The sequence below is a fragment of the Lepisma saccharinum genome, chromosome 30 (assembly GCF_977018435.1).
Source record: "Lepisma saccharinum chromosome 30, izLepSacc3.1, whole genome shotgun sequence".
Classification (NCBI taxonomy): domain Eukaryota; kingdom Metazoa; phylum Arthropoda; class Insecta; order Zygentoma; family Lepismatidae; genus Lepisma; species Lepisma saccharinum.
In genome coordinates this window covers 6,404,498-6,514,102 of record NC_139258.1, presented here as the reverse complement: position 1 = coordinate 6,514,102, position 109,605 = coordinate 6,404,498, and the positions used below count along the sequence as shown (strand labels likewise).

Below are 109,605 nucleotides of genomic sequence, written 5' to 3'. Positions count from 1 at the left end.
ACGCAATGTAGGAAAGCTTATGGAACACTTAGGAATCTGAATCGTTTCCGTGACTTCCTCCCTGCGGAATGCAAGCTAAGACTCATCCAAGCATTAATCTACCCATTGTTCGACTATTGTGATAATGTTTACGGCCCTCAACTCTCGCAAAAGCTCAGTAAAAAAAATACAAATGTTGCAAAATGCCTGCTTCCGATACATTTTTCAAGCAAAAAGATCCGATCATATTCTTCCATTCTTAAATAATAATCAGGTTCTTACCATGGCAAACAGAAGGAAGTTGCACTATCTCTGTTTTATACGCCGCATACTAACAGAAGGTAAACCGCAGTACCTGTTTGAGAAGATGCATTCCCGTAGGGAAATCCATCAGTATGTTACACGTAAGCGGAACAACTTCGATTTACCCCATCACTCTACCACGGCCTACAAATCCTCTTTCTCCTTTTCGGCTCCCAAAGCATGGAATGCATTGCCTGCAAATATCGCTAGTGTAAAAAACCCATTATATTTTAAAGGTAAAATAAAAGATCTGCTGTTAATGGAACAATGGCAGAGTCGGGGCACATACTGAAGGTATCAAGTCACTCACTATAAGGAATTGTATTATTATTACTATTGTCTTTTTTTATTTCTAGTTAAACTTTTTTTTTGCAACTAATTCCTATGTATTTTTTTCTTTCTTCATTTATTATTATTTTACGTTTAGCTTACTGCTCCATAAGTTTATAATCATCTCATATGTATTCTCATATTGACAAGGGTTAGGTGGCAGAGCAGCCCTTGGCTGAACCTCGCCCGCTGAATAAAGAAAATTTATTATTATTATTATTATTATTATAGCTCCAGTGGCATGGCGTGACTTTTTCAAAAGTGTTACCGGCTATCAGTACGACAATTATGCCTGCTAGACGTTATCACCCCCCCCCCTCCCTATAAAGAAAACATGTCTTTGAGCTAGATATTTGTTCATTTCGTTCTTGTTTTTCAATCAGCACAGTGATTTAGCCACAAACACTCCTAGAAAGAACTACCACTCACGAGACAGTTACCACGAAAATCCAATGAATAGTGGTAGACCCTTGTCAATTCTTCATCTGTCTCTGTTTCTCTGCAATGAGATGCGAAGGGGAAGAAGAACAATCACACTTTTCTGGGGTCAGTTTGACGTTTGTGTGGTGAGCACTGAGCAGACGACAGAACTCCGCTCCTTTGCGGAAGGGAAGCACCCAGCTGTACGTACTACTGTTGTCAACTTAGTATTTTGGAGCAAAGTTTGTCCAAATCACGAATCACACCAAGGAACTATATTTTCGTCTATTACCTAACTGGTCTCAGTTGTAGTTCAATCCAGCCTTAGCTCTGCAGTCTACCTCTTGTTGCTTCACAGAAATGGTATTCCTATTTTAGGCGGGATTTAGCTTTTCTGCCAACACTGGCTGCTCCGGTAGGTCTGAACGGTGACAGGGCCCGTTAACAGGCATATGAATAACCCCATAGCACACTATGCCCCAAAGTCCTTCCCCGCTCTTTCCTTGCATTGGCGCCTCTTCTCCCTTGTTGCGGAACAGCCTCCATCTTCACTTCTGTCGGCTGCAGAAAAAATGTCCTAGGCAATATCTACTCGACGGCAATGGTGTTCTTTAACGTATTTAACAATGTTGTCATTTTATTGAAATTATTGTTATTGAAACAACTTTTTAATTCTTTACATTTTGCTGTTACCTGCGGTAACACCGGCTACATGCATGCCACGCCTCTGATAGCTCCCCAATTTCCTCATGATGGTGGGTGGCCACTGGTACCATTCACTGGCCGAGATTTCAGAGAAATGTTATGTTTCGCCGAGGAGACTCAACCTGCACACGTCCTGTAGCCAGAGCCCTTAGCATGATTCTTTAGACCGCACGGCCACAGTGCGGAGGACCCCCCGCAATACTTGGTTGATTATTTCTGGGATACATTACGGACTTTACACCTTCATTTTTATAATCAATTTAATGAATGGCAGAGCTATTACAAGTGGAACCCCTGGGACCAAACATCTTACATCCCCACCTGAGAATAATTTACACTTTTGTGGGGACAATATGCAAACCCTAGTCTGCAGCATTTTCAAATTCCTTACTCGTCAAACTGTCCAGTGAGGAACTAGGCATATCCAGTTGGATATGAGATAATTTTTGTGTGGATATTTATCCCAGTGTATGCAGGATTTATTTGAGAGGAGCCGTAATTGTAATGGCCAATATTTATCCTGGATTCTAGGAGAGGCGACAGGATACACCATAATATATTTTGTGACCATTCTTGACCTTTGATTTAAACTGGGGGGGGGGTCGACCAATCTGCAGTGGAACCATGATTTTACATATTCAATCTTCATGATCCTGCAGACCTCTAGATACAGGCTGGAAATGATGCCCTTTTGCAGACCTCTAGATACAGACTGGAAATGATGCCCTTTTGCAGACCTCTAGATACAGGCTGGAAATGATGCCCTTTTGCAGACCTCTAGATACAGACTGGAAATGATGCCCTTTTGCAGACCTCTAGATACAGACTGGAAATGATGCCCTTTTGCAGACCTCTAGATACAGGCTGGAAATGATGCCCTTTTGCAGACCTCTAGATACAGACTGGAAATGATGCCCTTTTGCAGACCTCTAGATACAGGCTGGAAATGATGCCCTTTTGCAGACCTCTAGATTCAGACTGGAAATGATGCCCTTTTGCAGACCTCTAGATACAGACTGGAAATGATGCCCTTTTGCAGACCTCTAGATACAGGCTGGAAATGATGCCCTTTTGCAGACCTCTAGATACAGACTGGAAATGATGCCCTTTTGCAGACCTCTAGATACAGGCTGGAAATGATGCCCTTTTGCAGATCTCTAGATTCAGACTGGAAATGATGCCCTTCTGGAGACCTCTAGATACAGACTGAAAATGATGCCCTTTTGCAGACATCGAGATACAGACTGGAAATGATGCCCTTTTGCAGACCTCTAGATACAGACTGGAAATGATGCCCTTTTACAGACCTCTAGATAAAGACTGGAAATGATGCCCTTTTGGAGACCTCTAGATACAGACTGGAGGAAATGATAACCTTTTACAGACCTCTAGATTCAGACTGGAAATGATGCCCTTCTGGAGACCTCTAGATACAGACTGAAAATGATGCCCTTTTCCAGACATCGAGATACAGACTGGAAATGATGCCCTTTTGCAGACCACTAGAGAGACTGGAAATGATGCCCTTTTGCAGACCTCTAGATACAGACTGGAAATGATGCCCTTTTGGAGACCTCTAGATACAGACTGAAAATGATGCCCTTTTGCAGACCTCTAGATACAGACTGGAAATGATGCCCTTTTACAGACCTCTAGATAAAGACTGGAAATGATGCCCTTTTTGCAGCCCTCTAGATACAGACTGGAGGAAATGATGTCCTTTTGCACACCACTAGAGAGACTGGAAATGATGCCCTTTTGCAGACCTCTAGATACAGACTGGAAATGATGCCCTTTTGGAGACCTCTAGATACAGACTGGAAATGATGCCCTTTTGCAGACCTCTAGATACAGACTGGAAATGATGCCCTTTTGGAGACCTCTAGATACAGGCTGGAAATGATGCCCTTTTGCAGATCTCTAGATTCAGACTGGAAATGATGCCCTTCTGGAGACCTCTAGATACAGACTGAAAATGATGCCCTTTTGCAGACATCGAGATACAGACTGGAAATGATGCCCTTTTGCAGACCTCTAGATACAGACTGGAAATGATGCCCTTTTACAGACCTCTAGATAAAGACTGGAAATGATGCCCTTTTGGAGACCTCTAGATACAGACTGGAGGAAATGATGTCCTTTTACAGACCTCTAGATTCAGACTGGAAATGATGCCCTTCTGGAGACCTCTAGATACAGACTGAAAATGATGCCCTTTTGCAGACATCGAGATACAGACTGGAAATGATGCCCTTTTGCAGACCTCTAGATACAGACTGGAAATGATGCCCTTTTACAGACCTCTAGATAAAGACTGGAAATGATGCCCTTTTGGAGACCTCTAGATACAGACTGGAGGAAATGATGTCCTTTTACAGACCTCTAGATTCAGACTGGAAATGATGCCCTTCTGGAGACCTCTAGATACAGACTGAAAATGATGATCTTTTGCAGACATCGAGATACAGACTGGAAATGATGCCCTTTTGCAGACCTCTAGATACAGACTGGAAATGATGCCCTTTTACAGACCTCTAGATAAAGACTGGAAATGATGCCCTTTTGGAGACCTCTAGATACAGACTGGAGGAAATGATGTCCTTTTACAGACCTCTAGATTCAGACTGGAAATGATGCCCTTCTGGAGACCTCTAGATACAGACTGAAAATGATGCCCTTTTCCAGACATCGAGATACAGACTGGAAATGATGCCCTTTTGCAGACCACTAGAGAGACTGGAAATGATGCCCTTTTGCAGACCTCTAGATACAGACTGGAAATGATGCCCTTTTGGAGACCTCTAGATACAGACTGAAAATGATGCCCTTTTGCAGACCTCTAGATACAGACTGGAAATGATGCCCTTTTACAGACCTCTAGATAAAGACTGGAAATGATGCCCTTTTTGCAGCCCTCTAGATACAGACTGGAGGAAATGATGTCCTTTTGCAGACCACTAGAGAGACTGGAAATGATGTCCTTTTGCAGACCTCTAGATACAGACTGGAAATGATGCCCTTTTGGAGACCTCTAGATACAGACTGAAAATGATGCCCTTTTGCAGACCTCTAGATACAGACTGGAAATGATGCCCTTTTACAGACCTCTAGATAAAGACTGGAAATGATGCCCTTTTTGCAGCCCTCTAGATACAGACTGGAGGAAATGATGTCCTTTTACAGACCTCTAGATTCAGACTGGAAATGATGCCCTTCTGGAGACCTCTAGATACAGACTGAAAATGATGATCTTTTGCAGACATCGAGATACAGACTGGAAATGATGCCCTTTTGCAGACCTCTAGATACAGACTGGAAATGATGCCCTTTTACAGACCTCTAGATAAAGACTGGAAATGATGCCCTTTTGGAGACCTCTAGATACAGACTGGAGGAAATGATGTCCTTTTACAGACCTCTAGATTCAGACTGGAAATGATGCCCTTCTGGAGACCTCTAGATACAGACTGAAAATGATGATCTTTTGCAGACATCGAGATACAGACTGGAAATGATGCCCTTTTGCAGACCTCTAGATTCAGACTGGAGGAAATGATGTCCTTTTACAGACCTCTAGATTCAGACTGGAAATGATGCCCTTCTGGAGACCTCTAGATACAGACTGAAAATGATGCCCTTTTGCAGACATCGAGATACAGACTGGAAATGATGCCCTTTTGCAGACCACTAGAGAGACTGGAAATGATGCCCTTTTGCAGACCTCTAGATAGACTGGAAATGATGCCCTTTTGCAGACCTCTAGATACAGACTGGAAATGATGCCCTTTTACAGACCTCTAGATAAAGACTGGAAATGATGCCCTTCTGGAGACCTCTAGATACAGACTGGAGGAAATGATGTCCTTTTACAGACCTCTAGATTCAGACTGGAAATGATGCCCTTCTGGAGACCTCTAGATACAGACTGAAAATGATGCCCTTTTGCAGACATCGAGATACAGACTGGAAATGATGCCCTTTTGCAGACCACTAGAGAGACTGGAAATGATGCCCTTTTGCAGACCTCTAGATAGACTGGAAATGATGCCCTTTTGCAGACCTCTAGATACAGACTGGAAATGATGCCCTTTTGGAGACCTCTAGATACAGACTGAAAATGATGCCCTTTTGCAGACCTCTAGATACAGACTGGAAATGATGCCCTTTTACAGACCTCTAGATAGATGGAAATGATGCCCTTTTGGAGACCTCTAGATAGACTGAAAATGATGCCCTTTTGGAGACCTCTAGATACAGACTGGAAATGATGCCCTTTTGCAGACCTCTAGATACAGACTGGAAATGATGCCCTTTTGGAGACCTCTAGATAAAGACTGGAAATGATGCCCTTTTGGAGACCTCTAGATTCAGACTGGAAATGATGCCCTTTTGCAGACCTCTAGATACAGACTGGAAATGATGCCCTTTTGGAGACCTCTAGATACAGACTGAAAATGATGCCCTTTTGCAGACCTCTAGATACAGACTGGAAATGATGCCCTTTTGGAGACCTCTAGATACAGACTGGAAATGATGCCCTTTTGGAGACCTCTAGATACAGACTGGAAATGATGCCCTTTTGGAGACCTCTAGATACAGACTGGAAATGATGCCCTTTTGCAGACCTCTAGATACAGACTGGAAATGATGCCCTTTTGCAGACCTCTAGATACAGACTGGAAATGATGCCCTTTTGGAGACCTCTAGATACAGACTGGAAATGATGCCCTTTTGGAGACCTCTAGATACAGACTGGAAATGATGCCCTTTTGGAGACCTCTAGATACAGACTGGAAATGATGCCCTTTTGCAGACCTCTAGATAGACTGGAAATGATGCCCTTTTGCAGACCTCTAGATACAGACTGGAAATGATGCCCTTTTGGAGACCTCTAGATACAGACTGAAAATGATGCCCTTTTGCAGACCTCTAGATTCAGACTGGAAATGATGCCCTTTTGGAGACCTCTAGATTCAGACTGGAAATGATGCCCTTTTGGAGACCTCTAGATAGACTGGAAATGATGCCCTTTTGCAGACCTCTAGATACAGACTGGAAATGATGCCCTTTTGGAGACCTCTAGATACAGACTGAAAATGATGCCCTTTTGCAGACCTCTAGATACAGACTGGAAATGATGCCCTTTTACAGACCTCTAGATAGATGGAAATGATGCCCTTTTGGAGACCTCTAGATAGACTGGAAATGATGCCCTTTTGGAGACCTCTAGATACAGACTGGAAATGATGCCCTTTTGCAGACCTCTAGATACAGACTGGAAATGATGCCCTTTTGGAGACCTCTAGATAGACTGAAAATGATGCCCTTTTGCAGACCTCTAGATACATACTGGAAATGATGCCCTTTTGCAGACCTCTAGATAGATGGAAATGATGCTCTTTTGCAGACCTCTATATACACTGGAAATGATGCCCTTTTACAGACCTCTAGATTCAGACTGGAAATGATGCCCTTTTACAGACCTCTAGATTCAGACTGGAAATGATGCCCTTTTGTTTGAAGCCACACATAGCCATGGAGGTAGAAATATGGCAGAGATGCACATTAGAGCTTACTAAGTTTTTATTTTTATGAAGAAATTATTTGTACTCACTTGTGGAGTGTAACATGTGGTGTTATTTCCTTCTTTGTAAACTTACAAAAGCAGTCTTGTGTGCTGCAATGACATATAGAGCGACCACAAACAATAGAACCTTCCACTGTAACGTCAGCGGGGGTCTTGGCGTTACGGGAAGGTGTCTTTCAGATAATACACATGTTTAATCAAAGCTTTACCCTTTATTACATAGCTCAGAGGTATAATGGTAGAGCCTATTATACAAGTTATGTTCTTACATACTAGGTTGAATATGATTCATAGTGGGAGGACGATATATGTCTAAGTCCTCCTTTCTTATTTTAGAGAATAATCTAAGTCCCAAAGACTGTAGTTGGAGTTCCTAAGGCGCCATTCTAAGTATTAATCAAAGATTGTTTACCTTACTGATTGACAGAAGATACGTTGACAGCCTCCGGCAGCAACTCTGGTGGACTGACTCCCTTTCCTTATTTGGGGGGGTCTTTTATACCCTGGTGGGTGCGGTGTCCGATACTTGCCCTAACCTTCAAGTAACCTTTGAGAGTTCCAGTAGCCTAAATCACATAAGTCCACAACCTCTAGAGGACAGAGCCTTAGCTCATCCATCCGGTCGTGTGTCCTCTATCAAAGCCACGCATGTCAGCAGTGACCTCAGCTCCTTGGTTTTTCCAAATAGGGCACACACACAATGTTCTATTTCTGTTTGGCTACTTCCTGTGAAAGAACTTGGAGTCTCCTTGACGAAGACAGAGAAGACCCTATGTTTCTATCTCTCTCTTAGGAAGAGGAAGCATCGGACACTTTCCCATGTGGGCCTTTGAATAAAAACCTATTGAAAGATTGATATCTACGAAAAACCAACTGTATCTTCTGGCAAATGATAAATGATAAAAAATCCTCTTCCATTTTATTACATGTTACACCACGCACCTCCCCCTTCTTCCTTTCAACTCGGACCATAAGGAAGCATGCTCCCTCTGTCCCTCCCCTCCATGCGAGAGTACGGTGCACAGGAGTTGAGGGTCTGCACAGGGTTTTTTGCTTGTGGTTGCACTATAGTTCTTTACAAGTAAACATATGAAGGCATGTATGTTCAGTGCAACAGTTTCTGGTTTCTAAATTTTTGGCTTCAAGCTGATCCATGTTAAAAGGCTCACGTTTCCAGTCTGTAACCTCAATGTAGCAAAATATAATATTTTCCTGCATTTTAAGTTTATTCAATCCTGAAAAATGTAAAATCCAGGATCCACTGTATTTGGTTTACCTTTGCTTTCAGTTGTAAATTTAGATTTTCTCAAAATTTCAGGATTGGCATTTGTGGCCCCATTAGTTCTTCCGTGGCGTGTCCCAGATAGTTTTACAGAAGGCATATAGGGGGTGTGGAGTTAGGGCCACACACTTTCTTGATCACGGCTAAAGGTGGGGGTGATCACCATGCCCCTGGCTGCTTTTACCTCCCAGAGTTTCCTCCAGGTACAAACTTTATACGATGCTGGGTGGGTGCCGGAGCCACTTGAACAGGTGTAGTCAGACACCTTAACAACTAAGCTACCGTGGCTCATTTACACATTCTCCACATGTCCTTACTCCATGATACCTATTTCTTCAACATGGACACTGTAAATCAATTATCTGGACTGTTGGTTTATTGTTTTAAGTCTCTGCATAGGTTTTATCCTTAATGTCCATATTTGTTGTACTAATTGGGCTCCCCTCCCCTATAAGGTTACCAGATGTCCGGATTTTCCCGGACATGTCCTACATTTTAGCCTCATCTCCGGCGTCAGGGAGGAATTTGAAAAATATCATAAATGTCCTACATTTTGAGCGTCACATAATAATATTAGGAAAATACGTAACAGAAAAAAATCATGCAAGTTACAAGTCTATGGACTGCGCTTCCAAACTCAAGTGAAATTTATTTTGATTCAGTCATTGAACAAAAGAATAAAGTTTGTCCTGCTATTAAACAAACGGGAAAACGGAAGCAATTAACGAACAAAGTCTTGGGACCACTTTCTGATGACTTCACTGTTCAATGCCTGAGCAGAATTTCTTGCCTTAGGGTTTATACTGATGGAACAAGGTGTTGACCATTCTTATTCAATATAATTTGATTGTAAAGCAGGAGTATAGAGAACAAAGTTATTCAGGGTGTCTGCCAGTCAAGAAAGTCATGGAAGTCAAGAAAAAGTAAAGAAATCAACAAGTAGGTCAAGAAGTCAATAAAAAGGCAACTAATTATTCTTGTGGTCAAGAATTTTTGCTATTGATTGGTTGATTTAGTTTATTTTACTTCACTTTTTTCTGTTCCATTGGCTAGTCGCGAAGATGAAGATGAATGATGGTAAGATAAGATGGATAAATGGATAGTCATAAACATATAGGGACAACCGACACAAACCCCACATAAGATTATACTGGCTGTGAGTCCAGACACCAAAGCCTCGCTTGTCTGCCAAACACAGTTCAGGATGCATTAATATGAAATAGCAGATGTAATTCTCTTCTTAAATTCAGCTTCAGTTTTCATCTTAACTGGCTCTTTGGAAGGGATTTTCATTAAATAAATATTTATTTTCTTAATTACTAATTTCCAACTTTACCTAAGTAGGATCTAGAAAAGTCCAGAAAAAGTCAAGATTTCTGAATGTATTATTTTGGTAGACACCCTGTTATTGAACTAAAAACTACCCAAGATGAAACCATTTTAAATTACAGTAATAGCTGAATATTTGTTTGCCATTACAGGTCATAATTCAAATGTTGAGTGTGTAATTTCATTACCATCAGCACAACAGACTCACGAGAGAATTATTTTTTCATAAAGTCTGTAAAATGTTTGGTATTGGTCCATATAATTTCAACGAGTTTGACTGTCCACTCTAACATCAATATATAGTTTGACTAAACCTGAAATTTTGATAAAAATTGCCTCCTCTGAGAAGTACCACTTAAATCAAGTAGTAAGAGGTGCATTGATTAGTATGATTGCAAGTTTTGAAATTTTGCATTTAAACATTCGTTGGGAAATAATTTTTTAAAAACTGAAAAGTGTCATTTTTCAACTACTTCCTAACGTGTTCTGTAGAAATATGTATTATTTATTGAGAATGTGTTGCGTCCTACATTTTGACTTAATGTCCTATATTTTGGGACAGCATGTCCTACATTTCCCTTACAGCGATCTGGTAATCCTCTACTCCCCCATCATAATGGATGTAAATGGTTTGATGTTTTTTTTGAGAATCTGTACGACTGGCAGAAACTACAGACATCAATAATCGAGAAACTAAATAATGGGTAGTTTGGATGACAAATTTGTTCGATTACACTGTGCGACAATGAAAATTGCCTCAGAACAAAAACATGTGATTCCTATGGAGTTCAGTGCCCTGATGACGATAGTGAAAACAGTTTTTCGCTATCACCTAAACTTTTCTCTGGAAACGCAATTTTATCAGCGCACGACTGCATGTTATTGTTGTCGCGGCACTTATCAGCACAGCTTGTTACTAGGGCTCCACAGTGCATAAGAAGGGAGGGGGGGGGGTGGAGAGAGAAGGGATAGATAACTACTTGGTTGAGGTATAGTAAGGTATAATGGAGTTGCAGTTATTTGCATCAGTCAGTTGCTAGTGGGATCACGCAGTGTCTGTTCCTGCAGTGTGTGTCATGCAAAACTCCTAACGTGAAGAATACTGTTTATGTGTGTTCGCGTGTTTCTTGCGTTCAGCGATGTCTAGGAAGTGTGTTAATTTACCAAACCTTTTCTGTTATGGGTGTGGTGAGTTTACGACGAGGTCGCAAAGACATCCCATTTCCCCGCTTGTCAAAAAGGCGTACGAGTTGTATTTTGAATCAAAGGTAGATGAGGGTAAGTGTTGGGCACCACAGGACTGTTGCTCACGTTACTCTTCCTATTTAAGAGGTTGGTTGCATGGAACCCACCCATCTATGCCATTTACCGTACCACAGTTGTGGAGGGAACCTGGAGACCACATAACAGATTGCTACTTTTGTTTAATGAAACTAACTGGAATCTCAAGTAAATCAAAACACACAGTTTCATATCCAAATTTGGAATCTGCAGCACACCCGGTTCTGCATTCTGATTCTCTCCCAGTTCCAAAACCACCAATGGAATGGAGACTGGAAGATGAAACAGACGATGGTAGTGACCAACCAATAGATCACGAAGATCTTGATTACACGCCATCTACATCACAGCCCCAACCAGAGCCATTGTCACAGGCAGAATTGGCATGAACCCGTTGTTGACAAAGACAGTGTGCGGTTACCACCGCTCCATCTGAAATTGGGCTTCATGAAGAATTTTGTGAAAGCAATGGACAAAGATGGCAGGGTTTTAAATTTTTACTGCCCAAATTTCCTGCGATTAGTACTGCAAAAATTAAAGAAGGTATTTTCATTGGTCCTCAGATTCGTGACTTGATAAATGACATAACATTTGAAGAGTTGCTGACAGATACTGAGAAGGCAGCTTGGCTTGCCTTCAAAGATGTATGCAACAATTTCTTGTGTAACGTCAGGTCTGACAATTACAGGGAACTGACGGAACACATGCTGGACTGTTACAAGGCTATGGGGTGCAACATGTCTTTCAAAATACATTTCCTGCATTCTCATTTGGATTTTTTCCCGCCTAATCTCGGAGATGTGAGCGATTTCACCAAGATATCGCTGCCATGGAAAGACGATATAAGGGAAGATGGTCACCAAACCTTTTGGCAGATTACTGCTGGACACTCCTACAAGAAGCTTCACCATCCACCCATAAACGGAAAGTTTCCAGTAAAACCTCGTTAATCTCTGGACCCCTATAAGCTGAAAAACAAGCAGAATGCAAGGTTTTAAATGTGGCAAGAAGTCAACAAGAGAACTTTCCAAAGAAAAGACAGTCAACCACTGATGAAATTCTGTTTCCCGCAGACTTTGTACTCTACTGTATAGTGTATTTAGGCCTATGCCCTTTAAATACACCATAATAAACATGTTTTGTTGCTACAAACAGAGTTTTAATGCACTTTCTACTGTTCTTTTAGGTTATATCAGTTAATCCGGACTTTTGTTAAACTTATCCCCCCATTAGTCTGGATTAATGAGGTTTTACTGTAATTTGCAATCCCGATATGTCACCCAGATTTGTAGCACAACTAATGACCCACAGACTGCAACATGGAGAGGTGGCATGTTGACACACTAACTGCTTGGGTGGTTTCACCAATCCCTTCCTCCTGCGCCAAAGTGGTTATTGGACTTTATTTTGCAAATTCTGATTTTTTTTCTCCTGTAAAAAGTAGAGCAGGAACACTTTTATATTCACTTGACTCCCCATGCCTTATGAATATCAGGAAAAGTAGAGTAAGGTATATGGTTTTTATACCATACATTTTTTGAATACATCATTTGTCATTTGTTTTACACCCAAATGTTCCTTTTTTTTTTCTGGATGGTCCTTGTACTTACTGGAGAAATTATGATTTCAAAATTAGCTTACAGAAGTCGCTCCCATGCAGTGAGCAGCCATCTCTTACATAGAGTTTTGTCAGATTTTCATTTGAGGCTTGAAGGAGATTTTGTGCTTGGGACCAGATGTTATATGATCAGGTGTTGGAAGCATGTCGGGATGCTATTCTAATGCTAAGAACTGTAACTTGACCCACCTAACCTATCAAAGAAAGGGCTCATGGATGTTTTATTAACACGTTGACTGCCATGAGACCGAAAAGTGGGTCTCAAGTATCGCCATTTGTGAAACGTGATACCCATTTTTGTCTCTCACCTCAGCAATTGCTTCAGGCCACGATACCCCTATATGTGTTTCACTTGTCATTTGCTAACATGATCAAATATATTGTTTTGGCTCCAGAATGTTACACTATACTCGTAGCCTGGCCCTAGATAGCAACCGACGATTACAACAATGGCGTACAAATGGCCGTAACATTGTAGTAATAAACCTAGTGTTCTGTGATTATTTATGATGACTTGATTTTCTTGATTTTCAATACAACAATCGATACATTTGTTAATGCATCCTTGTATTTCAGGCAAGAATTAAACAAAGAAGGAGATAAATAAAGGAAGAAGAAATTAAGACTATATTCTGTGTGATTGAACGTGCAGATTGCATTTCGTGCAATATTTTATGGAGGATGCACTTCTGTTGTGCGTTTTCTTGTTCTGTTGACGATGTATGAACAAGAAGCAGAAAATGTGTGTGCAATACTGTACGACCTTGATAGTCCAAGTGACGAAGTTCGTTATTTGAAGAAACAGAAATTATACTTTTTAATAAAAATGTGAGAGACAGTAATGGGTCTCATGGCCCTCTGATCAAAATTCTCTTCTCCAGGCCACGATACCCAAAACTGCGTCTAATTTAAATTGAATTTTCAACGGTTTTTTGGCTTGTTTTGAAATTTCTTGTGCATCACAGATCTAATGGCACCAACTTCATCCATTTTCACAAATTGTTTTTATTTGGCCCCACGATGTCATTCATACAATCTGGCCTTGGCAGTCAACATGTTAATCATATGAGCCCTAAACCTTGCTCACCTAGTGTAACACTAAAGCATTTATAAAAAAGGAAAGTTAAAAATTGTACTTACGTATGTGAGTATACTTCACCGATTACACTGATCGGCATGAAAATCCTCCCACGAGGATGAAAGGGTGTACCCTATAGATTTCGAGTCGCTGATTACGAATATCGCATTGAAAAAGTTCCAGCACGTAAGGTTTTTTTTAGGGGGCATTTTCCATAAAAATTTACCGAAATATTGTATTTTTTTTAATGAAATTGTATTTTTTATGCTTGGAATGCATCATTGTGTATTTTTACCTTAATCCAAGAATTGTTACTATATCCTAGGGACATTCTTTCCCCTGCCCCCACAACCCCCCACCCCGAAATAGAAAAAATTCCAAATACACCCCACCCACTCCAAAAAAACAGTGAATTCTGCCACAACACACATTTTTTTGAGAATTCCAGATAAATGTCAAAACAAAAATGTGAATAATATTGCATTTTAACATTACTGCTGGAAGAAATATTTTCACGATGTCCCATGAGCCATAAGTGACTGGCTCTAAAATGGATGATATCTTACAGTTTTTAACTATGTGTGACAGGCTTATTTGTGTACATTGGAGTTCAACGTTTTATTTTCGTTACACTCTTCCTACACTGTCACCTCGGCTTCCTTCAAGGTAAAAGGATTCGTAATCACTTGTGGTCATTCGTTGGCACCCCCTTGTCTAGACGACAAATAGGATGTAGCTGGAAAAAGGTGCCAAGACATCCACCTCGTTGTCCCATGAAGCAGATATTTTACTTCCGAGGTGATCGTGGTGTAAGAGAGTCGCGTTACTCTGTGTCTGTTTATATCGTTAAGGAAAAATATTTCTGCGTGAAATATTGACATTTGTGTTAAACCAACATGCCACGAACTTGCAAAACACGGTAGATTCATTCTGCTACATATGTGGGGAAGTGGTCTTCAAGGGGCAAAGTAGGGCATTGTCACCGTTCCTAAAGACAGCGTACCACCTGTACTTTGGGTGTAAAGTCGGCGACCAGGATCGCGATTGGGCTCCCAAACAAAGTTGTAACTCGTGTGCGCGTACTCTACAAGGATGGTTAAAAGGTACACATAAATCGATACCATTCGCCGTACCTATGGTTTGGCGCGAGCCCCGGGATCATGTTGCAGACTGTTACTTCTGCCTGACCAATTTTACAGGTTTCTCAAAAGGCACGAAGCATAAAATACAGTATCCTGACTTGGATTCCGCGAGGAGACCTGTCCCACATGATGTTGTTCTGCCTGTAACCTTACCACCAGACTCATACACACTGAGCAGTGTTTCATCCGACGAAGAACCTGCGACTTGTCAGGATGTTGCACAATCTTCGAGTACGCATTCAGATCCCAATTACGCCCCAGTGTCTGACACTAAGGAACACATGTGATAAGTCAGGAAGAACTGAATAACCTGATCAGAGACTTAAACCTTCCGAAGACCAAGGCCCTGTTGCTTGCATCACGACTTCAACAATGGAATCTACTTGACCGAGATGTGAATATATCGATGTACAGAAAAAGAGAGGTGAGCCTAGTTCATAATTTTACAAAGGATGGTGATTTGGTGTATTGCAGTGACATTCCGTCGCTTATGGAACAACTGAAATTTGACTACATCACTGAAGAATATAGACTGTTCGTAGATTCGTCGCGGACTAGCCTGAAGGCAGTGTTACTACACAATGGCAATCAATATCCTGCCACCCCTGTTGCTCATGCTGTGCATATGAAAGAAACATACGAGAACATGCGGAACCTACTACAGAAATTAAATTACGAACAGTTTAAGTGGTGCGTATGTGCTGACCTTAAGGTTATTGCCATCCTCACCGGTTTACAAGGAGGTTACACCAAACACTGCTGTTTCTTGTGTCATTGGGACAGTCGAGCCAAAGAGCAGTATACCATCACAAAATGGCCACCAAGGAACCAACTGGTCCCAGGAGAGATGAACGTGGCTAATGAACCTCTTGTGGATCCGGAGAAAGTATTCTTACCACCTCTCCATATAAAATTAGGTCTAATGAAGGTATTTGTCAAGGCCCTGAAACGGGATGGTGAAGCATTTACTCATATCAGAAAACTGTTCCCAAGACTGAGCGAGGCCAAGGTGAAAGAAGGTGTTTATACAGGGTCTCAAATCAGAGACGTTTTGAAGGATCCTACATTTCCTTTTAAGCTGAGTGATGCGGAACGTGTGCAGTAATTTTCTCAGGAATCATTAGTCACCTAATTACAAAGACATTGTGGGCAGGTTAATTATTTCATTTCGTACCATGAGGTGTAATATGTCCCTCAAGTTACATTTCCTGCATTGTCACTTGGACTTCTTCCCTCAACAGTACAGCTTGGGGGAGGTCTCCGATGAACACGGTGAAAGATTTCATCAACAAATAGCTACCATGGAGAGGCGCTACAGTAGGAAATGGAGTGTGAATATGTTGGCCGACTTCTGTTGGAATGCGACACGCGAGACACCCTGTACAAATTACAAGAGGAGCAGGAACACCAATTCACATGCAAATGTTGAACTTTTACTCTTTATGTAGTTGTATCTGCTTGTTTTATATTGAAATTCTGATGATAGCATGCAATTCTATATGGGGGGAGAATAGCACCTTTGCGTGGTAATTGAAACCCGCCCCCACCCCCTCCCTCAAAACTGGTACGTATTGGAGAAAAACGGGTTGCGGATTCAAACTCAGGAGCTCGAAATCTATAAGAATCACCTAATTTGGTTCATGGGAGCGACAAAAAGTTTAATTTTGCCGAACAGTGTTATAAGAAAGGAAAGACAACTAGGGAAATACCGGAAAAACAGAAGGGGGTTTATCGAATAGAATGCCAATGCGGGAAGGAGTACATAGGACAGACGGGCCGAAATATGGGTAAAAGATGGAGCGTGCATGAAAAGGACATAAGGGAAAAAGTTCCCAAAATGGGTCTCGCAGAACCCATTTTGGAAAGTGGGCATAGAATCGCAAAAAAAGAGATAATCAGAAAAGAGGGGAGGAAATTAGGAAGAAACGTGTATGAAACAGCAAATATTTGTAGGGGAGGAAGAATAATCTTAATAGGGACGAAGGAAATTTGGAAGAAGGGTGGATCAATTTCCTCAAAAAATGGGACAAAGCCTGGAAGATTGAACCCAATATTGGTTTCCACGTCACTCCGGAAGTTATGCAAGCTGCAAGAGAGGAACGTGAATTTACGTTGGATTTGTGACGTAATAAGGGGAAACGAGAAAATTAAGGGGAGAGGAAACATTCGTGGAGAATTGGCCTTCATGTGGATTGAGAAGCACAGTTGGGTAGGAATGGCCAAACCTGCAGGTTGCATTGTGATTCATGCAGCTTTTTTAGATTTTTAACTTTTTTACCTGTGAATAGGTCTACTGTACAAGTTTTTTTTTAGGGAACGACTTGGTGTTTACGTACTTTTAATAGCAAAAACTTAATATTTTAAATGTATCCTAACCAACCCTTAACCACAATCCTCATATTACATTTTTGACGCAGTACTATGCCAAGTACTTAGTTTTTTTATACGAACCTGAGGAAAGAGATAGTCAATCTCTGAAACGTCGTTCTACAATAAGAGCACTATAATCACATACGTAAGTACAATTTTTAACTTTCCTTTTTTATATTCTGGATTTGTGAGTAACACGCGACTAACCTACAAAATGCTAAAGCATTTAGCAACATAATAACTCTTTGCATGCCACACCCATAGATGGCAACAGTCCATATCAAAGACAACCGTAATGTATGGCTGATTACGAAGTATCATGTAGGAGTGTATGGAATAGAAAAAATTTGTTCTCCAGACAACATGCAGTAAGTAATCACCAAGACTCTGAAGTACGTGTTGACAAACATAAACAGAAATCGAACATTGAATGTTCAAAGATTTTGTTCAATACATGCTTTCGTTAGGCAGGTTAGGAGGGTCAAGTTTAGTTCCCTTAGAATTTTAATAATAACTCTAAATGCCTTCATGGTTAGGTTACGCAGGGGCTAGACTCTACTTTACGTCCTTATTGCCTTTTGGTGATAACCGATGGGAGTTAACAACACTGCAGGCTCGTCTTTGTGTCCGCGTTGTGAATGCGTATGCTTTGCTCGTTTGCGTTCTGCGTGGTGATTGCTTCTTTGCGTTCTCGGTGCGTGTGTATGGTGAATTAAAAAGACAAAAACTTGTAGATAGTGTAAAATACGTTTATCCCCAGTAATAATTTAGTGCATCGTTCAAAACCGTGCTTGCAGACAGCGGGCATCACTTCGGGTAAGTACCTTTTTCTTTTTACACTTTCTGTTCACGATAGCCCCAAAAAACCATTCACGTTAGCTCCAAAAACCATGCACGGGTAGCCCTACAAACCAGTCACGGGGATGAGGTATGCCTACGAGGTTAGGTTCCATTAGCACTCATTTTACCCCTAGATATGCGCTTCATCGAAAAATTTCCTTAGCACGTTCAATTACGCATATCCGTACAACATCGGTTTTTATCGATTTCCTCTTCCAGGTAATTTTTCCTCGCTTTGGGATTTATGTTGTTGAATTCTTTATACAATAAGCTTTCCAACGATATCTGACACATATTCCTTAGGAAAAGGACGTAAAGTAGAGTCTTACCTACGCAGGTCAGGTTTACCTCTCTTAGCATTAACATACTATCCCTAAATACATTCGTAGTTAGGTTAGGTGGTAGTCTGTGTAAAGCGTGAAGCATGTGAAATAGGGAGTTTGCCAATGTACCTTTAAGATGTTATTTTACCGATAAATTTGACATTCTTTTAAAAAATGAAAGGTTCCAAATTACTTCCTATTCTAACATACTTGCTGTCGCTTCTATCAACAATGTCTTGTTAATGTGGATCGCGCATGCTTGTGTAAGAATTTTTAAGTTGTTTTTTTCCAATACAAATACCTTTTTTTCAAAATCCAAGCAGTGCTCATTACTTTAAGGAAGCTTCAAATTCTGTGTGACAATGATTGCCTAGTATTTATTATAGGAGAATTTGAAAACGATCATAAAACAATCTGAAACATTACCAAATATTAACTGGATTTGCACTATTTTCAGGAATAACAATAAATCCAACATGATAAAAAATACAATTTAATTCAATATTTATTGCAGTTAATTTAACATTTCCACCACATTCCCTGTAAAAAAAAAATATCTTCAATAATTGAGAATTAATCAACTTTAGTCCAGGAATGTAATTATAACTACAATACAATACTACTATAATACAAAGATGGTAACATAATTACATAAAGTCAGAAGTGAGAATTTTTTTAAAAAAAAATTTAATGTAAAATGTTAGCAACTGAAATCCCGTACACTATATACATACATATTAGTACACCACTCATTTCTGCTGCTATTTGATGTCTGATATTAATCAGACGCACGCAGGGAAGGGAACCAAGATTCTCACCCTCTACATACATCTTTACCTCAAGTTTGATTACTTAACAAACCAGAGTTGTGATGAGTTATCTTTTTCTTGCATGGGTAGGGTGACCAGATATTTGTTGACCAAAAAGAGTATAGTCTATAGGTTGAAGGTGTGCATGCATTTTGCTCTTTCACGGGGTCCGCAAAAATCCCTCGCGACTTCTTGACAGTCTAATTATCCTGGAAATTATGCAAAATTAAAACTTCCTTTTTATTTTACACTAATTTTGCACAAAAAACTATATTTTGTGACTCCATAATATATATTTTAATATTCTGATGCAATTCTTGAATATTCTCAAGCAAATTTCTTGGTATGTTGATACATATAATTGGAGGAGAATATTTACACACCAATATTGATCAATATTTTGAACAAATTTTAATTATTGCAATTTTCAAGTATCTGTATCGGTGGGAATCGGTAAGAGTATCGGTATCGGTTCAAAGTGGTATCGGCTCAGCCCTGCTACGCCCCTGGGGGTACGTACTTAAATGTTATTTACCACGGCTACAGATATCTTAATCTCAGGGGGATAGGTTCTTTATTCAAGAATTCCAAATAAAAAAGCGTTTTATAGCCAAGAGGATATAGTAAAATGCGGATCTATATTCTGATAATCAATACAAAATACAGAGAAAAAATATAGCGAAGCTTGTATATACATATATATGTATAATCGAAAGGAAATCTTCTTCTTCTTTTCTTCTCACAATTTTGGGGGAAAAGACTTCTTCTATTAATAATAATAATAATAATAAAATCGCCTTTATTGGAGCGGGCGTGTTTCGGCCTCTAGGGCCGTTCTTACAACAGACCCTTGTCTGGAAGATTAGTACAATGGAATAAAGAGTACATTGAGAGAAAAAAAATACATTCAGAAAAAAAAACATGAAAAGGATTACATATCAATACAAATAAGAATAATTAAATATATAGGTATATACGCTTAGGATATATGTATAGATAATGAAAAAGAAAAACAGATTTACCTATAAATTGTTGAACATAGGTATCTTTTTTTTTTTTTGCTTTTGTTTTAGTACACATTCATATATATTCAGTAATCTGGAAAAATAGAAAATATAATAGTAATAATGAAGTGAAATTAAATTATAAGATTTATGTGCACACGGTTGCCAAATGTTACAATGCGTATCTTTATGAATGAATGAAAAGTTGCTCGTGATTAGGTATTTCGCTGCCTTGCCAGTAGATACTGTTTGAGATTCTTTTTAAATAGCATATGGCTGTTGATGGATGTTAGGGAGGTTGGGAGGGAATTCCATTCTTTAGTGGCAGTTACGGTAAATGATTTTCCATAGGTGGTCGTATTATGTACTGGGACTGACAATAATTTCTTTCGTCGTGTTACATGTTCATGTCTGCTCGAATTTGTCTTCAGTTTTTCAAAGAGATATGCAGGCTGTTTGTTGCCTAGTACTTTATGTGTTAAAGTTAATAATTGGTATTTCGCGAGATTCTTGGTGTTAAGCCAATTCAAATTGAATAAGTATTTTGAAATGTGGTCCCTTTTTTTCAGCTTGTAAATGAATCTTATGCATGCATTTTGTAGCTTTTGTAGCTTATTAGTTATGGAGCTGCTTGCATTGTAAGCAACCGTGGCTCCGTAGATTAATCATGATAAAACTAGACTCTCGCACAATTTTTTTTTAACCTCAATGCCTACAATATTTTTCAAGTGATGTAATGCTCGAAGAGATTTGTTGGCTTTTTTCATCTGCTCTGAAATATGACCTGACCATTCTATGTGGGAATCCATGACAACGCCAAGGTTATTTACAGTATTTTCTAAGTTTAACTGATGGCTATTCAATTTGGGGAGAATCATGTTACCTGTGTTTTGGCTAAGCTTTTTTACCAGAAATTTCGTTCCCATTATGACAAATTTTGACTTGGTTGGGTTTAATTTTAGGAAGTTAGTTTGTGCCCATTCACTTATGGCGTTCAGGTCTTTCTGCAGTTGTGATGCTGCATTTGAGAACTCTTCTATCCTTGTATGTATATATATCTGAGTATCATCAGCATATTGGTGATACTGCGCATGCGAGAGGTTCTTATGTAAATCCATTACATAAATGGAGAAAAGGAGAGGTCCAAGAATGCTTCCTTGGGGAACTCCATTTCGAATGTTTAACCACCCAGAGGAACAGTTATTTTTGCCTCTGATTTCGCTGCTTCCTGCCAGAAAGGTACGATGCAAACCAATCATGGCTTATGCCGTTAACCCCAATGCTGTGTAATTTAGCGAGTAGAACTTCGTGGTTTACGCAATCGAATGCTTTCGAGAAATCAAGGCATACAAGTAAGGTGATTTTGCTTTCATCGATAGCTTTTTGTACATCATCAGCAACTTTCAGAATGGCTGTTGTGGTGCTGTGATTTGGCCGAAAACCAGATTGATGCTTTGGAAAACTAGATGTAGCTGTTACGTGTGTGAATAGCTGCTCGTGTACAATACGCTCTAAAATTTTCGACATTATGGGCAGTATACTTATTGGGCGCAAGTCATTCACATTTTTAACAGGCTTGCATTTTGCGAGCGGTAAAACGATTGCCTTTTTCCACGCTTCTGGGAAGATACCCTGTGCTAGGGAGTTATTTATTATGACGGTTATAGTATTTACGCAAAATGGAAGTAATAATTTTAAAATGGTTAAGTTTATGCCATCGTCTCCACATGCTTTACTACGTATCCTGCTGAATGCCTTCCGTATGTCTTGTGATGTCACTCTAGTAAAGGTAAATGAATTTAGGGGTTTGAGGGTCAAAAATGTTTTGCAAATTTTTTCCAGGCCATTCTGGTTCGCTTCACTTTGCGAAGCTTGTATAAAATAGTCATTAATGCTATTTGGATCTAGTATTTTTTCGGGAATATCTTGACTGACATATTTGCTACCTATTAGGCCATGTTTACGCAGGTTCGCCCACATTTCTTTCGCATTATTTATGTTCTTATCGATTGCAGATTTATAATAGTGAAACTTGCTATTTCGCACTATCTTTTTAGCTCTGTTTTTAAAGTATTTGTAGCTGAGAAGGCTATCGTTATCGCCGGTGTTTACGTATTTCAAATGATAGTAGTCCCTAAGCTTCCAAAATTCACGAACGGTATTGTTTATCCATGGCGCGGGAGGCTTTGTCACTCTGCGCGTTTTAACAGGGATGTGTTTGTTCGCCAGCAATAGTATTTCATCATTTATCATTTCGACCTGGCTGTTTACGTCCTCACATCCCTCTATATCCTCCCAGGCTGAATTTTTTGCATCCTCATTGAATTTGCTGATATCTAGTTGTTTGAAGTCACGGTAACGGACAAATTTCGTTTTCGATTTTTTTACACTATTATAAACTTCAAATACTGCATACACTATATCATGATCAGATATACCTGGCAATGACTGTTGATTTACGTATAAAACCTTTGTCTTTTTAGAACAGATTATAACGTCTATTAGGGACTCCGACGTGGCAGTTTTCCGCGTTGGCTTTTTTACAATTTGAATGCCATTTAGTTCTTTAATTATACCCGACAGTAATTTTGTATCCGGTTCTTTAGGTTTTAAAAAATCTGCGTTTACATCGCCGATACAAATATAATGGTCGTAGTTTACGAATGTAAATTGTAATACATCGTGCAAATTATTAAATGTGGTATAAGATATGTTTGGCGGCCTGTACACCAACACAACAGCTACTTTCTCTTTATTGCAACAAATTTCGACTACTAATATTTCGATTTGTTCGTCTAGTTTAAAAAAATTGTCAATTTCTATTATTTTCCATCGAATATTTTCTTTGATATAAAAGCAAATTCCTCCCCTGTTGCATCGAGTTCGATCTTTCCTTACTATTTCGTAACCATGAAGTTCCACAACGTTATTACTTATCCCGGGCTTTAGCCACGATTCGGTGATACCTATTACATCGAAATTAGCAGGTGACATGATATGCTTAAATTCATCGAACGAGTTCAGTAACCCTTGAGTATTGAGGTGACATATTTGTAAACCTCTGCTGAAGGCGTGAATGTCGTCTGCGAAGCCATCTGTGCTGGCTGTAGAGGGGGCCAATTCTTGGAATGCGGCCTCAACTCTCCCACCCTCCTCCAGGTCACTCCTTTCCGCGTAACGGTAAGCCATTGTCATCGGGGGGGAGGGGGAGGAGTCTTCTAGCATCGGCCAGCGGACAGCGGACCATCACGAGCAATGGTTGGGAGAAAGTGAACATTTTTAGAACGTGAGATATAGCAACTGGTTTAAGTACTTTGGAGACTGAAGCTACGTAAATTAGGTTTTTAAGAAGATAAAAAGAAAAGGAAAAAAATATAATAATATTGTGGCAAATAAGAGCTACTTTATAAGAAAAGTGAACTTGCAGGTGGCTTAATATATCTAATAGTGTAATAATAATAATAATAATAATAATAATAATAATGATTATAATATAATAATTAGGAAATAGTAATAAGAAATAATGAATGGGATATGTTTTTCACTACTCGCTCTGGAACACACACTTGGGATACACATAACTTATCACACACACTTGCAGCAACACTCGTTAGAGTTCTTCGAGCCTTGTTATGTATTTCCTTTCCGTCTCTGTTTTGATGACGATCTTCCCGTCCTCAGTCCAAACATTTCGATTCCCGTACTTGTCCTTAGCTTTCCGTAACAGTTCGAGTCGTTCCTTGCAGAGGTCCTCAGCAATGGCAATGGGCGTTCCTGCTAGCTTCCTTCGGTTTTTCAGTACCAGTGTTTTCGATCTGTAACTCACGAACTTTACTATGATGGGCCTTGGATTCTTGGATGGTCGTCCTACCCTGTGGGACCTGCAAATATGCTCCTCTGTGATGTTCAATTTTAAAGTTTCTTTGAAGAGATTAACCGCGATTGAGTCGGTATTCTCCCCTTCTTTTTCCTTGATGCCAAAGATTCTGAGAGATTGTCTTCTCTGATATTGTTCCAGCTCAGTTGTCTTCAGCGTCAGGTTGTTGGCAAGGTTTTGAAACTTTTTCTCATAATTTGATAATTTACTTTCCATGTCTTTTATTACCTTGGCGTGTTCATTGTTTATTTCCTGACAGTTCTTTTCAAGGGCGTTGAATTCCTTTTGTAGGTCATGGACAGCTTCAGAATTTGGGAAAAGGCTTCTTCTTCTTTTTTTCCTTCTATTTTTGGTAAAAGGCTTCTTCTTCTTTTAAAAGGCTCCTCTATGGTAATAGGAAGGCTTCTTCTTCTTTCATCAATTTCCTCTATGATAAAATATGGAAAGCCTCGTTCTTCTTTCATCAATTTCTTCTATAGGAAATAAAGGCTTCTTCTTCTTTCGTCAATTTCTTCTATGACAAAATATATGAATGGCTTCTTCTTTCTTCAATTTCCACTTATTTTCTTTGGTAAAAGGATAATCTTCTTCTACTTTCTTCTACCTTTTATGACAATCTCTTTCTTCTATTTATAAAAGATAGTCATCCCCTTTTTATTCATCGTTGTTTCTTATTGCCTCTATTCATATCAATTCTTATTTCTTCTTTCAGCAGAAATTCTTATTATCTTCTATATTCCGATGAGATATTCTTATATTCTCGATAAATTCTTCTATTTGTATCTTTCCACAGCAAATGCTTATTTCTTCTATTCTTCTTTGCCACTGGAAAAAGTCTTATTTCTCTCATTAATTGCAAATATTTCTCTTTATCATATCTCTTCTCAATAATATAGACAAATCATTATGCTGCATTCCTTGTAGAGAATTGAACCAAAGCTATAGAGGATTTTTAGGGGCGTCTAATCTGACAATAGCGCCTCCTCCTAAAACAACAACCAAGGGAAATAACCAGGATCGTCAATGGCCCAGTGCGACTAATAAAGAGCGCAACCGTAAAGTGCTTCGGGGCGTCTAATTTGACAACAGCGCCACCGGGGACAAGCAACCAAAACATGGTGACGTTCTCCTTGCCAGAGAATCAAAAAGAGATACATTTCTGAATTCATTTGCTCACTTAATAACTTTCCTAAGTGTTTCATATATGAGCATGTTCTTAATTATCTTAATTTGCTATATACAACTTTTTTATTCACTACTTCTATAATTTTTATACTCTTCCTTTATATATATTTTTCATTTACTATAATATATATAATCGCTCTTCTCCGCTCCTAGTTTGTACAATGAGCTCTGCTCTTCTTTATATGGCGTGCTGACATCTATCGTCACTTTCGGGAACATTTCTTCCTTGTGATTTTCATTGTGTCGTCGGAAGTGGCACGTGACAGCCCTATTCATTATCATTAAATTCCAATTAATTTGAAATATGTTTTGCTTGTTGATGGAATATGAAAATGACACTTGAAATTGCTCATAGGAAATTCTTGAGTCAAGGAGTAAATACTTCAGATGTTGACATCTTGACGTCTTCCGTTCTGTGGATTTTAATGCAATTTTACGAGTAAAATAATGAATGAAATTAAATAGCAAGGAAAAGAGTATATTTGGGGATTTTTGCAAATTGAAAAGAGTATAGAGTATATGAACCTCTAAAAGAGTATAATACTCTTAAAAAGAGTATGTCTGGTCACCCTATGCATGGGGGAAACATAACTAAGAAAACCCCCTAAATTTGATATAACCCGGTTAGGTCATCAGGGGCTAGAAGTTTAAAAGAAAATTCAAACATTCTGCCCCTGGTCGTGCAATCAGCGTTGCCAGGTCAGATTTTTAAAAATCGGGAGATCGTGCCCTGAAAAATCAGGAGATCTGATCCGCTAATAAAGCGGATTATCAACGTTCTGGGGGTAGAGTGGGAAAAGCTTTCCACTATCATTATTGACCATTATTAATTTTAGATGTCCAAAGATATATTTATTACTGTTATGTTATTACAAATTTTATTATGAATTCGCACTTCAAGGGGCACGATAACCCCACCCTCTTAATTCACATAAGGTAAAGGTACAGTTTCCCCCAATCAGTGGCGACGTTCGGGGGTGCAAAACTGAGGGGGAGCAAGGATTGCCCCCCAATTGCCGGCACTGCCCCTACACATTGCAAAAAGCAGTGACATTACTGGAAAAAATACGACCTCGATTTTCTGTTCATATCTCAGAAATATTCTAAAATAAATGCTTGTGACTGTGCGTGGATTTATGTACTTGGCGTTTAAAAGTTTATGGAAACATTTTGTGATTTTTGTGTTAACTAAGACTAGAGCTTCAGCCACTACGCAATCGAGGATATATTTTTTAAATGCTCTACCTGATAACACCTTAAATTGTTTTTATTTAAAACTAGCCAAAGTTACAGGATATAAGAAAGCCCACACCTTTTTTTAACAACACGTTGAAAGCATACTCGCATTAATGGTAATGGAGAAGGGCTGTCATGCCTAAACCCCCGATATATTCTTCAATTAAAATTTTTCTTGCATTCACGGAAGGTAACCAAACAGTATTAGACAGATTGATTGATTGATTTGGTTTATTTTACTTCGCATCTGCCATATTTCTCTAATCATAAAGATGTGGAATTGATGATGATGCTCACAAAGAGCACCCATGCCCAGTCCGGGATTCGAACCCGGGACCCAGTATAGGACAAGTCGCAGGTTTTATCTTCAACTATTTTCACTGTCACTTCAGACATGTAAATGTTAATTAAATCAGCTTTTTGCATTCGAGGATTACCTGGTATAAAAGCGGGAAAGAGAATTTCTACCGCCACAGTATTGATTGAGTAGAAAGGGACATAACACCAATTGTAGTAGTAGTTACGGTCAGAAATAGCTTAAAAAACAATGCTATAAAAACATGAACTATTATTTCTAAGTTAAGAGATGATTAAGAAAAATAAAACTGCGACGTATAACTTTAGTATAAATCTGCAACAGTAGTTTACTAAGCCGACCTCCGTGGCTCAGTGGTTGGCACAGCGCTATGACATCAGGGACCCCCTCTCGGGATCGAATCTCGGCCTGGGCATGGTTATCCCTTCATCAATTTCATCATATCATCACTCATCTTCGTCTTCGCGATTATCCAAAAGTGGCAGAAATGCGAAGTAAAATAAACCAAATCAATCAATCGACAGTTTGCTAAGAGCTTTTGTAACCATAACCTTTGGCTGCATTCGTTATGTGGACTCCCTTTTTTATCAGAGTTAAAAACCTGAACCTGTATCTAACATTTGCAATAAACATTACCATAAAACTGAATACTTGTTCGTATGTGTGGGTGGCAACATTGGTATAACCAGTTTCCAGTTGCTTCCCCTTTGACCAGTGACGTGCTGTGACATCGACACTTGGGGTATGACAACGGGTCATAATCCCCCCCCCCCCTTTTAGGGCCCGGTATTCCTAAAAGAAGAACGCCAAATACAGGAAAAATTGCAAAGTTAGGAATGAGTACAAAAAAATTGTACACATAACTTCCACCCACTTTCGAAAATCAAAAACGATTTCATTTGACTACTGAGCCAGAGATGCCGGATTTGAATCTCGGCTTGGCAATGGGTGATCTTTGTGTGTCCCTTCATCAATTCTATCGTATCGTCTTCGCGATTAGCCAAAAATGGAGGAAAGCGAAGTAAAATAAACCAAATCAAACAATCAATCAATGAATGATTTGATTTGATTTGCTTTTTTGACACATTTGGTTAATCGCGAAGATGATACGACAAAATTAATGAAGGGACAAACACAAAGAACACCCATGTCCAGGTAGGGTTTCGAACCCGGAACTCCTGGTGTTGTAGCGCGTTGTGGTAACCACTCCCCCCCCCGGTTGGTTGATTTGATGGTTGATTTGACGTTTTAAGTCCATTTTATACACAGAAAGGCTAATCGGGACTAGACCTATAGTTTAATGTGGGATCCGAACCACTATATACCTCCATCGGGTACAGATCCGGGACCACTTGCACTCCTCCACAGAGGTCGGCCGACAACAAACATGTGAGGAAAGCGCTAACCATTCGGATACGTGGGTATCGGTAAAGCAAACTGCATTTTTTCTGAGTAGTAATTTTCAATTGAATTTTTGAAATACCATCTTTATATATGATTAACGTTTTTTTTTTAAAAAAAATGCATTGCTTGATTTCCCTAATTTCCCCATCTCACGATCTCGTTACTAAAGGATCCGGGCTCAAGCCGTGGCCTTTGCATGAGTGTTTCTTTGCAACCAATCTTCACCAGTTTAATTTAATCAACGTTCATCGTCATGGCAGAAATTAGGTAAAGCGATGGATGAGAGAAGAAAATACAAATAATTTCTTCTCAGTGAATCTGCAGGGCACTGTGAAATCAGGAGCCTAGAATTCTCTGTTCATGATTGTCCATTACGACTTTCCAAGCTCTTCGCTACTTATACAGCTAGAAAAAGCGATGGGTAACAAAACACACCTTTAAACAAACCTTTTTTCTACTTTCTTCAATGATATTCATTTGGCTTTTTGAGTTCTGGGATACATTTTTCATTTCTAATTTTTTCATTATTCACTGCAGGCAGAGTACAACACACAAGAACAAGAATGCACGCTCGTCACGAATTCCGGCCTGAATTGTTCTTTGTGAGGTCCGTTCATCACTTTCATCATATCATCACTCATCCTCATTTTCGCGATAACCAAATGTGGCAGAAAAGCGAAGTAAAATAAACGAAACCAACAACAAGAATTAGAACGCGCGTTCACTTGCCCAAATAAGTACATCCGTATTTATGATTGTTTAGCTTAACCATTTTTTTATTGGAGGCCAAGAGATTAGTATATTTAAATAAAACACTACTAAAACGAGAACAAGAGAGAGCGTGAGCAAATATTTGTTAATAAATCATTATATATTCCATATTTTTTAAAAAAGCATAGCCTAACATTTTTGTCTACACATAAGACGTTCCAATTGAATAAATAATAAAAGTACATCCCATATTGTACAACGTGTAAAAAGTAGTGTAAATACAGAGAACAGAAATACTGCAGAAAAATTTCCCCTTAGTTCTTTAGAGGATTTACAAAGGAAGCGAAGGGAATCCAATCCCCTATCTGTCCTACAGGACATAGACTGGAGGACCTGAAAGCACGGGCTTCCAACCATGGGAGCGGGGGCGAGGGGGCAAGGGAGGTAGAGGCAGAAATCTTCCCTTTCCCTTCGAAAACCCGTTTCTACCTGGAACTGTGAGGCGGAGAAAGAGCGAGCTAGGCCACTGAACGCACCGAGGGACGAGAAGCGCGTGAAAAAAAAGTGTTGCATATGAACTGTGGCTTCAACAAAACAATAAATATTGTGATTTGAAAATAATTAGAGATTTGAGATTGATTAATCTATCTGCTAGACTAGCTACTCCTCAGTGCACGTCACTGCGCTTTGACAAAAACCTCATCCAGATGGAAAAAGTTAGGACACCCGCCTTGGAGTTCCCAATGTACAATGAGCTCAAGAAGCCGCGCGTCTTTCCCAGTGTCATCAAGCCTGGTATGACCCTGCTCCTCCCCCCCCCCCGTCTCTCTCTCTCTCTCTCTCTCTCTCTCTCTCTCTGCGGAATATTCATGGGTCTTTGCATTCCATCAGCTGAATATGTAAATTTTAAATCATTTTTTTAAAAATAATTGTTCATTATAAATATTTTAGGAAGCAAAAAATCAGGAGATTTCCACATTTTCCTGAAACTTGTCAGGAGATCAGTAGATCGTGCTGAAAATCAGGAAATCTCCTGCGAAATCAGTAGACCGGGCAACACTGCGTGCAATATTAATAATGAAAAACAAAAATGTGGCGGGCGGGGGTGCAGTGCACAGACTATAGAAGGACGTAATGATTGTTTTTTAAACAGTGTGAAGCACAAAGTAGGTACCCAGTGTTTCCCAATAGGGGTGTGCGGGACAGGATTTTTTTTGGGTAGTGTCTTTCTCAAAAGAGACATGCGCGTGGCAGCAGACCCGTCGGTCTTTGTTGTATCATGTAATAGTGAACATCCCAACCCGTAATGGCTTTATCATGGGAAGCTAGTAGGCACAGGCTATTAGGGGTGTGCGGGATCCCGTAAGTCTGGACCGGAATCGGGGAAAATATTTCCCGCCAACTTCGGGAAATGACTTCCCTACTTTTTGGGATCCAGAGGAGTGGAAGAAATACCGATTGGTCATTTTAAAAAGTCGTTAATTCTCGACATTTTCTGCATTGTAAGTAAGAAATGCAAGAACAATCACTTAAAGTGAAAACGACGTGTAGAATTCAACATTTCCAGAGCTTCGGGAACTTTCGAACATTTCCCGTCCCAAAATTTTCTCCCGTCCCGAATGTCGGGATTTAAAAAATTTCCCGTCCCGACCCAAAAGATTCATCGATTGAGAATGAATCTCGAAGTCGAATCAAGGAGATTTTTAGGTCGAATGATAAACGAGATCGAGAAACGATGGAGTTTTAAAATAGGTAGGGCCAGGTGTGTACTGTTCCAACCAGAAGAAATAATTTTAATAGCGACAAACTGATAACGTACTCTTGTAAGTTACAATATCTTGTAATTGATGTTCTTGTTTAATCGACAGGTTTCAATGTATGTTTTTTTTTAAAGTAATGTAAATGTCGTTCCAGCGTTAGGAAAGCACAAATAATGGAGATATTTGATGCCAAAGAATGGCCCACGTAAGTTAAAACCTGCAATTTCTGAGTACTTTCGTTGCTTTTTGTTAGTAACAACTGTTTGTATGTACACTAAAATAGCGAAAGGATACGCCGAAAATAACTATCAATACCAAACCTAACAATCCCAACCTGGTACTAGTTTACTATCCTTCGGACAGATTTCTTCATTTCTACGGAAGAAACCACTGCGGTAATTATGCGATATCGCCCGAACACCTCTCGCTCGTTTATTTCCTTAATTTTACCTATTCTGCATTGCGGAAGATTCTTTAAGGTGAAGTTATGCCTTTATCCATAAAATAGTGTCAACTTTTCATATTACGAGTCATTATTTGTCTTCCTTGTTCCGCTTGGGTAACAGACAATATGGCGTGCACTGGTCATGGATCATCGCGCGTCGTGTTTGTGTTTTGTCGATTTGGAGTGGGTATGCAGTGTTTCAACCTTCTTAACCGAAAAATATCTACTTTCGTGTTCATTGTCATCACAAACCATTGACGGATAGCCCCAAAAAACAATTCACGATAGCCCCACAAACCATTGACTGATAGTCCCAAAAATTATTCACGATAGTCCCACGAACCATTTCTGGCAAGGTTAGCTTAGGTTGGGTCAGGTTAGGTAAGCATAGTTAAAAAAAAGAAAACAAAATCATAGGAAAAAGGCACGTTTGGAAACAATGGCAAGACCGCCTGACTTTCGACGCTCGCGCCATCGGCAGGTACATAATGGAAACAACGGCATAATGTTGTCGCTTTACAGAAAATGCAAGTTCCTTACATAACAAGTGATTATTTCTTGTTCTGCAGCATTCTATGGTGAAGTTTTCAGTTTCCACGAAAGAAAATACCTTGAAGAACTTCGACAATGCTACAGAAACTGATTTCAGTAAGTAGTTTCTCCTGTAAATTTGAAGAAATCCGTTCGGGTGATATCGCATATTTACCGAAACTACTTACCGTAATAAGTTCCTGTAGTATTGTCTAACATCGGGAAGGTGTTTAGTAGTATCTACAGATGCAATTTTAATGCTAATAGCCTTAAACCTAACCTGTCTAACCTAACAACGAAAGCATTTAGGAATGTAATAGCCCTTCATGCTTATGTAATGTCACATACTAGCAACACTAGTCCATATCAGAACACTTTGCGGTATTTTTCCAACTCCATGGTGTGCAGAAAAAAAGTACTTGTCTCCTGCACAATTAAGTGCACACTAATGTAAGCTTGTCGAATCGACCCTTCTTGATAGAAATATGTTTGATACACCGTTGGAAAGGGTATGAATGTAGGTGAGGAAGCAATACAATACAATATATTTATTCATCGTTAGACATTGTACAATGCAATAGATGTTGTCAGTTATTGGTTACATATTTGTTATTGTATATATGTAAATATATAATATATATATAGAGAGGGATTACATGGAACTACAATATGTTATAGATACTAATATGAGAGTATATGCATATATAAAGTAAGAGTACATAGACATAAGACAATTATAATATTAGTGACGATGAAAAAATATAATTATGGCAGTGGCAATATCCATAACAATAATTCATAAAACAGGAAATAAACAATACAATACATTCTAGAATATTAAATCATTTTTGGGATGGATTTCGAATTCTTCTAGATTGTAGAAGACCTTTTCTTTTAACCAGGGTTGAAGCACACTTTTAAATTTTTTAATAGAGAGACTGTGAGCAGCTTCTGGTATAACTTAATTCCTAAATACTTATAACTATTATGTGTTTTACTTAATCTGATCATGGCCGTATTTAGAGGGGGGTTTCTAGGGTTCAACCCCCCCCCCCCCGAAACTTCTGACATGTTGGATTAATGGGTGTTCAGAAACCAAAATCTGTAACAAATTTTCATTTATTTTTTTTCGAAACATCACAAAAATACGAGGAGAGAGTGTTGAAACGATCGATCTAGAATTTTCATACATTTGGAATTCTGAAAGTTGAGTGAAACAGGATTTATTCTCAGAATCGTAGCCTAACTACGACCCCTCCATTATCACTTTTGCTGTCATCTTTCCAGTGTTGTTCCTGCGTCACAAGGAATATAGACTGAAGCTTCCCTTATGATTGTCCCAAAATTCTTTTTCCAGCTATTAAATTCCCCGTCCGATAAAGTTGAAAATAAATTCCCCTTGACAGGAGTTCAAACCTAGGATCTCCAGTTTCGTAGCGCATTACGTTCACGATTGAGGTTACAATCCATGCACCAGGCTAAGTTTTTAAAAATAATAACTGGTTCCACACTTTTCAAAATTCCAAAAATGTAATTTTAAAGTTAAACAACAAAAACTTTATGACTAAAATTTCCATCTAACTTTTAAAGCTTTTTCTTGAAGGTATCTAAAGTTTAATGACGAAGTATAATAATTGTGCATTTCAGTATGATAACCGTCGCTGCGCTTAAACTTGCAGAACGATTATCAATGCAAATAAAATTGCGTAATTAACGATAACCGTTATATTTAATATAAATACAATACAGGCGCAGAAAATCTCACAACTTCCATCACCATTTTTAGTACTTATTATTTCTCGTTGCTATGGTTACATCAATTTCATTTCTTGTATTTTATACAGCGTGATAAGATGATTATAACAATATATATAAAATAAACATGCATAAGTTAAAAACAACATCAATAACATAAATAATATTAAATTTGAACATGACAGTTTGAGAATAGGACAGTCTCAATCTCTCCCCTTCTCCTGGAAAAAAAAAATGAACATAACATTTTTTTTTATATAATATATAAGATTTGAGTCCTGCTTTTAATATACACTCGTCAGGATAATGAAAGAGTTCACTTGACATAATGAACCAATTCACAAATTTACAATACTCTTTTTACTAAAGTTCTGAAAATGTCATCTTAGTGTTCAAATTTACAGCTACTTATGCATCACTTCATGACAATTACATTAGTTTAAGCAATTCTTCTTTTTTCTCATCAGAACAATTAAATTTCTTGATATTTGACAAGTTCTGCCTTGTTGTTATCTTCTTTCCGTCCATAGACATCAAAATTGTATAATTGTTTTTCACAGCATCAACTATATAGGGTCCAAGCCATAATTCCATAAACTTATGAATTTTCTTGTTAATTGCACTACTATGTTCATGATTTTTCACTAAAACAATATCACCTGGGACTATCTTCAATTTATTAGCATCACACTCAATAGTTTTGGGCTTATATCTTTCCTTAATACGTGCTTTGGCGATAAAATACTTATGTTTCCAGGGCACAAACTTTAAATCATCTGGCCAGTTAATTTGACTGATAATTGAATCCTTTAATTCGTGATGAAGAAAAAGTTCACTAGGTGTGAAACTTGTTATTTCCGAAACGGAATTATTAAGAAGTCCTGTTACATGATTCAAATATTTTACCCAGTCCTGATGATTTTGCGAAGTATATAATCGTAACAATCGTATTAACTCTTTGTTGTACCTTTCCACAGGATTTGCGAAAGGCGAATAAACTGACGTGGTGATATGTTTTATCTTACAGTCATTCATATATAACTTCCACTCTTGTGATTTAAATTGGGAACCGTTATCTGATAATATTACCTTACATGGTGGATAGTGGTAAAAATACTGGAGCTTGAATTTGTTAATTATTTCACGTGACGTTGCCTTCCTTAACGGATAAGCCATTAAAAATTTGGACATAGTGTCAACTATTGTTAATATGTAACTATATCCTTGTGATTTGGGTAACGGTCCAACAAGATCTATTGATAACATATCATGTGGAGTAGTAGAATATACATGCAATTCATCCTTACTAATTTTTGTGTGAGCTTGTTTAGTTTTTGCGCATGTTAGACAGTCGTTCAAATACTGCTTGATACTAACTTTCATTTTAGGCCAATAATATAAACTTCTGCACTTATTAAATAGTTTATAGTATCCAAAATGACCTTGTAAGTCATGTAATTTATGAAGAATTTTGGGTACAACAATAATAGGTACTACAAGTTTCCACTTGTCTTCTTTCAAATGTTTCAGGAATAATATATTATCTTGAATCGAATATTGCCTTTTTATATTCTTCGACAAATTCCCATTTTGTAACTTTTGTACAATGGCACTGCAATAAGAATCCAAATTTTGACTTTCTTGCCAAAATGTTACACTATCTTCGTCAAGAAAATCAAGACTTATGTTATTTACATATAGTTCCGATAGAGTTGGAAAACCTGTACTTAAATCAGGATATCTGCTTAAAGCATCTGCAGCTTCATTAGATTTTCCCGGCACGTGATATACATTATAATCAAACATTTGTAATTTCAAACTCCAACGATTTAATCGTGGATTCAAAGTTTTAGTAGATTCTAGCCAAGATAAAGATTGGTGATCGGTAAACAATTTCACCTTAGTTCCAGCTATGTAAATGTAGAATTTTTCGAAAGCAAATAATATCGCTAAGCATTCAATCTCGTGAGTATTGTATGATAACTCATTGCCTTTAAGAGATCTGCTAACGTATTGAATTATACGTGGTCCTTCTTCAGAATTTTCAGTTGAGTCTTGCCATAGAACAGCTCCTATTCCTTTCTTCGAACCGTCTGTGTTGACATTGAAAGGCTTCGTGAAATCTGGTTGATACAAAGCCTTTGGAGATATCAGTGACTTGCGGAGGTTTTCAAAAACTGAAGCATGAACATCATTCCATTGCCATTTTGATTCCTTTTTCAACAGATCATACAAAGGCTGTGCCATTTCAGCAAATCCTTCAATAAACTTTCGCCTCCAATTAGCTAATCCTAAGAACCTTCTCAAGGAGTGTTTGTTTGTTGGAATTGGAAAATTAATAATTGCTGAATTCTTTGCAGGATCAACCATAATTTTATCACCGGACACTATGTGTCCAAGGAAGCAGATTTCTTTGTAAGCAAACTTACATTTGGAAAATTTAATAGACATATTGACACCCTTTATCTTTTGTAAAACTAGTTCTAAATGTTGCATATGTTGAGACCAATCTTTGTTGAAAATTAGAATATCATCCAAATAACAAACAACAAAATTTCTGCAATCGGTGGAGAATATTTTATTCATCCTGTCCTGGAACACTGAGACTGCTGAACGAATCCCAAACGGAAGATAGCGGAAAAGATATTGTCTGCCTCTATAAGAAAAAGCTGTGTAAGGATATGAATCTTCAGTCAACGGTATTTGAAAATAACCACATGATAAATCAATTGAAGAAAAATAAACACATCCTAGGAACCTCTGTAACAGTTCGTTGATTGCTTCTACTCTCACTTGTGGAGAGATAACATGTTGATTAAGTTTCCTAAAATCGATCACAGGTCTCCAAAGACCTCCTTGCTTTGACACTATATGTAGAGGGTTAAGATATGGTGAAGAATCTTGGTAAATAATTCCCCATTTCTCCCACTTGGAAAGCTCTTCTTCTAAAGGTAGTCTCCTTGATATTGGTATGGGATAAGGTGTGCTTGTAATAGGTGTTACAGTATCTAATTGAATCTTGTAAGGTTCAACAATTGCTTTTCTAGGTTTATCTGAAAATTGTACGTGATAATACGACAGAAGTTTGAATAAATCAGCTTTCTGCAAATTGTCTAAATTATCATTTCTAAAAACAGACTCATAAATGGACTTCTTAGCTGGCATATATTCTACATCATCATTCAAAATTGACGCATCACGTAACAATCTACATGAATAACTTTCATTATCATTTAATGTATCTTCTGAACAAAAGTTAGACTTTGTACAATACTTCAAATCTTCTGTAGAAGAACATTGCCGAGTTAAAACAGAGGAAATTTCCTTTCCTTTATCATTTAGCAAACTTACATTCCCTTCTTTAAAATCAATTACAGCTTTATATTTCCTCAAAAATGGAACTCCTAAAATGACATCGGCATTCAACTCTTTAAGAACAAAAAATTCCATAGAAAAGTATTCGTTCTTTATCTGCAGATTAATAATTTTACTGCCAACAACTTTACACTTCTTGGATCCAGCGAAACCGGTGAGTTTTACATCTTCCACGTTATCCAGTTTAATGTTGCCAATCAAAGACGATAGTTTACACCAAACGTCAAAATTTAGAACATTTGCCTGACTTCCAGAATCTATAATACAAACTTCAGGTATTTGACAAATAATTCCATGAATAACTGGAACTTCAGTTAATGGAACCGGAATATCATAATCACTAACAGTCCATTCAGGTTCTTCTTCAAACCATTCCAATAAAAAATTCACTTGTAGTGGTTCCGATATTAAGTCTTTATCATCACGTACATTCATCATTTCCTGTGTTTGAAATGAATTTCGTTTGTTCAAATTTGGCCTCTCTGAAAGAAAGCAGAGTGAACGAGGCACTTCCATCCGCTCCTTTAATTTAAATTTGTTGTTGATTGGTAAGATGTTCCAATACCAGATTGTCTTGTAAAGGTCCTTGATACATTTCCAGAAGGAGAATTTGATATTCCAGAAGTTGTAGATGCATCTTGTGGTTGTAATGAAGTCACATTAACAGGTTGACTGTAAGTAGGAGCGAGAGCAGGCTCACTTGTATACTGCGCTTGCCTATTGTAGAAAATCCTTCCATTCTGACTACTGTTAGGTAACTGAGAAGTTATAGCATCCTGATTATAATTCCTATTTGTAATGTCACCGGGAATACCAGAGTTTGCATTATTTCTTTGGAATCTGAAATTATTTCTGTTATTATATGTAAATCCTGAATAGCCACGATTATTTCTACGTCCTCTAAAACTACCATTGCTACCTCTAAACTGTCCATATCTTGAATTAGTATTGCCAAATTCATTAGTAAAAGGTACTTGAGCATCGATCGACGAAGTCTGAGTAGAAGATGAGCAAGTGTTTTTGGTGTGTTTAACATTAATTTGCTTGACACTAAATTTTGATTTCATACTGTCAGGATTCTTGTTGGGTTTAACCTTACTACTATTATCGGTTTCTTCCGGTAGGAAAATAAGTCCTCTTCTACTAGTTCGGACAACATCTAATTTCCTTAACATAGTTGTTAACTGGTCCATAGAACGTATCTCATGACAAGTTATGTTATTAGCTATATTATTTGGTAACTGGCTAATAACTAATTGAATAACATCCAATTCGTTTGGATTCTCAACTAAATTGCAATAATTTGAATATGTTTTCAACGCAAAGCTTTCTAAATCACCATGTACTGTAGGATCATACTTTCTGTTCCTTAATACTGATAACTGAGACTGTAGTATTTCCGGACTTGCAAATTGTTTCATGAATTCCCTTTGAAAATGATCATATGAAGAAAACATACGTTTGTGAGTTCTATACCAGTACGCAGCTCTGTTGGTGAAACACTGCTGAATACTCTGTAGCCTTTTGTTAATTGGAATGCCCATAAGATCAAGCATGGAATTAAGATGTTCTAGATATTCTCGAGCCGATTGGTCTTCTATTTTTCCAGAAAATTTGGGTAAATGAGACAGTTCATTTATCTTTACATATCTGTTTCCTCTATCCCCAACAGTAATTACAGGTAAAGACGTTGGAGAAATACAACGATCAAACTGACTTTGTGGATTATCACAGTAATTGTTATTTGTATTTGACTCATTAACACCAATTTCAGCATTTGGACAACTTGTGCCAGTCATTAAATTTGCATTACGCCTTTCACCTTGAAACCATGGTCTGCAAGCTTCATTCTGCAAGGAAGAAATATGACGAAACCCACACGTTTCACCAGGGACATTACTATGATGAACGGCAGGGAGGTTAGGTTCTTGCGAGTATGTAAACATTTGATTTATGTAACTATTTTCACCATCAGCAGAACAACATTGTTGAACATTGGAACGTTTATCAATATTTGTAACGGTAGAATTCAATCTAGAAGTTGTCTGCATATTGTTAATCGCATATTTACTTGTATCCTTAAACTGTACACTATTAGGTGACATATTATTTCGATAATGTTCCTCATTGCAGGTTGGAATAAATCTTTTGTTTCGCTTCCAGCGAACACGATTTCGAACATGCGGTTCATCGAACGTTGTTTTCACATGGGTTGTTAAAGATTCATCAGATGAATAAGTAGATGAATTAGTCACCCCCGAGTCAACTGCATTTCTAGCCCTTTCACGTGATGTCTTAGTTTGAGAACTATTTTGTGCAAGGGGAGGTTTCAAATTTCCCTTTGTGTTGCGTTGAAAATTTGCATAATTAGTTTGCAAAACATCAATACGAGATTCTATATGTTGAAACCTGTTATTACAATCAATAAGATACGTTCCAAAATGTTCATTTTCCTTACCAGCAACTTCCAACGATGATAATCTATTATTAATATCAGTTATTTTGGATGAACATACTGTAATAGATTTATCGTATTCACTAATCAAATCTTTATTTATTAAAATTTGTTGTCCTTGAACGTCTTGTTCTGTTCGGATTTGAGAAATATTGCTATTTAAAATACTTCCCAAATGTTCATTTTTCTTGACACATTCAGAAGCTATTGAATCAAGTTGTGTTTTAACATCGGAAGTCAAGTTGTCTAATCTTTGATTAACAGTATTAATTTCTTGATGAACCGATTCAAATTTTGAAGTTAGGTTACTATAAATATCCAATTCCAATTGTTCAAACTGAGACTTAATATTCTCATTAAACTCTGCAAATTCTTGATTACATTGCTGTAACTGTAATTTCATATCTTGGTTAGCAAGATCCATTCGGGTTTTTAGTTCTTCATTAGACTGTTCTAACTGCAATTTCATTTCAGCATTAGACTGTTCTAACTGTGATTTCATAGAATTTTCTAACTGAGATTTCATTTCAGCATTAGACTGTTCTAACTGCGATTTCATTTCAGCATTAGACTGTTCTAACTGCGATTTCATAGACTGTTCTAGTTTCGTCTTGAGGTCTTCGTTAGAAGCGACCATAAGCAATTGAATACTTTTAACAGTACTTAACAAATCACCAAAATTCGGGTTAAGAGTTTCTAGATAAGCTGGCAAACTAAAAGGATCATAATCTGGTTTGCAATCTTTACAATAATAATTTTCTAGTGTAGTCGAATAAATTGTCCAGTGAGTGACTGTAAGTTTGAGACAAGATATATGATGCCATGAGGAGCACTGTGTACACTGAACATACCTCAAATCATTGTCAGGATCATTACAACAAGATAATTTATCAGGTTTTGTAGAACAAACATCATGTTCTGTAGTATTCGCATTACTGGAAGCGACTACGGGATTACAAGCATCAAAGTAAGTAGTCATTGTATTAGCCTGAATGTTTGTTTCTTTACGCGACGATTTAGATTTACTTTGTTTTAACTTATCAGCCATTGTGATCTTCACACATATGACGATTCACTTAAGAAGTTACGTTATACTCACTGAAGATTGTGACGTAAGTCTTAATTCAGCATATGACAAAAATTCTGTTCCATTACAACAGACATTCTTACCACTTTCAGAAGATTGCACACTATTTGAACAATCCTGGCTTCTGGGTCGCCACTCTTGATAACCGTCGCTGCGCTTAAACTTGCAGAACGATTATCAATGCAAATAAAATTGCGTAATTAACGATAACCGTTATATTTAAAATAAATACAATACAGGCGCAGAAAATCTCACAACTTCCATCACCATTTTTAGTACTTATTATTTCTCGTTGCTATGGTTACATCAATTTCATTTCTTGTATTTTATACAGCGTGATAAGATGATTATAACAATATATATAAAATAAACATGCATAAGTTAAAAACAACATCAATAACATAAATAATATTAAATTTGAACATGACAGTTTGAGAATAGGACAGTCTCAAGTACACACTGTATGAAACGTAAAAGAACAAAAAGAAACTTGTGCTGGATATTCACTCATCTGCTGGATTGAGTAAGCCCCCTCAAGGATATAACAATAATATAATAATAATTATTATTAGTATTATTATGGAATCAAATTGTTTTATTATTATGAAATTTTCATTATTATTGTACAATTATTGTTATTATTTCTATTATTCAAATTTCTGGCGACGCCCATGGGAACAATTATGAATGAACCCCTCCCGAAAATTTTTCCTGCCTACGGCCGTGAATCTGATTGATGGTGTGTCGAGCTTGTAACAGAATCTTGTATTGTGTCTGTGCACAGTGTGTCTTGCGTGCGTTATAATTATGTACATTTTCTTTTGTATACACTAGACAGGTAAATATATATGAGCTTGGCACAGTCATTATTTTTAGTTCTTTAAAGAGATTTTTACAGGAAACAGACTGATCAAAGACTCCTGCCATGCTTCGTAAAGCTTTTTTCTGCCAGATAAATACATCCCCAGCACCAGATGAGTTTCCCCACAAGAGAATTCCATAAGTCAGAAGGCTATGAAAATATGCATAATAAGTTTGCAGCAACAAATCCTTACTAATGCATGTTCTAAGCTTTTTAAGTAGAAATACCACCCTGGCAAGTTTGGAACATAGGTGATTTGTTTGCGACTCCCAAGATAATTTGGAGTCTAAGTGGAAAAAGTGGAAAAAAAGTAGTATTAATTGTCTCCCGATTCCAGGCTCCGCCCCTGCGGTAATTGACCTAGCGCTACCGCAGCTTCACCTCCGCTCCGCTACGCTCCGACTACCCGCATTTTTCTATAGAGTCCCTTTCAATAAAAACATGAAAAAAAAATACGAATGAAAATATGATTTTAAAAAAGTTGAATTCTAGTGGAAATTCGCATATATATTCCCGTTGAAAACCAAAGTTCGGCTTGGCAATACTGTATGTTTACAACATGGATTAGGTTCAAGGAAACCAGCTATGGCAAGTAAAGTAGTATTTTTTTTATTATTATTTTATAGAAATGTAACTTCAAATTGAGAAATGCACAGAGGTAATTCAAAGTGTTGAATACGTACTATTAGCGCACAATATTTTTTTAACTTTCAAACGGTAAAACACAAGGGTTGATTGTGCAGTCTAGTCGTAAGCGGTACTTGTCTGATAAGGCCCGAACACCTCTAGCTCGTTTATTTCCTTAATTTTAGAATTGATACTTACATATTCTGCATTGCGGAAGATTCTTTAAGGTGAAGTTATGCCTTTTCCCATAAAATAGTGTCAACTTTTCATATTACAAGTCATTATTTGTCTTCCTTGTTATGCTTGGGTAACAGACAATATGTTGTGCTTGTGTTTTGTCGGTTTGGAGTGGGTATGCAGTGTTTCAATGTTCTTAACCGAAAAATACCTACTTTCGTGTTTATTATGTCATCATAAACCATTGACGGATAGCCCAAAAACCATTCACGATAGCCCCACGGACCATTTCCGGCAAGGTTACGTTAGCATAGTTAAAAAAAGAAGGCACGTTTGGAAGGCTGAAACCGCGTGACTTTCGAAGCTTGTGCCATTTGCACGTACTTAATGGAAACAAGGGCCTAATGTTACAGAAGATGCAAGTTCCTTACGTAACAACTGATTATTTATTGTTCTGCAGCATTCTATGGTGAAGTTTTCAGTTTCAGCGAAAGAAAATACCTCGATGAACCTCGACAATGATACAGAAAGTGATTTCAGTAAGTAGTTTCTCCTGTAAATTTGAAGAAATTCGTTCGGGCGATATCAGACAGTTACCGTCGTAAGCTTCATACACATCAACAACTAAAGAATACTCACATCCGTGTAACAGGCTAGGCCAGGTTGTAGATCATGCACATGCAGTTTAATATCTGGTGAATATAGATCAAAAGCTAGCTTCACCTGTTGGAAAAAAGTCATTCTGTACATTTTTACAGGTTCAATACCTATTTTTGTCTGTTAACACAAATTTCAGAAGCTTAGTGATCATTTGGTGCATGTTTCCTGGAGAATGATTTTTTTCCTACTCTATACTCTCTATGTGCATATTAGTTTGACTGTCGTCTTGGATTCGTACTGTGTCATGTGATGTGAATTGTGAAGGGGTATCATGCCCCTAAATGCTTTCGTTGGTAGGTTAGTTGTGTCAGGTTTTGGGTACATGGTTCAATTTCTATTTATGTCTCCTTCCCCATATTTCAGAGTTGTAGGGATTACTTACTGCATGTTGTCTGAAGAACAATTTTTCCCTTCTTATGTACTCAAATATGGACTATTCCATGTCAAGTCAACCCATAGTCTGAACCTTGACATCTCAGAAATTGATAATTTTTTACATAAAGTAAAGTAGAAAAAATCTAAAATTTTAGCTCTTTGAGCTATTTACTTTCAAATGTTGAAAAATTGACAAAAAATTGATAACATTTTGAAATCTTTCAACAGCTGTAAATCAAAAGCTACTTTACCTAGGAACTCAAATTGAGGTCTTCTGTATGTAAGGAGCTTTAATTTGAAATGCAACATGGCTCTGCTATTTGAGTTTGTAAATTACTAGCTTGATCTAGTCAAAACACTTATAACTAATTTATTTCGTCCTTTTTAACATTGCTATTTACTTATTGTGCATTGCGGAACATTCTACTGTTTGGCTGCCTTAGCCGAGACCATGGACGGAAGTGCGCATGCGCCAAAAGGATGCGTTCAGTGGCTAAATAGGGGTGACGGAGCTTTGGACAGGAAGCGGGTTCCTTGAAAATCGTCTGCTGTAGAAACAGCAATGAAGTTTCAATGTAGTAATATCGCCACCAAAATACATACAGAGATGTTTACGAATTATGTACGGGTAAGGTAAGCCAGTCATATACTATATCAGCAAACCGAACATATCAGGAAAGTATTCATATCGTCACATTAGTAGATAAACTTGTTTGTAAAGCAGTAGCTTTATTTTAGGTCATTCAATTAAATTGATCTTCTTAGTTGTAACGTTTTCGAATACTTTACAATCGTAAACCTTCCATAAAAGAAAATTGAATGATAATAATGCTCAAGGGTTCAATTTTCGGCCATCAGATGGCGTCGCCCCTGATAGCTCCCCATGTGCTGCCTCTAGCGGCAGATTCTAAACTAGCCGGCTTGCTGTAAATCTCGGCACACAGTCCGACTCTCTCGATCGCCAGGAACGAAACGGCACACAACCAGTTTTTGCTGTCTCTACATCTCTTTCCTCGTCAGCGAGAGACGTGCCTAGCCATGCTGCGTGTCGAATAGAAGCCAGCCATTTGTGCCACTTGTGCGATGGGACACTGCAAAAGAGGATAAGGACTACAAATGGAGCACGGTGTCATAGGGCTTTTGGGCTGAACATTTTGTTAGGTATGTAAACTCAACAACGCTGTGCACTAGGAATGCAAAATATTATAATTAGCACAAATGTACACAACATTAATCAGATAGTATTTAATATTGTTGTACATAGTATTATGAGTATAAATGTAGTAACTGAATGGCTTGTGACATTTTCTAGCAAAACGAGGGTGTTTTGTAGAATGTGCAACATGGGCCAAAACGTCCCAATTTTCCTCATTCCACTTCGAAATTGTTTGTTGCCAATTGTAAGAGCCATCACAAACACAACACAGAAAGTTTTAATAAACACAACAAGCAAACCCACACAAGCAAAATACCACAGGTTAGTTCGGCGAGTGCTTCTCCCTGCTTCCCCTCTTGCGTTTGGAATTGTCCTTTGCAGGTAGTTTCGTCCTCCTTGGCCGGACTGTATAAGGTGTAATTACGAATTTCTGATGAAGATAACTTCAATTTTTCATGTTACGAGTAATTATTGTTCTTCCTTTTTTCGCTTGCGTGACACACAATATGGGGCGAGCGTTCTGGATCATCGCACGTTGTGCTTGTGTTTTGTCGATTTCGAGTGGGTATGCAGTGTTTCGAACCTTGTAAACAAAAAAAATACCTACTTCCGTATTAATTTTCTATTTTTTCCCGGGTTTTAAATTATGCTAATACGTAGAACCTAGCACGGGTAGATCCGCAAACCATTCACGGTTAGGTTAGGCAAGAGTAGATAAAATTTGTGGTCACGTAATCTTTTTGGAAAAAGACGGGATGGTTGGAAACAGTGACAGGGGGTTACGTTATCAAACGCACGGAACATCCGGTTGAGGTAGAGAAAGTACATGGAAGCAACGATATTTTATACATAAAAACATGATTTATGGCTGATAAAGATAAAACGATGACAGAAAATACATTCAGACACTTCAACAATGCTACTGAAAGTGATTCGCTTAAGTAGTTTCTTCTGTAAAAATGAAGAAATCCGTTGAAACTGTTACAGTTTGTAGTTTTTCAACAACTCATTACTAATTATCATAAATGTTCTTCTTCTTCAAAGTAATGTGCACTGTTTGGATTTCAAAAAAAAATATTTATGTTGAAAAAACAACTTAAAAATTACCTTTCGCAAGCATGCATGCTTCCCGTGGACAATGTATTTTCCATTGACGAGTGACAGCTAATATCATAGACTAGTGGGGATGAATGTAGAAGTAAATCGGAACCTTAGTAGAAGACATTTAGGAACTTTATTTTAATGCTAAGAGAACCAAACCTGGCCTGCTGAACCTAACTCTGAAAGCATATATTGAACAAAATCTTAAGTAATCGCTAAAACTGCAAAGTATGTGTTAAGAAAAATAAATTGCATTCGTAGCATGTTGAAATTGCAATAAAACAATTGGACCATATATTTTATAATTTTTGGACTAATTATTTTGGGAACAGAAGACAAGATAACTTACTTTCTCTAGTGATCCTGAAGTATGCAAGCAGGAGTGAGTGAGTGCGGACTGATATACATAACATGTCAGGCTGACTAAAAACTAAAGAGCATTCCCTGACATTTGCTATGAGACACTGCGGCCAGCAGCCTGACTTCAGCGCTTGTCTTTCCCGGTGAACGGGGTCCGCGACAGTCACCAGAGTCGGCTATTAAAATTATAGTTTTCATATTGTGTACTAACCTTGACTACAGAAGGTGTTGAAAATGATGTCCCTCTGCTGCAACACATTCCTGGCATCTTGCAAGTTCGTCTACTGTAATTCTCCCGATTTCTCATAGAGTACTCTCTTTTAACTCACGGATGGTGTACGGATTGTCCTTGTATACTTTATTTCCCCATTTTTCTTTCCACTTTTATTCAGAACTGACCCTGTTACTCTTAAACTTTTTTTACGAGGTTTAATATAGTGGTTCTATGTGGAATGGGAACACCAGGAAATTCATTGCACGCACTTCTCCACAATTCCTCTTTCCGAAGTAACACTCGACAAGATAAATCCTTTGTTGTAATGTAAACTTTTGTGGTGCCATATTAAGCCACAATCTTCAGCACACGGACACGACGCAACTCAACTTCCGAGGGAGGATTATACTGGCGTCAGTCTGCAACGTCAACAGAAAGGGAAAGAGAGCGAAAATAACAGACTGTAGCGTGCAACTGTCACGAACCCTGTTCACCAGGAAAGACAAGCGCTGACGCCGGGCCGCTTGCTGCGGAGTCTCGTATCAAATGTCAGGGAATGCTCTGTAGTTATGGCATTGCTGGATATGATACCATAATTACAGTGTTCTTTCTTTCCAGGAGAAAGAAATTGGATTTTAAATGTTCATCTGCCATTGACTTCGACTAGGAGATAGGAATATTATAGATAGACATCAAAATGTGGACATTACGCCAAAGCAGGTGAATACATTATCCTTCCTTTAATGTTATTATTTTTACAGTAGATAGTCTCTTTCATTTAATGTTGGAGTGGTGGACTAGACAATCAATTTGTGCACACTGCCTGAATATCACAGGATAATTCTTGTGATATTTCATGCTTTGTGGAACTAAATAAGTGTACGTTCATATTTACTATGTGCGAAACACAACTGAAAACACTTTTTCGAGAGAGGAAAAAAGTCTAAACAGACCAAAGCAGATCTCTCACTCAAGTAAGGGGAACCTGGCACATAGGTTAGATTCAAGTTGCAACCCACACAAACAAATGAGTTATGGCCCACTTGAACTGATAAGACGTCAATGACTCAAGCAAGGCATGTCATATTTCTATCTTGAAGCCCCATATTTTGTCACGTGTTGGAAAGCCTTTCAAAGGTTAATATGGTGTCTATGAATTTATGTGTACTTTGGAAACTGAAAGTATTAATGTCGACAGTAATGTAAACAAAAACAACGTGTATTTGCGACAGCACTAATTTTGCTCACAACAGCAGCATTGGAAATAATTGTCAATTATTAAATTTAAGTAATATTATAACAAACTGCATGAAGTTAATATTTTTACTGACTGGAAATAAAATAACAACTCGAAAAGTTAGTGGTGATTAGCCGGAATGCTGCAGTGAGTCAGCTCAAGATGGCCAGACAACGTCTCCTTACTTCGCACGCAGTTCGGGTTAAAAAGAAACTCCAAATGCATGGAAGTAATATTTCTGGGAACCTTTGAGTGGTTATAAAAAATAATTTCATTATTTTCTCCACAACGTTGTCGCTGGAAGTTTTTACTTGGAATTACAGAATAAAAAATGGCCAGTGACGACATTTTCTACTGCACGAATATAAAAAATCTCCACATACTTTATTTGAATATTTTTTAATGCGAATATGCTTTAAAGTATTGATAAATTCTGAGCACCACCATCATCTATGACAATTAAAAAACAGTGTCAAAGCATCCCCTTGGTATCTGACACACAAAAAATTTAATTAGCTACACAAAAAACTCTGGGTTTTACAGACAAATTCACCTTACTTTGTGATACAACCTTGTACAGGGTCCGGCAGAGGAGTTAGACGGTTTTGAAATGTGAATAACACACCTAATTTTGAAAGGTACAGAAATGTATTACTACAGAAATACAGGTTATTGTATGCCATTTTAAGTTATTGTATGCCAATTGCCATGGCAATTCTTTATGACTTAAAAATTATGTCCTTCAAGTGACTTCCATTTATGTGCACACATTCGAAGCCTCTCCCAGAAGTTGCGGACGGCACATTGCAATATTTCACCATCAATGTTTGCAATTTCATCTCTAATTGCAAGCTTCAGCTCGTCTAATGTGCAAGGTTTATTCACATACACTTTGGATTTGAGGAATCCCCACAGAAAAAAATCACAGATTGTAAGGTCTGGTGACCGAGGAGGCCAGGGTATGTCACCAAACCGGGAAATGACATGTCCTGGAAAAAGTTGACGAACAACAGCTATAGAGGATCTAGATGTGTGAACCGTTGCTCCATCTTGTTGGAACCATATGTCTTGCTGATTTATCCTACGCCGAAGCCGACGAAGTTCTGGTAAAACAAAAGTATTGTTGGCCCCCACAATGTACTTGGATCCAACATGGCGGCCAAGACATTGTTCTTTATATTTGCCAAGTAGGTGTTGGCAACACTTGTCTTCGAGTGCGCAGCAAGTATGGCTGCAGGACGTCGTTTCGTGTCTACAGTTTTATCTCTTGTCATCTGTGTGACAGGGAATGTGTAATGTATGTAAACTTATGTGTCTGTCATTAAACATGTAGTTTACATAAGGTGAGTGTCCTTTGAAATTCACCTACCCAACCACCGAAAGTTTTGGATACAAATCGGAACGGGGCTCGCTCCCTGACAAGTATTCATCATTGCAATATAGCGTTCGGAGTTCACCGTCACACAATCCCCATCTTCATCTTCGAAGAAATACGGGCCGATAACACCAAATGCAGCTACACCACACCATACCGTCACTTGTGAACTGTGAAGCGGCCGTTCATGAAGCTCCTGCGGGTTTTCGTTTGACCAATATCTAAAGTTTTGCTTGTTTACAGATCCATTTAAATGGAAATGTGCCTTGTCACTCATAAGAATAATTGTTTCCTCGGACATTTGGAGCATCCGTTCAGCAAATCTTTTACGATTGACAAAGTCATCATCATGCAGCCCCTGCACAAGCATAATCTTGTAAGGGTGAAATTTTAGATCCAGATGTAACATTCGTCGTACAGAGCGATCTGAAATCCCCAACGCTACAGCTTGCTGGCTGGCAGACCTTCTTGGGCTCCTAAGGATAGCTTCCCTTACTCGTCTTATGTTTTCTGGTGTCCTTACCAGTTCGAACACGGCCAGGTAGTGACCTATTCATAGCTGATGCTGTCAATCTGAAATTCTGTACCCACCTGAGGATAGTGTTGTGGCTTGGTACACGCCCATGGCGTGCCACATGAAAATGACGTCGAAAAAGACGCTGCGTTTTCAATACAGATTCTCCAGTCTTGAAGAATCCCTCCACAACAAACGCTCGATGTTGCACATTCCAGGGCTCCATGCTTACTTGGCTGACAAACAGTTAAGCAGGCCACCAACTTCTCACCGGATCGCCGATTGTTGATTTGAATTTATTTCAATTGTTCAAACGGACAAAGCGCTGACTCAAGATCTTACCTAGGTCATTTAAAAGAAAAGGAAAAAGGCCTTCGAAATGTGTATAGAAGTAAATTGAAGGCATCATTTTTTTTTTTTACACGAACTCTCGTGGTAAATAAAAATGGCATACAATAACCTGTATTTCTGTAGTAATATATTTCTGTAATTTTTAATAAATTAAGTGTGTTATTCACATTTCAAAACCGTCTTAACTCCTCTGCCGGACCCTGTACATCCAATAACAATAACAGATGTCCAACAATTTCTATATATGTGTAAAAAGTTCATTTAACAGTGGTAAACCAGTAACATGGGAGAATACACCACTGTTAAATTCGTAAAGTTTGTGGTATAATCAAGCATTCAATTTTTTTCTTACAGGCCGATGACACCATTATCAAGCACTCCTGTTGTCAACAAAACAGTGCAAATGAAATATGAAATCCAGAAGGCAAATAAAAGCTTATTTTGGGGAGCAGTAAATGCAGTAATTTTTTCTATAGTTTTTTATGACATGTAAGTAAAAGAATACTTTAAGGTTTTACTTTTTTTTGTAGTTGAAATAAGTTCCCAAGTATTCATTTTGCGTTGGAACATCTAACTTGTTGCGTCAACAAAACTTTGAGTTTATGAATGGCATAGAATTAACTGGTTTGTCGGTATTACGAGGCATGTTAGTTTCATAATTTCAATTTGTTTTTATTTCTTGATATACAGGGTAACCTAAAAGAAATAGATTGTTTCAAAGTTTTGCAGAAACAAGAGTAACATGGCTGAAATACTTACATGGTTGGAAGAGAAAGTCCTGAAATTTACATGGCTAAGTTCTACGTGTGGCCCTTTTGTAATATGACTGACATCAATGCGATAATAGTTCAGTTCTCCCCAAACACTACTTTTTTCCCTTGCATAGACGACCAGTTTCCTCAAATCTCTTGCTCCAGTCATAGATGGGCTGCCTTGTGGCTGGTTGTTAGTCATAGATGGGCTGCCTTGCGGCTGGTTGTTAGTCATAGATGGGCTGCCTTGCGGCTGGTTGTTAGTCATAGATGGGCTGCCTTGCAGCTGGTTGTTTGCCATACCGTGCTCCAATTCAAGCACACAATGCTTTTTCTACCTGGCTACCGGCCATATTGCTTGACTGACATGTGAAACTGATGTCACGAGAACAAACAAAAAGTGGAGGTCGTAAACTTGGAGACTTTCTTTATGAAACGGCACCGAATACTTCCTGATAAAACAGTGTTTGATTTATGGAGTGTTTCATCTATTTCTTTTGGCTCACCATGTACAAAGTCTGTCACAGAGAAGGTGAGCCTAATTCCTGTATAGGAAAGCAACGACCTCCATTGGCTAGCAAATGTACTAGGGTGAAAATTTGGTTCATTAGCTGCCGATTGAGACCAAAGTGAGCGCAATAGGTCAAAAAGTCGTGGCTCCGTAGCAGTTAAAAAACAAACATGTACATGGACCCCTCCAAGAATCATTAAAATGAAACAAAAAAATTACAAACCACAAAATTTTTATTCAGTATCAGTCATATCAAGTAGACGTACCTTTTTCAAATTGGCACCATTGACACCTAAGCAGATGCCTATGATCACGAATAATTGCTTGAACCGTATTCACTAGCGTCTCGTTAATCACGGATGGTCTTTGTCCAGGATGCAGAAGCAAAGCGCCTGATTCACGCCCATCTTCGAACAACTTGAGCCATCGGTACACTGTGGCTCTACTCAGTCTGTTTTGATCGGCATATGCCTGTTGAAACATTGCATATGTTTCCGCAGCACTTTCCCCTAAACGCCAACAAAATTTTATGGCATGTCGCCGTTCATCTTGAATACTCATCGCGAAAAGCAATGTTATACACACAAACCTAGAGAGGTAAACGAAACACGTTCCACATAAATCAACACAGCTGCTCACTAACGTCGTTTCGCAACATGTGACAACTTGCTACGGAAACAGAATGAGTCATCCTACATGACGCAACTAGTGCCGAAACCATAGGCAGTGTTGCCAAGCCAGGAAAAATTTGTCTCACCTTCTCTGCGATAGCCTTTGTATAAAACCAAAAATTTGTTACATTTCAATCATTTTTATTGACAAGCCTACCAAAAGCATTGACCAGGTGGATGCATCTGTAGATTATCAGTTCTCTGTGACTACTTGTAGCCAGACAGTTTTTGAAACAATGCAAAATAGATTTTACTATCCTTCTTAAGGCTTTGCTTGATACATACTGTACTACATTGATTGGGCCACAAGCAAGATAATAGTTAACTTCATTGGGATAACAATCTGTGGAACGATTCATGTGGTAGTAAGAAATGTTAATTTTGAATATGGTAATTATTAGAGCAATATTTATGGTGAATATAAGGTAAATATATCGGTACAAAAAGTGAGTACATTTCGTGATCAAAAGCAGGATATAAAATGGCATATTGGTGTTAAAATGGTGAACAGAACCCTAAATTTGATTTAAAAACTATTCTCATTCCTAGGGCTTGGAAGTTGAAGACCTATAAATTGCCAAAAAAAAGACCTAAAAATATCAAAAAAAGGACCTAAAAACTAAAAAAAAGGACATATAAATGTGATCCAAATTAATTAATAACTTCAGTTTTAACCTCCCCACCCCCTTCCTCTGCGCGGCACCTTGAGATCTTTGCAGGCGTGTGCTGTCTGGTCGTATACACCGTGCTGAAACCTTCAAGACAAGAGAAAGTTGCCACTTACAGCGTGACCTTCCAGACAAGTTACAGTTAAAGGACCTTGTACCTTACCTGCTTCAGTCGTTCAAAAATGTTTTTCTCTCGTTTCAGGGATCGGTGGAAATATATTTATTTCTCCCTACAGAAAGGATGTTTAAGAGGTGATGAACTGATGATGATTCGAATTGAGAATGGGAAGTAAAAACGTAGTCGAAAGAAGGTGAAGTTGCAAGAAAAAAGCCGTTAAGAACTAAAAAAAGGCTAAAAAAGGACCAATAAGCCAAAAAACACCGAAAAAGGCCAAAAAAGGACAAATAAACCCCACCTTTTTCTGGCCTACAATGACTCAAAATGAACATATATTATGTTGGGCCTCGTCTTCAGACACTAGGGACACCTACTTATTACAGTACATTAACATCACTTTTAATAACACATTTATGTAGTTATCAGAGTATTAAGTTTGTTCCTATGCAAATGAGTCCATTTTGCTTCTCAAATGTTTACAGCAGAATTAATCACTTTTCCATGATTTGCATAATTCGCAGAATAATTCAGACCTCAGAAGGTGTCGCATCGGTAAATAAACCCTAACTTTAGTGTTTAAGAGTTTATTTCGCATTTTGCAATTCATTTCGCATCACTTCTTGACAAAACATTGTATAGCCTGACAAGTTAAGTCTTGATATGCGCAGATCGCTGCGGAGCACTACCAATTACGTCATCCTCCCCACCACTCTTCTACGTACTGGTCTGGCCTTGAGACTATGAGTGGTGCCAACTCAGCAAAATTAAGCTAAAACAAGTAAGACAAACTATTTTTACTGTGTGGATTGACGATGCCAGCTCATATCAGTTTATCAGTGGTTCATTTGATTTAATCCGGTCTTTGAAAATTCGTGCTGTGCGCGGATCGTAAACTGTAGTATTACGCACGCGCGTTAATGTTTATAACGAAGAGAAACTACTGGAAAGCCGAGTGGGGTGGGGGTTATTTTGTTTATCGTACAACAATCGCTACGAGAAGGCAATCTGATAACACGCTTGCCTGTGTTCTTTTTTAAAGCACTGAAATGTTCTTGCTCTTTGAAATGCCAAAATCAAATCATGCCGGGTCCAACGAAATCCACAATCTGCTCTGGAAAGCCCCTTAGAGGACAGGCCAGAGAAATTGTTTACAATGTTGCAAAATATTTGCAAAATCAGAAGGAGTTACATAAACTTAAGTATAATGTTGTTGAGTCCACAAGCGCCGCCACGGGAGTATCTAAATGGATGGTTTCTCAAGTTTTAAAAGAATTGGATTGGATTGATTTGTTGTTTTAAGTTCACTTTATGCACAGTAAGGCTAATTGGGACTGGATGTACAGTTTAAAGTGGGATCTGAACCACTATGTGCCTCCGCCCGGAATCGAACACGTGTTCCCTTGATTACAAGGCAATGACGCTAGCACTGCGCCATCGGGGAGTTCACGTTTTAAAAGAAGGAAAAGAGTCGTTGGGGAAAGGTGAGCTGAAGTTCTGTACTCCGGCAGGTAGAAAACAGCCCAGGAAAAAGCGAATACAAATTTTGTTCAAAATCCTCAGACCATTCCGCTCCCTCCAGGTTGCAACACTGCGAACCAACGACGCTTCGGAGAATGGAGTGCGGAAATATGGTGTGAGCTGCGCAACAGCTATTTGCAGCGTCTTGTTTTTAAACTTGTCAAGTTATAACAAAATGCACCTCACACCTTTCAAAATATAAAAAATAAACATTACGGTGTGTTATTTCACATTTCTTGTTTTCGTCAAACCCGAAATATGGATGTCCCTAGTAATTATGCCTTTTCTTCTTTTACTTCAGCTCCTACAAATGCCCATACCAGAGCCACTACTTTTACTGTGGTGAAGTGTTTGTAGCCGTGGTTCTGGCCCTTAATACAGTGTACCATATAGCTCGGTACGTGAGGAATGTAGTTTTCCTTTCTCCTGTTGAACTGACACCAAACCAGATGCGGCTAATGGGCGTGGCTGACGAAGGTGAGTACTTTATGTGGATTAACCTTTGGATTACTAAGTAATTAAAGTCCTGTTTAGACAAGTGTGTACTTTTTGAGTTACTCTAGCTTTGTTAGTATATTCTAGTTTTCTTTAGTGGATCTATTTATAGATACTAGGGGTGGGACCGATTAATCGCTTCTCTATCGGTATCGGCCGATATCGGTGTATCAGTAAAATTACCTATTCTTTTACCGATCCGATATATCGATAAATATGATAATTTAGTGCAAAATTCTGCCATTTTGTTGTTATATTTTTGGATAATCTCCATGCCCTACTTTCTAAAAAAGTAAATTTCTAAATATGCAACTTCTCTTTCACTACAGTCATCTTGAAACGCACATTTATTAAGGAGGTCAATGAACCTTTCATGTTCTTTCAAGGACCATGTCTAATTTTATATCGGATCGGTAGAATATCGGTTATCAGTATCAGTAAATTTTATATCATTACTTTATCGGTATCGGCCAAAATTTCATATTGGCCCATCCCTATTAGATGCTAACGTATTTTATGTTTATCTGCATTATAAATATGGAGACAAATTTATGGTAAATAAAAACTGAGGAGAGAGGTAAATAAAATGTTATACCAGCGGTGGAAAAAAAAATTGCATACACTGTTTCATCATGAGAGGAAACAACATACAAAAGAGCTATAAATTAATAAACTACTTCATTTTTATATACTGTACACATACACAAGTACTTAGCTGTCCAACCAACTAGAAAACATCAACACAAAATCGCTTTATTTATAAATTGCATAACTCAAGTGATTTATTCATTGTATGTATTTAAAGGATATCCTTGCTGTCCAACAAATAAAATAATCACTACTGCACATACGCAAACACATGTTGAAAATCACATGATGATAAACAAAATTCATTCATGACTGAACACAAATGACACCATTGTTTCCCTTGATGTGCGGGAACAGACTAATCTTATGGCTGCTACAGCTAGCAAGTTCAATGAAACTGGAAGTTGAGTAGACATTCGGGGGAAGAACGGAATGCAGCTTAACAGGGAGCGAAGTTTTCGAACTGAGATTATGTGCATGGGAAATCCATATTTTCAGCGTCTTCCTGATGTGATCGAAGATAAAACGTTCTTCAGCTGCAAGTGGTAGTAAACTTTAGGCAAACGTTTCGTTACAAATCGACAGTTTGCGCGCACAACCTCGATTGCCGGTTTTTGCGTGTTTTCTACTTAATTTATTGATATTTCACGGTTATTCGCGAAAAAGCGTTCATTTCGTGGAAAAGCACACATTTCGCATTACTTCGCGAAAAAAAAAAACTCATCCATATTTCATCATTGGGGGTGTAGTTACATGCAGAATGTTCAAAATTGCATCTTTTTTTCACATTTCGCGATTTCGCGCATCGCGAAAATTCAATGTCCCTACTTATAAACAATGAAACCTCGATTTTTACTTTTTTTAGGGGACGAAGCTGAAAAAACTTAAACACTGTAAAAAAAAGATGTATAGGGGGTGTGGGGTTAAGGGCTCCACACATTCTTGATCACGTCCAAAGGGGGGGTGTGTGATCAGCACCACGACCCTGGCTGCCTTTACCCCCCAGAGTTTCCTCCAGGTACCCACTTTATATGACGCTGGGTTGGTGCCGGAGCTGCTTGAACAGGTGGAAATATTCTCGGTTCTACCCCGCCGGGGATCGAACTCTGGTCTCTCGCATGGTAGTCAGATGCCCTAACGAGGGAAAATGTAAAATTGAAGAAAATTTTATAACATTTTTCTATGTTACGACCTTCAAGATTGAATGTATAATGCGGGAAAATGTAAAATCAGGGATTCACTGTTCATGGTCCCAGTCGAACAAAATGCTATAAAATATTTTCCCAGATTCTGGGGCATTCCAGCATTAGGTGTGTGACACTCCCACATAAAGCGTAAGGTTCTAGACATGCAATTGGATTAAAATATTCATAATGAACTGGTTTCATCAAGTTATGAAGTACTTGTTGGTGTCTGGAAATTTTTACCTGGCACCTGAATTTTGAAATTCCATTATTATTTTATTTCTTTGTTTAATATTTTGACTTGACTTGTGGAAATCTTCATTATCTTTATTTAAATAACGAGAGCAGTATGTGTTTTTTAATGTTTGTGTCTTTTCTGTATCACATGTATAATTAAATCAAAATAATAAACACTTTTTTGCCCCTGTTGATTAGCCTGAATGCATGGAAAGCATTAACGAAAGAAAATATATTATGTGTGTGACACCTTAAAAGCAAAATTTGACTTTATTTGTCTGTACGCTACAGATGGTAATGATTTTAGTTGGTGAAATGTGCAAATTATATGCATTCACAAACATTTAATCCCTAACGCAATTCAAAACAACAATGAATCATTCTGTAATTTACATGGAGTAGGCCCACTTTTTGTGGAATGCACCTTTACATTTTCCTGTCTAGCCACTCCGGTGGCGCAACGGTAGCATTGTCGCTTTGTAATCAGGGGGGCCCAGGTTCAATACCCGGTAGAGGCACATAGTGGTTTAGATCCTACTTTAAAGTGTAGGTCCAGTCCCGATTAGCCTTACTTAAAGTGGACTTAAAACATCAATACATTTTCCTGTGTAATGTTTTTATCTTAGCAAATGTACAGTTGACATTCAAGGAGCTACATTTACGAAGGCTGGATAAAGTGCCTCCCATGGTAATTTTAGTTGTCAAGAGGGTGGGGAGGGGGCGCTGCTATTACCGGTAACTTTAAAGTGATGACAATCTATTCTTAGTTTTCACCTTCTAGATTTGACGGCATCACCCATCTTAAAAATCGACCGATGGTTGTGTGAATCGAAAATAAAGGATTACCGGATAACAATATTGCCATCTTCACCTCAGTCAAGGCGCTATATTAAAATAGCTGGGGAGGTAAGAGGGGTGTGAGACGACGCAGCCAATATAATAATATCACGTCACGTGCAAAATGTATACGCATGCCAAAAGTTGGTCTATGTTCGCGGCTAGTGATGCATAGTGGGGCGGGTGCCACAGTTCACGGCCAAGCGAGTGCACGAAAGAGCCAGATCTGGCCTCAAAAGAGTTAAGTTGGCAACAGTGCTTCCAGCTGCCTCGGAGAGACGGAGCTAGGGGAAATTGTCCCTCTCCCCGTTAAGCATTGTAATTGTGCGTGTGCTTTTTTTGTTGCAGCGAAATAAATATATTAAATAACAAAATATGATAAATTATAAAATTATTTTGTTACCATTTCAGGTCCACACTTCAAGTCTTCTGTCAGTCCAGTGCACACCTCCACTTGTCTTTCGGATTCATGTGAAACACCGATGAATTTGTCGTCGATGAGTTGGTTATCTTCTTCAATGATGTCACATAGTGATGGTATGTATGTGTTAATGTTGCCATATAAACTGTAAGTTTACAGTGTATTACAATGACTTGAATTCTGTGGAGATTTTTTCTCTTTATCAATAGGGTTAGGATTTTTACGATCTAAAAATTACTAAAATATGATCTAAAATTAAAAGAAAATATGCGCTATAATTTAAAAAATATGCCCTCACAACCGAACTGTTTCGAACGTCAATATGTAACATATGCTGAGATATTTTCACACACTATTTTTAGTTTACTTTATGAGCCCTGAGTTGCAATGTACAATTAGTACTTTCTGTTAATTTTCAAATAGAAATGATTTCCTATTGTCAGCCAGCAAAGCCTTGTACTGAGAGAAGCTTCTTTCTACTTCAGCTGACACATAAACAATATCATTCGGCTCAAGTTCTGTAGCACCGAGAGAAAATTTGTATTACATTGCAATAGTGGAGGAAGATAGTCTTCATAATTTTTCATAAAATAAACAGTGGTATTGCTTGCAGTCTCGAAATATTTCTCTTGTAGTCTACGGTTATTACAAGCATAAAAACACAGACAAATTTAGAAGGTGAACATTTTGTCACGAAATGGTGCAAAAACGAACTGCAAAATGCGAAATATGATACGACACTAATCTAAGTCATTTGTGGCATTTTATTTTCACCCCCTCTCATCCCCCATGCCGATAGGTGATGAACTTGGAGTTGAACCGCATAGGGAGTGTCACGAAAACTATGGATTCCATTCGCAACACAGCCTGAATGTTAGACAACCCGAGAAACACTATCGTTATGCGGATTGCATAGAGTCACGGATGTATGTCTGTGCCGAATTTAATATCGGTGGTTCTCGATTATTTTTACATATCATAGATCTAATAAACAATTATTTTTTTTCAGATTTTCATGTATTTGTTTATGCTTATTTTGGTGCTTATTTTTTTCATTTTTTGTGCTTATTAACTTGCTTATTTTACTGTTTGATTGTGCTTATAAATCCGGGCTCTACTTATGAGTATGAAGGAAATTTTTCACTTTGTAATTTTTTTACTTTTATGAATTAAATATATACTTCATATACACCTTGGTTTCATTTCTCTTGTAGTTTACGCTTCTTATAATCACTTAAACAATTTTTGATGCAATGTTTTGCAAAATGCACGATTAAAAAGAGAATGGTTTTGAAAAGAATAATGCAAGACTTTATACAGTATGGGAGGCATTGTTCATTGCAGAAGAACCCTGGAAGGAATTAAATAACGAGAATGGCAATGTTGACTGATTAGAGAGTCTCTCACTCACTCTTTTTTTTTCACAAATTTGCAATTTAATCCCACAGAAGAGATCAAGAATCTTTGTTGAAAGAAGTTGAATTATCTGATGATATTTGCCGCGGTGGCTCAGTCGGTAACGTGTCTGACTACCATGCTAAAGGTCCTGGGTTCGATCCCCGGCCGGTTCGAATCCGGGAAATTTTCTAACGATGGAAGCGGCCCCGGCGCCCACCCAGCGTCAAATAACATGGGTACCTGGGGGAAACCCTGGGGGGTAAAGGCTGTCAGGGGCGAGATGCTGATCACATTACCCCCACTCACGACCAAATCAAGAAAGTGTGGGGCGTTACCCCCACACCCCCTATACGCGTTCATGGCGTGGTGCTAAGCACAGGGGAACACTTTACCTTTTTTTTTTTTATTTGCGATGCATATTTAAAATTTGATAACATCTTCATTTAAAATAAGAATATTTTTAAAAAATGGCTTCTTTCACAATTACGTTCTCATGTTTCAACAGTGTAACATTATTGATTACATTCATAGTATAACTGCTTCGTTTTACTTTTGTTAAATTTAATTGTTATAACGTTTAACATTAATCAAGCTGTGAATAAATGTTTGATGACGGGAGCATGTTTTCTACTGAAACGTTACATCAAGAATTATCTTTATAAGCTTGTAAGAACCGTCAAATATAAGAGAAATAATTCTATAATGCAAGCAGTACATACATAAAAAATAAAGTAAAGTTCTCCCTTGTGCATTGCACCATGCCATGAAGGCGTATAGGGGGTGTGGAGTTAGGGCCCCACACTTTCTTGATTACGGACGAAGGTGGGTGTGATATGATCAGCATCACGCCCCTGGCCACCTTTACCCTCAGAGTTTCTTCCAGGTACCCACTTTATGTGATGCTGGGTATGAGTCGGAGCCACTTGATTGGGTGGAAAAGATCCCGGTTCTTCCCCGCCGGGGATCAAACCCAGGTCTCTCACATGGTAGTCAGATGCTCTAACGACTGAGCTACGACAGCTCTTAATGCAATACAATACATACAAGAAATATTAAATGGGAAATATGCAATAAACCTCAAAATATAAAAATATGAAACATGAAATTCACACATATACAGATGGGGGACAAAATAATACGAGCACCGTGAAAAATATGCCACATTTCACACCGACAGTACAGCAGCACCACCTGGCACTGATGCCTGCCACCTAGTGGCCGTGAGGGGGAAGGTATTAGTCTGTCAACAGCAGTCATTGGTGGTCCATTCGTCTATCGTACGCTCTCAAGAGACGCTGCAATGTCAGACCTGACTGAGTTCCAAAGAGGCATGATTGTTGGAGCACGTTCAGCTGGTGATGGAAACCGCAAACCTTGTGGGGTGTGCAAGGAGTACAGTATCGGCCGTTATGACAGCGTACACAACACAAGGTAAGATGGCATCTTCAAAGCACAACAGTGGACGAAAGACAAAGCTTGCTGCTCGGGATAGGAGGGAGTTGAAGCGCATAGTGGCTCGAAAGCACAAGCACAATCGTTATCCAAGATAACATCTGAAATGAACAGGCATCTCCAGGACCCCATTTCAATCAAAACTGTCAAAAGGGAACTCCATGCTGCAAACATTCATGGCAGAGTGGCAATTCGTAAGCCGTTGGTGACATCACGTAATGCTGTCAAGCGACACCAATGGTGCAGAGCTCACAGAAGTTGGTCCCCACAGCAGTGGCAACAAGTCATCTGGTCTGATTAATCAACATTCACGTTATTTTGTGTGTGAGGAACGTCCCGAGATACGTTTCATCCTAACAGCCTCTTGCCGACTGTGAAGCATGGAGGTGGGTCCATTATGGCATGGGAAGATCAATGCCAATCACTATCGGAGCATTCTGGGGGATCATCTCCATCCTTTTGTCCAGACTTTATTTCCTGGGGAGCGGCTGCTTTTTCAAGACTACAACGCTGCTGAGTCTGTCCAAACATGGTTCGAAGAACATGACATCTTGAATGGCCCCTGACTTGACCATTGTAGAACATTTGTTGGGATATTTGTAGTCCAAACTGCGTGCTCGAAGTCTGCCTCCAGCCACACTTTTGGAATTGGTGACTGCTCTAGAGGAAGAATGGTTCCATATTCCCTTAAACATTGTGCATGACCTCTATGCGTCCATCCCGCGTCGCATACAAAGTGTACTTCATTCACAGGGTGGTCCAACCCCCTATTAATAAAGATTTTCTCTAATTTCACATGTGTTCGTATTATATTGTCCCCCATCTGTAGTTCCTGACATTGTAATTCATCGCTATTTTTAACCATTTACGTATCCTCATACAGTGGAGAAAATATCTAATTGCATAAAATTCCATGTCCTACTCATCAGTGGGTACTGAAAGGGTGGCAGCAGTGTGGTGCTGCTCGCCTCCATCAACTAAGATCAAAAATATACAAGCTAAATTGTCGATCATTATAAAGAAACTAATTTAATTGTGCATTTTAAAACTAATAAATACAATAATATATAATACAATATTTAATGTAGAAGTATGAGAGAATTCTGCTTATGTTAACTTTATGCATTTTTCTGGCAGGTTATACGGAAAGCGGAAGTATGAATTTCAGCACATCCTCACCATCATGGGTTTATATCCCAGGATCGCCAGGTGCTTCATTCTCCCCCATCTCTTCATCTGTGACACCGGAGGTGATGAATGCATCTTCTTCCTCGCAGCCCATCTCACCCCCTTCCTTCCTCAATACTTCTGGCGAAATTATCAGAGATGCCAAATCGTTGACGAAGTATTTAGATGACTATCAAGAACAGGAAAAGAAGTGTGCTGTTGGTGAGTTTTACTCTCTGTTACTAGAACTACTAACTATATGATGGCCTTCGTTCGGTCTTCCACGCTGGATGAATATTTTGTGACCGCCTGCTATTCTCGTTCTTCTAGTAGGAGCTCGATAAAAGTCGGGATCAAGTTCCTAATTTGGATTCTTACCTTTCAGGCTTTTATCATTTTGTTTCAGTTGGTGTTTTAAGTCCACTTTATGCACAGTAAGGCTAATCGGGACTGGACCTACAGTTTAAAGTAGGATGTAAACCACTATGTGCCTCCACCGGGTATCGAACCCAGGACCCCTTGATTACAAGGTGACTTTGCTACCACTGCATCATCGGGGAGGCCCTACAGTCAAGAAATTATGCTCGTGGTCAAGAATTTAGGTATTTTTTACGGTATACTGAATTTACATTGTTATATACCTGAATTATTTTCCTGTAGTTTACTGTTATTACAAGCATAAGAAAAACAGTTTTTCGTTGTGACGTTTCAGGAGAACACATCCTCCCTTCATCAGACATTTATTTTCATTTTGACTAAAGATACAGTTTTAACAATGGTTAGCAATTCTTTAAACAAAAAGGATCCGTTATATAATGGATGTTGTCAATATTACATTGTTGTAATATAGCAACTCAACTGTGAAAAACTATTTTTCTTATGCTTGTAATAACAGTAAACTACAGGAAAATAATTCTACAATGCAAGCAATGCGTACATACAAGAAAAACTGTTATATACCTGTACTAGGGATTTGATAGAATTGAATATTTGGAAATTTAAAATAGTAATGATTTGTGGTTAATACTTGTTGACTTTGTTTCTTAACAATTACATTCTTGAAGATTAGGCACACACAGGAGATGTACTATGTAGAAATTTTCAGCGAAAAATGCAGGCTCGACCGGGACTTGAACCTGGGTCTCTGCCATACCGTGCCATTGCTCTAACCACTGAGCCGGCCTGGCCTCGCCTGATTTTTCGCTGTCGCTGTTTTACCTGTGTGGAATCGTCTCTGACAGTTCTACTGCAACGAGATCTATAGGCTGGTTCCTCCCAGCATAGAAATGTTAATTATTGAAGATCAGACACACACAGGAGATGTAGTACATAGAAATTTTCAGTGAAAAATTGCACTGGCAGAGAAGATTTGACGCAGGTAAAACAGCGACAGCGAAAAATCAGGCGAGGCCGGGCCGGCTCGGTAGCTCAGTGGTTAGAGCAATGGCACAGTATGCCAGAAACCCAGGTTCGAGTCCTGCTCGAGCCTGCATTTTTCGCTGAAAATTTCTACGAATTACATTCTTGTATGCATGAAGTTTTGTGAAAATATTAAATAAAGTAATGTGGTTATTCCCGATCCAGGATGAAGCCTGAAGCATTCATTTTTACATTTACATGCAAAAGCGCAGCTGGTCATGTGGTAAAGGTGTTTCATTGAATAAAAATATCAATTTTCTTCATTTCCAACTATACCTAAGTAGGGAGTGATTAAATTAATGTCAAGGAAAAGGGGAAAAAATGGTCAAGAAGAAGTCAAGAATTTTGCATTTGTTGTTTTGGTAGACACCCTGGTGCACCACCTGACTCAAGACCAACATTTTTCATAAGACTGCAGAAGTTTATTCTAATGTTTGTGACGTTTTTCCTACGCTTTGCGTAAAAAAAAGTACTACGTAATAATTCTGCGTGGAATAACGTCACAATTCCTCATTCTTCGTACGCCTTGCGTCTCGCTTGTCTTTCTTGATTATGTTAGGCCCCGCTAGAGGTCTCAATTGACCTCTCGCTCCGCGCTCGCTTCTCGAGCAGTCTTAAAAGAAACAGCAGTATTCAGTTCCGACTTGGGAGACCTACGCGAAAGTTGTCAGCGTGACTTGGCTGAAGAGGGGAAAAGGGCAGAGAGCATGTTGCTGGTTTAAGTGTGCAAGTCGTCTCGCGGGCGAGACTTTAACTTTATTCTGATAGCGATTGCACATTTCGTTATTGTTGCTCTCTATGAAGTTCCACACGTCAACGCGAGATAGAAGTACCTTTTGGGACGGATCTCATACGCTTGCAAGGAAGTTGCATTTGATTGGAGTGAGAAGTCTAACGAGGGCCTGTTAGATTTCGCCAACTTTCCGCAACGTCGACCTGTATCCAGAGTTGTAGTCGAGGGACCGATTTGATGGACGTTACCAGATGTTACCCCAATATCTAGATACCAGAAAGCGAAGGAAGACAGAGTTCTGTTTGACTGACCGCCCCTTGCAGCGTGAACTGGAGGTTGGAACATTTTGGAAGTGATAAATGGAGGTATGTACAGTGTCGATACGTTCTGTTAGTTCTGCGAAGTCCAAGTCGCGAAAGTGGATTTGAATCCCGTTGGTTTATTACGATTGAGTCAGAACTTAAAAGCGTAAACGAAGGAAGAACGGGGGATGAAAGTTTAAATTATTCTCAATTGCAATTAATGCGTGTGGGCGAATTAATGGGACATCTCTAGTTGAATATTTTGTGATACAACAATGAAAATGACGAAACTTGCAACGTTCGCGTAATATTGAAATTTTGCGAGGCGTACGGATGATATTTCCTGTCCACCGTCGCGAACCTTTAAATATTGGAATAATCATGGTTAGGGTGGCACAACATTAAATTAGATTGGTGGGAGCATCAAATGTAAAAAAGGGAAAGGTTGTGTAAACTATTGTGACAAAAGGATAACAGACCTAAGTAAGCCATTTGTTAATTAATTGTAAAAATGCTCGTTTTGATGCCAAAGTGGATTTTATAATGGGTACAAAGGAAGGAATTTAATCGTGATTGTAATTCATGTTGTCGTTAACGTCTAAATAGTAACGCATATTCTTGATACGTCAAATGACGGAGGAAAAGGTTGTATGAAAGATTTGTTAAAGTTTCACTTGTAGAGATTTTCTAAATGCAATTAAATTGGATTTGTTTATGATGAAATGTTTCTCGTATTGTTGAAAATTGAGATATTGATTGTTTCTTGTTCAGAATGAAATCTAATAAATTCTTGACTCAAGTCTTAAAACTGAATATTGTTACATACGTTTTGTTAACGAACCTTCCTCATAAGAAAGTGAAGCTGCGAAGTTGGTATTGGTAAGAAAGGAAGTTAAGAATTTCATCGGGTAGTATGGACTTTGTAGTTTCCTTATGAGTAGTTAGTGTGTATTTTTTGTATTGCAGGATATTTGTGAGAATTGTCAAACCTGAGTATAATATTCCACGATATTTTGTGAATGATATTGCCTATTACTTATTTCGATTGATTTATAGGTGGTGACCAGTACCGAGAATTATATTTTTCTTTAACCTTGGACATAGCCTCGCCATTGGTTCTCTATTGAGACTGAGGTGGCGGTGTTAAAGCACTGGCCAATGACCTCAACAATTTGTTACTTGTAACTGTTGGTTGTCGCTTGCTTTATAGCGCGTACATTAATCGATCCCGGACCTATTTCTTCACGCTTCCCATAAGGCTTTATTGTCCCTTTTTCTAGTACGCAGCCAACACGTTACAAAGACCAACAATGTTTCATATGCTACCCGGTATAAATATATGTGCAGTCAATTGACAAGTGTATGTGTACTGATTTTTTTTTCTTTTTGTTTGTTTGAAAAGAGCTTGAACTTTGTTTAGGGAGATGAAATTTCTCTTCCCCTCCCTGGACTTTCATCAAGGTTTTGCACTTCCTTTCCCCTAATCAGAGGGTGTGTGCACACCTATTTGTAGTTTTGGAGAAACTACAGATACGTACCAGCTAGATAATGTTGTAAGCATAATGATACCCTTTTTGGATGGGACTTTGAATATAGCGAGTTTTCCCCAGGAGGCTGTAATTTTTTTTGGAGTTTTTTAAAAAAAATCATAAGAAAATATGTTGTTAGGTGGTGTTATTATTTAACATATTTTTCTAAAATCTACAACACTCCTTCTTTCGACAGATATATAATATGTTATATTTTATATAATTTTTTTTCACATTTTTTTTTCTGTAACAATTTTTGAAAGTAAACTAAAATTAACTTTGCATAAAAGTTACTGAAAACATATTTTGAATAGGTAATACGAGGCGTATTTTTAAAGTAAGTACCGTTTTGAAATTCCGCCGCTGCAGCACTGTCCCATGCATGCCCACTGTGTACCTACATCTGTTGGCAAGCCACAGACGCCATTGCGGCAACAATCGATCGTGTATACATTTGCTTTTGCATATTTAAAGTGCCTCCGCCGATCGAGAATCCCGCCGACTGTGAAATACGCGCTGTTATTCGTTTTCTTAGTGCTAAAGGCGTGAAAGCAGTTGAAATTCACTGTCAGATTTGTGAAGTGAACGGCCAAAACATTATGAGTGATGGAATGGTACGCATATGGGTAGAGCTTTCAAAGATGGCCGAAAGAATGTTCATGACGAGGAACGGAGTGGGCGACCCTCAGTGATCACTGTCGATTTAATGCAGAAAGTCGACGAAGAAGTGAAAGAGAACAGACGCTTCACGATTTCTTCATTATCAGAGGAGTTCCCTGAAGTTTCAAGAAGTGTTATCTACGAAATTGTTACCAAACGCGTAAACTATCGAAAATTGTGCTCATGATGGGTACCAAAAATGTTAACTGATGCGCACAAAAGCAAACGTTTAGGTACCGCCTTGACTTTTCTTGTCAAGATCTCATCGCATCATTTGGCTGGGAACAATTTGATCATCCTCCATACAGCCCCGCTCTAGCGCCCAGTGACTACCACGTTTTTCTGCAATTGAAGGAGCATCTCGGAAGTCAGCGCCACGATGACGACGATAGCCTCAAAACGGCCGTGTTGCAGTGGCTGTCAACTCAGGCGGCAAACTTCTATGACGACGGAATACAAAAGCTTGTGGTTCTATATGTTAAGTGCCTTAATATTGGTGGCAATTATGTGGAAAAGTAGACAAAAGTGTGGTCTTTCATGTAACAATGAAATTGTTACAAAAAGTTTACTTGTTTTTGTACATATCAAAACTGTACTTAAAAAATATGCCTCGTATAAAACTAATTCATGAAAATAATGTAAACATTTTCATTACTAACTGCGAAATCCGAAGCAGAATCGTCCTAAGAAATTTTTACAATGTGAATATAAATTGTTAAACTCTATTCTCAGGAGTGTAAACAAAGGTGCACATGAGAGCAAGTAGAATTCAGCAACGAAGAAAATGTGACATATACTGGTTTGATTTGAAAAAGGTGGGTTACTCGTACACAAGAGATGCAATACGTTTATTGCCCATCATTCAGTCATAATGGAATTTCATAGTGAACAATGGGCTATGCTCGTTGCTAGTCTTGTTGGACAGAAATTGTATGATGGTCCTGAAAGGGTTAAATTTTCAGTGAGGAAAGCATTTCTTCTACTAATCAGAATTGTTCTTGTTTATATAAGTGTCAGTAGGCAATCAATAGATAGGAGATTTACAGGAAACTTTGTTTTACAGGAAATACTATGGATCATTCAAGTTTACTGAGTTCGTTTTGGAGTCATCCAGCTAGTCGCACTAAGCCTGAAGTGTCGCCGATGCTCAGAAGATACACATACCAAATGGCTCCAGATACACCAGGTATTTTATTAAACTAAGTAATTTTACGCCACAAAAGTAATGAGTAGGGAGCGGAAGTTGATGACCTAAAAATATACGAGGGTCATTCAGTTCAATTGGGGACTTTTTTTTAAAAAAAAAAATAGAAGAACAAATTTCAAAGTGTGGTAATTGGATTTATTTTTCCATATAACCTCCTGCTACAGTTATACACATATCTCAGCGTTTAACTAACGCCTGGAATGTTTTGGCATAGAAAGATTTATCATTGCGGCGGAACCATTGTAGGACAGCATTCTTCACTTCATCATCAGTGTTGAAATGTTTTCCTCCAAGGAAGTCCTTCAGGGGTCCAAACAGGTGAAAATCACTTTGCGCTAAGTCAGGACTATAGGGGGGCTGGTGGTGGTAATATCTCCCAGCCGATTTCCTGGAAATGTTTGGAATGTGCGTTGAGCAGTATGCAGTCGTGCATTGTCTTTCAAAAAGAGAACACCCTTTGTGATGAAACCCGGACGTTTCTTTCGTAAACTCTTATGCACATCATGCAGAACACGGCAGTAATACTCACTGATGATAGTATAGTATTGATACTTGCAATTTCATGACAGGTTATGCGACGATTGTCCAGGATCAGCTGCTCCACGTGCTGAATGTTCCCAGGAATGACTGCCATGGGCCGTGATCCACCACGACCGGGATCGTCAGTAATAGAGATACGGCCATCTTTGAAGCGCTTACACCATTCAAATGTCTTACTGCGACAGTGTCTCTCATCACCGTACTGAGCCTGAAGTCTTCTGTAAATTTCAGCAGATTTTCTGTCCTGGTTCACTAAAAACTTGATCACAACATGCTGTTCCATGTAGACGTTCACACTGTTGTCGGCCATCTTGAATAACGGTCTATGCAGATGCGCGGGAAATGAGCGCCGCCTACCAGTAACAGCACACAGTTGCCAGTTCCTACTGCATACAAAACCTCCAGCCTAGGCGTCTTATTTAAACCTGAAAAAAAAGTCCCTGATTGACTTGAACACCCCTCGTAGGTATATGACCTATAGAATGTCCTGAAAAATGACATAAAAATGCAAAAATTACCATGAAATTTGTTAGTTTCAGGTTAAAAATTGAAATGAAAAGGAAATTAAAGAGAATGTAATCTTGCTTTTTAAAAAAAGGGGGACCAATTACACCAGATGCACATTCAATTAAAATATGCAACCAGGATTTCCCTCCCCCCACTCGAAAATCGTGGAGTTCTTGAGAAAAGTTTCACCGTCTGGCCATGTTATTCCCAGCCTCTCCTTATCTGATCTTAAATCTGAGTTTGACCCAGACGGACACCTGGTGGTTTCTCCCGACACCACAGAGACTGTCACCAGTTCAGCATTTTTCATTTACTCGTAAATTGCAATCCTGCGAGCTATATATAGGCCTATGTTCACCTTGTTGAAAAGACTCAAGAATATTACCAAAATGAAAGAAGTGACGAAATATGATGAAACAATACTCCGAATATTGCGAGAAATGACGGGAAAATGTTGAAAATGACCTGAAAATGCAAAAAAATTCACTTTAAAATTACCTTTTTTGGGTTCTAGACAAAGTGTAATATTGTGTATATTTAATTGGCAGTGTGTCCGAGATGTCAGAAAGAAGATGACATTTCATCAACTTCCGCTCCCTAGTAATGAGACTACCTGTTTTCTCTTTTAAAGAGGTAGATTTGGCATTATGGTTGTATTTTTTATGGGTGCCATATGTTGGCATGTCGTAACTTGCAGTTAGACCAGTGGTCTCCAACCCGCGGTCCGCTAAAGCCTTGAAAAAGATCATGAAAACCATGCGATCCATTGACAAACTCATTAGATATAGCTAGAGGCACATATTTTTGGTAAATAAAAAGCAAAATTTCGGTACAAAAACAACCTATTTTGGGTTCAAAAGCGGTAAATAAAATGAAATTTCGCTGTTATAGCAGTGAAAAAGTGGTATATAAAATGACATTTTGGTTTTAAAAATGTGAATATAATCCTAAATTTGATTTAAAAACTCCACTATTACACAAAATAACGTGTCCCTTCTAATAGCACATTTATGTAGATACCAGAGTATTAAGTTTGTTCCTGTATAAAGTGGTCCATTTTTGCTTCTCAAATATTTACAGCAGAATTAATCAATTTCCATGAATTGCATAACTCACAGGATACGTCAGACTTCAGAAAGTGTCATGTCGGTATATAAACGGTAAATTTCGTGTTTAAAGAGTCTATTTCGCATTTTGCAGTTCATTTCGCATCATTTCGTGACAAAACAGGGTAGAAAAATGCACCTTTCAGAAACATGAAAAATTAACATTACAATGTGATATTTCACATTTCGTGTTTTCGTCAAAAACGAAATATGCATGCCTCTAGATATAGCTATAATAATAATAATCGTTTATTTTAAGTGTCACAGTATGAAACCTAATACAGCACTAAGTCAAATAGAAAGTAGAAAGTTACACGAATAAAATACATAAGATGTAGAATAACATAACAAGTTAGCATATTTACACTTCAAGTTACAGTTTTCAACGAAATCTATTATATCTCTGATACTACTAATAATAATAATCATATTTATTTAAGTGATGATAACGATTAAACAACCAGGTATATCGCTATGTCAAAATTGGTTATACAAAATTAAAAAATGGAATACGTAATTATAAAATAAAACAGTGGATCCTACAATCTTATACATCAACATAAATTCAAATTGTAGGTTTCATCAAGATCAGCTACTAAACCTCGTGCCTTGTTTAGGCATGTGAGAATTGAGATATACCTATGGGAATATCTGGGAATTTTATAAGCTATATTATTCAAAAAGTATTCACTGTCAACTTGGAATGTTAATATCTTCTCTACAAAATTTATCATTTTTCTTCTTTCTTCTAAGGTAAACATATTCAACTGTGTTAACCATTCAGAGTAATGTTGGTCATAGTAATTTTTTTTTAAACTTTGTGCATAATAACCCAATAAAAAGTTTTTCAACTGGTTCAACTTTTTGAAGGTGACTGGTTGCAGTCAGAAACCATAATTCATTTGCATATTCAACAATAGGACGAACTATCGTTTTATACAGGAATATTAAGGTATCTTCCTTTTTAAAAACTTTCCATGAGAAAAATATATAACCATGCATCTTATTTGCACTTTTGCAAATTTCTGAAATGTGCTCATCAAATATGAGAGGAGTCTATTAATATTCCTAAGTCTTTATGACTGTTGCACACTTGGATTTTATTTTGATAAATATAATAGTTGGAGACTATGTAATGAACTTTCTTAGTACATCTTAAAACCATTTCCATTTCATTAATCTTGCACCTATGTCATTCTATCGAGATCAGCCTGACGTTGAACAACATCATTATTTGTTAAAATACTCCCCATTTTTATGATTTTTTCATTGAAAGTTGGGGGCCGCGGCCCATCCAACCCCTCTTATTGGCTTTGGCATTTTGATTTCTGCACGGTTGCATGCCCTGATGTTTTAGCTGCAAAACAAAAGTTACCAGAAGTAGATTGATCAAATAGTCTATGAGTTATAAATTTTTTTGTGAAATAAGTACGAATTTAAAATTCGCGTCATGTTCCATACGTAAATTTAGAGTTGGGGTGGGGGGAGGGTTTCATCCACATGAAGTGCCAAAGCATTGTTTAACCCACTGTAAGTGTTTACGACATAACAGAAAAGTATCAAGATAATAAACAAACAGGAATTTTGTAATTAGCTCCATGGTCGAAAAATCGACCAAAATACAGGGTTATTATAAATGATGGACCCATTTTCAAAACATCATATTTATTGAGGTACAAATCCAAAGTGAACAAGCTATATACCAATGGAAAGAGGAAGGTTCAAAGTTTGTTACCACAATGTTTGTAACTGTTATAAATGTCAATGTGGCCACCATTTGCTGCACGGCAAACATCGACGTGGTAGCCAAACTCGTTCCACACACTTCCAGTCGCTTGAAATTGCTGAAACCAACGGCTAATGCTTTTCCTAGTTGTTGGTTTGCTACCGAATTTGGTACGGAATGCCCGCTGCACTGCAATTTGCGACTCACTTTTCGCGAACTCAAGCACGTAGAAAACCTTGTACTCCAAGGTCGCCATCTCGCTCACAACTGACAGAGACGGTCCTCTCGCGAACTCTACCGGCTACTTCCGCAACCACCACAGCCCGCCGGCCGCTGCCCGCCAGAAACTTTGAACCTTCCTCTTTCCATTGGTATATAGCTTGTTCAATTTGGATCTGTACTTCCCTACCTATGGCGTTTTGAAAATGGGTCCATCATTTATAATAACCCTGTACAAGTAGCACCTTATTTTTGATGGTCGAAAAATCGACGATAATACGAGTAAAGGACCAAGGTAAGGAAATTTTAGTTTCCAGACACGGTTTAATTTTTGTTATGATAAGGGGCTGGACCCCGTATAGTGTGACGGATGCAAAATAGCCTAAGTGCTGATGCACCCAAATGTTGTAATTCAAATTCAAAATAAAGATTCAAACGCTGTATAACAATCAGTGAAATGTCAAGGTGTGTGTGTTTTATTTTTTCAGTACAGAACTAAAATAGTGCTTACTTAAAGAGAATTGAGTGGAAGTTGCTAACTTTTATAAATGTAATTCTGTTAATTGACTGAAAGTTCCGAGTGGTGATAATATGTTTGCATTAGTTACAGCTTCAGGGAGCCCAGGCAGCCCAACCAATGAACTGGGTTTACCAAAGCTTCAGCAGCAGCAGGGTGAAGAAGTATGGCGACACATAGGGGTGACACAGTTCCAGTTGATGCAGTGGAACAAGAATTTGAGATTGGTAAGATAGCAGCAGCATTTTCTTGATTTGGCATGCACAGTAATTTATAATGTATAAAGCCACATATTTATCGTGAAGAAAAGATCAAGATTTTGGTAAATTTCGGGATCAAAAGTGGTATATAGAATGGCATTTCGGTGTTAAAATGGTAAATATAACTGTAAATTTGATTTTAAAAATGACACTTATTACACAATATAAAGATTTCCCTTCTAATATTACATTTAAAGAAATCCATTTTCTGAAATATTTACATCAGAATTTGTAAATTTTCTGTGATTTGCAGCATAATTCAAACTTCAGAAAGTGTCGTGTCTCTAAATAAACTCTAAATTTTAGGGATGGGCCGATATGAAATTTTGGCCGATACCGATAAAAAATTTACCGATAACCGATATTCTACCGATCCGATATAAAATTAGAAATGTTCCTTGAAAAAACCTGAAAGGTTTATTGACCTTCTTAATAAATGTGTGTTTCAAGGTGACTACAGTGCAAAGAAATTGCATATTTAGACATTTAGGGCATGGAGATTATCCATAAAAATTACAACAAATTACAGAATTTTGCACTAAATTATCAGATATTTATCGATATATTGGATCGGTAAAATAATCTGTAATTTTATCGATATGTCGATACACCGATATGCCTATATCGGCCGATACCGATAAGAGTACCGATTAATCGGACCCATCCCTACTAAATTTCATGTTTAAGAATTTATTTTGCATCTTTCGTTACAAATATGGTAGGAAAATGCACCTCACACCTTTCAAAAGCATGAAAAATGAACATCATAGTGTGTTATTTCAAATTTCATGTTTGTCAAAACCAAAATACGCGTACTTCTAATAATGCATTAGGGATAGTGAGAGAGAGAGAGGGCATTTGACTGCCACGCGGGAGATCTGGTTTCGATTCTCAGGGTGGATAGTATAATAAGGTTGGAATTGTTCCGGCCTTGCCCCCACATAAAGTGGCTGTGGAGCTCACCCAGCCTCAAATCAGTGGGAACCTGGGGGAAACCCTGTGATGCAGGAAGGTGGGGGGTAAGGCAGCTGGAGCATGGTGCTGATCACATCTTAAGAATAGCAAAGATCGAGAATGTGTGGGGCCCTACCACAACATCCCTTAAATGTGCCTTCATGGCATGGTGCTATATGCATGGGGACCTTTACCTTACCTTACCTTACCTTTAGTAGAAGTAGTCCTGGCGAAATGAAGAAGTCTATTGTAAAATATTTTTAACATACGATTACCAGGTGTGCCGGTTAATAATTCTTAATTGATTCGAAAGAAAACAAGTGTATCTGGGGAGAAAGGTAACAAATGCTTTATTTAAAGTATGTGCCATCGCTAGCTATACATTTCTCCCATCTGTCCGTCAAATTGTGGATGCCCTTCCAGAAAAATTGTTCACATTTTGAGGTGATCCAGTCAGGAAGCCATTGTTTGACATCTTTGTAATTGTTGAAGTGTTGCTGGGAATGTGAGTGAGACATCAATGAAAACAAGTGGTAGTCTGAAGGGACTAAGTCTGGTGCGTATGGCAGGTGGGGCAAGAATTCCCAGCCAAGTGCAGAAATGGTGTGTGTGACGCCTTTTGCTGTGTGTGATGAGGCGTTGTCGTGCTGCAAAATCACTTTTCCGTGTCATGTTGCCCAATCTGGATCTTTCCCATGGCGTGAAGACGATCAGATATGGTTTGGTGACCAACATTTAACTTCTCTGCCAGTTGTTGTTGCGTTTGCGTATCGTCTTCGTCCAAAAGTGCTTGCAATTCGGCATCTTGGAATTTTTTTGGCTGGCCCGGGCGATCTTTGTCTTTCAAGTCGAAATCACCACTTTTGAATCGTCGAAGCCAACGCAAACACGCGTCTTGTGTTAGGACATTGTCACCGTACGTTTCCACAAGGATACAATGGCTTTCACTCACGTTTCTCTTTTGATTGAACAAGAAATGCAGGACATGCCGCACATGCTCCTTATTTGCTTTGAAGGTGAACATGTTTCCCACACAAACCCAATATCAGCTTCACTAGCACTCGGTTGCACATCCACGGCATTTTGACAGGTACTGTCCTGGCAACACACTGACGTAACAGTCGAGACAGTGCACCAACCCTTGCTTCCAGCGCCATCCAGCGACGAAATTAAGAATTATTAACCGGCACACCTGGCAATTAAATAGTCGAGAGAGAATTGAGGATTCTTGACAGTGCAGGGAAAATACATTTCTGTGGAAACTTTATCCTGACTACTAATGCTTCCAAAAGATAAAAACAGATTTCTGTTTCTGACTGCTTCTAAGTCTTTTACTGAGCAATCTGGAAGAAGGGTAGAAATCACTTTTGTCGATTCCTTGTGTTCCCATAAGCTTAGAGAAGGTGAGATGTAGTGTAAACTTTGAAATTGGTTATTTTAACTGACAGTGGAGAAGAGACAAGATGCAGCAACCTTTCAGCTGTGGTTCTTGTAGAGAAAAGGATGTCTTATGGATGTATAGCATGTCTGCATGAGCTGTGGTGTGGTATTTTGCTATATGCCTACATGCACAGTGCTATTCGAGAAGTATACTTACCTGACAGAGGTCGGGGGGGGGGGGGGCTCACAGGCCCACACTTTTTTAATGATTAATGTTGGAGATTTATAGCATATAGCTTCAATTGTTTATTTGTGTATATAAAATGCCTTAAGTAACCTGCACTCCCATTGGCTAATTCATTCTGAGCGCGGTGTCTATTTGCCGCCATCTTAGCGCGGTAGTTACTTCCAGCCAGTGTGCGTAGAGAAGCCACTCGGGACACGGCCAGAAACCGTCGCGGACAATTATGGATACCGTAAGCCTAACGTGGCTACGTGTCATGTTGTTGTAACACCAGCTGCAACTTCGTGTAAACAGTTTTCCCTAAACAGGAGTGCATGGGAAGTGTAATCAAGTGTTATGTGTATATACCTTATAATACATAGTTATTAGTGTGTGTGCCTGTGTTTTCTTTACAACTCCCAAGAGGATCTCGGTGAATTTTGCCCTGTAGCGACACAATCCATACCAGATAGATAGATGTAAGTGGTAACCTACAATTTCACTTACATTTAGATCCTACTGGTTCGGATCATCATTCGTTTCTGGTCCTTCACAGCCGGACAGGTACTACACTCAGTATTGGTCCTTTACGGTCCGGAACACATTCAATTAATATTCAAGGAACATTTGTTATTGAATCCGTGCTTCCTTTGTTGATTATATATGTGCAGTTATTTATTAGTTATAATAATTGTTATTACGTGGTCTGTTAGGAAAGTAATTAGACTGATTTTCTGTAAACAATGAATTTTATTATTTTTACAAATCAAGGTTATCCCCTTCAAAATAGTTCCCTTGGGCAGCTACACAGCGATGGAGGCGTTGTTTCCATTGTTCGTAGCAGTGCTGGAAGGCTTCTGCTGGAATACCTTTTAGCTCGTCGGTTACGCTCTTCTGGATATTATCCAAAGTATCAAAATGGCATCCTTTCAAGTGGTTTTTGAGCAAGGGGAATAAAAAAGTCACAGGGACTGAGATCCGGCGAATAAGGGGGCTGAGGAATCACGGAAATGCTTTTTTTGCCAAAAATTCATTGATGGAGACTGCCGTGTGACATGCTGCATTATCGTGGTTCAGCATCCAAGTGCATGCAATGTCTGGTCGCACACGTGCAACCCTTTTCCTGGGTCTTGCAAGGACTTCATTCGGTACACACGTTCAAATTTAACTCACTATTGATCATTCTCACCGTCAATCGACGATCTGACTTCACAAGAGACCTCACTCTTTCCACATTGTCATCCGTTTTTGAGATTGAAGGTCTTCCCGCACGAGGTTCGTCTTCCACTTGTTCTCGGCCTTCTAAAAAGGACTTCTGCCATCTGAACACTTGTGCGCTAGATAGTGCATGTTCTCCATAAGCCCTTTGTAACTTTTCGTAAGTCACAGTGGCGAATTCGCCAAGCTTAACACAAAATTTGATGGCACAACGTTGTACAAACTTTTGCCAGTCCATTTTCGTAACGCACCTCACAAACACAACTTCACGTCAGACGCTCTCAACAATCGTGTAGCAACTGTAGCAAGTTGAAACTTGAACTGAGTCAACGGCAAGCGTTCACCTACCTGCCGTGTGAAGGCGGTGGGAGCAGCATTGCCGGTTCGTGCACAGTGTTGCCAGTCTCATTACTTTCCTAACAGACCACGTATTAATAAAAAATAATAACCAATTATTGCATGAGTGTGACACATATTTTGCCATTCACTAAAACTCACAAATAATAATAATTTTTCATTAATGCTTTTTTTGTAGAGGTGTAGTTGTTAATTAATTACAATACCAAAATTACCATCATTACGAACCAATTGTACACTCTCACTGGCATTTTTTCCTAGTCTTCCACCACTCCCCTCTCTCCACAGTGTTCCAATCGTGTCCTCTTCTCGTAACACTTTCCACTGGCATGAGTGTCTCAAATAACACACATTCAAAGATGGTGCCTGATTGGCCCACCTAGTGCATTTTGCCTCCTATTTACAGTACATTTACGTTTTTATGAACAAAAGTAATACATGTTGGGAACAACCTAGAGAACAATGTAATTTATTTTCAATTTTTTATAATACTTTTTACATTTGAAAAATAAAGAAAGTAGAGGTGGTGGATCTGACAGCCCCCCCCCCCCCCACTACCAAATAAGCTAGGGTTAACATACTTGATGTCCTCTGTAGCATAGTGGTTAGCGCAGCTTAACCCATCCGCTTACCCAGTCGTCGAATCGACGGCCTGACTGGATGTTCGCTTTCCATACCTAATCGTCGAATCGACAGGTTCCCGATTTTCGTCACATAGTTTCTTTTTCATTCAATAGATGGCAGAGGTTGTATGATTTTTCAAATCTATAACGTGTATGTTTGTGCTGCTAAGTTTTTCATACCATATCAAGCGTGTTTTGTTCAGTAATTTCTCATGTAAACAAACCTTCATTTGTTACGTCTTGCAAATATGTTGCATAAGAATGTTGTAGAAGATTCTGCGATTGAAAAGTTGCTTTTCGATACTGATGAAGAGGAAAATGTGGATTTTGGAAGTGGAGATGAACACGGGGGTTCATTTTGTGTTAGTGAAATTGAAGAATGTAGTGAAAGTGAGGAAGACGTGGCTGTGGCAGGAAAAATATAAAAGGTTGAGGAATGGAAATGGAATGCATATATGTGTGTGATCAAATTTATTAGGTGAGTTTCTAATTATCTTTCAAGTAAACTGCATATGTGCATACTTATTATTATACTTCCACTTCAATATATAAAATTTTCACGTAAATTGCTTGGATAGTTTTCACAATATTTGACATTTTGTCTTCGGTGGCTCAGTCGGTAACGCGTCTGACTACCATGCTCAAGGTCCCGGGTTCGATCCCCCGGCCGGTTCAAATCCGGGAAATTTTCTAACGATGGAAGCGGCCCCGGCACCCACCCAGCGTCAAATAACATGGGTACCTGGTGGAAACCCTGGGGGGTAAAGGCGGTCAGGGGCGTGATGCTGATCACATCACCCTCACTCACGACCGGATCAAGAAAGTGTGGGGCGTTACCCCACACCCCCTATACGCCTTCATGGCATGGTGCTAAGCACAGGGGAACACTTTACTTTGTCTTGCTGTGCAACCTTCACGGGAGATAGCGAAATTTAAATGGTATTTCATGTCAAAAAAATTGGCATTTAAATGGTATGCGGATGGGTTAAGTCAATTTCATCATATCATCACTCACCCTCATCATCAGTAGCCACAAGTGGCAGAGAAGAGATGATGAACAACAAAAACCTAGTCAAACAGTAAGTAAACTTGCTGTTGGTCAGCATCACACACATACACTGTGATGCCAGAGGTTCATCATTGTGCATCATTGTATTTATAACACCATTAAGCCTTGTTTCCATGATATGAAAAACTCAATGTACTGACCAAGGCAGAAATTTATTTTATTTTAAAACATAAACTAAACGTAACGTTTCAACCATCTAGCAAGGTCTTCTTCAGACTCTGTACCAAGTACAAATGAAACAAGGTACAAAACAGGAAGATATATATTAGGGATGGGACCGATTAATCGGTACTCTATTGGTATCTGCCAATATAGACATATCGGTGTATCGGTTTATCTGTAAAATTACCGATTATTTTACCGATCCGATATATCGATTATTATCTGATAATTTAGTGCAAAATTCTGCCATTTTGTTGTAATTTTTGTGGATAATCTCCCTGCCTTACTTTCTAAAAAAGTAAATGTCTAAATATGCAATTTCCTTTTCACTGCAGTGACCTTGAAACACATATTTATTAAGGAGGTCAATAATGAACCTTTCAGGTTCTTCAAGGACCATTTCTAATTTTATATTGTATCGGTAGAATATCGGTTATTGGTATCGGTACTTTATCGGTATCGGCCAAAATTTCATATCGACCCATCCTTATTGTCGTTTTCACGTTCAGAAGACACAATAGGCTCTTATGGGCAATAGAAAATGTCGTCGCTGGCCATTTTTTGTTCTGTAATTCCAAGTAAAAACTTCCAGCGACAAAGTTGTGGAGAAAATAATGAAATTATTTTTTATAACCACTCAAAGGTTCCCAGAAATATTACTTCCATGCATTTGGAGTTTCTTTTTAACCCGAACCGCGCACGAAGTAAGGAGACGTCTGGCCATCTTGAGCTGGCTCACTGCAGCATTCCGGCTAATCACTACCAAGTTTTCGAGTTATAATTTTATTACCATTCAGTAAAAATATGAACTTCATGCAGTTTGTTATAATAGAATTGAAATTACTTAAATTTAATAATTGACAATTATTTCCAATGCTGCTGTTGTGAGCAACATTAGTGCTGTCGCAAATACACATTGTTTTTGTTTACATTACTGTCGACATTAATACTGAAATGAAGATCACCTTTCAGTTTCCAACGTACACATAAATTCATAGACCATATTAACCATTGAAAGGCTTTCCAACACGTGACAAAATATGGGGCTTCAAGATAGAAATATGACATGCCTTGCTTGAGACATTCATGTCTTATCAGTTCACGTGGGCCATAACTCATTTGTTTGTTTGGGTTGCAACTTAATCTAACCCATGTGCCAGGTTCCCCTTACTTGAGTGAGAGATCTGCTTTGGTCTGTTTAGACTTTTTCCCTCTCTCGAAAAAGTGTTTTCAGTTGTGTGAGCTCTCGGTGATTTTTACTTTTTTAAGTGATTTCTGAAGTGTCATATTCGTTCATTACACTCGCGTGTGTAGTGATCGCAATGGATCATAGTAAAAAGGATAACTGTAACGTTCACTGTATAATATTAATATTAATAATTACATATAATTATCATTATATATACAAAATATGTAACACCTTCATTGTGAAGGAAGGTCATCATTTCCTGGCGAGATGAGCTAGCGCTGTATTGGCAACACTGTGCGGTTTCTCCATAAGCGCCGTTGTGTCTTCTGAACGTGAAAACGACTTTAATATATATATACACAAAAATCACTCCCCTCCAGACACAAGATTAGAAAGAGTCCAACCACTTTCCAGATGAAAGGAAATGTTTAGCTAAATCGCCTGTCAGGTGAAAGTACAGTTGACAAGGGAAGGCCACCTGATGGAAAGTTCCAGAAAAAAACAACTTTCTAATAATCTTGTGTCTGGAGGGGAGTGATTTTTGTGTATATATATCTTCCTGTTTTGTACCTTGTTTCATTTGTACTTGGTACAGTCTGTGGAAGACCTTGCTAGAAGGTTGAAACGTTTAGTTATGGTCAGCATATTGAGTTTTTCATATCATTGTATTTGTCCAATCATAAATTTTTTCGTCACCATTTGCCGAAAATGTGAGAATGGTGATGTAAATTAGAAAAATCCATTTTATCTGTTCACCATTTATTCTCATCAGTGTGGCTAACCCAGGAGGTAGATAATTGACATAAACTAACCAAACTAGGGATATATTCAAAATAATCTAACACAGTTATTTATACCGGTTTTTATAATTTTTTAGGAAAAAGTTCTGGGAAACCAGGACGAAATGTCGCAGATGAAATAAAATAAGAACTATAACTGTGTTAGATTATTTTGCATCTACAAAAAGTGGTTATGCGAACATTTAAGAACAACATAGAAATAGATTGCATTGTGCAACTGGAATTGATATTTAAGGAGGAGTTTATAAGAATTATGGAATCGGTATTCATATCTTTTCAAAGCTCTATTTTTTTGTTTTCTTTTCATTTCAGTGGATCACCCAAACAATACTCCAAAGGCTGGAGAATGAAATCACGTCGGTGAACGATGCTCTCCACCGCCAAGGACTGGCAGACATCAAAGTGGGAGGTGTTGGTCTCGAGAGGTTGAAGAAAACTGCACAGATCATGCAGGTTGCTCAGAATATACCCACTTTGGGTGATCTCGTTCCTTTTCTGGAAGTCACTTCTCACCAGGAGTACCTTGTGGCACGTATTAAAGGTAATTCATCATAAATATGATTCCCTGTTAAGATTGCATGCATAGAGTAGGATTGGACCAATACCGATGCCGGTGTATTCGCGATTAAAATTATCTCATATGACATCTGGTGGGATTTTCCAGAACTACTCGATGTAGGATACTTGTTGAGTTCGTTCAAAGCATGGGGAATGTTCGAAAGAGTAGCATCTACTGTTCAGTGGGTCAGGAGAAGTGAAAAGTTTACGAGGGTGTCCACCCCAAGGAATCAACAAAATGAAATTTGTAAATAAATCAGGGAAAACAGAATAGATTGACAGAAGATTGGCATGGGGATAATGTTGAAATGCAGCAAGGAAATTACGAAGAATGCACGAGTCTGATCACTTTATTTTCCGAAAGATAATTCATTTACCATGAAATTAAAGTTTTAAATTCTTGAAGAGGTTTTCTCGGGCAATCAGCCAGTTGATTTCCAGAAAGGTTTCCAAGCTTTTGAGAACTAACGTCACTCTCATCTTCAGGGAATGAAGTGCAGAGATAAGTCAGGGTGACGTTATATGTATTTGGTGTGGGAGGGGTCCGGTGTAGGTGGCGTTTCTCCGACATCCGTGCTCCCAGTCAACTATTGCTAACCAGGCTGGGTCCAGTTCGTGTCCCTGTTGAGGTTGTCCTTTTCCCCGTGTATGGCTATTGCTTCTTTGATGAGACGGTCCCAGTAATTTGATGATTTGTTGATGATCTCGGTGGTTGTGAAGTCAATTATATGGCCCTCCTGGATTCAATGTTCTGCTAACCCTGATTTTTCGGGATGGAAATTCCTTATGTAGCTGGCGTGTTCTTTGCAGCGCTGTTTGATTGTCCTCCCCGTTTGTCCAATGTAGGCTTTACCGCAGGCACAGGCGATACGGCAAACCCCGGGTGTCTTCTGTCCTGGGTCGTCTTTGGGGTTTCGAAGTCGGCTTCTGACTTTCGATGGCGGTTCGTGGATCGTACAGTGAAGGCATTATCAACAAGACGCTAAAGAAAGTAACACACAAGAACAACCAACCAACGAACAAACCCAGATCCACCTGATGACCAGACCAAGAAGACAAGAAGATAGCCATCGTTCCATACACTGGTAACCTCTCTGCAGTTATCAGCCGCATTCTTTCAAAACACAACATCAAGACGATCCACAAACTAAATTGTAGATTTGTTGCATAAATTTATACAACACATAATACATGTCATAAACCTTATCCTCCATTAATTTTGTAATAATGATATGACCATGGATTGTGTAAATAATATAGAACACAGAAATATCAAATTGGAGATCTAACAAATTATTATTAACAGAAATGAAGTTGGGATAATTCTTTAGATGTATAATTACAAAAAATTTTAAAACAAAAAAGAATCAGTTATATAATGGATGTTGTCAATGTTACATTGTTGTAATATAGCAACTTAACTGTGAAAAGAAGCAGTCTGTTTTATTTTTATGTCAGATATTTTTTTTGATCACATTATTTTTTTATATAAAATTATTAATCCCAAATATCATCAGGTAATTCAAATTCATCATTGTTTTCACAAAGTCTCTTGATGTTTTCTGTTAAATTAAATTTTGAAGATGGTGGCTTACTCCATTTGTGAACAAGAAAACTCCATACTGGATCTATGTTACCATTTTCATTATTTAATTTATTTCACTTCTGCAATGAACGAAGCTTCGCAGACATTCAACTCTGTTTCCCGTCAATCTTTTTAAAACCCTTCTCTTTTTAATCAAATGCTTCTCTTCGATGTAACAAAAACATCAAGAAACTTCGTGAACCATTGTTATAACTGTATCTTTAGTCAAAATGAAAATGAATGTGTGATGAAGGAAGCGTGTGTTCTCCTGAAACGTCACAATGAAAAACTGTTTTCTTATGCTTGTAATAACCGTAAACTACAGGAAAGTAATCTGAGAACTAGTTGATTCTAATTTTGAGGAAGTTTATTGTGGCATGCATGTTACATGGAGACCTTGGCCCTCTTTTCAGAGCTTGCTAAAAGTGGATGCATGAGCAGTTACTCTTGGAGCAGTGGCGGAACTCTTCATGGCAAGGCTTGGGAGGACCACTTGCCTACAGACGCAGCTGTAAGTAGTGCTGAGAGTTTCAATGAGCAGAGATAGTTAGGGTAAAATGTGCAAATTGGTAAAATGTGTTTTATGTTATTATAGGTACAGTCGAGAGCAAGGACGATAGAGTAGAATCCTGGCAGTCCTGCAAAATGTGCAATCTATAAATAAAATACCAAATCATTTTGCTCTATTTATTTTACGTACACATTGATTGCATTGTAGAGTTATTTGTCTTGTAGTTTACAGTTCTTACAAGCATATAAACACAATTTTTGATGTAACGTTTTGGGAGAACGCAACCTCCTTTCATCATACATTTATTCTTGACTGTAGAAAACTTCTTACGTCACGTTCCGGCAACATATTTGTTAAAACACTAAAATAACACACAAACAGCACGATGAGAAACACTTACAACTTCTTCCAAGCTTTCGACTCCGTGAAGGAGTCAAAAGCTTGGAAGAACTTCTAAGTGTTCTCATCGTGCTGTTTGTGTGTTATTTTAGTGTTTTAACAAACATTTATTCTTGTTTGATTTCAGTTATAACAATGTAGTCAGTGTCACATTATTGACAAGATTCATTATACACTCCTGTTCACACAAAGTGGCACATTTTATAAGGTTAAACAATCGAAAGGTGTGCCACTTTATGTGAACAGGAGTGTACATTGTTATAACTGTCACATTAATCAAACAAGAAGAAATGTCTGTTGTAGAGAGGGATGTGTTCTCCCAAAATGTCACTTTAAAAATTTTGTTTATATGCTTGTAAGAACTGTAAACTACAAAACAAATAATTTTGCTCTAATGAGACTGAAAATTTAGTGTATAATGCAGAAAAATGTAAGATCCTGGAACATGAAATTGTGTTCAAATTCAAACCTATGCCCAGTATGATCGATCCTCTGTGAGGCTGTGTGGTGTTCTCTGTTGTGTCCTTATATGTGCCGAGCGTCCTTTTACAGACTCAGCTTTTAATGTAGGAGCCTTTAGTCCTCAGAGACAGTGTAGTTTTAGTTCTTGCTAAGTAATGAATGAATTAGTTGTAAAAATTGAGTGAGAAAGTTTTTGATAGACATACGAGACGTGGCTAGAAAAAACCAGACTGTTGCTACAAAATCTTTTATTGGTTATTTTGTACAATACGAACATTATCCCCTTCAAAGTACGCCCCTGCACTATCGATACACCGCTCCATACGAATCTTCCTTTGCTGGAGACAGTGCTGAAAATCACTTTCCGAAACCATGTTCATGACCTCTGTCGCTTTTGTTTTCACACATTCTACGGTCTTAAATCTGGTTCCTTTCTTTGCTGATTTGACCTTTGGGAATAAAAAAAGGTCGCACGGAGCGAGATCCGGTGAATAGGGTAGATGTTCTAACACTGGGATCCCATACTTGGCCAATAAAACCTTGACTGACAATGCCGTGTGGGCAGAAACATTGTCCTGATGAAGAATCCATGACTTGCTTTTCCACAAATCAGGTCGTCGTCTTCTTACTCACCCACGAAGGGTCGTCAGCATCGTAATGAAATATTGTTGGTTGACAGTTGGACCTTCGGGTACACAATTCGAATCAATTTACCGACATTTGCAATGTTTGATTCCGTTTTTGACGTGCACCCGTCCAGAACGCTTGTCGTTCGCAATTACTTCTCGTCCCTCTCTAAACCTTTGAAACCACTTAAATACTTGAGTGCGTGATAAACACACATCTACGTACACTTCCTTCAACAAACCATAAGTTTCTGTGGCGGATTTTCAGAGGTTGATAAGAAACTTCAGATTGATGTGCTGTTCCACTTTCACACTTGCTTTTCCGACGGAGCACAGATGTACGGTTCACTTCGTCCACAAACTACAGAAGAACTGAGCGCCGCGCACCTTGGGTAAATCACAGCCGGTAGGCAAGATATCACGTTATACACCCATGCACCGCTTATCCTTGACGCGCTTGCCGTTTGTCGACAGCAATATCAATCCGGTTGTTTTCTAGCCACACCTCGTATGTGAAATGGAAGGTGAAAATGATGCATTTTTATGTGAAATAACACTTCACAGATTACATTGCAGCCATGGCTGACGCTTCTATCTATTTTGTCAACATGAATTTTCATCCTTTTGCAGATTATAATGCACCTGTTCGCTGCCTATATGGATTCCCAGCTGCCTCCACTGCCGAACCACGACGGAAAGGCCTTCTCTAATCAGCACTTCGTGAGGACACCAGAGAAGCCTCCGAAAGGACAAGACTCACTCGTTATCTACCAGGCGCAGATCCATCCACCACATTATGTCCTGATTGTTGGGGAGAGCACAAAGGAAGTATCAAAGGTAAATTGAATTCTTTCACCTATTTTGACTGCCACATGTACAGGTCGATATTTCAAGCACTTGGCAGCAATTAATGCACTATTTCTTGAAAACTACACATGATATTTCAGTTATTTCTTTCTTCATCTTTAGTATACATATGAAGATATGGCATACTCAAATTACAAAAAAATATATCCATTGTTACTATTAACAAACGCTGGTTTGAAAAAGTCCTTTGTTTGCCTTCGTTACCGTCATATTATTATGGGATAGATTAGATTTTTAAAAGTTGCTGTAACTTCAAACTACTGCATCTTTTTGAAAAATTTAAATTATACAAGCAACAATGAATAAAAAGCAACATATTAAGCAAAGTCCGAGAATTAAGGATTCAGGGGGGGACGTGGGTAGCAAAGGCCCGTTTCTTGAAATTTGCCCCGACCCCATGATAGCACCGTGATGCACCATTTCTTGAAAACTATACACTATATTTCATTTCTGTCTTTTTTGTTCATTAGTTTATGTCTAAAGCTATTATACACTCGAATTACGAAACAATACATCCATTGTTACTGTTATTACCAAGCACCGTTTGAAAAAACCCTTTGTTCCCCTTTTGTTACTCTAGGATAAATTGAAAATAAAAGGCTGTAACTTCTCAACCACTGCATCTTTTAAACAATTTAAATTCTAAATAAGTAAAAAGCAACATTTTAAGTAACATCCGACAATTAAGGGTTCAGGGGGAAGCAGGGACAAAGGCCCAAAGTTCGGAATTTTCCATAACAATGCAAAATTTCCAAACCCAGTAATTTCAATTTTTTTCCCCCAAGTTGCAGCATGTGCATTACATATCCTCATAGAGTGGTCTTTTGTCGTGCTTCTGTCCAAATTTCGTCCATCCAGTTTCCATAGGTCCGACGCCAGAAGCGAAATTGCTGACATTGTCCCAAAGCTGGCAACACTGCCATTTTATATAATATTGTTATTTTTTACTCAAGAAGTACTACATTTTTTATTCAACTTTCTTCTTCTTCCTTCAACACTTGGGAGGCACAATGTATATTATAAATTTTACCTCTACTAAATGCCCTGTCTTTTAACTCTAGAACAGCCGGATTTTATACTAACCTAAAATGTCCGTTGGGGGTCAACTTGATCCTCATAATAAATTCAAGCCGTATTAAGAGTAAATGATTTTTTTAATGATGAATGATGTTGAAATGACAATATATATGATTTAATGTGTTTCACAATGTGCTTTCGCATGAGTATAAGTTATAACTAGAGGCATACAAATTTCTTTTTTGACAAAAACATGAAATATGAAATGACATCCTGTAACGTTCATTTTGTATGTTTCTGAAAGGTGTGAGGTGAATTTTCCTACCCTGTCTTGTCACGAAATAATGCAAAATGAACTGCAAAATACGAAATTGACTCTTAAACATGAAATTTACCGTTTATATACCGACGCGACACTTTCTGAAGTTTGAAGTATCCTGTAATTTACGCAATTCACGGAACATTGATTAATTCTGAGGTAAATATTTGAGTAGCAAAAATGGACACCTCTATACAGGAATAAACTTAATACTCTGGTAACTACATAAATGTGATATTAGAAGGGATAAGTTTATTTTGTGTAGTAAGTGCAGTTTTTAAATCAAATTTAGGATTATATTCACAATTTTAAAACCAAAATGTCATTTTATATAGCACTTTTCATGTCATTATTCACCGCTATAACACTGAAATTTTATTTTATTTACCGCTTTTGAACCCGAAATGGACTCTGTTTTTGTACCGAAATTTTGCTTTTTTATTTACCGAAAATATGTGCCTCCAGTTACAACAGAGTGATATGACTCAACACATATTACAAATTAGCACATAACATTTTTCAAAGTGAGGTTACACATGAACATAAACTATGAATGAACACACAATATGTTCCAAAGTTCGTTAGGCATCAGCACAAGTTGAACAATATGCACGCTTGACAGCGACAGCAACACATTTTCCACAAATTGGTTTCTGGCATCCCTCACAGCTGGCAGAAGTCTTATTCTGTTCTTGCACAGTTGGAAGGCACACTTCTTTCGTTTTGTGGTGTGTACTGGAACAATTGAAGCGCATCTGTTGCATAAAGCACCAGCACAAGAATAAATCCTTTGCGTGAAATTGTGGAGCCCGAGGATTCCCTGAAAAGTATTCAAGCATTGAGTGCGGCAATGTCAAGGACGTTGTAAAATACGTGAACAGGCCACCTGCGAGTGCATCCTGTACTGTACACAGCATCTGGTCTGCTACATCTACGTCACATTAGTGCCATTGTAGTAAGTGACGGTGTTCGGCTTCTTCATTGCTCTTTCGTCTACAGACACATCCGTGTGCATGGTGCTAAGAATCACATTAGTTTTGCTCTTGCACCTATATATCGTGAGTGTGTTGTTTCCATTTCTCAGTGCAACAGATGAATATTGTGGCGTTGAAGTGTCGCGTGCAATAGGAGGCAATTCTCTCTTGTTCAGATACTCATTCGAAGCTCCCCAATTTCCTCACGGGTGGTGGGTTGCCACTGGCCCTATACACAGGCTGAAAATTCCCGGAGACTGAACTCGGGATTGAACCTATGCCGTCCACGCAGCCGCCGTCCAAAGCAAGGTGCCTTAGACCGCATGGCCTCGGAGGAGGACGAAGTAAAATAAACCAAATCAAACTATTAGTACAAGCACTTTCCTGACTATGAGAATCTAGGTTCTTCGTAAAGGTTAGCATAACCATTTTTAATCGATGCAAAAAAATTACAGTAAAACCTGTCTATCCCGGAACATGATGGTTCCGAGCAAAATTTTCCATCTTAACAGTTTTCCTTCTTATACAGGGTTGACTTTAAATACAGTATAGAGCGCTGCAGGAAATAATGGAAAGACAGATTTACATTTTGCATTACTTATAATGTAGAGTACTAATGCATGTACGTACATGAATAAAAATGCGATACATTCATCACTCATCCCTAGAGGCACATATTTTTGGTAAATAAAAAGGCAAAATTTCGGTACAAAAACTGGGTCAATTTCAGGTTCAAAAGCGGTAAATAAAATAAAATATCGGTGTTATAGCGGTGAAAAAATAGATGAAAAGTGGTATATAAAAAGACATATTGGTTTTAAAATTGTGAAAATAATCCTAAATTTGATTTAAAAACTACACTTATTCCACAGAATTAACATTTCACTTCTAATAGCACATTTATTTACTTATCAGAGTATTAAGTTTATTTCTGTGTAAAGGAGTCCATTTTTGCTTCTCCAATATTAACAGCAGAATTAATCAATTTTCCGGGAATTGCATAACTCTCAGGATAATTCAGACCTCGGAAGGTGTCGCGTCGGTGAATAAACCCTGAATTTCGTGTTTAAGAGTTAATTTCGCTTTTTGCAGTTCATTTCGCATTATTTCGTGACAAAATATGGTCACAAAATGCACCTCACACCTTTCAAAAACATGAAAAATTAACACTACAATGTGTTTTTTCAAATTTCGTTTTTTCGTCAAAAACGAAATATGCATGCCCCTACTCATCCCCATCTTCGCAAATTAGCCAAAAGTGGCACAAAAAGCAAAGTAAAATAGACACTCACAAACATCCATGCCCATGCAAGGATTCGAACCCGGGACCCCTGGCGTCGTAGCGCGATGTGCATAGAGGGAAAGAGAAAGATTGAAAGATGGAATAAGAGAGGTGAAGAAAGATTGAGATGAAAGTGAAGAAAGAAAGAAACAAAGAGAGATAACAAGAAAAATAGAAAGATGACGAAAGAACAGAGGAGAAATAAGACAAAGAAAGGTGGAGAAAGAGGGTAAGAGATGAAAGAAAGAAACGGAATCGTAACAGCTATGAGTATTGTAACGCATTCTTTCATATCGACAATGTTACCGATAAGCGAGTGGCAACAGAGACGTGTTCCACTTACAGTATTCCATTGTTTTCTTGCGAGTGAAAAAAATAAAGGAAGAAATTTCCGCCTTGCTGAGAATAAAAACATCTCGTTGGTCTTTAAATGGTGTTCCGTTTCCGCGTTAAGGAGGTTTCCGCCTTAAGCAGGTCATTTTCAGGTATAAAATCAATCCGTTCTGGGGACTTTTTTCCGTATTTACAGGTTTCCTTCTTATAGAGTATAAACCAGGATGAAATGTCGCAAGATAAATAAAATAAATACCATGGGATGGAGTTGAAAGCTCAGGACAACTTTTAATGTCTGTTTATTGTTCTGTTCTTGTGTTACATGTGGCGCAGACAAAATAATATTGGCAGCAGCACATGATAGAATTTTTTTCCTTTTTTTATGATGGCAACATAAACACTATCAAAAGAGAAATTTTGGAGATGTGATCAGCACCATGCTCCAGCTGCCCCAGGTACCCATTGATGTGAGCCCCAGAAAATATTCCGACCTCAGATCAACCACCTTGGGAAATGAACCTGGGTCTCCCGCATAGCAGTCAGACCTCCTACCGAATAGACCACAGAGGATATTCATACAATTTTCTTGTCTTATCTTTAGTCTGGTCTGTTGAGATATTTTAAAATCTCTTTACATTTTAACACATGCAAGAACATCTAGATGGTGGTTCAACTATGAGGATATTACCCTGAAGTGTGCAAGTGATAGAATATATAAAAAAAAATCACAGTATTGTAGTTTATACAGGGTGTCTACTAGTTTGGAAATCCTGGAAAAGTCAGGGAAATTTACTGTTTGTGGAAAAGTCAGGGAAATTTACCGTTTGTGGAAAAGTCAGGGAATTTACTTTTTCAGGAAAAGTCAGGGAAATTTACTGTTTCTGGAAAAATCAACATTTCTGTGGTAGTGTGCTAAAAGTAGAAATTTTAAAATTTGTTGTGGAGAAACTATACTTCAGTTTGATATACTGAATATTACCAGTAGTATGCTTTTTTACATTAAAAAAAAATCTTTGTTAACCGTTATGAAATACATAAAAGCTCTTCTCTGATGCCCCTATTCCAACAGTCATTTTCTGTTCGGTTTCCCTTCTTACTAATACTTTTAACATGTGAAGTGAATATTCTAAATTTTCTTGTGTGTACGCACTGTATTGGATTGTAGAATTATTTCTCTTGTAGTCTTCGGTTGTTACAACCATAAAACTTGGTTAATTGAGATTCTAAGTCTGTTTAGTTAAACTGTAACGAATCTTCAACCCACAAATGAAACCTGAAGAAACATTTACTGTCCATGCAATAGTGCCTGGCTTTGTCTTTGCTGTAAAGAACAGGAACGAGATATTTGTTGTAATTCTAGTTTTAATTCTGTAAAAATATTACACTAATTGTAGTTTTAGATTTAACTCTGTATCATCAGTGCATTAATTGTTTATATCATAAGTATGTGTTCTATATTTAAGTTTTTCTGCAGTAACAATTATTTTCAGAAAGTTTAATGAAAATTGTGAATTGTAATATGTAGGGCTCGGGACTTTGTTATAACATATTTTTCATTTAGCTTCGGATCTATTATTGGGTTGAGATCTTTACATATCTGATGAAAATCAGCTGAAATAGACAAACTTGACAAAGCATATTTTGGCATCACCAATTTTGCGTTTTTACAACATATTTCTTCAATTTTGTTGTAATAAGACATATTTCTGTATAATTTCGTAATTCTCTCGCACATAATCAGTTATTTCATAATGTTTTCTTCGTAGGTTTAGCACAACGGATAGTTTATATTGTCGATGCAGGATATGGAAATTACGGAGGAAGAAAGGTGCCATCTTTTCTTAGTATAGAACAAAAATATCCCCACTTTTTTATCCTGCCAACAATTGATAGCCATGCAAACATTATTGAGAAAAAATGTTCTCTCTCATTGTTGCACTGGAAGTAAAAAAGTTTCGTTCTCATTTCTTTGCCTTTTTCGCTTTTCACAAAAATCAGTCAAAAGTAAAAATAACATTCGGTATATTACAGCCCCTACCCTACTCTATCGGGTATGGGAGAAATTCGAGAGTACTGTTGTCCATATTTTTGGCTTTACTGGGAATATTTCTGCATTTTTCTGACATATTTGTAATTTTTCATGACATATTTTCCAATTTATATGACATAATTACATACTTATTTTACAGTTTTATAGGACATAAAGTCCCGGGCCCTAGTAATATGTATTTGACAAGGTTTGTCCTGCACCATGCTTTGGGCTACAGGACGCACTCTGGTCCGAGTCTCCTGCGGGAAGCATAACAACTTTTTCTCCTGAGATTTCGGCCTGTGTATCGGACAGGTGGCCACCCATTGTCGTGAGGATATTGGGGAGCTACGAATGAATATCGTAACCCGGTCACGGAAACCTAAAATAATTGGGGGTTTGTAGTGCTGACCACATGTCACCCTGTAACTGGTTGGGTGATTGCCCACCTTTGCTAGGGCCTGTATGTAGGCCCTGGTTCTCTAGGCTGATTCACCACGGGCAATTCTAATCTTCTTCGTCTGTCTTGAGTTTGGTGTTAAGTCCACCTTTATGTACAGATATGCTAATTGGGACTGGACTTACAGTTTAAAATGGGATCCGAACCACTATGTCCCTTCACTGGGTATCGAACACGTTTATTCTTCTTATAAACGTATATTCATTCATTAATTCATGATGAAAGTTGTGCGAATTACTCACAAGTTTAATATATATTAGGGATGGGCCGATATGAAATTTTGTCCGATACCGATAAAGTACCGATATAAAATTCACCGATACCGATAATCGATATTCTACCTTTCCGATATAAAATTAGAAATGGTCCTTGAAGAACCTGAAATGTCCATGTGTGTTTCGTGGTGACTGCAGTGCAAAATAAGTTGCATATTTAGACATTTGCTTTTTTACAAAGTAGAGCATGGAGGTTATCCATAAAACTTACAACAAAATGGCAGAATTTTGCACTAATTTATCAGATATTTATTGATATATAGGATCGGTAAAATAACCGGTAATTTTACCGATACACCGATATGCCTATATCGGCCGATACCGATAGAGTACCGATTAATCGGTCCCATCCCTAAATATATATAATATTAACTTACGTTTTGCGAGTATCGAGGTAACTCCTGCAACGTTTCGGGAAGCAACTGCTCCCTTCCTCAGGCTTCTCACGTTTGGGTTATGTGTAAATCATAACCACATCGAACTCTCCATAGGTTCAGGATATAGGATTGGTAAAGGTGTATGGTTAAAAAACAATAAAAATCTAAAACCCATTACAGGTGCACGTAAATCTACGATGCCGTTTTCCCAATTAGAAACTGCTCCTTGGAATGTTAAAACTTTAAAACTGTGTATAGCCACGGTCCATATACCTTTTACCAATCCTATATCCTGAACCTATGGAGAGTTCGATGTGGTTATGATTTACACATAACCCAAACGTGAGAAGCCTGAGGAAGGGAGCAGTTGCTTCCCAAAACGTCGCAGGAGTTAGAGTAGTCACAAGAAAAGCTTGCCACAAAAATCTGCGCGGACTTTCGCCAACATTCGGGTCAACTCGGTAGCTCCACCCTTCGTCCGAAGGTTGACGCGTAGACGGATGTTTGCAAGGCGACAGCCGATCTAGGGGTCTCGACCGACTGAATGTTAACACACAAATTGAAAACTGTAAGAAGCGCAGCGAATTTAGTACTTTATTACAATTATGAATAATAGTAAAAATTTTAATAATAATACAGAATGCCACGAGCCGCCACAATTCCACAATAACACTAACTCGCTCTTGCTGTGCATGCACCGCGGGACGATACATACCGCTCGAGCCGATGTTGAAGACTGTGCCCTGTAACGAGCATATTATCAAGCAGAGCAGCCCCGTGATGAGCATTGGGTCACACAGGCGAAATTGCGTTCTCTGCGCATCGGTGATTGTGGCAAGCTTTTCTTGTGACTACTCTACCTCGATACTCGTAAAATGTAAGTTAATATTATATTTATATATATTATAAACATATGTAAATACATGAATTGCCTTAATGTCATCACCTTGTAATCAAGGGGTTCCGGGTTCGATACTCGGTGGAGGCACATAGTGGTTTGGATCCCACTTTAAACTGTAGGTCCAGTCCCAATTAGCCTTTTTGTGCATAAAGTGGACTTAAAACACCAACTCATTCAATAAATCAACAAATGTGCGTAATGACTGGGTGTGAAAACCTGGATTTCTCCTGTCGTTCATGATTGTTGCAAGCATAAAAACATATGTTTTGTTGTGATGCTTTACAAGAACACTCGCTCTTTTTATCCGACATTTATTTTCAATTTGATTTAAGATACAGTTACAACAATGGTTTATAACATATTGTAGCTTGGTGCGTGTTACTCACTATCAAATACCGGGTGGGCCGTAAGTCAGTTGTCACTAGTAATCGTTAGACTTTGTTTTCCCTAGCGTAGTGGAAGTCAGTTGTGAACTTGACTAGTGTGTATTGCCCGGCATTCTTATATTGGGTAATACACACTAAGTCAAGTTCACAACTGATTTCCACTATGCTAGGCAAAACAAAGTCTAACGATTGCTAGTGACAACTGACTTATGGCCCACCCAGTAGAATAAACAACGTTAAATTGTATTAAGTTTAACACTACTTACGTGAGTAAGTATGAAGCTTTTTTGGAACGACGTTTCGGGGTCCAACTGCCCCCTTCATCAGGTTCGTAAATATTTTCCTAAGCATTGAACATAGTGCTGCATTAAAAAGTGTTAAAAGAGGATTACAATTTTTAAGAAAAAAGAATCAGGTATACAATGAATCTTGTTGTAACATAGCAACTTAACTGTTTTATTATTTTAGGTGGCCACGGTGGCTCAGTCGGTAATGCGTCTGACTACCATGCTAAAGGTCCCAGGTTCGATCCCCGGCCGGTTCAAATGCGGGAACTTTTCTAACGTTGAAAGCGGCCCCGGTGCCCACCCAGCATTTAATAACATGGGTACCTGGGGAAACCTGGGGGGTAAAGGCAGTCAGGGGCATGGTGCTGATCACATCACCCCCACTCACGACCGGATCAAGAAAGTGTGGGGCGTTACCCCCACACCCCCTATACGCCTTCATTGTGTGGTGCTAAGCACAGGGGAACACTTTACCTTTTACCTTTTTAGTAATTATTTTAGATGAAAACTTTTATTACATTTTTTTAAAAATTATAAATCCCAAATATCACCAGGCAATTCAAAATTATCTCTTTTTCAAAGATTACTGATGTCTTCCATTACATTGAATTTTAAAGATGGTGGCCTACTCCACTCTTGAAAAAGAAAACTCATTGGTGGTCAGGGAATTTGTATACACCCTGTCATAGTTTCTTATTGGGTGCCAGCTTTGTGTGCATGAAGTGATATGATTCTGAATAAAGCATTGATTTTCTTGTGCTTCTCAGGGAAGGAACAACTTACTGCACACAATCCTCTTGTTCCTTTATTACGTGAAAACCAAAGAGCACGGGATGCTTGGTCGTGTGAACCTCGGACCATCCGGCATAAATATGATGTGGATTATGGACAGCTAACAGTGTGTGATAGTGCATAAACTTGTATTAGTTCTATGTTTATTTCCATCTATATCCTTTTTGTACTTTGGAGCATTGTGAATTTTTGACTGAAGTTTGCAATAATTATATCTTTTGTATGCAAATTGTACAAATGGAGACTTGTTCATCTTTTGTTCCAATATTTTTTTTTACTTAGAAATACATTAAAGTGTGATGTAGTTTATAGTTTGTCTTAATTTCTGCTGTTAGATGTAAGTTTGTATATTGTACGCAAAGTGAGTAAGTGTGTCAGTAATATGACTGCACAAGATGAAACTGCTTGATACGAAGAAGCTAATGAGGTGTTGAAGAGAACTGGCTTTAAAACTTCAACTCAATTCCGTTAACATACTGTAGTATTCTGTTATTTTTGCAAGAGGAATTCAAAGTGTACTTAATTGATAATTATGAATTTCACCTTTAGTGCAAAAAATTTAATGTAAAATGCGGATTTTTGCAGTATGTATACTTAGCAGTTAAGTTATTTTGCTCTTTTTCATATAAGTGCCTTTGCGTTTGATCTCAGTGTGCATTGTTTTTGTGTATTCCACTTTAATGTAATGACAACAGAGATATGTTCTGCAAAAAATGTATATCCATTTTTAAGTAGGAAATGTTAATAGTGCAAATTGTATATCTTTTAATTGAAGATATTTGATTTGTTTTAATTAAACTGTTGATTAAAATTCAATGTTGTCCGAGAACCTATTTTGGTCCATTGCTTGCATAGCTTGAATTTGTTTCTGAAGAGAGAGTCGTGAGTCATGATTTTAATATAAACTTTTATGTTTAAAGTGAACTCCAGCATTCAGGAATTATTTATCAGTGTTATGCAAGCAATATCAAAATTGAATCAAACTATAGTACAAATGAATTTGATTAATGCATTAATTTACAATAAATACTGAAAAAGAAGCTCATTTGTCTATTTTTGTACATTATTTTTATGCTAAATTTTATTTCAAATGAAAGCACAATATATACGATTCATATGTAAAAAGGAATACATTAAATTTCATGTGAAGTAAAGTAAAAGATGCAAGAAATTTAATGTATCCCTTTGTGTATATATAAATGGTATACAGGGTGTATCATAAGTAATAGCGCAAACTGACACAGGTGAAAGTACACGATAATAGAAGCCAAACAGCCTCAGTAAACATGGGTCTGCAAACGAGCGGTTTTCGAGATAATTTCGAATGTGTGGTTACAAGCCGCCACTGACTTCATGGTTTGTAAACGTCGTCCTAGTTGGCAAAATGTACTCTTCGTTGCTGTAAGGTTCCATTTTCACTACGCAGTACAGGACAACTGACGTGACTCCCACAGTACGATTAGACTGTGTACTGACTGTATCCATCCTGTTTGATTACAACGCCACCTCTCGGAAATGTTCTGTTTTGTAAACAAAGAGCAAATCTCGGAACGTGCAAGGAGTAAAACACACTGTGTTTACAAAATTCAATCGGTGACTGCTTCTAACCACACATTCGCACACATTATTAGTATTTTACCAACTAGGAAGACGTTTACAAACAATGAAGTCAGCGGCGGCTTGTAACCACACATGTGCAATTATCTCGAAAACGGATCGTTTGCAGACCCATGTTTACTGAGACTTTTTTGCTTCTATTATCGTGTACTTTCAACTGTGTCAGTTTGCGCTATTACTTACACTCTGTATATTGTGCTTTCTTTCAAAATAATATTTTTAGTGGAGTGCCAAAATAAACTAAGTCCTTTTTTTTTTAAGGTAATCTTACCATCCATTTAGATGAAATCTTCCTTTAAACAGCTTACTGCATTCCATAGCTTGCTGCAAAGTACGGAAATTCTGAAAATTCTAGAAAAAGTCAGGATAATTAGCAATATTTACCAGGGTGTCTACAATTTTGTAAAAATAAAATTCCCTGATTTTTCCAGGTTTTGTAGACCAAGAACTAAAATTTTCCACACCAAGTCATTACGGCAATTCATGTATGTAACAAGGTCACTAGATTTTATCTAAATACCTCACTTTGAATTCCACTTAAGGGCATGTGATAATTTCCACGGGAGTTCCCAAGCCCTTCCATCCATGGCAGTGTGCCAACTTAGCTCTCTTGGAGCCAGATCTGGCTCTTTCGTGCACTCTAGCCGGACCCTGTGGCCGAGTGCTTAGCACATCGTGCTGCGACGCAAAGGGTCCCGGTTTCCAATCCCGCTCGGGCTTGGTTGTTTGCGAATGTCCATTCATCAATTTCATCACTCATCCCCATCTTCGCAAATTAGCCAAGAGGCACAAAACGCAAAGTAAAATAAACTAAATAAATCAATCAGTCTTTTGTGCACTCGTTCGGCTGTGAACTGGGACGCCCACCCCCCGTGCCCCACTATGATGCCATCTCTGGTTCCGACCCACATAGACCACCTCTCGTCATAATTATACATTTTGCACGTGACGTGATATTGTTATATTGGCTGCGTCACCCCACTCTCTCTTATCTCCCCAGCTACTTCTTTATAGCGCAATGTTAGACGTGAAATTGACATAATATTGTTATCAGGGAATTCTTTACTTTCAATTTCATACGACCATCGGTGGATTATTGAGATGGGCGATGCCGCCGGATCTAGATGTTGAAAACTAAGAATAAATTGTCATCAATTTAGAGTTAATGATAATAGCAGTGCCCCACCCCTTTGACAACTAACATTACCCTAGAAGGCACTTTATCCAGCCATCGTAAATCTAGCTCCATGAGAGCCAGTTTTAACTCCATTTAAGGTGAAATTTAGTTGTTTTATGTCCATCAGGTTTGGCAACACTGCCAGGAGGCAAGGAAAAAAGCATTGATCATATGGGAGTATGATTTGATTCATTCTCTTGTGAATATAAAACTTCCGATGGAATAGAAAAAGATGTCAACGGGAAGAGGGCAGTTTGAAGATGAATTTCACCAGCGGAAAAGTCGAAACTTCCATTTGATTAGGCGTAACTTGATGTTGAAGTTGATTCCCCATAAGGAATACATGGGATTCCGAAAATTATTATTCATCATATTTTTCAAACATCATGTCCAGCTTAATAATCAACATAACAAAATGTTTGCACTTGCAACATGGAGAGAAATTCATACTCTTGGATACACCCAGGGTTTGTTTTAGTAGCAGTGCCCATTTGGGCGATACTGAAATAAATGCACAATTGCTGCGTAATTGTATCTCGACGCCTTAACTAAGATTTTTTGGATGTTGACTTCACATGCTAAAAGTGATAGCATGAAGGGAAACTGAACACAAAATTACTGTTACAATAGAGGCATCAGGATGAGCTTTTATGTAATGCCTAATGGTTAACAACTCCTGCACCATGGCTGTGTGGTCTAAGGCATCAGGTTTTGGGCTCCGGCTACAGGACATATGCAGGTTCGAGTCTCCTGAGGGAAGTGAAACAACTTTTCTCCTGAGATTTCGGCCTGTGTATGGGACCGGTGACCACCCACCATCGTGAGGAAATTGGGGAGCTATGAATGAGTAACGTACAGTTGGTAGCTGAGAAGACTGCGAGGCTGAGGAATGTGAAACTGACCTGCCTGTTGTCGCCATGTGCAGCCAGCTCGTCTTCCTTTCAGCGTGGCAGCGGCATAAATAAAAAAGGCATGGTACGAAAACGCATTGCAAATGAATGGAACATATTACATAGTAACAAGTGAAAGCAATACTAATAATGGAATGAAACTTCACAAATCAAAGCAATCTGCTTCCAACGTGACTAAGAAAGTAAGGGTGTGTGCGTGCTTTTTGTGTATTTCCTAGCATCTTGTTAATGCTTCTTTCCTGGACACGGATCAATTAATTTTAACTTATGCAGGGTAGTACATTTTCTCTCTCGTTTGTATTTACATTTTGGTATGTAGCATCGCTTTTCTGCAACTTTCGGATTATGGAACATGAAGTTGTAATGTCTCGGCCCCAGTGATTTATCCACCAACTACGCCCTAACACCCCACACAATTTTTATAAAAGGACAAATTTATGGTCATTTTGGCTCTAAGTATACCTTTTCACACCCATAAACACAAACTTACACCCCTCAAATAAACAATTCTGAATTAACCTTTGCTCAACCCCCGAGCCGACTTTCCCTCTTTTCGTTGCATGTTAATTCTGTTGATAGTTAACCTTCAGCGACCCAGTTTACTAGATATAGTCTGCTCTATACATATACATTTACTTATACACACACGCCAGAACATTCATTCCATTTTTAAAACAAATTTATTTCCGAAAACACGGAAGAAGTGTGAATTCCTATGCCGTTGCTGGTCTTCGAGATGTCCCGTGGCTGACGTCATCTGTGGAGTTCACGAATGGTTCCAAACTTTTCCGAACCAGACTGCACCTCACACTGTGAGTCCCGATTCCATTATCAAATTCTCACCCTTTCCTACAGAGACTTCTGCATGTCTGGCAACACTGAAAAATTGAACACCAAGTCGAAGCTTCCCTCCCCACACTTGCTCCCCGTTCATCCCCAAACCTCACCCCGCACTCGCAGTCTTCTCAGCTCCCAACTGTACCTCGGTCATGGAAACCTGCAACAACGACTGGAAGTTTGTCGTGCTGGCAACACGTCACTCCGTATCTGGTTGTATGATCTCTCACCTCGGCAGGTGTGAGTGAGGCCGGCAGTCGGTAGGTAGGCCTGGGCCCCTCACAGGCTGTTGCACCACAGGTTATTTATTATTAATGGTTAACAAGTAATTATTTTTTTAATGTAAAAAGTCATAACATTTATAGCATAAATAATACATATTTATAGTCAAATTTAGTAATATACAGGGTGATTGGTAATTCGACCTATTCCTGGAAAGGGGTAATACTAGAGCACATTTGCAACAAATTTGACCCCATGCACCGGGAGTCGGAAATCAATGAGTTTCGAGTTATTGAAGTTTGTAGATTTTCATGACATATTCCGACTTGCGACCAAAAAACTACTAATTGTGAACAAACTACTACACCCTGGTCACTTAATCGACACGTTGCTAATAGCTGACGAATGAGTGACTACTGGGAAAAAAATTCATGCCCAAAATTCCCATACCCACAGAAAGAAAGTCATTGGAGCACACGTCATGAAGAAATTTGGAAATTATCGTTTAAATCGAAGAGGATTACTCAAAAAAATGGTAACACACTTAGCGTAAAAAATATGGAGAAAACTTCCTCGTTTCATAAGCTCTCCAAAACGATACAAATTTTATCAACTGACTCAAGGGTTGGGGGAGAAATCTGAATAAAAAGCGGAGAAGGCGCGTTGTAGACCTCTTCGTAAAGTGAAAAGAAGTCGGTTGTGAGAAATAAAGGAACGAAAATGAGTGAAATAATAATGATATTTACCGTTCTCATGATTCCAGGTTGTCAGAATTAACTGTTACGAAACTACAAATCCTGTTCAAATTGCCTCCCCGGTTACGTATGCAAGCACGCAACCTGCGGCATACTTCAGACACAGTCACTCGCGTTGACACTCAGTCTCTTATGTATTGGGCGGTTGTCACAATTCTCTCTCTCAACTCTTCCTGGGAATCCACTGGTGTACTGTAGACTCTTTCATATGACCCCAAATGTAAAAGTCGCATGGTGTCAAATCTGGACTCCTCGCCGGCCAGGGGGTCGGGCCGCCTCGACCAATCCATTGCATGGGATAATTGTCGTCGAGCCACTGTCGCACACCCCGGAAATAGTGGGTTGGGCAGCCATCATGTTGGTATATCATACCCCTTTTTGTGGCGAGAGGCACATCCTCCAGCAGCGTCAATTCTTCCCTTAGTTTTCGTAGGTAATGCCGTTTAGGTTTTGTGGCAGATAGAATGGCCCGATCACATGATTGTGGATGATTCCCATTTAGCGAGAATTTTTAGCAATAACTCAAAACCCATTGATTTCCGACCCCAGGTGCATAGGGTCAAATTTGTTGCAAATGTGCTCTAGTATTACCCCTTTCCAGGAATAGGCCGAATTACCAATCACCCTGTATATATATATATATATATATATATATATATATAAAATATTAATTCTAATCAACCAAGCACAACCCAAAACAAGTGGTAAATACCAATAGCTATTTCCTGCAGTAGATTCGTATTTGAAAATAGTTCAAAACATGGCCCCTTTTCCTAGAGTATTTAATTTGAACATTGTACTGGAACTACTGGCAATACTCAGTATATCAAACGGAAATGTAGTTTGTATACAGTGTAGTACATTAGCACAAAAATTTTGATTTTTTTTCAGAAACTGTAAATTTCCCTTACTTTTTCCTGATAAAATAATTCCCTGAATTTTTCAGTTTTCTAGACTGGTAGACACCCTGTTTCTCTTTTTCTGGAAAAATCAACATTTTTTTGTAGTAGTACAGTAATAGGACAAGCAAGGTATTTCAAGTTTCTTACTGGACAAACTATATTTAAGTTTGCCACACTGTTATTTTGCCACACTGTTATTACTGTCAGTTGCAGTAGAAATTGTTAATTAAATACTCTAGGAAAAGGGGCCATGCTTTCAGCTCCTTACCATGTAGAAATTATTACATTAAGTGGCTATTTACCACTTTCTTGTTGCAATTTTTTTGGGGGGGGAGGCGTTGGTAGATAGTTATCTGGAGATATATGTTACTAATTTTTGCTATCAGTATGTATTATTTGCACTATAATTGTTCTGGATTAATAGAAAAAGAATTACTTGTTTATCATTAGTTAATACATTTCAAGTATTACTTTGAGACTCTCACTCTATACCCAACAGTCAATTTCTGTTCAGTTTCTTGTCACATAGGCCTATTTTAGACAAGCATTTTCTGTAGGATTTTTCTTGACATTTATGCCATGCCCAAAATACTACCATGTAATCTTATGGCTTTTCAGGTGTCATGGAATATTTCATGGCATTTCTCAAGGATAGAATCAGTCCTATTTTTGTAGCATAGACAATCCGAACCAAGCTCTAGGTCACGAGTGCAGATGCAATGGCGGTCACGTGAGACGTAAACAATGTATCATTTCACAATTTTAAAAGCTGATAACTATTCAACCGAGAGGAATAACGTTTCCTATAAAAATGTTTTGGCTAGAAAGCAATGGTGTTGCTTAAATACATACATACTTTGTATCGTATACAGTACACACGTGGAAGAATATATTAGTTGTTGCAAATTGTAAATGTCATGCACTAACCGTCGATGGTGTAACTCAACATGCATTTCGTGCTGTATATATTATACATCACAATCGCAAAAGCTAACTGGAATGTTGCATGAAATACTTCCGTGTAAAGTATTGTCTGCTATTCGCGATTAAAATTAACCGATATGCCATCTGCCGGGATTTTCAGGAAGTACTCTAAGTAGGATACGTTGTGTTGAAGTCGTTTAAAGCATGGTGAATATGCGAGAAAGTAAGGTCTACTGTGCATTTTTTTTTCTCTAAATAGTTTTATGGGTCAGAACAAATTAAAAGTTTTCATGTGTTTCCACCCCGTGGAATCAACAATGTGAAATTTGTTAATAAATCAGGGAAAACGTAATTGACAGAAGATTGGTATGGGGGATATAACACTGTAATTCGGCAAGGAAATTACGAAGAATGCACGAGTCTGCTTACTTTATTTATCGAGAGATAAATATATATTTCCATGAAAGTAAAGTTTTAAATTGTACTTTATAAATAAAGCTTTTTTTCTTCCGAAAAATCATGAAGCGTCTTAATCAATGCGTCCATGTATTACCGGTGTTACGTATGTGTGAAATTTGGAACAGGTGCAAGTCAATTAAGAGGGAAGATGAAAATAGTTTGAGAATGAATTAATGTCAAAATGTAACCAGAAAAAAAGTGGATATGCTAATGTTACTGTTTCATTCAGTACGATGTCCTTTTTCAGTGAGTATAGCCTGGTCATGAAATCGTGAATATTATTATTAAACCAGCCTTTCTCTTTCGAGAAAGAACTGCAACGATATGTTCGCAATTTTCTCCTGTCCCAGCTTTTCAAGTACAGTTCAATTTCAATTCCTTTATTTTCAAATAATTCCCGAGAACCCCAGTTACATGACGTGCAGATGATACAGCACTGCTTTGGACAACCAGTGCGTATACATAGTTTCGTCTGCATTTTCCGTGTTATTTTTCCCTTTCATAATTAAAATGCTTCGTTCTCAGTACAGCTTCACGTTTGTTAGAGTACCTGGAATTCACATCGCATTCGCAATATTTAAAAATAATGCGTAATTTAAACGTTTTCTACCATACCACTCATGACAACACGCTGCTCTTTTGTACTACTGCTGAATGTAAACAAAGATCTATCCTACTTAGAGCGGCCATATTGGAAGCGACACTAGCGCTCAGGTGGTAATTTTAATCGCGAATAGTGGAACCACAAGCAAAACCACCTCCGCAAACCCGCGACTCCTGTGCACCGCACTCCCACGAGGAGGGGAGGGGGAGAGTGGACCATGCTTCCTTATGGCCCGAGCTGAAGGGAAAGCTGCACGGGGACTTTTCCTCCAAGGTTTTTTGCCTTGTGGTTGATCTATATAACATTTTTGGAAGCATTTACGCTAGCAAAAATGTTTCCATCTAAAGCAGGCCTTATCACCTTTGCTTGTGAAATTAATATTCTAAAACTTGGTTAAGTGGAATTGTGTTTTTTTTTTAAAATTTTTATTAGGGATGCGACTGATTAATCTACTCCATCGGAATCAGCCGATATAGGCATATCGGTGTATCTGGTTATCGGTAAAATTACCGATTATTTTACCGATGCGATATATTGTTAAATATCTGATAATTTAGTGCAAAATTCTGCCATTTTGTTGTAATTTTTATGGATAATCTCCATGCCCTACTTTCTAAAAAAATATATGTGTAAATATCTCTTTTTCACTGCAGTCACCTTGAAACACACATTTATTAAGGAGGTCAATGAACCTTTCAGGTTCTTCAAAGACCATTTCTAATTTTATATCGGATCGGTAGAATATCGATAAATTTTATATCGGCCCATCCCTATTTTTTTTCTTTGACTGGAAACCCTGGAAAATTCAAGGAATTTTGTTTTTATGAAATTGTTATATTTTGATTTACACAGTGTGTGCTTTCTTTGCCAAATGTTATAGAACAACATGTGCTAAGCTCAAATCCGAATGATGTCATCCATCCATCCTTGCCGTACACCTCGCAATTTTTTTAAAAAAACTTTTTTATGAATATGTCATCATTAGCCCCCTAAGATGTCTGTAATGCATAAAATACATAACAATTTATCGTTCTTTTATCACAGAAACCATCCATACACATCGAAAATTATTGAAAGCAACTCCACATCTGCCTTTTATTCATGTTTATTTTTACTTCATACAGAAACTGTTTTACACGTTAGTAACTTCTGCATACTGAACTTCCATCTAGAACATGATTTTCTTGTTTAACGTTTAATAAAGTTAATACCAAGTGTAAATTTCATGTCTGTTATCACTTTTGTACTAATGTTGCATAAGGTTGCATAATTTAGAATTACATAATTTATATTCATGTCCAGATATTATTAGAATCATTAAATCAAGAAGACTTAGGTGGGCAGGTCATGAGGCACGAATGGGAGAGGAAAGAAGAGTTTACAGGATTCTTGTTGGGAAACCTGATGGTAAGAGACCTGTAGGAAGGTCAAGACGAAGATGGAGGGATAACGTTGAGATGGACCTAAAGGAAATCGGTAGGGATGGAAAAGAGTATATAGATCTTGCTCAAGATAGGGACAGATGGAAGGCCTGTGAAGCTGCAGCCATGAACCTTCGGGTTTAAGAAGGCTAGAGAGTTAGTTAGTACTAATGTTGCCTACATTCAAAGATCTGTTATCTCGGATCATATGCGAGGAGCTTGTAAATTTTTTACCCAGTAAAATTATCTCTGATAAACTTACTTTTCATTTTTCCGCATAAATTTTTCTCGCGATCGACCCGGCTGGTGGCTTTGTCAAACTTGTACTGTATTTACCAGTAAGATTTACAAATAACATAAGAGTAACATTATTTTACAAAGAAGTGTTGACATTAACGTGTAACTAAATTTGAAACTAACCCATTGATATTGAAGACCAAAACTGTGCATTTCAAACCACTTTAAAATACAAGTGATTGTAATTAGAGATGTGCAAACTTTTTATATATTTACAGTAAATACAGCAATTTTGTACAACCCAAAATACAGTACGTTTACAATAAAATAATGCCTTTATCTAAACTTAGATGTTTTATAACTACTAAAGCAGTACATGTAAAAAACCATAGTGGATGGGATGTGGACCACAGGTTGTAGTTTCAACTGCCCTGGTTTAAATCTTACATGTGGAAGAGAATTTTTCTAGTTTTTCAAGTCAATTGTTAATATTAATTAACTACTTGTACATATATGGAGTACATGTACAAGTAACACAACAATAAATTATTATTAAACTCGCACATTTTTAGTTGGTTGTGAATACTTATGATCAGGGAAAGGAGTTATATGTAAATACATATTTATATATGAAGCTGATTTCAGTTTTATTTTTTATTATCTTTGCACATCATGGCATGTGCACTCGAAAAATTCATATTTTATTTTCCATATTTTGGCTCATATTTTACATATTTTAGTTATTTTTACATATTATTTCCATATTTCAGAACATTTCTCAAAATATACTCCATATTCGCACAATAACTACATGTTCCTGTGTGGCCGAAAGTGTTCGAGTGAATTTCTTGCAAATAACTGACAAAGTCTGCAGCGATGTTAAACAAACGAAAGTTTATGACCTTTTTATACCCTCCGATTGCGCTAATCACAAGTTTTGTGTCATCCGAACAGTAACTTTTTTCTCTTTTTTTTTTTCACCTCCCAACTGTTTGCTTTTACTATTGTAAAACCCTTGAAATTTCTGTTTATTTACAATTGTTGTCAACAACAGACACTGAGGGCTCAAGCATCGCCTCCTGCTTGTTACCAGCCCATTGCTAACCCCACCCTCACTATTAGTTCAAATCACATTTTGTGTTGTTTTACAACTAATGTCAATGTAAGTGTACTGTATTTTAAGTAGCTCGTGTGTTGTCTTATATTATTAAAAAGGTAAATTTTTACAATTTTAAATCCATATTTAACCTCATATTTTGTTAAAAATATTAAGTATGAAATTGTGTATTTAGCACAGTTTTACTACATATAAATCCTTCCTCTGATCATGGACGTCCACAGGATTTTTTCCAGGGAGGGGCAAGCAAGGTATTTTTTTCCAGGGGGGGGCCAACATGGCATATTTTCCCCAATAATAGTGTTCATCCCTCAAAAAACATTGCTTAAATTTGAATTTATCATGTTTGTGCAATAATTAACACACATTATTGTGGCTGAAATTAAATTATATGTGCGAAATATGTAATTTTTGATTGACTTTTGTTTTCCAGGGGGGGGGCATGGCCCCCCCCTTGCCCCCCTTCCGGACGCCCATGCCTCTGATAATGATTGTCATGTATTGTAATATTTTCAACCTTCAGGCTAAAATTAATTGTAAATTTCCACCTAGTTAGTTACTGCAAACAAACAAATAAAAAAAGATTAACATTTAACATAAGGTACTTACACCTACCACAAATAAATGTGTATTCAAATTTTTGAAGGAACCATATTAAATATGTGCCTTTGGGTTGCACACATGTATAGATATCCCATGCAACCATACCATGATTGCACATTGGGGGTGTAGAGAAAGGGACCTTGTGACGTTCCTTTTTGTCGGAAGCCACAAAGATTACCACGTCACGGTAGTTGTCCAATCTCAGAATGCGGCAGAGTTATGGAACTCTCTTTTTTGTTACGGCTACACTGAGCCCCCTCGAGACGTGATGTTTAAGAAATTAAAGATAATTCCTTACCTTTTCCAAAATTTGTTATTTTTCATAATCAAGATAACTCACAACGAAATAAAAACACTATTGTAACAAACACAATTTCAATGTGATGAACCTTTCTCTGTTAACATATTCTATTACACACATACATCTTTTTCATCTCAGTCAATATTCTGTTCTCTCATCCACACCGTTGCCCTGGCAACAGATTCAACAAAAGATTGGACAGTTCTAGATATCACTCGATACTGGAAATGTATTCGCCTTCCAATATCATGCAGGGCCTCCCTGATGGCGCAGTGGTAGCATCGTCGCCTTGTAATCAAGGGATCCCGGTTTCGATTACTGGTGGAGGCACATACTGGTTCGGATCCCACTTTAAACTGTAGGTCCAGTCCTGATTAGCCTTACTGTGCATAAAGTGGACTTAAAACACCAAATCAATCAATCAATCCAATATTGTGTTTAATGAACATACAGACAAAGAATATAAATTTAATAGCAACTAAAACATATTAATGGTATAATAACATACAAATTAGACACATACATGTTAAAAATAAAGCAACGTTCACAATAGAGTAACACATGTTATAGTGGCAGACATCAACTTTCATTGTTTACAGCTACACATTTATTCTTTAGTGAAATTGCTAATACAGAATTATAATATGTAACACAGTTTATCAACACATTTTTCAAAATTGTTAGCAAGAATGTACTACTAATATTCTCTACATATTTGCAGTGTTGCTAAGTTTTGTGTGATACTTTTAGAAATTGTTTGCACAGGGTGTTCAAAAAATGTAAACACATTTTTATAGTTTCATAGACATGTAACTGATTTGATGCTGTGGTTCTAGTCTATATTTTATGGAAATTTAATTTCTCCTAAATTTACACTCGTAGTGCGACAATTTTGAATTGTCTTCCTAAGTTATTAAATTCATTCTGTAATATATTATAGAAGTAAAACAACAAGTCAATTATAATGCTTTTAGAAATTTAGCATTTGTTAAGTTCAGTTGCACCATCATAAAGTAATTTCAATCTTATTTACAATAATGTGTTTCATGATGTCTCCTTATATATTCTTAGTTTTCTATTCCAAAGGTGGAATTGGCAAGACATGCAAATATCATATTCCTTAGTGCTATTAATGATAATACACCCTAGGTCCTGCAGAATTTTCTGTTTGAAAAACTAAATTGTTAAATATAAATTTGTTTACATTTCCTTGTCTATACAAATGCAATCATTATTTTTATCCATTAGAGCTTTCTTCTTTCTTAATTGCCTTTTATAATGAACCAGTGAACATGTAATAATCACAGTACAAATTGAATATAATACTTGCTATTATTTAGGATTAATCTGCTTGTCACGCTTTGTAAAAATCTATGCTACAATACAGAATACTATATTTTGTAAGGTATTACATATTCGTGCTAAATAGTGAATAATATTTGCAGTAATTTGAAATACTAGGGTCATACTGGAAGTAATGAGCAACAATATTTCATGAACCAAGTTTTGGTTTAAAGAAAAACATGCTACCATAATCTACAGACCTTTCTTTACTTTTGAACAAAGTCTCCATTTCTTTGCATGCATTTCCTCCACCTTTCTGGAAGTTTGAAAATATTGTTACGGTAGAACTCCGTTCCAGCTGCTCACAGACACTGACACACTGCTTTCTGTATGTCCTCTGTTGTCTGGCATCGTTGGCCTCATAGCTGTTCCTTCATAAAACCGAACGGATGATAGTCGAAGGGTGCAATGTCAGGACTATAGGGAGGGTGAGGCAGAAGTCCCCACCCCATTTTCCAAATTTCCTCCCTGGTGAACTTAGCAGAGTGCAGGCATGCATTATCATGCTGAAGGATGATTTTCTTTCCAGGACGTTTGTCTTGCAATGCAACGGAGCTTGTGAAGTGTTTGGATATAACAGCAAGTATTTATGGTTACTCCAGGTTCAAGAAATTCAACCAGAATGTACCCCCCCCCCCCTGCTTTCCATGTTGTATTCCGTGGAGGCAGTTCATGTATGACTGCTCCAAGGTTGATCTTTAAAGCTTGTGTTTCCTGCTTTAAATGTTTTCGGACACTGCTTTCACCCATGCATACATCTCTGCATGCACACTGAAGTCTATTCTGAATTTCAGCAGCAGGAGTTCCGAAATTCAATGACAGCACATTGTCGAAACGAAACATCACTGTCAGCCATTTTTAAACAACCGAAACAAAACATCACTGTCAGCCATTTTTAAACAACTGATTGTACTCACGTGATCGAAGCTAATGACGTCACACTACCTGGACACATTCAGTAAAGTCTATATTTTGCTATGATTTACTTTGCTTGTATACATGGATTCTGATATTTTTTTAAAATGTTGCTCATTACTTTCGGTATGCCCCTCGTACATACTTAATACTTCTTGCTACATTTGCTCATTACTTTCCTCTTGACACATGGATAAGTTAATTCAGATAAGATTGCAAGGAGGCTGAACACCAAACCAAAGAGAAGCAAGAAAAATGAACCACTAAGGTGTTGAAAAGTGAGCGCTTCAGTCTCTTCCTTCTCTTTGAATTTATAATGAGTTTGTGAGTAGTAACGCAGCATGACCCTGTATTGCCATTTCCAAATTTCTGCCAGTCCTGCTTGTACAGATATATCTACAAAAAACTGGAAACCCTCTGTAAATGGGGAATTACGGTTCAAGTTAAATACCAATGAACCGGAACTTAACTTATCAGATGTAATGTGAAATAAGTATTTGCCATATTTGTCCAGTAATTTGCATGTTGTTGCCATTTCCTCTATTGTATCGTAGGA

The 109,605-nt window shown here is 38.1% G+C and overlaps 2 protein-coding genes and 1 non-coding gene across 5 annotated transcripts; 2 read left to right on the top strand and 1 right to left on the bottom strand.

Annotated features, from left to right (window-relative positions):
• Positions 1-24,010: 24,010 nt before the first annotated feature.
• On the bottom strand, positions 24,011-24,493 carry LOC145981717 (uncharacterized). Its single transcript, XM_083115123.1, has one exon. The coding sequence runs from the start codon at positions 24,491-24,493 to the stop codon at positions 24,011-24,013; it is 483 nt and encodes a 160-aa protein (XP_082971249.1).
• Positions 24,494-30,809: 6,316 nt separating this feature from the next.
• Positions 30,810-95,732, top strand: LOC145981862 (transmembrane protein 209). Of its 3 annotated transcripts, none has more exons than XM_083115315.1 (12): positions 30,810-30,891; positions 46,688-46,789; positions 49,901-50,035; positions 54,086-54,261; positions 57,537-57,662; positions 61,534-61,785; positions 67,270-67,392; positions 72,116-72,255; positions 80,576-80,804; positions 82,820-82,917; positions 85,035-85,241; positions 94,679-95,732. In XM_083115315.1, the coding sequence occupies exons 2-12, from the start codon at positions 46,767-46,769 to the stop codon at positions 94,805-94,807; spliced, it is 1,638 nt and encodes a 545-aa protein (XP_082971441.1). In that variant the 5' UTR covers positions 30,810-30,891; positions 46,688-46,766; the 3' UTR covers positions 94,808-95,732. The 3 variants fall into 3 exon arrangements, with proteins under 3 accessions (XP_082971441.1, XP_082971439.1, XP_082971440.1); XM_083115313.1 differs by having other exon boundaries at positions 30,863-30,952; XM_083115314.1 differs by lacking the exon at positions 30,810-30,891 and adding an exon at positions 31,077-31,094.
• On the top strand, positions 62,981-63,052 carry TRNAT-AGU (transfer RNA threonine (anticodon AGU)). Its single transcript has one exon. It is a non-coding gene; the product is annotated as a tRNA-Thr (tRNA).
• Positions 95,733-109,605: the final 13,873 nt, after the last annotated feature.

Excerpts from the sequence above, each read along its gene's own strand:
- LOC145981862 (XM_083115315.1), top strand. The coding sequence starts at position 46,767 with ATGTGGACATTACGCCAAAGCAG. Across the intron at positions 72,256-80,575 it reads GGAACAAGAATTTGAGATTG|TGGATCACCCAAACAATACT; the intron begins GTAAGATAGCAG and ends TTTTCATTTCAG. Across the intron at positions 82,918-85,034 it reads ACTTGCCTACAGACGCAGCT|ATTATAATGCACCTGTTCGC; the intron begins GTAAGTAGTGCT and ends ATCCTTTTGCAG.
- LOC145981717 (XM_083115123.1), bottom strand. The coding sequence starts at position 24,493 with ATGGAAAGTAAATTATCAAATTATGAGAAAAAGTTTCAAAACCTTGCC.